We start from the raw sequence: 144,179 nt of genomic DNA, 5'->3' as shown, positions 1-144,179 counted from the left end.
GAGCAAACCGACGTCCCTCCCCCGCCCGCGTCATTTATTATACCACCACTCCCTCCGTTTTATGCGGAGTAAATTAAAACAGAGGGAGTATACTACGGATGAGGATCCCCTGATGTGGCCGAACCCATTGAGTAACTGACATGCGGGGCCTAGCAAGCATGGGGTCCGCCAGTAAGTGACCGAAAGGGAGGGTAAGACAGGGATACCTACTTCAGAGGATCCACTTCCACTATACTACTTTGACCAAATGTTAGAATAATAATATATGACATGCAACTTACACAAATGTTAGAGTAATAATATTGACATGCAACTTACACAAAGCATGCAGGGTCTAATGCGTTTTTCGAGGCTAACTTTGACCAAATGTTAGAGTAATAATATATGACATGCAACTTACACAAAGCATACGGTCAAATTCATATGTGAAAGGAGTTTCCAATGATATAATCTTCACATTATACATCTCGTGTACTATTAATCTTGTCAATAGTCAAATTGGAAACCATCTCGAGTACAAATCTAGGAGTACGTACGAATCTAACAATATTGATTGGGCGTTGTTGAATGTTGATACCTTTTTTATCAAAGTAGAGATACTTTGACTACACATAAAACTTATATGTAAACTAGAAAGGATAGGGGGAGTATATTGTACGTTCAAAAACGAAACGAACATTGAATACCCTTTATATATGATTTGCGGATGCTATGATCACCGGTTCAAAATTTTGAATCCGCCTTAGGTATCACGTGCCCCCACTCATTCCCTCTCGATTTCATCTCGGGGTCCGGAGACCTATTGAAAGAGGACTAGGGTGGGTACATGCGAATGATACTCGGCGGAATGTTCAAATGAGGCATGCGGGAGGATGGACTCGACTGGAGGGCGACATGATCGATGGAGAAGAGGGTTGGAGAGGAATGAGAAATAAGCAAACGCCACATGATTATACTTGAACGGCTCAAATAAACAATAAGTTGTTTCGCTTGGCCTACATAGTGAAAGGCCTAATGCGCAACACGGAGCACTGACGCTCGAATATGGCCAGGAAAACAGGGAAACCGACATGTGGGGCACACTCGTCGGGACGACGTAGCGCAGACTAGTCCAATGGAGGAGCTGGCCCACGACCTCCTCGCCACCGACAACCATTCATGTGGGTCGTTGGGGCCAACAACGGGGCGCAGCTCCAGCACCGCCTCTAGACACGGCGACCGCGGTGAGCGACACGCTCATATCGTCGCTAGAGACGGTCAGTTTCAGTGTGCCGAGGGTGGCGTTAGTGTTGTGGCACGACCAACGGTATGTTTGGTTTGTGCCCAAGGTTGCCCCATCAAAGCATTGGGTAGCCAAAATTTTGGTTGAGGTATTGGTTGCCCATGATTTGGCCGACATTGGCAAGAAAAATGAACTAGAGTTGGCTAGAGTTCATTGGCATGCCAAAGAAATGGCAACCATCCAAACAAAGACCAATCTTTGGGTCATGACCAAAATTTTGGTTGAGATATTGGTTGCCCATGATTTGGCCGACATTGGCAAGAAAAATGAACTAGAGTTGGCTAGAGTTCATTGGCATGCCAAAAAAATGGCAACCATCCAAACAAAGACCAATCTTTGGGTCATGACCAAAATTTTGGTAAGGTGCACTTTGGCCACAATCCAAACACACCCCAACACCCGGCTCGTCGAGGATGCACGGGGCGCCGCGACGCGTCCGCGGAGTGGTGTAGCGCGGCCAACTGCATCCTCTGGACCTGAGACCATGCCGGGTCGTCTTGCTTTTTCAATGACATGCAGGGATCGCATGTGAGCAAAGGGCATCTCCAACGTTGCCACGATCGCAGTTGACTACCCTGGCACACCAAAACCCTCGTCCCTCGCGCCGTCGCGCGGTGCGTTCCCAGCCGGCGCCAGCTGCCCGCATTCATGCCGTCCGTTCGTATGTCGTCGTTAAGAGGCTCGATGCCCGAGGAACCAACTCCGGCGATTTAATGACGCACCCGGACGCTTGGCCTCACCGGAATGCGGTACTTAAAGCGGCAACGCCCAGCTAACCTCCACACCATAGCGCATCGTCCTCCTACCTGGCACCACATCAGCCATGACCGCAAGTGCGAACGCTCTGCGGGAGAGCTTGTCTTCGGGGATGAAGATCGAGGTCGCCGCCCTCGCTCAAGTCGCCTCTCGCGACGCAATAGCGGCGTAGCCGAACGCGGATGCGACCGCACAAGCGGTGGCCACGCTGGTGGCCGACGACGGGAGCACCGTCAGCCACGCGTCCTACTTGCCACCGTCCAACGTCTGGCACCGCCGAGGTCGGGGACTCCTCCGAGGATGAGTAGGGCATGGGAGGCGGCAGGGCATGGTGTGCCAACTGGCCGGTTCGTATCCCGTGTTCTACTCTTCCTCGCCGGAGACCGCACCTTCACTTCACGGGTCTTGAACCCCGCCCCCGTACATAGAGATCGCAGATGGAGGACGTCGGTCACCGCCATAGAATAGGTTTAGGGTCGGGTTTCTTTTATTTTTCTGTCCTATAAAAGTTCAAAATGTAATGAAAATCTGCCGTGTTTGCATTAATCTCGGGCGGTGTATACGAACTTTCACAATAATATACATATTGTAGGAGTACTAGCAAGATGCCCGTGCGTTGCATGGAAGATCAAGATCTTGTGGGAGAAAAGGATGAACGAGGGAAAGCCTTATCTGCAAATGTGGAGAGGAGTGCGGGTAAATTGTCATAGTTTCCTTCCTATCCGCTAGATATAGATCGGACGGCCTATATTGCAGGATGACAGGCACACCATCATCACCAACTCTGCTTTTTATTGAACCGAGACAAATCGAACATGCGAAGTAAAATAAACACATAGGGTCTATACATACAAAAATTATCTTAGGCACTCCAATAGTACGTCCACTACACATTCACGCATTTCACATCTTTCTACATCTACGGGAACCTATGAAAGGGTTAACATAAATTGCTTCTCTCTCTCCTCCCCTGATTTTCATGGTGGTGGGCCCCTCCCTCCCCCCAATCTACAATCAACAGCTCACACGTTTCACATTACGTTAATTACGTAACTGGGATTACGTAGGTGTAGCATTACTCGTCCTAAAAAACCCAACTAAGCCAACCTCCCAGCATATCCCGCGGGAAAAGACCCGGCCGCGCCGTTTTAGTCGGGATTACCGGATTACTAGTAGTAGTATCGATGGATCGGGCGAAGCAACAAATATTTTTTTGAGGGGGCGAAGCACCTAGTTTAAAAGGAAAAAAGGCGGTACACTCACAGCACTCCTGTCGCGGTCGCATTGCACCCCACACACGTTCGGTCCTGCACACGGCTCACGCAAACGGAACGCGCTTCGGCTTGCCTCTTCACTGACACGTGGGACTGCACTTGGAGAAACCGACCATGCGCCAAACTCCCCCCGCCCACCACGCGAAAATCCTCCCCCCCCCCACACCCAAAAATTCCCCCCAAATCCGATTCAACCGCCCTTCGGCCAACTAGCCAATAATATTCCCCCAACCCCCCTCCCCCTGTCCCCCTCCACTCCATTCGCTCCGCCAAAACCGCCCTCCCCGCCGCGCCGATACGTCGGAGCCGCGGTTCGGCGATCCTCTCGCTCCCATAGTACGCTCTCGTAGACTGCCGTCCTCTAGCCGCGCCGCCACCTCTGGCTACATTCTTGTGGAGGCGCACGACGGTCAGCGCCGCCACCGCTGGCGACGTTCGTGTGGAGACGCACGGCGGTCAGCTTCTCCCACGGTACGCGCATTCTAGACTGAGGCCCCATTCATGTCGGTGTACCGCTGAATGTTAGCTGATAGACGCTGTTAATCTCACTGTTTGCCAAAGTAGTTTACTGTCAATATGCTCTGCTTAAGAAGCTTCCTTGCCCTATTCTGCACTCAATCTGCTTAGCTGAGATGGCATGCCAAGGCCGATTAGTTGCTAAAATATCCTGCCATATATTTATTGTGACGTAGATTGCCATGGTCTAGTAGCCAATCTGTTAGGTGCAATAGCTCTACACCATTTTATACTCGATCTTTGTTGCTGCGATGGCCTTCGATAGTTCGATGGCTGTGTGCTCGGCCTCATTGACTGCTGAAACAGCCTGCCATAATTTGGCACTCAAATCTGTTTGCTGAATTAGCTTTACATATATTTCGTTACTTAGATCTGCTCGTCCAAATATCTTGCCATAGCTTTAGACATCGACCTAGGTATTTTTTTCTGGACTTCATAAAAAAGCATATATGTTTTTCCTGTAATATCTAGTAGAAGAACTAATTTGTATGTCTAACAGATGGACAGGACTTGGATAACTTCTGCTCGAAGATTCTCCGCTGCATATGTCGAGGGGGTTGAAAACTTCATGAACGTTATCAGAGCTGAGTACGGTGGTCCGAAATCAGATGTGCTCTGCCCATGTAGCAGTTGTATGAATTCAGTTACAAGACCCCAGTCAACTGTGCAAAATCATCTACACTTGTATGGGATGTTGGTCACATATACTAGGTGGGTTCATCATGGTGAAGCTGTGAACGTCAATGTTATTGACTACGTGGAAGCAGCAGATCACCATCTTGATCTGCCTGATGCTCAGGTGGAAGAGGAGGAGGAGGTGGTGGTGGCGGAGCCAGTGAGTTTGACCAACATTGAAACAATGCTACGAAATGCTCATGCATTCCATGAACTTTCAGCTGCAGAAGAAAAACGGTGGGCCCGCATGTTGGAACAATGCAACGTTGCTGTCACCCCAGGAAATAAGCTGTCAGTATTCTCAGCTATGGTCACCTTTCTTCCGGTGAAGACATATGAGCGGATGCCCAACAAATCATTCGATGCAATGTTGGCTGCTTTCCGCAAATCTTTCCTAGATGCGTCTGAGCTGCAACACACCTACAGTAAAATGAAGAATTTCCTTCATGAAGTTGGAATTGGATATGATATGATCCATGTTTGTAAGAATAATTGTGTTCTGTTCCGGAAGGATTATGCCAACTTAAGTGAATGCCCGAAATGCAAATCATCAAGATGGAAAGATGGCGATGCTGTGAAGAGGATTCCTCATAATGTTCTGAGACATTTTCCAATTACACAAAGATTGCAGAGGTTGTTTCATGATGCTGAAACAAGAGAGGATGTACTGTGGCATTCTAGGAACCAGGAGTACAGAGATCAGAATGTAATGAGCCATCCATCTCATGGTAGTGAGTGGAAAAGCTTTAATGATAAACACAAAGAGTTTGCTGCTGACCCGAGAAACATTAGACTGGGCTTAGCTTCAGATGGATTTAACCCATTTGGCCACCAGAGCGCCACATATAGCATGTGGCCAGTGCTTGTTATCCCTTACAACATGCCTCCAAATGTCTGCACCAAAGAATCAAACTACATGATGGCCTTGCTCATCCCAGGTCCAAAAAGTCCTAGAAAGGATTTTGATTTGTTCATGGAGCCTCTTGTGGAGGAACTTCAACAGCTATGGAAGGGTGTTCTCACTCGAGACCTATATAGCAGCCCACCAGCTGATTTCTTTCTGCGTGCTGTTATAATTTGGTGCATCCATGATTATCCGGCTTTGGGCACTATGTCAGGGCGAACGACACATGGTTACAATGCATGTGTTCGCTGTGACAGGAATCCGCTATCATACGCAATACTTAGCAAGATCTGTTACATTGGACACCACCGCTTCCTTGCCAAGGACAAGCCGCATCCTAGAAAATACCGAAGACATGTGTTCAATGCAAAGCATGAAAACCGTTATGCGCCAAAGAGGCTCACCGCCGATGAGTGGCAAGTGGAATTAGAGAAGGTCAGGCATATTACACCAGGAAACCATCCTGGTAATGGTAGCGGGAAAAGGAAGCGTGGCAGGGTAGAAGAGAGATTATTGTTTACCCGCAGGTCCACTTTGTGGGACTTGGAGTATTGGAAAGATTTGGATCTGCGGCATAATCTTGATGTGATGCACATCGAGAAAAATATATGTGACAGCATTATCGGCACACTTCCTAATATTGAAGGCAAGACGAAAGATACCTTAAAATCTAGGATTGATTTGACACACCTGGGTATCAGAAAGGATTTGCAGGTGCAAGATGAAGGTAAACCACGGGATATGGCACCAGCTGTGTACGTCTTGGACAAGGTAAAAAGAAAAGAATTATGCGAGGTCCTGTCACGTGTGAGATTCCCACATGGATTTGCTTCCAACCCTGAAAGAAGAGTTAGTGTAGATGGAAACAAGGTACAAGGGTTGAAAACTCATGACTGCCACGTCCTACTTCAAAGGGTTTTACCTGTTATCCTTAGAGGATTGGGCCGCCCTGACTTATACAGAGCAGTTGCAGAGTTGGGACAATTCTTCAGGGAACTCTGCAGTAGGAATATCAGGATAGATGCTTTGGAGCGTCTTAGAGACAAGATACCAACTATCCTATGCGACCTTGAGAAGATATATCCTCCAGCCTTCTTTGATGTGATGGTGCATTTGGCTGTTCATCTACCTGATGAGGCACTACTTAGAGGTCCAGTACAGTATGGCTGGATGTACCCTATTGAAAGGCGGCTAGGAACTTTCAAGGGCTATGTTAGGAACAGAGCTAGACCCGAGGGTTCCATTGCAGAGGCCTACATTTCTACAGAAGCGTTGAGATTCTGCTCAAAATACATTGAAACAGCTGATCAGCTTAGCAAAGAGGTGGGTGAAGACAATCCCGGGCTCAATGTTTTCGATTATTCTGTTCGAGTTACAGGGAAGAGTCGACAAGAGGATAAACCTAAAGATTTGGACAAAATGGTTTGGTATGTGTTGAATAACTGTCCTGAGATACTACCTTATATCAAGTAAGTGCAGTACTGCAGCTTATACATCGTAATCTACTAAACTTGCAGCACATTCTTATATATTTAGATGTTTGACGCGATCACTATGTTGTGCAGCATCTACAAAGAGGAGTTACTGCCGCAAAATCCAAGAAACATTGACAAATTGGTTATGGCAGGATTTGCGAAATGGTTCAAGAACCATGTAAGCTTTTGAAGTGCACTATCAGTTTTTTTTAATATATTGAGTACATAAGATGATCAGCTTGTCTATTTTCTAACCATAGGTTAAGAAGATGCGGGAGGATGGGCAGGCAGTTGATGATGCCTTTTACTCACTAGCAATGGGTCCTGATACTCAGGTAAGACATTATGAATCTTGCGTTGTTGGAGATGTGCGCTACAACACCCTTGCACGAGACAAAGGCAGGAAGACACAAAACAGTGCCATCATGAGCACGGATACGTATGACAAAGAGACAACTGAAATGTATGCTAACATAACAGACATTGTTCAGTTGCAGCATATCTCCAGTTTCGAGGATCATCGGTGTGTGGTTCTGTTGTGCTGTCATTGGTATAACCTGTTTTCCAGGATTGCAAAACCCAGAGCTGATGATTATTTCAAATTCATCAATGTCAAGGTAGCGTACCAGACCAACGAGCCTTTTATTTTGGCAAATCAAGCAACACAGATATTTTTCTTGGAAGACACATTTGCACGTAGCGATGACTGGAGAGTATTGCAAAGGTTTGAGTAGAGGAATTCGTTTAATGAAGTTGCACAACAAGATGATGCTTACACTACTCCTGATGTACAAGATAACACAGATGTTCCTAATATCTTTGAGAACCATCACATCAATGACGCCGGCGAAAAGATTGCCTGTCGTGCTGTGGACATACAAGAGTTGATCAAGAAGAAGCCAACGTTCGAGGACGTTGAGGACGAAGAAGAAGATGACACCATGGGGAATTACGATTCAGACTGATACACATGGCAAAGATGTTGACGCTGCTGCTGTGGATGATGATTACATTGCTTTTGTCGTATTTGCCTGTCAGAAGATGTTTTTTTTATCTACTATGTGAAATTGTGTTTGCAATGACAACTGAAACCTGATGAACATGTTGTTTAGTATTTTGCTGTGAGAACGTCACTTGTTATGTATGCTGATTTGTGTTTGGTGATTGTATGACAACTAAAACATGATGACATTATTGTTTAGTTGTACTCATATTTGGCTGTGAAACTTGAATTTCATGACATAGTTTGATGTTGGACTAGAATTTTCTCGATGTCTTCGAATGAGAACAAAGCTGAACCGACAGGGCCTCTGCTATTTATTTATTTATATGAGCAAAAGGGGATACCCCCTGATTTCCGTTAATAGAAATCATTAGATGTTCACAACACTACGCCCAGCTTGCTACACGGGTTTCATTCATTACTAGTTTCAGCAAAGTGCTCATGTCGTAGCCACTGAATACATCACGAGTGCTACATACACTGCAAATAAAGAGACAATCATCCTACATACACTGTAAATAACGACTTCCATCAGACGTGGACTGTACGTGGAGAGGCTGACAGCTGGGTCCACGGCCGCAGCAAGGAAGTGCCTCCTTATTACGCGGAAAATAATGATTCCTCCACCTGACAGCTGGGACCCACTGGACGGGCCACTGTATTTCGCGGAAAAAACGTTTCCCCCTGACTGCTGGGACCCACCAGCTTCATCTTCACACGCAAGGAAGTGCATCCGGGCAAAAAAAAACGATTTGACCCCCTGACTGCTGGGACCCACCAGCTACACCTTCGCACGCAAGGAAGTGCGTCTGGGCAAAAAAACGATTCGCCCCCCGACTGCTGGGACCCACCGGCTACATCTTCGCACGCAAGGAAGTGCGTCCGGGCAAAAAAAAAACGATTCGCCCCCCTAACTGCTGGGACCCACCAGCTACATCTTCGCAGGCAAGGAAGTGCCTGACAGTCGGGACCCACCTGGTCGAAGCGTACGTAGCGTTGTCATTCTGGTCACGAACGTGTACGTACATACTGGTCGATGTAGAGGCGCGCACGTGTCGTAGTAGAGGCGCGCACGTGTCGTAGTAGAGGCGCGCACGTAGCATGTACACGTACGTACAGCGGCCAGGGTGCAAGAAAGAAAATACGACCACGTATGTGTACATACGGGCGGGGTCTCTAATGCCTACTCGCGCATACGTACAGCCAGGGCTCGTGTACATGGCTGGGTCGGAACGGAGAATCAGCGTCGTCGTCGTGTTCATGGGGAGGCAACGGAATGCGTCGTGTTCATGGGGAGGCAACGGAATGTGTCGTGTTCATGGGGAGGCAACGAAATGCGTCGTGTTCATCGGGAGGCAACGGAACGCGTGGGAGCCAACCGGCTGGGTCGGAATGGAATGCGTGGTCGTGTTCATCGGGAGGGCTTGGACGGAACAGGCGATGGAAACGAGGCCTGGCGTACCGCAAAATGGAGGAAACAGACCTCCTACGTTCGGAACGGGGTCCTGTTGATCGGGAGGGGTGTGGCGTACCGCAAAACGGAGGAAACAGACCTCCTATGGTCGAAACGGGGGTCCTGTTGATCGGGAGGGGTGTGGCATACCGCAAAACAGACGAGACGGACCTCCTACGGTCGAAACGGGGGTCCTGTTGATCGGGAGGGGTGTGGCGTACCGCAAAACGGACGAAACGGACCTCCTACGGTCGAAACGGGGGTCCTGTTCATCGGGAGGGGTGTGGCGTACTACAAAACGGGACTCCACGGGATACTGTTCATCTCCACCGTCGACCTCCTCCAGCCTCCACAGGCTATCGTCGACCTCCTCCAGCCTCCACGGGCTCCTGTTCATCCAGCCTCCACCGCGCGCTACTCCACCGGCTACTGTTCAACCACCCCTCCACGGGCACCCCTCCACCGTCTACTGTTCATCCAGCCCTCCACACCACGGGGTCCTGTTCAACCACCCCTCCACGGGCACCCCTCCACCGTCTACTGTTCATCCAGCCCTCCACACCACGGGGTCCTGTTCATCCAGAGGCAACGCCACCGCTCGCTGTTCATCCAACCCCCCCCCCCCCCCCCCCGCAACGCTCACTGTTCATCCAATCGATCGGCTTCAGTTAGCAGCAGTAGCGAAGGAATCGCTCGATCGGGTTTAGTTAACAGCCATCGATCGATCGCTCAGGTTCAGTAACGCGTAGCCTGCAGTGCAATCGCTCGGGTTCAGTTAGAGCCCAATGCCTCGCTCGGGTTCCGTTAGAGCCAACGCCTTGCACACACACGCGTACGTGTATGAGAGAAACGCGCAGCGCTCGGCCCCGACCTCCCAACGTAACCGGGAACTCCCCAAAATTTTCCTCCCCCTCGCTTCTACCACGGTTTTTTCCGTCATGGACGGCCCAAAGAATGTCATGCAGCTGCGTCTCCGGCCCGCCCATGACGAAAAGCCCATTTTCTGTCATGATTTTTTGTCATAGAAGTAGGAGCCCAACACATCTATGATGATACCAGGTTTTGTCAAAATTATCGTCATAGAAGTGTCATATGTATGACAGAAAAAAAATCGTTCGGCCCAAAATGTCACGGATGTGTCTTTTTTTTTTGTAGTGATAGAACAAACCAGCTTTCTATTATTACACGAATATGAATACAAGGTCTTCGATATTACAATGAATAACATCGGCACGGCGACACTACGCCATCCTCAGTTGCTCTATGCAAGCAGCATAACAAGTTGAGGCAGCGGAACAACTACAAGCAGCGGAACAACGGACGGCGATGATGGACTCCAATCCGCAGGGACTCTGGCTAGAACGTTTATCCTAGCTTGCGAACACAGAAACAACACCAAACAAGCAAGCAATCCCGGCACGACCTGCAAACTGGCATGACACGCCAGGTCAGTACATTGAATGTACTTGCAAGCTCACAATAAACCAAAAGCATTCAAGACAAACAACAGCATGTCAATTACAGGTTAAGCAGGAATTATCATGAGATCATCAGGATAACATGGCATGAACAACATGAACATAATATCGCTAGACAATATGATCATGGCATGAACATATAAATCCGATGATACTAGCATGCAACATGATGACACTATATGCACCACTTATTCTGCTCGGGTTACCTCGTAACCAAACGGTGATCATTCCGGCGATCACAACCATGACCAACACTTGGTCTCAAACGGTGATCTTTCCGGCGATCACAACCAACTTATCTCATTATCGAACCGGGGTTGTTATTAAGCACATTATTATTATTACTGTTGACTCACAGTGTGACCAACACGAACTGGGCCCTTATCCGCGGGCACGGCTATCGATTGATTTAGTATACACTCTGTAGAGGTTAGTACACTGTACCCGCACCACGGAACCCATGGCCTCGCACTCCCATTCGGGTGGACCAACGGCGTTCCGACAAAACCGATCTACTACCATGACACTCTCTCGGCCACTCCGACTCACTCCCCACTGGGCTAGTCCTGGGTGGCCCCGTGTCTACCAAAGACACCAACGGCCACCGTCATGGCAAAACGGTCCCAAATGGGGACAAGGATCCATACAACAACAACGGGCACACAAGGTTATGTCTGCTTACCGGGCCAGGGTACCGCACGCCCATAACCTTCCCTCGTTGGAGGCACCGGCGAGAGGCACGACAATAGACACAGTTAGGACCTTCCCATAAAGGTAAGCGTGGTTGCACTGGTCAGCTCGATATGGTGGCACCATGACTTAGCCAACAGTTGTTCAAGTTCAATTTAATCTGGTTAAACTTGAATGCAAATATGCCGAGCCATGATAAAATAACATGATGCAATTACAATGCATGAGCATGATATCAACATAATCATGAGGGTACCACATAACTATCCACCATATCAACAATGAATCATATCCAACTCAGCATGGCATACTGACTAGCATGAACATCACAAGTACATACTTCTCCAAAACATAGCATGACCACTAGCATCAACAATAAATATCATTCAAGAACATATCAACAATGCCATCATGCAAGCATTTAACCAACTGGATGCAGTGGAACATGCATAACAAAGGTACTCGGGACAGACGGCAGTCATGCACCGTAGACCATCACCAACATCAACATGTACTACTAGCAAGCATAAGCATATGAAAGGAATACTAGCAACTAGCAGGGCATGATAACCAGGTGCATAACAACATAGCAAGAAAGTAAGCACTAACCCAGAAGCATTATCGAAACAACGATAACCATATTTTAAACAAGCAATCATTTAATAAATATTCAATTTGAAAACCATGGCTACTGCATGACTATCATGCAAGTGGGTATCGTGGCTTGCCTGGGGGTGACGGAGACTCCAGGAAGAAGTGCGGTGAAGCCGCGGAACGAAACGTCGGACGGTTCTTTCTCGGAGGGGGATGATTAGAGGCAAGGGCGAAATGGTCATTTTCACTGTGAGACCACCTAGTGAAAATTTTATCAAAAGATAGAGCTCGACGATACGAAGAAGTGAGCATTGGTTTCACCTCAATCGGAGTTACGGTTGCGGAGTTATGAGGTGTGGAAGAAGAAGGACCAATCTGTGAATATTTTCATCACCAACGGGTCCCTAAGTGGATAAGGCAGAGGCGCATATTAGAAAATACGCTTTCTGAGCAGAGAAAGCGCATTCCAAGCCGCGGTATAATAAAATATGTTTTCCGGAGGGGAAAACGCATTTTCGCGAATGAAGGGATAGAATACGTTTCCTCAAATGAAAACGTACTCAACGGAAACCCGTTTCCACTTACGTGACGTGGCAGTGGTGGGGTCGATGGGCAGAGGATGACATGCGGGGCCCACCTTATCCTTCTCTCTCCTCCCCTGTCTTCTTCTTCCTCCCGTGCCTGGCCACGACAGAAAGCAAAGGAGGAGGACAGGGGCGCTGCCGGCGCTGGCCCCACCGACTCCGGCCGCTCCAGGCCAAGGCGAGGGCACCGGCGGCTTTAGGGTGGCGCGCCGCACCCGTTCGGAGAGGAACCAGACGCCGGGGAGGAGTGGAGAGGAGGGAAGGCCGCGGCGACGGAGGAGTACAGAGGGCTCGGGCGACGAGGTTCGTCGGTGATGGGGACACTCCGGCGAGGGGAAAAGGGGTGGGGCGGCTCAGTGGGACGAGAGGGAGGCTCTGGTGGAGACGGGAGGGAGAGAGGAGCACCGGATGGCTTGGTTGGGATGGAGGCCGAGAGGTGGAGGCGGCGGCCGAGCTCCGGGAGGCGCGGCCAGAGGCACTCCGGCGTCTAACGAGTGGGGTGGGGAGGACCGCGGGAAGGAGAGGAACGCGTTGGAGAGGTCAGGAGGTGGAGAGGTGGACTTTGCTCGCCGGAATCAAGAAGACCGGCGATGGCTGAGGCGATCAGAGGCGAACTCCGGTGAGATCGGGCGACTCTGGTGGTAGAGGAGGCTTGGGGAGAGGCTGGTAAGGTGCGGAGGGGTTCGGGGGTCCTTATATAGGCGCGGGGGAGAGCTCTAGAGCTCACGAGCAAGCTCCCGACCGAGCTTTAATGGCGGGCAGAGGCTGGACACGGCACGAGAATGGTGCTAGCGGCGCATTTATGGCGAACGACGACGAAGCAGCGGCGCAGGGCGATGCAGTCGAGCACGGGCGAGCTCCAGGACATGAATGGAGGTCGAGACGAGGAGGGAGGAGACGAGCATAGTGGCCGGACCGAGCCAGAGCTTGCATTGTGCGTGACGCCAGCGTGATCACCATGGGCAGTGGTGCAAATGGCGCGTTCTGGCCGGGCCGACCATGTCCAGTAGATAGACCGTCGTGCCCTTAGGCCAAATGAGGAAATAAATCGGTCTAGGGGCAAAGAAGAGATCTGCACTTAGATCCAAAGTAAATCAACAAGAAGGTGCTTGTAACTTTCTGTGGTTAAACCACCTTGGTAAAGTGGTAAATAGTTTGTCTGGTGATTATCACACACTAATGTGATTTCGATCACCAAAAATCAGACTAAGATGAGGAGTTTAGATGAGGGTTGCTGTAGAAAGTGCAAAACTGGCCAGAATTAGGGATTTGGATGATATACTCACATACTTGATTGTCATAAGCTGAAATTTGGCAGAGAGGGGTTATATGATTGTATGAAGCTGCTGTAAAGATTTCATGCCATTTGGAAATATCAATGTGGCACTTGCTTCACAAAGCTTCATTCTGGACAGAAAATTGGAAAAATTGCACAGGGCAATTGGATTAACTAATTGAGCTAAAACTTGGTGGAGGGAGTTTATATAGGTAGAAGCATGTCCTGGTAAAGTGTCAGCTCAATTGAAGCAATATAAAATATAGTTGCTTCACAAACTGAAAATCTGACCAGAAAATAAGGTTTGGAGCTGGGCTCACATAGATAACTTACATGAGCTCATATTTTGTGGAGAGTCATGATTTGAGCATATGAAGGACCTTGCAAAATTGCAACTCATTTGGATATGCCTAGCTTGTACTTCCTTCACAATCACTTCCCTCAGACAGGAACTTTGAAAATTTGCTGAGGAATATTTACTAGGCAAATTGAGTTCAATTTTGGCAAGAGGCAATTATTTGGACAGGAAAAGATGCCAAGAAGTTTGGGTTGAATTGGGCAAAGATAAATGACACTTGCTTCACAAACTGCCATTCAGGACATAACAGAAAAGGAATTAATTGAGCATGATGGAAAGCATGGCCAAAGAAATATTTTGCCATATTTGAGGAAGATATGACCCAAAAAATTTATGAGAATTATTTGGGAATTTTAGGAGTGACAGAAATATAGGTTGCTTCACAACCTAGGGTTTTAACGGTTATTCCCTTATCAGAAAAGGAAATATTCCCAATAAAAAGAATATTGGGTTAGGTCAAGGATGGAAATGACATGATCTTGGGATGATGATGAGGGTGACAAGCCACTATGAAACCTAGGGAGACATGATCTTCCCAAGTTTCGGAACCACATAGCCACGGAAAAGCAAAACAAAACAGGAAATCCAAGTAAATCAAGGGCAAAAGAAAAGTGCAAAAATCCAGGCTGTTACAAACCTTCCCCCCTTAAAGAAATCTCGTCCTCGAGATTTTGTTGCTCGGGGTTAAATAATTTTTCTGACTTGAAGAAACCGTTTCCAACTCGGGTTTCTTTTATTCATTCTCATATAATATTTCCACTGAATTGGATCTGACTGACTGTCTTGATCTGGGGTGGTTTGCTTTGCCGTATCTGACATTCTGACAGGACGTACCTCATATGTTCCTGTTTATACTGACTCAAATTTTCTTTCATATCTGTTGGCTGAGCTAGCATCCGAAATATTATTTGTACGGACATACTTGTCCTTGTCGATATTGATCCTTGCTGGAAATGTTATTCACGTATCTAGTACCGAGAAGATTCCACGGAGCTGGGGAACATATCTTCCCGTGGAACAAAGAGTCTCTTCTATCCAGGCATCGGATTCCTCGAATATATGCATGCCTTCTGGGTCCAAAACAGTGATGTGGATCATATCTGTTTTGCTAACGGATGCTGACATCTTGCAGGAGTTCCTGACTTATCTTGACTAGATTCACAGTCTTGAGTATCCAAGTTGTACCAAAGGTTTGACTGTCGCTTGTCGTGACTGATAGAAAAATGCACCATCTCCTGATGATAAGATTTGCAGACTTGACAGGCGGTGATCTTGGCAAAGAATCCCATTCACACAGGCTATTCTTGTAATTGCTTCCCATATGCGAGAGATAACAATCCTCAAAGTATGTGTTCTCACACTGATTCTTCATTTTTGCCGCTATCTCCATGGGAATAACAGTCCGTGTGATGCTCCATCGCGGGCGTTGAGGTCAATATCTTGAGTTGTCCTGGGTTCGGACTTTGACAGACTCGGGCATTTAATGCTGACAGTGCCAGGTTTAATAATATCACCTTGTCGGATGTGCGGGGTTGATCTTGATAATCACTGCCAAGACTAGTGCCTCAAAGTTGTCTTTCCTTCAAGGCTTGTCGATTATTGCCTCTCCCACTGGTTTTTGTCTCTTGAATAACTGGTGAGATTGTCGGATGCATGCCGTGAATTCTTCCTTGTGCAAGGGACTTGCATGGACTTGGTAGCATACTCATTGTATGAACGAATATCTGATTCTTGAGGCATAACTTTGTTCTGACTGATTTTTGTTTCAAACCAAATTGTCGCAGATCTGCCACTTGGAAAATGCTGTCATATCCTGACAATTCATAATTTAATGCCTTGTACCAGCGTCGTACAGAAGAATACTGGGAAGCTTGCGTTCGGAAAGCACCGGGGTGTCGTGCTGAGGAAGACTGGGTGGCTTATGCTCGAAGCCTTCGGTGGATATCTTCTTGAGGAAAAACGGGGTATCGTACCTCATAAGCTTCCCCCCTTAAAGACATTTCTAGGGAAGACTCGATACCTTACGCCAGAAGCTTTCGTAGTATTTTATTGAGAAGGCTGAATATCTTGCATGGGAATCCATTCATACCCTATCAATGCAGACTGGGAACCTTATCTTTGTACACTTCGTCAATAAATTTTTGAGATGGATGGAACTGATTTTCTTGGTGATTGGACTGACATATATATATTTTTGTCAGTCCGGCAGCTGATTATTTGGATGGCAAGAATTGTCTGACTGTCCTTACTGAATTCATTGCGTATTTGGACTGACTTCTGGGTGTCCCAATGTTTTAATTTTGACTTGTAGCAGATTCAATCATTGTGCATAGCCCATACCTGTGACTTGAAATGCACTGTTGATCCAATTTTTTCCTCTTCCTGATTTAATCTTTTCTGCAATAAAGTGTATCTCTGATAGGTACTTGTTGCTGAAAGTCTGATCATAATACAATTTGTATCCAGACGGATGTCTGCGATACAATACTGTCAGCTGAAAACCTCATTGATTTTTAACTGAATTCCTTGGTGTATATCTGTACTGCTTACGGCTTCTTCTGATTCGGTGTCGGTCGAGGAATAATTTCCATAAGGAGGTAACACCGAGGATTCAAAGCAAAGAAGCACGAGAAAATGATTTATTGCAACTAAGCATACAACATACAAGCTACAAAGCTGCTCCACACAGGCACACACAAGCATGATACCACTACTAGGGAAAAGGCTAGCAGCAGCGCGGGTTTTAGGTGTATCAGTAGCGCGGGGACCGACGCTACTAATAAGGCGCTACAGCTAACACGTAGCAGTACCGCGTGCTCACCGGCGCTACTGCTATACAAGTGTAGCAGCAGCGCGCTTCGTGGAAGCTCACTACTGCTAATAGCTCTAGCGCGTGTTGCCTGGACGCGCTACTGCTATCGTGGCGCTGCTGCTAACCTTTCTGCACCCGCTACTGCTAATTTTAGTAGTTTTTGTTTTTTTCTGCATATTTGTTTTGTATTTGAACAGGCTTTACACAAGAATCTTTAGCAGATACAAATGTCATCATGATACACATACCAATGGCTGCGAGACCACAAATGTAATCATAGCATATACATACAAATAGTCTCATCATAATCATCATCCAATACAAAGTGGTATCTCGTCATCATCTCGAAAATAGCGATACATGCAAGTCTCGAATACTTGCAACTACAACGTCATCCATCTAACAAATGGTATATGCGAGAAGAGCTATCACTATGAGTGAGAGCGGAACTATGCAGTACATGAGGTGGCGGTTACGAGTCCTCTCTCGCGCTAGCGTGAACCTCAAGTAACTAGCTTCTCCTTCTTGTCTGCTTTTGAAGCCTTTATGGCTGGCGCCCGAGACCCCATTCACTTGCGCCAGACACTCAGGCCACTCGTTGTACACCCCCGGAACCTTCCCTTTGTACATGACATAGCACCGCCATCTCGCCATCAAGAAACTAGGTACCTGTTAGAGATGCATGTTCATCAAGAGGATGTACAATCATATGCAACAAAATAAATTAGAGCAACACGAAAAAGAAAGGGTTAATTAGCAACTAGATGCAACATACACTACGCAAGCCTAATTAACTAGAGGTACGCAGGTCATCGTACCCAAACAAACGAAGTAGTGTTACGCAAGTTCGGCATGGACTGTGGACATCACAGAGTTTCATCGCTACAGAAAGTATACAAGTTCAACCAACACATATCATCATCATCGGAACCATTTAGGAATGTGTAGTTGACTAGATATGGAGCTAAATGTAAGGTGGTAAAAGAATAATTACTAGTAGTCTAATCAATTTCCTCGTGATCTTGTCTGTGTAAAAAACCTTCTTTTCCTCCTTATCCCATATGTGCCTTTTACCGAGGGCCCTGATGAAGTCACGCTCCAAGGGGTTGGTGAACTTCGCGAAGGGGTCTGGGAGACCCGCGACTTCACGTTCCGTGTCCTCCTTATCCCATATGGGCCTTTTACCGAGGTAGCCACGGCTTCCGAGGCGATGCTTCCCCGTGTTCCTTTTTTGAAGGCTACTGAATTTCGCAGCCTTAGCCTTGGCTGCCTCGGTAGCGCAAGTGTCCTTGAACTTTTCGAACTCCTCTACCGTAAGTGTTGGATTTTCCTCCAGAATCTTGGACAGGGGTTCCTCAGCCTCAATAGCTCGTTTCACCCTCCCTTTCCTGGAGGCCAAATCATTGTTGAACATGTCCATGGCATGATTGTTAATCTTTTTCATCTTCGGATCATCCCACGGTTCTTCTATGTTATCATCCCGGCCGGGGAACTTGAATCTCTTGTGCAACTTCGTCAGGAGCAACTGCGTCAAATGTTCTTTACTCCTTAAGTCATCGTCGTTGATGCTCGCGCATTCCCGTAGGATGCATCCTACTTGGTTCCCATAGCACTTGTGAGGTTCTTCCGGCTCTAATGGCTAAAACTTGCCAGGTGCCATCTTTGTGATCACTAGTCGTCCAATCCCTAGTTTGTTAGGTTTTCGTATCCTCTGCTTCTTCTGCTTCTTCTTTTCGGTAGCGGCATCGATGCCGGTACCATCCCCGCCGGTATCTTCCCCGCCGGTACCTTCCCTGCCGGTCTCGGTGCCGCCATCGGTCTCGGCGCCGTCGGTGTCGATGTCAGCGTCAGTACCATCATCGAGGCCAACCTGCAAACCTTGCTTAGCAGTCAAATAGTCGAGGTACTCTTGTTCACCCTCATAATCCATCTCGTCTGCATCTTGGTCAGAAGGCCCAGTTTTTTCGTTGTTCGACATGTTTCCTATGATTAAGTCTCCTCATTTAATTCTAAAAGTATGAAAAAATGAGAAATGACATAAAAAAGAAATCTATGTTTGCCGGAATGTTGTTTCCCAGCAACTCCCAGCACTCGATATGCCTACTATCTAGCACAAATCATGCCAAAATTCACGGAAAATTTTGGCATGACCTTTGCTAAAAAATGGACATATCGAGCGCCTGAAATTCACCGGAACGGAAATGAATCAACATTCTGGCGTAACATAGGCCACTCGGATCATTTACCCTGCACATAATCATCATTTTCCAAATAGGACATGTCCAAAACATCACATGTCCAAATGACATGTCCAAATGCCAAACATGACATGTCCAAAACATGACATGTCCACATATCACATGTCCAGTTCAAATTTGCATATAAATTCAGCCTACCTAAATTTGCTTTAACAAGGGATGTTGATTTGGACAATTGCTTAAATGCTGCCTTTTCTTTTAACTACAATTGCTTAACCCTAAATTTCTGTCCTATGTTAAAACCAACGGTTCATAAAAAACTAGCTAAATTCATAACTAAATAGATAACCTAATTAACCTACTGCCCTAACTAAAACCTAAGTAAATTAACCGAAGAACCCTAGCTAGCAGAGAGAGGGGGAGCGCTGGGGGGGGGTTTACAGAGGGTGCAGGGGCGAGGAGGCAGGCCCGACGACGGCCGAGGTTGGGAGGGGAGGAAGCAGAGGAGGGAGGCATGGCGCGTCGGGGTCGGGGGCGAGCGCCGGGGATGGGGGCGAGCGCCGGGGTCGGAGCCGAGGCCGGGGACGGGGGCGAGCGCAAGGGCGCGGCGAGCGCAGGGGCGCGACGAGGGCGGGGCGAGCGCAGGGGCGCGACGAGGGCGGGGGCAAGCGCAGGGGCACGGCGAGGGCAGGGCCCCGGGGGGATTTGGGGGGAAAAGTGGCGGGATGAAGCAGAGAGAGTGAGGATTTTGGGTTAAGTGGATGTAGCAGTAGCGCGTCTAGAGAAAAAGCGCTACTACTATTACAGGTAGCTATAGCGGTTTTGCGCAGAAAGCGCTACTGCTAACTTGACTAGCTGTAGCTCTTTTTCAGTAAAGCGCTACTGCTATAACCAACAGTTTTCCTTTTTCTTTTCCTTTATTTTCTCTCACTTTTCTTTTCTTTTTTTCCGAGAGTAGTGAACGAAGGGAAGGCGATATATATTGCATCATTTGAAGGTTAAATATGTATACAAAATAGGAACATATATATTACATCATTGGACCCATGCATAATAATGGCTAAGTGTGTATACAAAATAGGAACATATATATATATATATATATTACATCATTTGACCGATAACATACGGTTCCTCAGCGTTGACGTTTTCGTTTTTGAGTCAGCTTCTTTCCCTTCTTGTTCGTTGAAGAATAATCGAGCCCCTCATTGTGACTTTGCCTTTTCCATGGAGTACGATTTTTCTTAGGTAATGTAGTATTGATTCTTCTTTTGACGTATACTTCATCATCATCGTCATCTTGCCTCATTGGGTTGCCGTACTGATCGTAGTCTTCCTCGCTGGCGACTCCATCCATTCCAATGATGTTCCTTTTGCCTCTCCTCGCGACAACACGGCTGGGATTGCGCGGGGCGGTTATGAAGAAGCATTGTGTCACGTGCTTAGCGTGTACCAATGGCTCATTTTTTGCGATAGCGTTCACGGTAGTGCTCTTGGCGTCGGGTATAGTCATGGTAGTGAAATGCCGGTGTTTTCTTTCGACATTCTTAGCCCATCTGACACGGAACATCATCGTGTTGTGCAGTCCAGAGTAGTCAATCTCCCAGATCTCCTCGACCCTTCCGTAAAATCTTTCAGTTGCGCCGTTGTCGCTGCCGGTCATGCATTCCATCGTCACCCCTGAATTCTGATCATCACTGTCCATATCTTTGGCCTCCGTGTAGAACGTGTATCCGTTGATATCGTATGCCTGATAGGTTAGGTGGTTGGGCGAGGGGCCATGTGCTAAGGCGTATATGAGCAATCCGTCCTTAGAGCCCTCCTCCGGGCGATTAGCAATAATATGCACTTTGTACCAATGCAGGAAAGTGGAGTTGTGCTCTCTAGTAACTATTGGAAATATGCCCTAGAGGCAATAATAAAATGGTTATTATTATATTTCCTTGTTCATGATAATTGTCTATTGTTCATGCTATAATTGTGTTATCCGGAAATCGTAATACATGTGTGAATACATAGACCACAACATGTCCCTAGTGAGCCTCTAGTTGACTAGCTCGTTGATCAATAGATGGTTACAGTTTCCTAACCATGGACATAGGATGCCATTGATAACGGGATCACATCATTAGGATAATGATGTGATGGACAAGACCCAATCCTAACCATAGCACAAGATCGTGTAGTTCGTCTGCAAAACCTTTTCTAATGTCAAGTATCTTTTCTCTAGACCATGAGATTGTGCAACTCCCGGATACCATAAGGGTAATTTCGGTGTGCCAAACGTTAGAACGTAACTGGGTGGATATAAAGGTACACTACGGGTATCCCCGAAAGTATCTGTTGGGTTGGCACGAATCGAGACTGGGATTTGTCACTCCGTATGACGGAGAGGTATCTCTGGGCCCACTCGGTAAGACATCATTGTAATGAGCTCAATGTGACTAAGGGGTCGGTCACGGGATGATGTGTTACGGAACGAGTAAAGAGACTTGCCGTAACGAGATTGAACAAGGTATCGGTATACCGACGATCGAATCTCGGGCAAGTGCTATACCGGTAGACAAAGGGAATCGTATACGGGATTGATTGAATCCTTGACATCGTGGTTCATCCGATGAGATCATCGTGGAACATGTGGGAGCCAACATGGGTATCCAGATCCCGCTATTGGTTATTGGCCGGAGAGATGTCTCGGTCATGTCTGCATAGTTCCCGAACCCGTAGGGTCTACACACTTAAGGTTCGGTGACGCTAGAGTTGTAATGGGAATTGTATGTGGTTACCGAAAGTTGTTCGGAGTCCCGGATGAGATCCCGAACGTCACGAGGAGTTCTGGAATGGTCCGGAGGTGAAGATTTATATATGGGAAGTCCAGTTTCAGTCACCGGAAAGGTTTCGGGGTTTATCGGTATTGTACCGGGACCACCGAAGGGGTTCCGGGGGTCCACTGGGAGGGTCCACCTCCCCCGAAGGACCTAATGGGCTGTAGTTGGGTGGGAACCAGCCCCTTAGTGGGCTGGTGCGCCGCCCCCCCAAGGGCCCAAGGCGCCTAGGGTTGGAAACCCTAAGGGGGCCGCTGCCCCCCCCCCCCCGAGGGGTCGCCGCCCCCCTTAGGTGGAAACCCTAGGGGGCCGCCGCCTCCCTCTAGATGGATCTAGGGGGCCGGACCCCTCTCCCCTTCCTCCTATAAATAGTGGGGGGTGGGAGGGAAACCGCACCCCTTCTCCTGGCGCAACCCTCCCCCTTCCGACACCTTCTCCTCCTCCGTAGCGCTTAGCGAAGCTCTGCCGGAGAACCACGAGCTCCACCGCCACCACGCCGTCGTGCTGCCGGAGCTCTCCCTCAACTTCTCCTCCCCCCTTGCTGGATCAAGAAGGGGGAGACGTCCCCGGGCCGTACGTGTGTTGAACGCGGAGGCGCCGTCATTCGGCGCTTAGATCGGAATCAACCGCGATCTGAATCGCTACGAGTACGACTCCTTCATCCGCGTTCTTGTAACGCTTCCGCATCGCGATCTTCAAGGGTCTGAAGATGCACTCCCCTCTCTCTCGTTGCTAGTCTCTCCATAGATTGATCTTGGTGATGCATAGAATTTTTTTAATTTCTGCAACGATCCCCAATAGTGGTATCAGAGCTAGGTCTATGCGTAGTTTCTATGCACGAGTAGAACACAAGTTATTGTGGGCATCGATTTTGTCAACTTACTTGCCGTTACTAGTCTTATCTTGATTCGGCGGCATCGTGGGATGAAGCGGCCCGGACCGACCTTACACGTACGCATTCGTGAGACAGGTTCCACCGACTGACATGCACTAGTTGCATAAGGTGGCTAGCGGGTGTCTGTCTCTCCCACTTTAGTTGGATCGGATTCGATGAATAGGGTCCTTATGAAGGGTAAATAGAAATTGGCATATCACGTTGTGGTTTTGGCATAGGTAAGAAACGTTCTTGCTAGAAACCTATAGCAGCCACGTAAAAAATTTGCAACAACAATTAGAGGACGTCTAACTTGTTCTTGCAGCATATGCCGTGTGATGTGATATGGCCAAAAGGATGTGATGAATGATATATGTGATGTATGAGATTGATCATGTTCTTGTAATAGGAATCACGACTTGCATGTCGATGAGTATGACAACCGGCAGGAGCCATAGGAGTTGTCTTAATTTATTGTATGACCCGCGTGTCAATGAAAACGCCATGTAATTACTTTACTTTATTGCTAACCGTTAGCTATAGTAGTAGAAGTAATAGTTGGCGAGGCAACTTCATGAAGACACGATGATGGAGATCATGGTGTCATGCCAGTGACGATGATGATCATGGCGCCCCGAAGATGGAGATCAAAAGGAGCAAAATGATATTGGCCATATCATGTCACTATTTGATTGCATGTGATGTTTATCATGTTTTACATCTTATTTGCTTAGAACGATGGTAGCTTAAATAAGATGATCCCTCGTTAAAATATCAAGAATTGTGTTCCCCCTAACTGAGCACCGTTGCTAAGGTCCGTTGTTCCGAAGCACCACGTGATGATTGGGTGTGATAGGTTCTAACGTTCGCATACAACGGGTGTAAGCCAGATTTACACACGCAATACACTTAGGTTGACTTGACGAGCCTAGCATGTACAGACATGGCCTCGGAACACGGAAGACCGAAAGGTCGAACATGAGTCGTATAGAAGATACGATCAACATGAAGATGTTCACCGATGATGACTAGTCCGTCTCACGTGATGATCGGACATGGCCTAGTTGACTCGGATCATGTATCACTTAGATGACTAGAGGGATGTCTATCTGAGTGGGAGTTCATTAAATAATTTGATTAGATGAACTTAATTATCATGAACATAGTCTAAAACTTTGCAATATGTCTTGTAGATCAAATAGCCCACGCTAATGTTGCCCTCAACTTCAACGCGTTCCTAGAGAAAACCAAGCTGAAAGACGATTGTAGCAACTACGCGGACTGGGTCCGTAACCTGAGGATTATCCTCATAGCTGCCAAGAAAGCATATGTCCTTGAAGCACCGCTAGGTGATGCACCTGTTTTCCCAGCAACTCAAGACGTTATGAACGTCTGGCAGTCGCGTAGTGATGATTACTCCCTGGTTTAGTGCGCCATGCTTTACAGCTTAGAACCGGGGCTCCAAAAGCGTTTTGAGCAGCACGGAGCATATGAGATGTTCCAAGAGCTGAAAATGGTTTTCCAAGCTCATGCCCGGGTCGAGAGATATGAAGTCTCCGACAAGTTCTACAGTTGTAAGATGGAGGAGAATAGTTCTGTCAGCGAGCACATACTCAAAATGCCTGGATTGCACAACTGCTTATCTCAGCTGGGAGTTAATCTCCCGGATGATGCGGTCATTGACAGAATCCTTCAGTCGCTCCCACCTAGCTACAAGAGCTTTGTGATGAACTTCAATACGCAGGGGATGGAAAAGACCATTCCTGAGGTATATTCAATGTTGAAATCAGCGGAGGTGGAGATCAAAAAGGAACATCAAGTGTTGATGGTGAATAAAACCACTAAGTTCAAGAAAGGCAAGGGTAAGAAGAACTTCAAGAAGGACCGCAAGGGAGTTGCCGCGCCCGGTAAGCCAGTTGCCGGGAAGAAGCCAAAGCATGGACCCAAGCCTGAGACTGAGTGCTTTTATTGCAAGGGAAACGGTCACTGGAAGTGGAACTGCCCCAAGTACTTAGCGGATAAGAAGGCCGGCAACACCACAGGTATATGTGATATACATGTTATTGATGTGTACCTAACCAGCGGTCGTAGTAGCTCCTGGGTATTTGATACCGGTGCGGTTGCTCATATTTGTAACTCAAAATAGGAGCTGCGGAATATGCGGAGACTAGCGAAGGACGAGGTGACGATGTGCGTCGGGAATGGTTCCAAGGTCGATGTGATCGTCGTCGGCACGCTACCTCCACATTTACCTACAGGATTAGTTTTAAACCTCAATAATTGTTATTTAGTACCAGCTTTGAGCATGAACATTGTATCTGGATCTCGTTTAATGCGAGATGGCTACTCATTTAAATCTAAGAATAATGGTTGTTCTATTTATATGAGAGACATGTTTTATGGTCATGCCCCGCTGGTCAATGGTTTATTCTTATTTAATCTCGAACGTGATGTTACACATATTCATAGTGTGAATGCCAAAAGATGTAAGGTTGATAATGATAGTCCCACATACTTGTGGCACTGCCGCCTTGGTCACATTGGTGTCAAACGCATGAAGAAACTCCATGCAGATGGACTTTTGGAGTCTCTTGATTATGAATCATTTGACACGTGCGAACCTTGCCTCTTGGGCAAAATGACCAAGACTCCGTTCTCTGGAACAATGGAGCGAGCAACCAACTTATTGGAAATCATACATACTGATGTGTGCAGTCCAATGAGCGTTGAGGCTCGCGGTGGTTATCGCTATGTTCTCACCCTCACGGATGACTTAAGTAGATATGGGTATGTCTACTTAATGAAACACAAGTCTGAGACCTTTGAAAAGTTCAAGGAATTTCAAAGCGAGGTTGAGAATCAACATGACAGGAAAATCAAGTTCTTACGATCAGATCATGGGGGAGAATATTTGAGTCACGAATTTGGCACGCACTTAAGGAAATGTGGAATTGTTTCACAACTCACGCCGCCTGGAACACCTCAGCGTAATGGTGTGTCCGAACGTCGTAATCGCACTCTATTGGATATGGTGCGATCTATGATGTCTCTTACCGATCTACCGCTATCATTTTGGGGTTATGCTATAGAGACCGCCGCATTCACTTTAAATAGGGCTCCGTCGAAATCCGTTGAGACGACACCGTATGAATTGTGGTTTGGGAAGAAACCTAAGCTGTCGTTTCTGAAAGTTTGGGGATGCGATGCTTATGTCAAGAAACTTCAACCTGAAAAGCTCGAACCCAAATCGGAAAAATGCGTCTTCATAGGATACCCTAAGGAAACTATTGGGCATACCTTCTACCTCAGATCCGAAGGCAAGATCTTTGTTGCCAAGAATGGATCCTTTCTAGAGAAATCGTTTCTCTCGAAAGAAGTAAGTGGGAGGAAAGTAGAACTTGATGAAGTATTGCCTCTTGAACCGGAGAGTAGCGCAGCTCAAGAAAATGTTTCTGTGGTGCCTACACCGACTAGAGAGGAAGTTAATGATGATGATCATGAAACTTCAGATCAAGTTGCTACTGAACTTCGTAGGTCCACAAGGACACGTTCCGCACCAGAGTGGTACGACAACCCTGTCCTGGAAATCATGTTCTTAGACAATGGTGAACCTTCGAACTATGAAGAAGCGATGGCGGACCCGGATTCCGACAAATGGCTTGAAGCCATGAAATCCGAGATAGGATCCATGTATGAAAACGAAGTATGGACTTTGACTGACTTGCCCGATGATCGGCGAGCCATAGAAAATAAATGGATCTTTAAGAAGAAGGCAGACGCGGATGGTAATGTAACCATCTATAAGGCTCGGCTTGTCGCTAAGGGTTATCGAGAAGTTCAAGGGGTTGACTACGATGAGACCTTCTCACCCGTAGCGAAGCTGAAGTCTGGCCGAATCATGTTAGCAATTGCCGCATTCTATGATTATGAGATATGGCAAATGGATGTCAAAATGGCATTCCTTAATGGTTTCCTTAAGGAAGAATTGTATATGATGCAACTGGAAGGTTTTGTCGATCCTAAGAATGCTGACAAGGTATGCAAGCTCCAACGCTCGATCTATGGGCTGGTGCAAGCATCTCGGAGTTGGTACATTCGTTTGGATGAGATGATCAAAGCGTTTGGGTTTACGCAGATTTATGGAGAAGCATGTGTTTACAAGAAAGTGAGTGGGAGCTCTGTAGCATTTCTCATATTATATGTGGATGACATGCTATTGATGGGAAATGATATAGAACTCTTGGAAAGCATAAAGGCCTACTTGAATAAGTGTTTTTCAATGAAGGACCTTGGAGAAGCTGCTGACATATTAGGCATCAAGATCTATAGAGATAGATCGAGACGCCTCATTGGTCTTTCACAAAGCACGTACCTTGACAAGATATTGAAGAAGCTCAATATGGATCAGTCCAAGAAGGGGTTCTTGCCTGTATTGCAAGGTGTGAGATTGAGCACGACTCAATGCCCGACCACGGCAGAAGATAGAGAAAAGATGAGTGTCATCCCCTATGCCTCGGCCATAGGGTCTATTATGTATGCCATGCTGTGTACCAGACCTGATGTAAACCTTGCCGTAAGTTTGGTAGGAAGGTACCAAAGTAATCCCGGCATGGAACACTGGACAGCGGTCAAGAATATCTTGAAGTACCTAAAAAGGACTAAGGATATGTTTCTCGTTTATGGAGGTGACGAAGAGCTCGTCGTAAAGGGTTACGTCGATGCTAGTTTCGACACAGATCTGGATGACTCCAAGTCACAAACCGGATACATGTATATTTTGAATGGTGGGGCAGTCAGCTGGTGCAGTTGCAAGCAAAGCGTCGTGGCGGGATCTACATGTGAAGTGGAGTACATGGCAGCCTCGGAGGCAGCACATGAAGCAATCTGGATGAAGGAGTTCATTACCGACCTAGGAGTTATTCCGAATGCGTCGGGCCCGATGACTCTCTTCTGTGACAACACTGGAGCTATTGCACTTGCCAAGGAGCCCAGGTTTCACAAGAAGACCAGGCATATCAAGCGTCACTTCAACTCCATTCGTGAAAATGTTCACGATGGAGACATAGAGATTTGTAAAGTGCATACGGACCTGAATGTCGTAGATCCGTTGACTAAACCTCTTCCACGTGCAAAGCATGATCCACACCAGAACTCTATGGGTGTTCGATTCATCACAATGTAACTAGGTTATTGACTCTAGTGCAAGTGGGAGACTGTTGGAAATATGCCCTAGAGGCAATAATAAAATGGTTATTATTATATTTCCTTGTTCATGATAATCGTCTATTGTTCATGCTATAATTGTGTTATCCGGAAATCGTAATACATGTGTGAATACATAGACCACAACATGTCCCTAGTGAGCCTCTAGTTGACTAGCTCGTTGATCAATAGATGGTTACGGTTTCCTAACCATGGACATAGGATGTCATTGATAATGGGATCACATCATTAGGACAATGATGTGATGGACAAGACCCAATCCTAAGCATAACACAAGATCGTGTAGTTCGTCTGCTAAAGATTTTCTAATGTCAAGTATCTTTTCCTTAGACCATGAGATTGTGCAACTCCCGGATATCGTAAGGGTACTTTGGGTGTGCCAAACGTCAGAACGTAACTGGGTGGCTATAAAGGTACACTACGGGTATCCCCGAAAGTATCTGTTGGGCTGGCACGAATCGAGACTGGGATTTGTCACTCCGTATGACGGAGAGGTATCTCTGGGCCCACTCGGTAAGACATCATCATAATGAGCTCAATGTTACTAAGGGGTTGGTCACGGGATGATGTGTTACGGAACGAGTAAAGAGACTTGCCGTAACGAGATTGAACAAGGTATCGGTATACCGACGATCGAATCTCGGGCAAGTGCTGTACCGTTAGACAAAGGGAATCGTATACGGGATTGATTGAATCCTTGACATCGTGGTTCATCCGATGAGATCATCATGGAACATGTGGGAGCCAACATGGGTATCCAGATCCCGCGGTTGGTTATTGGCCGGAGAGATGTCTCGGTCATGTCTGCATAGTTCCTGAACCCGTAGGGTCTACACACTTAAGGTTCGGTGACGCTAGAGTTGTAATGGGAATTGTATGTGGTTACCGAAAGTTGTTCGGAGTCCCGGATGAGATCCCGAACGTCACGAGGAGTTCCGGAATGGTTCGGAGGTGAAGATTTATATATGGGAAGTCCAGTTTCAGTCACCAGAAAGGTTTCGGGGTTTATCGGTATTGTACCGGGACCACCGAAGGGGTTCCGGGGGTCCACCGGGAGGGTCCACCTGCCCCGAAGGACCTAATGGGCTGTAGTTGGGTGGGAACCAGCCCCTTAGTGGGCTGGTGCGCCCCCAAGGGCCCAAGGCGCCTAGGGTTGGAAACCCTAGGGGCCGCTGCCCCCTAGTTGGAAACCCTAAGGGGGCCGCTGCCTCCCCCCCCCGAGGGGCCGCCGCCCCCCCTAGATGGATCTAGGGGGCCGACCCCCTCTCCCCTTCCCCCTATAAATAGTGGGGGGTGGGAGGGCAGCCGCACCCCTTCTCCTGGCGCAGCCCTCCCCCCTTCCTACACCTTCTCCTCCTCCGTAGCGCTTAGCGAAGCTCTGCCAGAGAACCACGAGCTCCACCGCCACCACGCCGTCGTGCTGCCGGAGCTCTCCCTCAACTTCTCCTCCCCTTTGCTGGATCAAGAAGGAGGAGACGTCCCCGGGCCGTACGTGTGTTGAACGCGGAGGCGCCGTTGTTCGGCGCTTAGATCGGAATCAACCGCGATCTGAATCGCTACGAGTACGACTCCTTCATCCGCGTTCTTTTAACGCTTCCGCATCGCGATCTTCAAGGGTATGAAGATGCACTCCCTTCTCTCTTGTTGCTACTCTCTCCATAGATTGATCTTGGTGATGCATAGAATTTTTTTAATTTCTGCAACGATCCCCAACAGTAACTTCAGTGTCCGTCCTGCATACCCCCCGGTCACGATACTTCTTTGCGATAATTTCTTTGTGTAGTGCCACGAAAGGATCTACCTCATCTAGGTGTTGTAGCACTACAAAGTTTGCTATGTCAAAGTCGTTGCGTCGATCTGAGTATGTCACGTGCAGTTCCCTGCGACCGTTGGAGTGACCTTCTCCTTCGAGCCTCCCATCGTGCTTGTTAACGGGCAAACCAACACTAACATCAGGCGGCTGGTCTGCGCCATATAGAAAATTCTCGCAGAAAGAGATGCACTCTTGTGTCAGATAGCCCTGGACGATGCTTCCATCCGGACGGGACATGTTACAAACGAATCCTTTGATGATCCCATTCATCCTCTCAAACGGCATCATGTTGTGCAGAAATGACGGGCCCAAGTCTATTATGTCATCCACAATATGGACACACAGATGCACCATCACGTCAAAGAACGTGGGCGGGAAGTACATCTCAATCTCATTCAGTATCACAACGATCTCTTCCTGTAGCCTTCAGAGCTGCTTCAGACTGATCGGCTTTCGAGAGATGACGTCGAAAAAGTTGCAGAGACCAATAAGCGTGTCACGGACGTGCTTGCCCATTATCCCTCTAAGGGCAACAGGTAGTATCTGCGTCATCATCACATGACAGTCATGGGACTTCATCCCGCTGAACCTTTTCTTGTCCGTGTCTAGATATCTGCTTATCTTGCCATAGTAACCGGAACTAACTTTGACTCCGGTAAGGCACTTCAGGAATTGATCGATCTCAGCCTGACTTAAGGTGAAGCAAGAAGGGGGGCAATAATCCTCTTTCTTTATTTTCTTGCCCTTCTTCTCCCGCGCCTCTGTCTCAGTCTCTGTCTCGTCTGACTATTTACGGGGCGGCATGTGCAGATCTTCCCTAATTTTCAAATCTTGCAAGTCTTTTCTTGCCTTTGGCCCATCCTTGGTCTTATCTGGCATGTTCATCAGCGTCGCGAGCAAGCTCTCAAGGACATTCTTACAAATGTGCATTTGATCAAGGCAATGAGGTGCATCGAGTTTGTGCCAGTACTCCAAGTCCCAGAACACAGACCTCGTCTTCCATACCTTCAGCAGTGGCTCCGGCGCCTTTTTCATTGTCTTTCCTGGCGCGGGGCACTCCTTCCAGTTTTTCAACAGCTCATCGATTTCGGCACCGCTCCGCTTACGTGGAGGTCCTCGATGCTTAGCGTGGCCATTGAATAGATCTCCATGGTTTCTCCATGGGTCATCCTGTTCGAGCCATCTTCGATGCCCCATGTACACGATTTTCCCAGACCCGCCATCTTTCCTTGATGTTAGCTGCTGAGACGTCATATCATCCATGCACCGCGTGCATCCGCAATATCCATGGCACACCTGGCCTGCGACATATCCGTAATCGAGATAGTCGTGCACCGTCGTGATCAGCACGGCTCTCATGTAGAAATACTCGCCTTTGCTGGCGTCCCATGTCTTGGCCGGTGTTTTCCATAAAGTGTCTAACTCCTCTTGAAGTAGCCCCAGATACAAATTAATATTATTTCCTGGTTGTTTCGGCCCTTGAATAAGCCTGCTCATGTGAATGTACTTCGACTTCATGCACAACCAGGGGGGAGGTTGTACATCCATACAAACATGGGCCATGTGCTATCGTTGGTGTTCTGGTTGCCAAACGGATTCATGCCATCGGTACACGTGCCGATCATGATGTTCCTTGCATCACATTCGAAATACCGATAGAAGTTGTTCAACGCTCTCCACTGGCTTCCATCCTTGACGTGTCTCAGCTTCGGATCATCTCCATCGTCGGGCTTCTTCCTCTCTGCATGCCAGCGCATTAGCTTTGCTTCCTTGGGATCTACGAAATACCGCTGGAGACGGGGAGTGATCGGTAAGTACCATACAACTTTATGGGGACATTTCTTCCCGGCCTTCTTGTATCAATAAGCATTGCACACCGGACAGCTTGTTTTTTCCGCGGGCTCCTTCCGATAAATTATGCAATCGTTGATGCATGCATGGTATCTAACATGTGGCAGATCAAGAGGGCACACGATCTTCTTGGCCTCATCAACACTAGTAGGACATAGATTCCCCGCGGGAAGAACATCCTTTAGGTACTTGAGATGCTCATCGAGGCTAGTGTTGGTCCATTTGTTTTTAGCCTTCGTCTTCAGGAGTTGGAGCGTGAAACTCAAGTGGGTCACCTCAGGATTGCAACGATCATACAATGGAGTGTTCGAGTCTACCACCAGTTGCTCCAGCTTAGCCTCCTCTCTAGAAGCAGCTCTCTCAGTACTCGTCTCCTTGCGAAGCAGTGCTTGAACATGAGGGTCCCGCACGATTGAACTTAGTACTGACGAACTCTGTTGCGTGGAGTCCATGTTCTCTTCGCCGACATGTCCAGCCCCTTGCCCTCCGCCATGTCCGGCCCCTTCTCTGCTGCCATGTCCGGCCTCTTCCTCGCCGCCATTATCGATCATCTCTTCGTCTTGCCCAGTGTCGTCATTGGCTGCCCCGTCGGCGTCCTCAACATCATCATCCTCATCTTCAATTATCCACCGAGTATAGCCATCCATGAAACCAGTCATGAGCAGGTGCGCTTCGACACGACCTTCGTCATAGGGGTCGAGCCAAACTATTCCTTTGCATCTTCGACACAGACATAAAACCTCTGTCAGGTTATTTTCTTTCATTTCCTGCACCGCCGACCGCAACCACCTGTCCACCATCGTTCCACTGACCATCATGAACACGTGCACGGTAGTAATAAACAAATTGATTATAAAAATGCGTGCATGCATCAAAGTCATACAAAAATTCGGCATGACCTTCCCTAAAAATAGGACATATATAGATCTAGAGTTTGCCCAGAATTCGCCGAAACGGAAATAAATCGACATTTCGGCAAAACACAGGCAACTCAAAAGCACAATTTGGCGTCAACTCATGCCACACACATAATTTCCATCATATTTCCCAATTATCATATCACACACACACATACACATATTTCCATTTTGCAAAAGCATGAAATTTTAATCACCTCTATCTCGAGATCGAGCACACGGTGTGGGATGATGATGTAGGGAGATCAAAAGTGCACAAAGCTCTTCTTGACAAAGAAAGATCTAGTTAGGGGGCAAATAGGTCACTTAACTAAATGCTACATCTACCTAGCTAGCTAATTTGGGAGGAGACAACTTCAAGTAGTGGAGGGGGGAGGAAAAAAAGAAAGGAGATGCATTAATGGAGGTGGTGAAGTTATCTAGGAGTAATGAAGAGAGAGAAAGGTAGGTAGAAGAGGGAGAGTAATGGGGGGACAAGTACTGAGGAAGAAGAAGAGTGAGAGAGGGAGGATGTGGGAGGTAGGGGAAAGGGAGGAGAGGAGATGGGGAGGGGAGAGGTGGAAAAAGGTGGTGGATGCTGCGTCTTAGCAGTAGCGCGGGAGCAAAAGTGCGCTACTGATGTAAATTTAGCAGCAGCGTGCTTTACTATCACGCGCTACTGCTAAACGGGCCAACCGTGTGGAAAATTTCAAAATTACCAGCAGCGACGTGACTAAAAAGCGCGCTACTACTATGCCATTAGCAGTAGCGCGCTTCTTGACGCCGCGCTGCTGGTAAACTTAGGGTAAACTTAGGTCGTTGTGTACTGTTGGTGGATTTTTGTAGTAGCGCGGTTTAAACATCACGCGCTACTGCTAAATTTACGTCAGTAGCGCGCTTTCCCTAACCGCGCTGCTACTAATTAGCAGCGGCGCCTCTTTTTGTGCTGCGCTGCTGCTAAGATTCGGTGTATAAGGTTTTCCCTAGTAGTGTACTACAGCAGATGCACACACAATACACGAAGGACTACACCCTACGCTTGAGCAAACGCTCGCGCACTAACTAGGAAGCTAAGGGAGTAGCGAGTGGAACCGCTGACTCTGAAACTCCGGATGGACGAGGTGGAGGAGGTGGAGAAGCTGGCGGAGATTGAGGTAAAGCGACACCAAGCAATCTCCTGGCTTGAATGACGTCTCGGACTAACTCGGAATAAGAAGACACTCGGCCGTCATGTAACGGGACATGGCTAGGATAGCCGGGTCATCTTGAGGGTTGACGTAGGGAAATTGGATCTGCCTAGGATTCTCGACGATGGTGGGATAATATTGATAAGCACGGTTCTCTTGCACCATGCTCTCTTGACGACGAAGACCGGTGATTGCTGCCGTTGCGGCAAGCTGAACGACACGCTCAGGAGTAGTGCCGTAACCACCGTGGAAACTGTAGGTGCGCTTACCGACAGGAATCGGGGCTGACAGATGGACATGAGCAACATACTCCAGGATTCTTCCTCCAGTAGGAGACTGGAATACTTGATAATGAGGTGGATCTCCGTGGGGATAACTGCTACGCCACATGTCGCCAAGGAGGGCGGCAAAGCTGAGAGGTGCAGGAGTGGGACTGAACGCAATAGGAACAACACCGGGAGCTATGGGAAGGGCACTGAACTCATGGAAGTTGACCGCCATCTACGCATCAAACAGAGGTTAATGGTAACCTAAATAAGACTATATGCAGCAAACAAATGCAACAACCAAATGCAGCAAGCAAGGGCAACAATTAGACCCTATACTACCGTTTTCTAACATTCCAGTGGACTAGGACGCTCTACAGCCATACCTGCTCTGATACCAAGCATGTGGCACCCCGGCTCAGAGAAACCGGAACGCCCCGTATTCCAGCCCAGAGATCGAGGAGAAGTCTTCTGGAATACGGCACTGCTTAGCATAGAACAAACCAGCTTTCTATTATTACACGAATATGAATACAAGGTCTCCGATATTACAATGAATAACATCGGCACGGCGACACTACGCCATCCTCAGTTGCTCTATGCAAGCAGCATAACAAGTTGAGGCAGCGGAACAACTACTAGCAGCGGAACAACGGACGGCGATGATGGACTCCAATCTGCAGGGACTCTAGCTGGAACATTTATCCTAGCTCGCGAACACAGAAACAACACCAAACAAGCAAGCAATCCCGGCACGACCTGCAAACTGGCATGACACGCCAGGTCAGTACATTGAATGTACTTGCAAGCTCACAATAAACCAAAAGCATTCAAGACAAACAACAGCCTGGCAATTACAGGTTAAGCAGGAATTATCATGAGATCATCAGGATAACATGGCATGAACAACATGAACATAATATCGCTAGAACAATATGATCATGGCATGAACATATAAATCCGATGATACTAGCACGCAACATGATGACACTATATGCACCACTTATTCTCCTCGGGTTACCTCGTAACCAAATGGTGATCATTCCGGCGATCACAACCATGACCAACACTTGGTCTCAAACGGTGATCTTTCCGGCGATCACAACCAACTTATCTCATCATCGAACCGGGGTTGTTATTAAGCACATTATTATTATTACTGTTGACTCATAGTGTGACCGACATGAACTGGGCCCTTATCCGCGGGCACGGCTATCGATAGATTTAGTATACACTCTACAGAGGTTAGTACACTGTACCCACACCACGGAACCCATGGCCTCGCACTCCCATTCGGGGTGGACCAACGGCGTTCCGACAAAATCGATCTACTGCCATGACACTCTCCTGGCCACTCCGACTCACTCCCCACTGGGCTAGTCCTGGGTGGCCCCGTGTCTACCAAAGACACCAACGGCCACCGTTGTGGCAAAACGGTCCCAAACGGGGACAAGGATCCATTCAACAACAACGGGCACACAAGGTTATGTCTGCTTACCGGGCCATGTACCGCACACCCATAACCTTCCCTCGTTGGAGGCACCGGCGAGAGGCACGACAATAGACCCAGCTAGGACCTTCCCATAAAGGTAAGTGTGGTTGCACTGGTCAGCTCGATATGGTGGCTCCATGACTCAGACAACAGTTGTTCAAGTTCAATTTAATCCGGTTAAACCTAAATGCAAATATGCTGAGCCATGATAAAATAACATGATGCAATTACAATGCATGAGCATGATATCAACATAATCATGAGGGTACCACATAACTATCCACCATATCAACAATGAATCATAGCCAACTCAGCATGGCATACTGACTAGCATGAACATCACAAGTACATACTTCTCCAAAACATAGCATGACCACTAGCATCAACAATAAATATCATGCAAGAACATATCAACAATGCCATCATGCAAGCATTTAACCAACTGGATGCAATGGAACATGCATAACAATGGTACTCGGGACAGACGGCAGTCATGCACCGAAGACCATCACCAACATCAACATGTACTACTAGCAAGCATAAGCATATGAAAGGAATACTAGCAACTAGTAGGGCATGATAACCAGGTGCATAACAACATAGCAAGAAAGTAAGCACTAACCCAGAAGCATTACCGAAACAACGATAACCATATTTTAAACAAGCAATCATTTAATAAATATTCAAGTTGAAAACCATGGCTACTGCATGACTATCATGCAAGTGGGTATCGTGGCTTGCCTGGGGGTGATGGAGACTCCAGGAAGAAGTGCGGTGAAGCCGCGGAACGAAACGTCGGACGGTTCTTTCTCGGAGGGGGCTGATTAGAGGCAAGGGAAAAATGGTCATTTTCACTCTGAGACCACCTAGTGAAAATGTTACCAAAAGATAGAGCTTTATGATACGAAGAAGTGAGCATTGGTTTCACCTCAATCGGAGTTACAGTTGCGGAGTTATGAGGTGTGGAAGAAGAAGGACCAATCTGTGAATATTTTCATCACCAACGGGTCCCTGAGTGGATAAGGCAGAGGCTCATATTAGAAAATACGCTTTCTGAGTAGAGAAAGCGCATTCCAGGCCGCGGTATAAGAAAATACGTTTTCCGAAGGGGAAAACGCATTTTAGTGAACGAAGGGAAAGAATACGCTTTCGTCAAATGAAAACATACTCAACGGAAACCCGTTTCCACTTACGTGACGTGGCAGTGGTGGGGTCGATGGGCAGAGGATGACATGCGGGGCCCACCTTATCCTTCTCTCTCCTCCCCTGTCTTCTTCTTACTCCTGTGCCTGGCCATGACAGAAAGGAGAGGAGGAGGGCAGGGGCGCTGCCGGCGCTGGCCCCGCCGACTCCGGTCGCTCCAGGCCAAGGCGAGGGCACCGGCGGCTTCAGGGTGGCGCACCGCACCCGTTCAGAGAGGAACCAAACACCGGGGAGGAGTGGAGAGGAGGGGAGGCTGCGGCGACGGAAGAGTATAGAGGGCTCGGGCGACGAGGTTCGTCGGTGATGGGGACACTCCGGCGAGGGGAAAAGGAGTGTGGCGGGTCAGTGGGAGGAGAGGGAGGCTCTGGTGGCGACGGGAGGGAGAGAGGAGAACCGGATGGCTTGGTTTTGATGGAGGCCGAGAGGTGGAGGCGGCGGCCGAGCTCCGGGAGGCGCGGCCTGAGGCACTCCGGCGTCGAATGAGTGGGGTGGGGAGGACCGCGGGAAGGAGAGGAACGCGTTGGAGGGGTCAGGAGGTGGAGAGGTGGATTATGCTCGCCGGAATCAAGAAGACCGGCGATGGCCGAGGCGATCAGAGGCGAACTCCGGCGAGATCGGGCGACTCTGGTGGTAGAGGAGGTTTGGGGAGAGGCTGGTGAGGTGCGGAGGGGTTCGAGGGTCCTTATATAGGCGCGGGGGAGAGCTCTAGAGCTCACGAGCGAGCTCCCGACCGAGCTTTAATGGCGGCCAGAGGCTGGACGCGGCACGGGCATGGTGCTAGCGGCGCATTTAAGGCGAATGACGACGAAGCAGCGATGCAGGGCGATGCAGTCGAGCACGGGCGAGCTCCAGGACATTAATGGAGGTCGAGACGAGGAGGGAGGAGACGAGCACAGTGGCCGGGCCGAGCCAGAGCTTGCACTGTGCGTGACGCCAACGTGATCACCACGGGCACTGGTGCAAATGGCGCGTTCTGGGCGGGCCGACCATGTCCAGTAGATAGACCGTCGTGCCCTTAGTCAAAATGAGGAAATAAATCGGTCTAGGGGCAAATAAGAGATCTGCACTTAGATCCAAAGTAAATCAATAGGAAGGTGCTTGTAACTTTCTGTGGTTAAACCACCTTGGTAACATGGTAAATAGTTTGTCTGGTGATGATCACACACTAAGGTGATTTTGATCACCAAAAATCAGACTAAGAAGAGGAGTTTAGATGAGGGTTGCTGTAGAAAGTGCAAAACTGGCCAGAATTAGGGATTTGGATGATACACTCACATACTTGATTGTCATGAGCTGAAATTTGGCAGAGAGGGGTTATATGATTGTATGAAGCTGCTGTAAAGATTTCATGCCATTTGGAAATACCAAAGTGGCACTTGCTTCACAAAGCTTCATTCTGGACAGAAATTTGGAAAAATTGCACAGGGCAATTGGATTAACTAATTGAGCTAAAACTTGGTGGAGGGATTTTATATAGGTAGAAGCATGTCCTGGTAAAGTTTCAGCTCAATTGAAGCAATATAAAATATAGTTGCTTCACAAACCGAAAATCTGACCAGAAAATAAGATTTGGAGCTGGGCTCACATAGATAAGTTACATGAGCTCATATTTGGTGGAGAGTCATGATTTGATCATACGAAGGACCTTGCAAAATTGCAACTCATTTGGATATGCCTAGCTTGTACTTCCTTCACAATCACTTCCCTCAGATAGGAACTTTGAAAATTTGCTCAGGAATATTTACTAGGCAAATTGAGTTGAATTTTGGCATGAGGAAATTATTTGGACAAGAAAAGATGTCCAAGAAGTTTGGGTTGAATTGGGCAAAGATAAATGACACTTGCTTCACAAACTGCCATTCAGGACATAACAGAAAAGGAATTAATTGAGCATGATGGAAAACATGGCCAAAGAAATATTTTTCCATATTTGAGGAAGATATGACCCAAACAGTTTATGAGGATTATTTGGGAATTTTAGGAGTGACAGAAATATAGGTTGCTTCACAACCTAGGGTTTTAAGGGTTATTCCCTTATCAGAAAAGGAAATATTCCCAATAAAAAGAATATTGGGTTAGGTCAAGGATGGAAATGACATGATCTTGGGATGATGATGAGGGTGACAAGCCACTATAAAACCTAGGGAGACATGATCTTCCCAAGTTTCAGAACCACATAGCCACGGAAAAGTAAAACAAAACAGGAAATCCAAGAAAATCAAGGGAAAAAGAAAAGTGCAAAAACCAGGCTGTTACAGCTTTGAACCATATAAAAGTCCAATTGTCCATGCTATAAACGAAAGAATATGTGATCAACATGTTAGGCAGCATTCCACATCAAAAATTCCGTTTTTATCATTTACCTACTCGAGGACGAGCAGGAATTAAGCTTGGGGATGCTGATACGTCTCCCACGTATCTATAATGTTTTATTGCTCCATGGTGTTATATTATCATTCTTGGATGTTTTACAATCATTTTATATCATTTTTTGGGACTAACCTATTGACATAGTGCCAAGTGCCAGTTGCTGTATTCTGCTTGTTTTTTACATCGCAGAAAATCAATATCAAACGGAGTCCAAATGCAGCGAAACTTTTTGTGGATTTTCTTGGACCAGAAGACACCAGATGGGCCAGAGAAGCACTTGGGGAGTGCCCCAAGGGGGGCACAACCCACCAGGGCACGCCTGGGCCCCCAGGCACACCCAGGTGGGTTGTGCCCACCTCGGTGGCCTCCCGCACCGCCTCTTCACTCTATAAATACCTCCTTGCTCCAGAAACCCTAGGGGAGTCGACGAAAATCAATTCCAACCGCCGCAAGTTCCAGAACCACCAGATCTAATCTAGACACCATCACGGAGGGGTTCATCATCCTCATTGGTGCCTCTCCGATGATGCATGAGTAGTTCAACTCAAACCTACGGGTCCGTAGGTAGTAGCTAGATGCCTTTTTCTCTCTTTGTATCTCAATACAACGGTCTCTTGGAGATCTATTTGATGTAATGACTCTTTGTGGTGTGTTTGTTGGGATCTGATGAATTGTGAGTTTATTATCAAATTTTCCTTGATTTAATATCCAATCTTGATTTTTATAGTCTCGTATTTCTTCTCCAATATTTGGGTTTTGTTTGGCCAACTTGATCTATTTATCTTGCAATGTGAAGAGGTGCTTTGTAATGGGTTTGATCTTGCATTGTCCTTTCCAAGTGACAAAATGGGCAGCAAGGCACGCATGTATCATTGCTATTAAGGATAAAAATATGGGGTATATTCCTACATGAATAGATCTTGTCTACATCATGTCATCGTTCTTATTGCATTAGTCCATTTTTCCATGAACTTAATACACTAGATGCATGCTAGATAGTGGTCGATGTGTGGAGTAATAGTAGTAGATGCAGGCAGGAGTCAGTTTACTAATCTTGGACGTGATGCCTATATACATGATCATTGTCTTGGACATCGTCACAATTATTTGCTTTTCTATCAATTACCCAACAGTAATTTGTCTACCCACCATTGCTATTTTCTCGAGAGAAACCACTAGTGAAATCTACGCCCCCGGGTCTATTTTCCTATCATATACTTTTAGATCCATATTGCCAATTGCCTTTTCTTTTATTTGCTTCTTTTATTTTCAGATCTATATTATCAAAAACCCAAAAATACCTTGTTGCGTTTTATTTACTTTTATTTGCATCTATCAATCTACTACAATCTTATCCTATCCTTACGTCACTTTTTGGCACTACTACCCGAAAGGGATTGACAACCCCTTTAGCGCGTCGGGTTGCAAGTATTTGTTATTTGTGTGCAGGTACCATTTACATAGTGTTGCGTGGTTCTCCTACTGGTTCGATAACCTTGGTCTCATCACTAAGGGAAATACCTTACCGTTGCTGTGTTGCATCCTCCCTTATTCCTTGGTGAAACACTGACGCATCTCAAGTGACATCAAGGTTGCTTAAGCAGTCATCAAAAGAAGTTCATAAATGGAGAAATCATCCATGAAAACCTCAACAATCTTTTCATAAAAGTTAGAGAATATAGCGGCCATACATCTTTGAAAGGTAGCAGGTACATTACATAAACCAAAATGCATACGTCTATAAGCGAAAGTACCGAAAGGGCAAGTAAAAGTGGTATTTTCCTGATCATCTTTTGACACAGGTATTTGAGAAAAACCAGAATAACCATCTAGAAAGCAAAAATGTGTATGTTTGGACAGTCTTTCTAGCATTTGATCAATGAACGGTAGAGGGTAATGATCTTTTCTAGTAGCTTTATTTTATTTGCGAAAATCAATTACCATTCTATAACCTGTAACAATTCTTTGCGAAATCAATTCATTCTTATCATAGGAACAACAGTAATACCTCCCTTCCTAGGGACACAATGAACGAGAGTTACCCATCTACTATCAACAATAGGATAAATTATACCTACCTCCAGGAGCTTGAGTATTTCATTTCTTACCACTTCCTTCATCTTAGGATTCAACCTTCGTTGGTGATCAACAACTGGTTTAGCATCAGGTTCCATATTAATTTTATGCTGACATATAGAGGGACTAATGCCCTTAAGATCATCAAGAGTATATCCAATAACAGCATGGTGCTTCTTCAGAGTTTTCAATAATATCTTTTCTTCATGCTCTGAAAGGTTAGCAATAATAATAACAGGATATCTTCTTTTTAGCAAGATAAGCATATTTCAGAGTATCAGGTAACTGTTTAAGCTCAAACACGGGATCACCCTTGGGTGGAGGAGGATCCCCAAGGATTTCAACATGAAAATTGTGTTTCAAAACAGGCCCTTGATTAAAGAATATTTCATCTATTTCCCTTCTTTCATTCATAAACATATCATTTTCATGGTCTAGCAAATACTGTTCTAAAGGATCGGTAGGAGGAACGGCAATAGAAGCAAGACCAATAATTTCATCCTTACTAGGAAATTCTTTATCATTGGGTTGTCGAAGAAACTTAGAGAAATTAAAATCATGAGACATATCCCCAAAACTTACAGTAACAATTTATTTCTCACAGTCTATCTTAGCATTAACAGTATTCAAGAAAGGTCTACCAAATATAATGGGACAAAAATCATCTTGTGGGGAACCAAGAACAAGAAAATCAGTAGGGTATTTTATTTTCCCACACAAGACTTCAACATCTCTAACAATCCCAATTGGTGATATAGTATCTCTATTGGCAAGCTTAATAATAAAATCAATATCTTCAATCTCAACAGGTGCAATATCATTCATAATTTCTTGATACAAGGTATAAGGAATTGCACTCACACTAGCACCCACATCACATAAACCATGATAACAATGATCTCCTATTTAACAGAAACAACAGGCATGCCAACAATAGGTCTATATTTATCTTTAATATCAGGTTTAGCAATTCTAGCAGCTTGATCACAGAAATAAATAACATGCCCATCAATATTATCGACTAAGAGATCTTTAACCATAGCAATACTAGGTTCAACTTTCATTTGTTCAGGAGGTGTAGGTGTCCTAATATTACTTTTATGAACAACAGTTGAAGCTTTAGCATGATCCTTTATTCTAACAGGAAAAGGTGGTTTCTCAATATAAGTAGTAGGAACAAGAGGATCAACATTATAAGTAATAGTTTCTTCTTCAACTTTAATAGGTTCTACTAATTTCACTTCAATGGGAGGATGATATTTAAACCACTTCCCCCTAGGGAGATCAACATGAGTAGCAAATTATTCACAAAAAGAAGCTACTATCTCAGAGTCAAGTCCATATTTAGTGCTAAAATCATGAGAAGCATCGGTATCCATAAAATATTTAACACAATCAAATTTAAGGTTTATACCTGACTCATTAGCTTCGTCGAGTTCCCAATCTTCAGAGTTATGTTTAATTCTCTCGAATAAATCCCATTTGAATTCAATAGTCTGATTCATAAAAGAACCAGTACAAGAAGTATCGAGCATGGATCCATCATTATGAGAAAGCCGAGCATAAATTTTTTGAATAATAATTTCTCTTGAGAGCTCATGATTGGGGAATGAATATAACATTGACTTAAGCCTCCCCCAAGCTTGAGCGATACTTTCTCCTTCACGAGGCCAAAAATTATATATATAATTCCGATCACGATGAACCAGATGCATAGGATAAAACTTCTGATGAAATTCCAATTTCAATCGGTTGTAGTTCCAAGACCCAATATCATCGCATAGCCTATACCATGTCAATGCCTTTCCCTTCAAAGAAAAAGGGAATACCTTCTCCTTGACAACATCCTTGGGCAAACCTGCAAGCTTAAATAATCCACATAGATCAGGCGCATATCCTGACCTAATGTTCCATCTCCTGCATAAGGATTAGCTAGCAGTTTCTCTATCATACCCGAAGGAATTTCATAATAAATATTTTCAGTAGGTGCAGTAGGTTGAAGAGCAACTCTTTGCTCTTCCGGTCGAGGTGAAGATACCCCGAACAAGCCCCTCAAAGGATTATTTCCATAGTGACAAGTGACAGTAAATTTCAGCACACTATATAAATGTTTCCTTACCAAATTCCACTCACCAAAGGCGCTTCACTCCCTGGCAACGGCGCCAGAAAAGAGTCTTGATGACCCACAAGTATGGGGGATCTATTGTAGTCCTTTTTATAAGTAAGAGTGTCGAACCCAACGAGGAGCAGAAGGAAATGACAAGCGGTTTTCAGCAAGGTATTCTCTGCAAGCACTGAAATTATCGGTAACAAATAATTGTGTGATAAGATAATTCGTAAAGGGAAACAAGTAAAAAAAAGTAACTAAGGTGCAGCAAGGTGGCCCAATAATTTTTGTAGCAAAGGACAAGCCTCGACGAACTCTTATATAAATCAAAGCGCTCTCGAGGACACATGGGAATTACTGTCAAGCTAGTTTTCATCATGCTCATATGATTCACGTTCGTTACTTTGGTAATTTGGTATGTGGGTGGACCGGTGCTTGGGTGCTGCCCTTCCTTGGAAAAGCCTCGCACGTATGATTAACCCATCTCGCAAGCATCCGCAACTATGAAAGAAGAATTAAGATAAATCTAACCATAGCATGAAACATATGGATCGAAATCAACCCCTTACGAAGCAACGCACAAACTAGGGTTTAAGCTTCTATCACTCTAGCAACCCATCATCTACTTATTACTTCCCAATGCCTTCCCCTAGGCCCAAACAATGGTGAAGTGTCATGTAGTCGACGTTCACATAACACCACTAGAGGAAAGACAACATACATCTCGTCAAAATATCGAACGAATACCAAATTCACATGATTACTTATAACAAGACTTCTCCCATGTCCTCAGGAACAAACGTAACTACTCACCAAGCATATTCTTGTTCATAATCAAAGGAGTATTAAATAGCATATAGGGTCTGAACATATGATCTTCCACCGAATAAACCAACTAGCATCAACTTCAAGGAGTAATTAACACTATTGTCAACCCATAGGTACCAATCTGAGGTTTTGAGACAAAGATCAGATACAAGAAATGAACTAGGGTTTGAGAGGAGATGGTTCTGGTGAAGATGTTGATGGAGATTGACCCCCTCTCGATGAGAGGATCGTTGGTGATGACGATGGCTTCGATTTCCCCCTTCGGGAGGGAAGTTTCCCCGGCAGAACAGCTCCGCCAGAGCCCTAGTTTAGTTCTGCCCAAGTTCTGCCTCGAGACGGAGACGCTTCATCCTGAAAGCTTCCTCATGATTTTTCCAGCTAAAAACCCTTCATATAGCAAAAGATGGGCACCGGGGCCTGCCAGGCTGGCGGCAAGGCAGGGGGGCACGCCCAGGGGGTACGGCGCGCCCCCACCCTTGTGGCTGCCTGGTGGGTCCCCCTGGGTGCTTTCTTCGCCCAATATTTTTATATATTCCAAAATAATTCTCCATGAAGTTTCGGGACTTTTGGAGTTGTACAGAATAGGTCTCTCAAATTTGATCCTTTTCCAGTCCAGAATTCCAGCTGCCGGCATTCTTCCTCTTCATGTAAACCTTGTAAAATAAGAGAGAAAAGGCATATTTTTTGTACTATAATGTGTAATAACAACCCATAATGCAATAAATATCAATATGAAAGCATGATGAAAAATGGACGTATCATGCCGACCAGCCCTCGACCCTCATTCCCGACCCTCGACCCTAGTTTTGCCGACCAACGATCCTAGAACCGGTTACGTCGGTGCTGACGCACCCCTCCTCCTCCTCCCCCTCCTCTTCTTCTTCTTCTTCTTCTTCTTCTTCTTCTTCCTTCTTCCTTCTTCTTCTTCTTCTTCTTCTTCTTCTTCTTCTTCTTCTTCTTCTTCTTCTTCTTCTTCTTCTTCTTCTTCTTCTTCTTCTTCTTCTTCTTCTACTTCTCCTCCTCCTCCTCCTCTTCTTATTTCCGTCTCTTCTTCCTCCTCCTCCTCCTCCTCCTCCTCCTCCTCTTCTTCTTCTTCTTCTTCTTCTTCTTCTTCCTCTTTTTCGACTTTTCTTTTTTTCATATTTCCATCTTTCTTCTTTACCTAAACTAAAACCTAACCTAAACTAAATCTAAACCTAAACTGTCGGGGATATACCCCGCGGTATGACCTGGCCGGAGTTATAACCCGGCTGAGACTGGATAACCCGGCAGGTGTTAAGTCAGATGATAACCCGGCAGGTGTTAATTCAGATGATAGCCTGGCAGGTGTTAAGTCAGGTGATAAACTGGCAGGAGTCATAACCCGGCAGGCAATCATAAAACAGCAGGATTCATAAGCCGGCAGACAATCATAAACCGGCAGGAGTCATAACCCGGCAGACAATCATAAACCGGAAGGAGCCACAACCCAGTAGACAGAGTCGCCTGGGGTTAGTGAGCCCGAGACGTTATGAAGCCCGAGACGTTATGAAGCCCAAGACGTTAAGAAGCCCATGAAGAGAAGTTAGAATAGTTTAAGTCTTAATCCGAGTTGGACTCTACATGTAACCCGCCCCTTCAACTTATATAAGGAGGGGCAGGGCACCCCAGGAAGGGGAGGAGATAATCTTATGGCTAGACATAACTGGGAGAGTCGGTTTACGGCGACTCCCTCATGATGATAATGAGACCTAGCCACAAACAGCATGTAGGGTTGTTACCGGATGATTTTTCCCGGGGCCCGAAGCTGTCTAAATCTTTGTCTTGCGTGTTGCGTCTCTTGATTCTGATCAACCCCTTCAAGCTACCGCGTAGATGTGTTGGCCTCACGACTAAGTCCTCACACTAGGACATCTGTCGTGACAATTCCACGACAGTTGGCGCCCACCATGGGGCCTGCGCACGGTGGTGTTGAGTTATTGAAGGGATCACCTCAAAGGATCAAGAAGCTCGCGGATATCTGGATCAGAAGAGTTTGCACGGAAGGAATCATATTATCTCTGAGTTTATCAAGTTGAAACTGCCAGGTCTCGAGGATAACCCGGTGAAAAGCTAGGGTTTTATTGCCGCCGCACGCGTATGTGGCGATCAGTCAAACCAATGGATCGATGGCTGCTGCTGACACTAGTATGAGATTAATTTGAGTAGATCAACTACTATTTGTCCGGTTTAAAAAAAGAAGAGGCCACGATCCGGGGGCGAATTGTACTTGGACCTGGGCTCCTTCGTTGACCTGCCCGGGTGTCCACCGTGTCTTGCATCGAGCCGGTGACTCTCCTCCGCCGCGGCCGTCAGCTCGCGACCGCGGGTGCGGCCCCGGGTCACTGGTTGCCTCAGCCCACCTCCGCCGCTTTCTGACCTCGCACTCCGCGATCGCCTTGACATTGTTCTGAGTCACCGGAGGGCTTCCGAGTCGCCATCTCGGAGTCGCTCCTGTCGCGCTTTGAACCGGCCCCTACTGCAGCTCGCCTGGCTCTTCCCCTGCCGCCCTGAGATAAATCGTATGCCGTCAAAACCACCTCTCTAAGCCGACCCTGTTTTCTGCTTCCAAAGCTTCGCTGATGGATGTGAAGGCAAAAAGTGATTCATCCATTGATCCGTCAGCACGTGGAGATAGTACTAAGGCGATGATCCATAAGCACAAAAGGAAAAGGAGTCAGACCAACAACACGACCCGGAGAAGGACTCAGACTCCCGTTGGATCACCTCCTCTGGTTTCTGCCGGGTCAATGGCCGCCTCGCGCTGATCCGAGTTATGACTGTGGGTCGTGGTTTCACTTTGAATCGCCGCAAACCACCTTCAGCTTCTGCTGCCAGTCGCCGTGGCCTCGAGCTGTCGGCTCCAAATCGCCGTGCCGGACAAGTCAACACTACATCTGTCAAGCCGGACCTGCCTCCGCATCGAGCCGCTGTCACTTCTGTGAACTGCAGTCTCGCGTTGCTCGTACCACCTCGTCAACAGGCCGACCACCGCCGTCATCGGAAACCGTTTCGACGGCTGCATCCCGCCGGTTTAACCTGACAGTTTCGCCCGCCATCCGAGGGCCGCGGCTAGCTTGCCTCCCCATGTTAACACCGCCGCCGGCCGAGGGCCGCCGAAGTCGCCGTCTGCGCCACGCCCTATTTAAAGCACCACTGCTGCCCTGGTAAACTCGTCGGCCTCGCCTGGGCCGCCTCAACTGCCGTGGGTTCCGTGCCCCGCGTGCGGGACTTTGCCGCTTCACCACACCGGTGGGTCGTGCTCGTGCCCGGCCGTCACGTGCGAGCCGGACGAACCGCCCGTGAGCCACCACCCTAGATTTTGAGCCGCCAGCCTCTGCTGCTGTGACCCGACTTGCTCTGAGCCGCGTGGACTTTTCGCTGGGCTTCGCTGCTGCGGACCGCCTCTGTCATGGTCGCCCCTGAGTCGCATCGCACCGCCCCCGGCTGGAGCTCCGCTGCTGAGCCACTTCGGCCGAGCGGCCCTGCCAGGGCCTCATCGTGCCACCTCCTGCTGCCTGTGAGACACCCGTCACCACCTCTGCCAACTTCAAGTCGCCGCGGTCCCAGCCGGGTCTCCACCGTTGCAGTCGCCATCACATCGACTCACCTTGCTTAAAGACGAAGGCGCCCACCATCCGCTTTAAAATCGCCGCCGGCCTCGCCTTGGTTGCCTCGAGTCGCCGCAGCTCCGAGCGCGACCCGGACTGTTGCTGCCGCTCCTTCCGTCACTACGGGCCGTTTCCATGACTCGCCTCGTTCATGATCCGCCACTGCTGCCGGTCTATCACGAAGAGCCAAGCAATAAAAACAGAAGGATTGGGAGATAAAATCAGATCATATATCATTGAGCATCAGTGCACGTACGTGGGAGTTTAAACAAAAATACGAGAGATGCTCAAATCGGGCTTCAGTACTTTTCATGGGCGATTTGCGTACCTGGCGCCACTCGGTATTATTCAGAAAGAGAAGTAGTCGCGGGGTGACACACCAAGTATTTTGTTTCAGATTCGCTGAGCAAGACGAAGCCGGGCTAGCATCTGCACCATGCCTGGAGTTGAATTGCGCCGGGACTTGCATTTTCCGCGTCAGAGCCATGCTGCCTCGAGCGCCCGCACACTTGACCCGCCGAGTCTCTTCGCTATGCCCCGGCTCAGCATGCGCCTCCCTCGACAGAAGCGTCGGGTTCAGGCTGACCCGCCGAGCTTTCTCCATGAACAAGGACCAACCTCGAGCCACCGATTCTCTGGAACCTTCCGTTATAAACCGCCATCGTATTTCCGTCGACTTGTCTCGCTCGTCCGCCTCTGCCTGGCCCGTCCTTGCTTTGCTCCGAACTGTTGTGCTGCCGGAGTTTGCGCCCTCACTGCAGCGCCTCTAAACCGGTTCTTTAGGCCGTCGTGGTTGCCTGCGAGCTGCCAGTTTCATCTGAGTTGCCGGAGCGACCCAACCCCCCCACCTTGGCCCCATCTCTACCTTCGCTGACCCACCGTAGCAGTGCTAAACCGGCCCTGCCTTGTGATTAAACCGCCGGGGGGAACACTAAGTTGCCCATTTTCACCACCGTCGGTGTCAAAACCGGCGGATCTCGGGTAGGGGGTCCCGAACTGTGCGTCTGGGATCGATGGTAACAGGAGACGGGGGACACGATGTTTACCCAGGTTCGGGCCCTCTCTATGGAGGTAATACCCTACTTCCTGCTTGATTGATCTTGATGAATATGAGTGTTACAAGAGTTGATCTACCACGAGATCGTAATGGCTAAACCCTAGAAGTCTAGCCTATGTGTATATGGTAATGAATGTCCCCTATCCGGACTATGCTCTCCGGTTTATATAGACACCGGAGAGATCTAGGGTTACATGGAGTCGCTTACATAAGAAGGAATCTTCACAGCTGGTCGCCTAGCTTGCCTTCCACGCCAAGGAAAGTCTAATCCGGACACGGGTATAGTCTTCGGCCTTCGTATCTTCACAGCCCATCAGTCCGGCCCAATGAATAATAGGCCGGACGCCCGTGGACCCCTTAGTCCAGGACTCCCTCAGTAGCCCCTGAACCTGGCTTCAATGACGAGGAGTCCGGCGTGCAGATTGTCTTCGGCATTGCAAGGCGGGTTCCCTCCCTCCGAACTCCGGAATAGTCTTCGGATGTAGTAGATATGTTCGGACCTGTGTATATATAATTGCAGAAAATACAATATTCCACGAGTCTGAACTGTTTATGACATCGTATCACGCCTGCCCGGTTACTATTTCCAACCGTTGGCTGGCACGTCGCCCCATGTCTCGGGACGCGGTTTTACTGGCACGTCTTGCCAAGGCAGAGATCGTGTTCCCTTATTCACGGGATTTTCATTAATGCAAGCATGGGTAACCCAACCGTTCCCTAGGTACAACTCTCTGGGGATAGGTAAGTTTCGAGACCCAGGTAGATACGCTTAGTATTTGGGGTCTTTATATAGGGTCCCAGACTCGTCTTCTTCCTTTGCGCTTGCTTCTTCCTCAACCCTAGCCACCCCAAGTTCCAACCCTTGGGTTCCCATCGCCACCAGCCCTAATCATGTCTGGATCTAGCCGTCAAGGCCGGTGGGTGGCTTCTTCTGTCACAGAGGAGGATAATGCGAAGCTCCGCGCAGCGAGGTATCTGACCCCGGAAATCCTTCATCGGCTTCCTGCACAGGGGCAGGTCGTTCCTACCCCCAAATCCGGTGAGAGGGTAGTGTTTGTGTCCCACTTCCTCCATGGGTTAGGGTTCGTGCATAACCCCTTCGTCCGGGGGCTCATGTTCTACTATGGGCTAGACTTTCACGATCTGGCTCCGGACTCTATTCTCCTCATCTCGACATTTATCGTCACATGTGAGGCCTTCCTCCGAACTTTGGTTTATGGCTCAAGACCTTTGACGTGAGGCTGCAGGTGGCAGAGGAGGAGCAGGAAGAGTGCGGAAGCGTCACAATGGGCAAGCTTGCCAGCGCGGTTTCGTACGAAGGATCTTTCGCCAAGTCTTCCGGTCTATGGCAGCAGGGGTGGTTTTATATCAACGAGCTGCGAGGCTCGAAGTGGGCGGCTACGCCTGCGTTCCGACCCGGCCCTCCAATTCAGCTTGCTTCATGGATCAATAAGGGGCTGGACTGGGGATCCGTCAATGAAGTGCAGACTCTGCAAGGTCGCATCCGAAGCCTTACCGAGAAGGGCATCGGTCTTGTGAACGTCGTTCAAGTAATGCTAGTCCGCCGGACCCTGCCATGTCAGCGGCGGCCTCTCCGCATGTGGGAGTTCAATACAAAAGGGCGGCGGCCTCTTCAGCACTTCTTCGGCACCACGCACGAAGGAATATGGAAATTATATTTCGGGGAACGAGAGCAATGGCCGGACACCACCGAAGACGTCGGCCTTGACTGCAATCATCCGGACACTGCGGTAAGTATTCAAACTCTGTACACCTTCCATTCAAGCACCTCTTGACAAGATACTGAACAATCCATCCCTATAAAGGACTGGATAAAGAAAGCGGTGTTAATCTGGTGTCCGACGCCCCTTCCCGAAGACTCTGCGACCGCCCTGCTGACGAGAATGCTGATTCCCACACCGTACCAGGTGTATGCAGAGGGGGGTGAGAACCGGGAGCCCGAAGGCGATACCCGCCCTGAGGACGAATTAGACGCTGTGTTCGGGGAAACCGAAACTCTTTTACCCAAGGGCAAAGGTGCGGAGGAAGCTCTCCATGGCAAAAAGAGGGCTGCTTCCGAAGATCAGGAGGGGAAACCTTCCAAGAGAGGAAAAATGCCATCGTCGGGCAGTTTGGGCCGGGCGAGCGATGCTGCCGTAAGGCTTTCTGGCGAGGACGAACCTCTGGCCAAACTGTAAGTGTGGCTGGGGCACTTTAAACGTACCTCATTCTTTTCCTATTAGTGATGAATCATCCGACATATGCATATCCACGCAGGTTAACGCCTGGTATTTCTCAATCGTCCTCCTCCTCGGGAGACCTTCTTCCGGAGATGATGGAGAGTGACACGCTATCTCCGGCTTCTTCGCCCAACAGGGGGGTGATACTGAGGTATCATCCCGAAGAGCTCCTCCCCATCGTCAAGTGGTGCAGGAAACGAAGAAGACGTTACCCGAAGGTGGTGCCTCTGTCACCCAGGGTTCAGGAATCAAGAATGACGGCCCCGAACCATCCGGTTTATAGCCTGAGACGATTCTGGGGGAGAATAGGCAGATTCCTTCAAAGGAATGTCGTACTCCGGCGGCGGTTTCCGAAGACCCCGGAGCACCGGAAATGTTGACGGACATGCTGCAGCGAGCGCCCATTTCAGAGAAGCACCGTGCCTTGATGGTTACGGTGGTCGAAAAAGTTCTATCTGTGAAAAGCGGATTGAACGAGGCCTTCTTGAGCCTTCTAAGAGGTTTTGAGGTTTGTGATGTAGTTTTGCCAATTGAATGATATTGACAGAATGCACCTGTTGTATATGCAGTAGCCCCTGAGACTCGGATTGCCTTCCGAAGGAAGCGATTGGAGGATCAAAAAGATATGCTCAGTTACTAACCTTGATTTAACTTGGAATACAGGCCGCCTCCCCTCCTACGGCTACCCGAAATACGGAAGTGGCCGAACTACAGCGAAAGCTGGATATTGCGGAGGATGATATTGCACTGATCAACAGGCGTCTTGACGACTCGCAAGGTACATAGCTCGAGCATTCCTTACACTAATGTTCTTGTAATGTAGGCCTGACGCCAAAAATGGTTTTATATGAATTGTGCCTGATTGCAGATGGTGCTGCCGCCATTGAAGCTCTTCGGGCGAAGCTAGCCCGGGCCAAGGAGCGGGCCCGGTGTAGTGATGCGGCTGCCAAGAAGGCATCGGCTGATCTAAGAGCCGAACAGGAAGCTCGGCGCCGAAGTGAGAAGAAAATATCCGCACTGGCGCTTGAATTGAAGAATACTGCCAGCCGCTGTGAATTCCTTGAGAAGGAGAATAAAGTCAAAATGGCTGAACTAGATAAGGCCGTACGAGAGGCGAGTGAAGCTCGTTCTAAATCTAGGGCAGCTCGTGAAGAGATTCGGCAAGCTAAGGAGATAGCGGCCGGTAAGCCCTTTTTGCTTCAGACTAAGTTTGGCGATCCCGACTATGCTCAGCTAAACCAGGTTTGGAGTTCTCCGGCCGAATTTTTAGACTTGCTGAAGAGTTCTTCCGATGCGGCGCGATTTTACCAAGCGCAAGAGGGGTATGCAATGGAGAAGTTTTTCTGGTCACAATTTGGCGCATCAAAGCGCCCTCTGTTGCTAAATGAACAGATGTCCCAATGGGCCGAGCTTCATAGGATATCCGGCGATGCCATGAAGAACGTCATAATCCGGTTGTGGCCGAGTGAGCCTGTTCCCAAGAGCTATTTTGGCCTGGTGCGGCGTCTTGTCGATGCGGTGCCGCGTATCGATGCTGCGAAGCGGTCGGCATGCATTGAGGGTGCACGGATGGCCTTTGCCCGAGTCAAGACATTCTGGGGGAAGATGAAGGCCGTCGATGTTGCGGCGAAGAGTCCGCCCAAGGGCAAGGACCGTAATGAGCCGGAGCATTATTTTGAAGACGTCCTGGAAGCCGCCCGCCTGATAGAGGGTCAATGCTCGAAGAACATAATGTTCGAGTGAGGTGTATTAGAATTGTAAAAGACAATTTTATAATTGATCTATTTTATATTTTTGCTCCAAAGCTTGAATTCCTCCTGTGCGGCCGTTTTTTATATAATATGAAAGTTTTCCAGTTGTCGGCTTCAGCCCCCTCGTAGGAAGTACGGGGGTGTTCGGAAAAACATTTAATCACTCTTTATCCAATGTCTTGGTCCGTAAAGGAGGTAATAATGTAGTGCCTTACATATGTTGATCTAAAAAAGATCCCTCGTGTGACACAAAGAATCACTAAAGATTCGAATAGGTCGTCAAGTGGTTGACCAGCTCTCGCCGCATCATGACAGTCAGTTTTCGGCTTTCTCTACTAAGGTGCTCATCCGGTCTAGGCACGGGCACAATCGCAGTAGTTCTCCCTTTACTACCCTAGCTGATAGAGCGGAACATAGGGTAGCAAGCACAGGAGCCGGGCAACCCAACTATTGACCAAAGACAATGATTTGGAGCTGATGCATATAAGGCCAAACTTGCGACGCCGAAGTACGCTATAGAGTTGTTCGGACTTCTACTGGCGACTCGTTTGTTCCCATACCGGGCCCCTGGCGAGTTATGCCGAGGTGCGACTTGTAAGGCAGCCATTACGGTCGGAGTCATTGTAGAAAGAGCAAGAAAGATTAGTTCGGATAAAGTTTACTGGGAGCGGAGCCATATGCCAATGATAAATATATGTAAAGAGTAAAAACCACAACCCATCTATTTGACATGATCGGGGTTGGGAACAGAGGAGAAGGGCATGGTACAGGCTCAAAAGAAAGAGTGCGGTCTACAAAAGCTTATTTTGGACCTCCCGTCGCACGTCTGCGCCGCCCGTCCTCGGGGAGGGGAATCCTTAACGAGAGTGGCCCCTTAGGTGAGTGTGCGGATCCGAACTTCGATAGAGTCCGATGTAGATGCTGTCCTGATGGTCACCTGTTTTTAAGAAATGATACAGAAAAATAAGAAAAACGGATAAAAACGTTACGGGGATTCTTGCAGGGTTGTCCATATTGTGCTTCCGCCGATGCCCATGGTATCTTGAGTGCGCAGTGATGTACGCGTGGTGTAAACTTTGCCAGTACAGTAGGTGGGTGGCGGAAGCCGAACTGCTATTTCTGTTCTGGGAGTGGTCGAACTTTAGATGGAAAGTGTTTCTGGCCCCCGGTGCTCGGCTGGCGAGCCGATCCATCGTCTCTCTCGCCTGGTGGCCTCCTCCCCTTGTGATCGGCGTTGAGCTTGCCTGCCTGCTTGAGGACCCAACAATTTCTGTTGGTATGATTAGCTGGCCTATCAGGGTGACCGTGAATCTGACAAGGTCGGTCCAATATCCTGTCGATGGTGAATGGTCCATCCTGGTTTGCCTTTAGTGCCTTCTTCCGTTAACCGGGCTTCAGATTGTGAAATCCGGCGTTCACCGCTATGTCGCAGATATTACTGCGCATGTTGTGTTCGATTCGTCGTGGCTTGCTGTTGCCGTCTCGAATTTCGGAAGTGCCCGGGTCGCTTGCGTTGTTGCTTTTACGAGCTAGCCAGTTGTTTTCTCCCGCACAAAAGCGAGTCATTAGAGCGGTAAGGGCTATCATGGACTTGGGTCCTTCCTGGCCGAGGTGACATGCTAGCCATTCATCCCGGACGCCATGTTTGAAGGCTGCGAGGGCTTCTGCGTCCGGACAGTCGACAATTTGGTTCTTTTTGACTAAGAACCTAGTCCAGAGCTCCCTGGCTGACTCGCCGGGCTTCCGGACAATATGACTTAAGTCATCGGCATCTATTGGCCGGACATATGTTCCTTGGAAGTTGTCTCGAAAGGCGTCTTCCGAATCTCCCCAATTGCCAATAGAATTTTCTGGCAAACTGTTTAGCCAGTACCGAGCTGGCCCTTTAAGCTTGAGAGGTATGTATTTAATGGCATGAAGGTCGTCTCCGCGAGCCATGTGGGTATGGAGGAGGTAATCCTCAATCCATACCGCGGGATCTGTTGTTCCATCGTACAATTCGATGTTAAAGGGTTTAAACCCATCTGGAAATTCATGCTTCATTACCTCGTCAGTGAAGCAGAGAGGGTGTGTGACTCCTCTATGTTGAGCCACACTATGAAGCACCTCCGTCAGACTCCGTTTATGGAGTTCGGACCGGGCATGGTCGGCTCTGTAGTGTCCGAATGGGTGACCATCATCGTTGGTCGGGGTGTATCTCCGTGATCTGTACATCGATCTTGTGCACCCTGCTCTATCCTCCGGGTCTTGGTTGATGTCGCGAGTGTTCTCTCGAGCTGTTTTGCTCTTGATTTGATGGCCGGATGGGTTGGTATGTTGCTCTGCTTGGGCTGCTGCTTTGTCTGGACCGAACTGTGGCCGGCCCGCCGCATTGTTCGGTGGTGGTGTGGGCTCCAACGTCCTGCCATCGTATTGAGGGAGCTATCTACCCTTGGGGTGGCTTTTGCCTGGGCTACTAAGGCCGTATTCCTCGGTGGCCAGGACCTCAGTCCATCTATCATTGAGCAAATCTTGGCTTGCTTGAAGCTGTAGTTGCTTCTTCCTTAGGCTCCTTGCAGTGGCTATAAGCCGGTGTTTGAAACGCTCCTGCTCGAGAGGTTCCTTAGGCACGATAAAATCCTCGCTGTCGGGGATCTCCTCTTCCTCAGAGAGTGGGAGATAATTGCTATCCTCTGAGTCTCCATATGTTGCATGTTCATCAGGGCTGTCTTGCCCGCCTTCATGTTCCTCCTGTTCGGATCCTACCTCAACAGGGTCTTCATCGTCCGAAGTGTTATCTTCTCCGGTGCTGGTATTATTTTCCCTTGAGCGTCATGACTTAGAGCGGCGCAGGGCGCGCCGATGTTCAGACTGTGAACCAGGAGGTTTATCCTCGACTTGGTCCTCCTTGTCATCGTCGAAGGCGTCGTTGGGTGTGTCTATCATACACACGTCGTACCATGAAGTGGCCATCCTTCGTCTAGCGGGTAGTGAGTTCTGGCCTTGCCCCTCATCGTCGTCCATACCGTCGATGTCTTCGGGGCCGAGGTCAAGCGTGTTGGTTGGGTCTTCGACAGAGGCTAGGAAGTGGGGGGGGTGGGAAGCAAAATTCTCCATCATCAGCCGTAAGTTCGAACCGAACATAGTTCGGTGGCGAGTCGCCTGCCAGAGATAGGTTTTTTAGTGAGTTTAGTCGTCGCCCATGGGTGAGTGTTGGAAGACGTCTGCGGCGCTGAACTTGAAGAGTGATAACCGATCGAGTTCGGTATCTGCGGACTCGCAGGCTTCGGAGCCTGTCGCTGGGGACGAGTCCGGGGTTCCGCTGATGCGGGTATCATACGCAGTACAATCTGTCTGTGGCTCCAACGCCGCGGAATCGGTAGCCCCCGTGATGGGGTTGAGCTTCCCATCTTGGGACGACTTGATATGCTCTGGATCTAAGGCCAGAATTGCTGCTGGAGCTATCCCCTAGATGCGGCCCGATGACAGGTTTAAGCCCTGTCCATCGGGGAGGCGGGGAGCGATTGCCGCGGTCTCGAATCCGTCGAAGATCAAGTCTCCACGAATGTCCGCAACGTAGTTCAAGATTCCGAATCTGACCTGATGGCCAGGGGTGTAGCTGTCGGTCTGCTCCAGATGGCCAAGTGAGTTGGCCCGCAGTACGAAGCCGCCGAATATGAAGATCTGTCCGGGGAGAAAGGTTTCTCCCTGGACAACGTCATTACTGACGATCGAAGGGGCCATCGATCCCTTTGCCGACGGCACAGTGGAACTCTCAATGAAAGCACCAATGTCGGTGTCAAAACCGGCGGATCTCGGGTAGGGGGTCCCGAACTGTGCGTCTGGGATCGATGGTAACAGGAGACGGGGGACACGATGTTTACCCAGGTTCGGGCCCTCTCTATGGAGGTAATACCCTACTTCTTGCTTGATTGATCTTGATGAATATGAGTGTTACAAGAGTTGATCTACCATGAGATCATAATGGCTAAACCCTAGAAGTCTAGCCTATGTTTATATGGTAATGAATGTCCCCTATCCGGACTATGCTCTCCGGTTTATATAGACACCAGAGAGATCTATGGTTACATGGAGTCGGTTAGATAAGAAGGAATCTTCACAGCTGGTCGCCTAGCTTGCCTTCCATGCCAAGGAAAGTCCAATCCGAACATGGGTATAGTCTTCGGCCTTCGTATCTTCACAGCCCATCAGTCCGGCCCAATGAATAATAGGCCGGACGCCCGAGGACCCCTTAGTCCAGGACTCCCTCAACTGCTGTTGTGCTTCGAGACTCCGAGTCGCCCCGCTGGTGCGGACAATCGTCGCGAGCCGACCCCGCTTGTTTTCACAGTCGTGCCCCCCTTCTTCGAGTCGCCTGAGTGGCTATTTCTGAATATGGCTATCTCTGAATGTGGTCGTTGGGCGTGTTGACTGCCCAACAGGGCTGGAAGGAAAGTTCGAAATCTACTGGTTTGACTGGTTCTAAAGGTGGCACTTGATACTACGTGGAGGGCATCATGTGGACAAATTGCTATCAGTACTAGTCCGGTGTCAGCACAACTGTTACATCCACCTGGAATAAATCTACGGGCATGGACACCAGGAGAACAAGGGATTATTTGCTCAGTCTGTGTTCATCCGGGCAAAAATACCAGGTGCTATCTGCCCTATTTATTTCATCATTATACTTTAATTCTTCAAGAAACATTATTCTACCTTTAATGTTTTTATGCGCAGGACAAATTGTTCCATGTTCATGGCAGACATGGTGAGATCATCTGTCATCCAAATACATCAGGACAATTTGTCATCACCGAAGTGGAGTTATATCACGGATATGGAGTGCATAGCATCGTCATTTTGCACTACATTTATCCGTGTTGCCGTGCTCAACGGAAGTGCTTACGCTACCGCCCTTGCGGTCTGGCCTACATCAACACACCGGGCCGCACCTGTCTGCATGAGCTATTTATTGAGTATGAGCAAGTCACTGCTTGGGTGGCCCGGTTTTCTTCCAACAAATTGGAGGCAAATTATCATTCAGCCGCCGTCTGCGCTGGATGGCTCAATGGACATGCGCACAAATCGCTGCCACTACAGTTTGGTTAACTTCAAACAGCCAGTTGGAAGGAACCATTGGCCGAGTTGCTGACACGGCTCATACAGGATCATTTATAACCCGCCGCAGTTACCTCAACCTTCTGTGGATTTACATCGCGTTATCAACACCAATGATATATACCTTCTGCTATGGCCAAGTACGGAGAATCTCAAGACAACTCCTTGAGTCATCTTAAGACTCGGGGGCTACGATGATATGACTCAGCAAGTCTTGCCAGTTTCAGCAAATTCAAGTGCCCCAGGACGTTGAAAGGAAAGATAACCTGGTCCCGGAGGCTACTGTTATATTGATGAAAATTTAAAGGCCATCAGAAATATTCCAGCTCACAACGATGCTTCCGGTTTATAGTCTGGTTTAAGGGAAATCCCGTCTCCCACACAGCGCTAAAGCCCTTAGTATCTGGTTCTAATCCGGTTTAAGAGGAAACTATCTCTTGCAAAGCTCTGACGCTCTCAATATCTGGTTTAAAATCCCGATTCAAGAAGAATTTATCTCTTGCAAAAAGTTAAAAGTTGCCGAAGGGGACCTGTTGCCATTATGCACGGTTCAAACATGGGTATCCTGCCTTATTGGCTTATCATATTATTGGTTACATGGGAGCTTCCTGCTTGTTGATCACAGTTGTGACTACCCTATTAATACGGCTATCAAGCCAATATTATCATAAGAGCACAGCTCTGGTTACTTCGGTAATCCGGCTATCAAGCCAATATTATCATAAGGGGCCAAAGAGAGTCTGTTGCACAACACAACTCAAACATAGGCACCCACTGAGCACAGCTCAAAATATTGCTCGGGGGCTCTTTGCTTCTTAAAGGACAAAGAGTCTGCACCCTTGTAATAGGCTATCAAGCCAGGCTTGGAAGCCAGGTGTATTCACCTAAAACCCCGGGTTATCCTACCTTTTTTAAGTAAGCCACTCTGTCCAGGTAATCCTGGTATGACCCGCCGAACGTTTGGCAAGTCAATCTTATACAGACCCTGAACTTGTCAAAGTTAAAACGACGATTGGTTAATGTGAGGTCCATCTTAAAAGGCTTTGTAAAATGGTTTAACTCAGTGGCCTGGCAGCCCATGAAAAGCCTCGATTTTGGGCCTGGCAGCCCATGAAAAGCCTCGCGTCTTCCCATGATTTTATTTGACAAATTTTCTCTTTTGATGAGGTTTACAACACTTTATTATAAACCGGTGTTTATTGACCCGACCTAGTTTTTGACTATAAGTCACCAGTATAATATAAACCGGTGTTTATTAACTCGGTCTGGCTTGGGACTATAAGTCGCCAGTATACATTGGATTGCGCCATTGGAATCATGCGCTCATAAATCATTGGATTATATTATTCAAATCTTCAAATAGCCAACATGGCTAGATTGTATTATGGTTACAATAACCAGTATTATGATTAAGGTTTTCAAAGTCGCTTTTGCGCAATGGCTATCATATTATCAATGGATATAATTTATTCTACAATTGAAGGAATAGTCCCGAGTTGCTGCAGGCTTACGACCCGGCACTTGGGGGCTACATTATTCAAGTTGAGATTACATCAAATATGCAAGTCTCATGTCGCTGCAAGCATGCACCATGACACTTGGGGGCTAATGCAAAGTCATTTTTTGCTGACCTTATTGAAGACCCGACTCATGACATTATAATGAGCCGGCCCTTGGGGGCTACCAATTGCTCCTGTCAATAATTCATGGTACACAAGTCTTAATCCATTATATTGAAGGGTCCACTCCTCAGTTGGTAAAGCACAAAGCTCTTAACCTTGTGGACGTGGGTTCAAGCCCCATGATGGGAGTTACATCATATGATGTTATTTTCAATATATAAAGTCCCAGCTCAGTATTATCTTACTGAGCCGGCCCTTGGGGGCTACACTGGTTGAAGTTTTTATGAGCATCAGGCAATTAACAAGTCCCATGTTGCTGCAAGCATGACAACCCGGCACTTGGGGGCTACACATGTGGAATACTCAGTTCTGACTAGTGATTGAGATGAACAACCTGGATTTCTTCAATCTTGTGACATTCATATTGAAGCAATTCTTAAGCTGTTACTACGTTACCTTCTTAAGACTTGGGGGCTACAAGTGATAGGCATATAAGAGGTATATTTTCAAAGCTGATGTTAACAAACAATTATGACCCAGTGCCATCAATATTTATAAACCGACAAGTTCTACATCCTTAAGCCGGCTGAAGATCACATGAGTATTTTGAGGACCAATATTTTTGTTCAGCATTGGGAGCTGAATCAAATGAATTATTCTTCAGATTATTTCTCTATGACAAACCAATGTCAGCAAATTGATTATGAAGCTGGCCCGTTGACCCGGATTTTCTAGAAGAAGGAAATGACAAGGACTTAAGGATGATCAGGATCAGTTTAACATGGATAAATCCAAATTAAATTGGGGGCTAATGTCGGGGAGATACCCCGCGGTATGACCCGGCCGGAGTTATAACTCGGCTGGGACTGGATAACCCTGCAGGTGTTAAGTTAGATGATAACCCGACAGGTGTTAAGTCAGATGATAGCCGGGCAGGTGTTAAGTCAGGTGATAAACCGGCAGGAGTCATAACCCGACAGGCAATCATAAACCGGCAGGAGTCATAACCCGGCAGACAATCATAAACCGACAGGAGTCATAACCCGGCAGACAATCATAAACTGGCAGGAGTCATAACCCGGCAGGCAGAGTCGCCTGGGGTTAGTAAGCCCGAGACGTTATGAAGCCCAAGACGTTAAGAAGCCCATGAAGAGAAGTCAGAATAGTTTAAGTCTTAATCCGAGTTGGACTCTACATGTAACCCGCCCCTTCAACATATATAAGGAGGGGCAGGGCACCCCAAGAAGGGGAGGAGATAATCTTAGGGCTAGACATAACTGGGAGAGCCGGTTTACGGCGACTCCCTCATGATGATAATGAGACCTAGCCACAAACAACATGTGATGTTTCCCGACGCCCGAAGTTGTCTAAATCTTTGTCTTGCGTGTTGCATCTCTCGATTCCGATCAACCCCTTCAAGCTACCGCGTAGATGCGTTGGTCTCACGACTAAGTCCTCACACTAGGACATCTGTCGTGACAATTCCACGACATAAACCTAAAAAACAAAAATAACAAAACCTAAACTAAATCTAATAAAAGAGAAGAAAAAACAGAAAAAGAGGAGCAGAGATCTCACCTTGGGAGGGGGGTGGCCGGTGGAGGAGGGGGTCGGTGGAGGAGGGGGCGGTGGAGGAGGTGCCTGGTGGAGGAGGGCCGCCGCAAGGGAGGGGGCGGCACCATGGCTTGCCTCACGGCGGGGCTCCGGCGGCCGCCGCATGGGAGAGAGGCGGGGCGGCCTGAGGCAGTGGGAGGCGAGGGCGGTGGCGGGGCGGCCTGGGCAGGGCGGCAGCAGGCATCGGGGAGGCCTGGGCAGGGCAAGCGCCACGGCAGGCGACGGGCCGGGGCGGCGAGGTAAGTGGGAGGTGGGGGTGGTGGCAGGCGGCGGGGCGGCCTGGGCAGGGCGACAGGCAACGGGTCGGGGCGGCGAGGTCAGTGGGAGGTGGGGGTGGTGGCAGGCGGCGGGGCGGCCTGGGTAGGGCGGCGGGGCGGCTTGGGCAGGGCGTCGGTGGCGGCGGGGGCAGTGGGAGGCGGGGGCGGTGGCTTGCGGCTGCCGTGGGGGTCGGGGGAGGAGAGATATTGGGGCGCAGAGAGAGAAGAGAGAGAGGAGGCATGGGGGTAACGGCCGTTATAGGTAATCTTTGCCGTCTGCTAGCAGACGGCAAAGAGGTTGGAGGGTGGGCCGTTACAGCGTTGCCCTAAATGGACCCCACCCAACCTCTTTGCCTTCTGCTAGCGGACGGCAAAGAACTGGCTGACGGTAAAGAACTGGCTGACAGCAAATTGCATCTTTTCCATCAGCCAGTTCGTTGTCGTCTGCTTTTTGTAAGCTGACGGCAAAGACCTTCTTTGTCGTCAGCTAGCAGACGGCAAAGAACTGACAGACGACAAATTCTCTGATTCCAGTAGTGTGAGGTTGTCTAGGACTAGGATAAATAGGAAGGCTCTCCCTAGATATGTGCATCATCAAAATGGATATGCTAGTTGAAGCACAATGCACATACCAAAAGGGAAAAAAAGACCCCCCCCTAAATCCTAGAACAAAGTTGGGGTGTAGAAATGTGAAATAGACACACCAAGAAATTTTCATTGCACACTAGGGTGAGATTGTAAGATCTCATGTATAAATCATGTCAAAAATCTTACAAGGTGGAGTGTGTTACATGCATAATGTATACATAGATTTTCCCACAAAGGTACTAAGCAACAAGACCAACTATAGGATCGAAAGTATGTCTAGATGGGGGTGACCAGTGATTAGACTACTTGACTAAATAAAACTTATCCTTTCTCCAATTTTAGTTGTAGAAGGTTTTAGCAATTCTACCGAGTCAAGATACACCCTACACATGCAAGTCTAAGAGTTGTGTAGAGGAAAGTAAAGACTTTGCATATGAACGTAAAGGAGGGATCGGAGAAATAAAATGTAATGAAGACACAATTATTTTTGGCATGGTTCCTCTTCTTCTTCTTCTTCCTCCTCTTCTTCCTCTTTTCTTTTTTTTTCATATTTCATCTTTCTTCTTTACCTACACTAAAACCTAAACTAAACTAAATCTAAACCTAAACCTAAAAAAACTAAAAAAACAAACTAAATCTAATAAAATAGAAGAAAAAACAGAAAAAGAGGAGCAGAGATCTCACCTTGGGAGGGCGTGGCCGGTGGAGGAGGGGGCCGGTGGAGGAGGGGCGGTGGAGGAGGTGCCCGGTCGAGGAGGGCTTCCGCAAGGGAGGGGGCGGCACCAAGGCTTGCCTCACGGCGGGACTCCGGCGGCCGCCGCATGGGAGAGAGGCGGGGCGGCCTGGGGCAGTGGGAGGCGAGGGCGGTGGCAGGTGGCGGGGCGGCCTGGGTAGGGCAGCGGCCGCGGCAGGCAACGGATCGGGGCGGCGAGGTCAGTGGGAGGTAGGGGCGGTGGCAGGCGGCGGGGCGGCCTGGGTAGGGCGGCGGGGCAGCTTGGGCAGGGCATCAGCCGCGACAGGCGGTGGGCCGAGGCGGCGGGGGTAGTGGGAGGTGGGGGCGGTGGCCAGCGGCTGCAGTGGGGGTCGGGGGAGGAGAGAGATTGGGGCGCAGAGAGAGAAGAGAGAGAGAGGCGTGGGGGTAACGACCGTTATAGGTAATCTTTGTCATCCGCTAGCAGATGGCAAAGAGGTTGGAGGGTGGGCCGTTACAGCATTGCCCTAAATGGACCCCACCCAACCTCTTTGCCTTCTGCTAGCGGACGATAAAGAACTTGCTAACGGCAAAGAACTGGCTGACAGAAAATTGCATCTTTTCCATCAACCAGTTCGTTGCCGTCTACTTTTTGTAAGCTGACGGCAAAGACCTTCTGTCGGGTGGTAGGTGCGACATATGCCAACGGGTGGCTTATCATTGTGGGAGCCAGTAAGACATCGTGGGTGCCTGGAAACGGGATAAGGCGAAGACATGTACGACGACGAATCTTACCCAGGTTCGGGGCTCTCCGTGGAGATAACACCCCAAGTCCTGCTCTGCGGGGTCTCCGCATGATCACTAGATCAATACAAGTAGCTACAAGTGATCCTTGAGCTGTTTGGCTAGGGGAAGAAGAAGGGCAAGGCTAGCTCTCCTTTTCTCTCTATGTGGTGTGTAAAACTCTATGAGATCAACCCTTTGCATGGGTGTCCCGGGGGATTTATATAGGCCTACCCCCCAGGGGTACAATGGTAATCCGGCTGGGTGCGGGTCCTAGCCGTCAGTGTCTGTGCTCGCCGGCTTCTTCGCCGGCCGTTGGGGCCCGCCGACTGGTGGGTCCCGCCGGCTGCCGGCCTCTTGGCCGACAGGCCGGCCCCACCGCCTGGGGGCCTTCTCGGCGGCTGGTTACTGTTGCCTCGCCCCTGATGACGAGGGCTTTGTCGAGGTAAGCGTGGCTACAGTGCCGCCGCCTGGCGGCCTCTCACTGTAGTCTCACCTCGTCTTGTCTCCTTAATGATGCACATGTTTCGAGGGAGGGAGGTAGCCGGCTATTGGGAGCCGGCTACGCCCCAGGCCGACTAGGGGAGGCCGGGCCGCCTTCGAGCGTCTCTCTGGCTGAAGGGGCCCGCCGCCCGCGGGCCGTACTGGCACCTGTCGTGGGTGACGTCACGGTCAACATGGCTACAGTGCCGCGCCGGACTGGGGATGGCTGACCCGTACGGCGCCCTGTGGCCGTGCATGCTCCGGGATTCGGGGGTGGTAGGCTGTACTGCGGCCACGCCCCGTCTTATCACCGTTATGTGGGTGCAGCCCTGGTGGGTGCAGTCTTGGCCGGCTTCTGGGAGTCGGCCTTCTTCATGGCCGGCTTCTAGGAGTCGGTCCTCTTGGGGCCGGCTTCCTGGAGTCGGCCATCTCGTAGCTTTCGTCGGGAAGGTTTTTTGAGGCCTAGTCGCCTTCTGGTAGTCGGCCTTGGGGATAGCCGGCCAGAGGAAGGCGTCCCCGTGCTCTGGATGCTTGAAGGCTCGATTGGCCTGGTAATTTTTCGAAGAGCCAGGGGGAGTCGGTTAGGCTACCCGTGGCCATTTACTCCGACAGTAGTCCCCGAAGCTGGTTGGGCTTCGAGGCTGAGAGGAGGTCAAGAAGCTCGGTCAGCTTCTTATCTTGACGAGCCAGCAGCTGGGAGCCGGCTTCGGTTGGGTGCGCCGTCTTGGCAAAACTTCTTAAGTCTGAAGGCGGGAGTCGGTTGGTGTGCACGCCGGGTTGCGAACCGGCCGCTCGCCGGCCGCGTACCACGTGGCACCCTCCGGCTGAAAAAAGCCTGCCAACCCACACGCGCGACAGGACGTCGCCGCAGGCCAGGGGCCCATCACTCCTACGCCTAGGCCCAGGCGCGGATTCTCTGTGGCCCAAAGTGGGCCGCACGCCTTCCGGCGGCAGTTTCTGCACGTCGTTAGGGCGCAATAATCGCGGGACGTTGGGGAGTGGGCGCAGTTAATCCCACGTCCCCCCCACGCCTCGCCTCCTCGGCTTCGCCGCACGAGGCTATAAGTAGGGGGAGGAGGGGGAGCGGCAGACGCTCGCATGCTCATCCTCTCTCCGCCATCTTCTTCCTCCTTCTTTCCATCGTAGCAGCATCTTGCCGCCGCGCCGTCCTACCAATCTTCGCACTACCCCGCAGCTTCGCCGCCGCGGGGCCGTGCTTTCTCCGCTGCCGCACCCTTTCTCGCCAGCTTCTCGCCATCATGCAGTACGGTAGAGACTGGGACGGCTCGAACGTCCACACGGACCACATCGACTTCCTCCGCAAGACGCGGCGGTTGCCCGGCAAGGACCAGGTGCAGGTCCGTCTCGCGCCGGAGAAGGAGATCACGCCGGCGCCGGAGGAAGGCGAGCGGGTAATCTTTTGCTCACACTTCCTGCGCGGCCTCGGTCTGCCTGCGAGCGCCTTCTTCCGCTCCTTCCTCGACTTTTATCAGCTCCAGCCGCACCACCTCACTCCAAACACGGTGGTGCTGCTGTCCGCCTTCGTCACTTTGTGCGAGGGCTTTCTTGGCGTTCTTCCCTCCCTCGAGCTCTAGGGGGAATTCTTCCAATCCAAGCTCGGCACCCTCATGCAGGGGGTGCCGGCTCAGAGCGGCGCCTTCATCACGATGCGGAGGCCGGCAGCTGACAACCCCTTCCCTGTCATCACGCTGATCCAGTCGGTGAAGCGCTGGCAGAAATCGTACTTCTACGTGAAGAATGTCGCCCCACAAGGCAACTACGTCAACTTCCTGGCTTACGTAGCCGGCCCGCCGGTTGGGAGGCGGCCCCAGTGGTCCTATCGGGCCAGGACGCTGTCGCCGGCTGGAGCCGCCGCCGTCGCCCGACTTTGGGTAATGATCCAGTCGGAGGGCCTGAGTGGGTCCGACCTGCTGGCCGCCTTCGTCGTGCGCCGGGTGCTCCCGCTTCAAAGCTGCCCTCATCTGATCAGTCAAATGAGCGGCCAACTCGATCCGAGTCGGATGTGCACCAAGGAGATGCCTCATGACGAGGTGGCTCATATGGTGAACTATCTCGCGAACTGCAAGCTCTCCGCAGAGTGGCAGTTTGGCAAGGAGCCGTACTCCCGCGCTCATCCCCCGCCTACGGTATGCTTTCTTTATCTTCTCTTCTTTTAGTTTTGTCACCAAGTTTTTCTTGGCCGACTCTGACCAGTCGGCACGTCTTGGTAGAGCCCTCTCCTTCGACCTGCGGCCGGGACAGCGGGGGCGGATCGCCGATTTCTCCCCGACCGGGCGGAGCATGACTTGGAGGACCCCGACTTGGGGGCGGCCGCCATGGATGACAACACCGAGGCGGGAGGCGGCGAAGCAGGCGGCTCCAGGTTTGGAGCCAGCTTCGACGACTGGCCGGATGACGATGAGGCGGAAATCGTCCCACGCCGCCAGCCGGCGTCCGACCATGGCGCGGGTTCCTCCGCCGCGCCGCCTGCACGGGGCGGCGCACAGAAGCGCCGGGCCGCGTCGGGCTTGTTCGGCAGTCGGCCGAAGAAGCCCAAGGGTGGGGCGGCGGCGACCAGACGGGATGAGGCAGCCACGAAGGCGGCCCGCGTCCGCGAGGTGGTGAAGCAGCCGCAAACGGTTTCGGCGTAAGTGTAGATTCTCTTGCATATTCCCTCTTCTTTTCTTGTCGATTTCTGAATCCTTGTCTTGTCTCAAAAATCAGGGCTCCGCTTTCTCTTGAGCGTGTTGCTGCTGCCTCCGTGGTTGGATCGCCGGGAGGATCCCGGAGCACCCGCCGTGTGGACCCCCGCGCCGAGCTTCAAGCGGCGACGGAGCAAAATGCGCGGGAGGAGCGGGAGGCGGAAGAGCTGAGGGCGGCTGCCGCCAAGGCGGCGCGGGAGGAGGCGGAGGAGTCGGCGAAGGCACAAGCCGACGCGGCGGCCAAGGCCCAGGCGGAGGTCGCAGCCGCAGCGGCAGCGGAGGGGGCCTTGCTTGTCACCCCCCTGCGTGTCGCGGTGCCCGAGATCCCGGAGCCCCCGCCGGAGGAAGCCGGCGGTGACCTGCCGGGGTTGGAGAGGGAGGACGACGTCGTCGTCCAGGAGAGGGAGGCGGCACCGTCCTCGCCGACTGGGACGGCCCAAGGAAGCCGGCCTAACGCGCCGCCTGTGCAATCGGCTGGAGGCAAGCCGACTGTGAGGACGGACCTGGTGGTTCGGTCGCCATCGCGCCAGCGCGCGGGGAAGGCAACTTCGACTCCGGACCCGCAGAAGGCCGCGGGCTCCAGCTCGTCGGCCCAGGACATGGAGACGGCCAGCGCCAGCTCGGGGTGGACGCCGGGTGGTGGGATGGCCGTGGTGAATGTGGCGGCGCAAGAAGTCCGGTACCGGCTTCAGTCCCAGGCCGCAATGCTGAGGCAGTATAATGACGAGTTCCTCGCGACACGGGCGGCCATTCGGGTGAGTCTTCCCGTTTTTTGCTTCTTGGTCTTGGTTTCTTCCGTCGGGGCGCGTCAGCGCACCCACTGGGTGTAGTGCCCGAGTTCCGAGTCGGCTACTGAGCAGGCGGCTTGGAACTTCTTGGTAGGCTTTGTTTGCTATCTTATTCTCATTCGCTTCTCTGTCCGACTTGCAGGACTACCACAACCTCCGTGCGGCTGCCTTCAACTCCCAGGCTCGGGAGCTGACCCAGAAGACTGCTTATCTAACTGAAAGCCGGAGTAAGTGCTTCATCTTTTATCTCACGTCGGGGCGCGTCAGCACACCCACTGGGTGTAGTCCCCGAGATTCGGGCCGACTGCTGAGCAGTCGGCTCGGATCTTTCTTGACGACTTCTTTCTTATTGCTCTTTTCTTCTCTGCCATATCTGCAGCAGCCAACGCCAAACTGAGAGAGCAGCTGGGTGGGACCCAGGCCGCCCTTCGCGCTAAGGAAGCCGAGTTCGACGCCTTGGCCCAGGAGCGTGACCGCCTGGTCAAGAAGCTGGCTGACCAGGAGGAGAGCCACAAGGCGGCCCTGAAGGCGGTGCAGGATAGCGAGGCCGCCCTCCAAGCCGAATATGAGACCAAGGCGGCGAGCTGGGCCAAGGCGAGGCAGTTGTTGATCGACGGCTACGGCCAGATCGAAGACTTGGTTGACGGTAGGCCGCCTTCTTCTTCCTTCCTTGCTTGCCGCTTGCCGTTTGGTTCACTCTCTAACTTTGTTTTTTCTCTCTTCTTTCTCTTTCTTTCTTTCTTGTGCAGAGTACTTCCCTGGTTACTCTACTGCCGCCAACCAGGTCGTCGAGGCCCACCGCGAGGCGCAAAGGCAAGCTCGCACTGAGATCGCGCCGAACGCTCGCCGGTCGGTTGAGGAACAGCTCCTGGCGATTCAAGCCCGCCTCCAGCCGGCTCACCGCATGCTCCGCCGGCTTCAACGTGTTGGGGCGCAGGTGCTGGCCGCTCTCTGGCCCGACGAGGTGATTCCCCGCACCCCCAGTCGGACTGCCGACTGGCTGGAGGTAGCGGCCGGCCGCTTCGAGGCCTGGAAGGCTTCTGCAGCTCGGTCAGGCGCCAGGCGGGCGCTGGAGTTCGTCAAAGCCTGGTATCCTGAGCTGAGCTTGGGCCAGCTGGCCACCTGGCGGCAGGAGGCCGACACGGAGCTGGAGCCGGCGCGGCCGGCTATCATCCAGCGTGCCTCGGCGATCGCCGACACTGGCGCCTTTGCTCCTGAGGTGGATGATAACGGCGTAGCCCAGCGGGAGGAGTGGTTCGGGCTGAACCCAGCAGATGGCGAGGACTCGGAAGAGGAGATCGACTCCAGCGACGAGGGCGAGGAGGAGGAGGAGGAGGGTGAAGACGCCGTGCCAGATGGTGGAGCAGCCGGCCAGCCTCAGCTTGACCATGCCTCCAGCACCAAGGCGCGTGTGAGCGCAGCGCCTGCAGCCGGCGATGATCAAGCCGAGACTCACCAGTCGGCCACTCCTCCAGCCGGCGCTGCCGTCTCCACTGACCAGCCCGGCTCCCCTGTTGCGCCCTTAGCCTAATCTGCCGCCTTTACTTTCCTGTTTTATTACTCTTTGAACAATATTTTTATAAGTTTGCGCAGTTCCACCCACTGGGGGTGTATTCAAACTATATTGACTGCCGGCTTGTTAAAGGCCTTATGTGTAAATATAATCATGCATGTGTTTGGCTTTCCATTGTTCTTGCTTTTCATCCTTTGGCTGTTTCCTTTGCCGCCCTCCCTTGGTTGCCGCCTTCCCAGCCGGACAGCTGCTCTGCAGTCTGTGGATGGAGAAGTGCTTGGCCGGTTGGGAGGGCAAGTACTCTAGCTTTCTTGGATTGTAGCGAAGTGACTGGGAAGCCGGCCAGCCGGCTGTTCTGACAGCCGGTAGGCGTGGTGGGAGGCTGGCTTGTGTTATATAAGTTCGTTAGTCCTTGGCCGTTTTTTGTGTGGGCATCCTTTCCTGCCTTTGGCTCTTGCCAGTCGGACAGTCGGTTCTTCGAGCTGCGACTTACAACAAGAGAGGGCTCGGGTGCTGGCACACTAGTATAACTCAAGGCGGCCAGTCCCCGGGCCGACTAGTCGAACCCGGTGCCAGATAGAGAATCAAATGTAATAGTACATTCATGGGTATGACACTCGTCATTCATAGATAAAGGAGGTTAGTCCCCGAGTGCGCCTCGGGGGACCCGTTGTCTTGTACTTAATACAAAAAGGTAGCGTGATACATACTGCTTTTAACTGTAAAATATTCTCAGGAGATTGGCGTTCCATGGTCGTTCCGACTCCTTGCCGGAATCATCCCTCTTGCGTGCCCTCGGCTTCTGTGCGTCGATCAGGTAGTAGGAGTCGTTGCCTAGGGCCTTGCTGATGACAAAAGGGCCTTCCAAGGGGCCGTGAGCTTGTGCTGGCCGGCTGTTCACTGGATCAGCCGGACCACAAGATCGCCTTCTTGGAAGGATCTTGGCTTGACCTTCCGGTTGTGGTAACGGCGCAAACCCTGCTGGTAGATGGCGGACCCGCTGAGTGCTAACAACCGGCCTTCTTCCAGCAGGTCGACACCGTCTTCTCGTGCTTCCTTGGCCTCCGCCTCCGTGTACATGGTGACCCGAGGCGAGTCGAACTCGATGTTAGTTGGGATGACAGCCTCGGCACCATATACAAGGAAGAAAGGAGTGAAGCCGGTTGACTTGTTCGGGGTAGTACGCAGACTCCAGAGGACAGCCGGCAGCTCATCGAGCCAGCAGCCGGTCGAACGCTCCAGTGGTACGACCAGTCGGGGCTTGATGCCGGAGAGGATGAGGCCGTTTGCTCGCTCGACCTGGCCGTTTGACTGTGGGTGGGCAACGGACGCTAAGTCCAGTCGGATGCCCTGTGTTGCGCAGAAACGTGCCAGTGCTCCCTTGGCAAAATTCGTGCCATTGTCGGTGATGATGTTGTGTGGTATACCATACCGAGTGGTGATGTCTGCGATGAATGTCACGACAGTTGGCTCGTTCAGCTTCTTGATTGGCTTCGCTTCAATCCACTTGGTGAATTTGTCCACGGCGACAAGCGGATGTGTCATGCCGCCGCGGGCTGTCTTGAATGGGCCCACCATGTCCAACCCCCAAACGGCAAAGGGCTAGGTGAGGGGGATGGTCTTGAGTGCAGAAGCCGGCAGGTGTTGCTTGGAGCCGAAGACTTGGCATCCTTTGCAGCATTTGACTAATTCCATGGCGTCTTCCAAAGCAGTCGGCCAGAAGAAACCATGGCGGAATGCTTTGGCGACAAGTGATCTTGAGGCCGTGTGGTGGCCGCATTCTCCTTGGTGGATATCCTTGAGGATTGCTATGCCCTTCTCTGGCTCGACGCAGCGCTGGAAGACTCCAGTGACGCTACGCTTAACAAGTTCTCTATTTATTATTGCGTATGCTCCGGCTCGGCGTTGAACTAGTCTTGTCGAGATCTCATTAGTCGGCAGCTCTCTGTTTACTAGGAAGTTGAGGATGAGCTGGGCCCATGATGGAGCTGTGACTTCTTCTGTTGTCAGTACGGCTATTGTGACTCGGGTGCGTGGGTTGGGTGGTGAAGAGTTGGAGTCGGCCACCGCCTGTTGTGTCGTTGCAGTCCCCGGGCCGACTGCTGCAGTCCCCGGGCCGGGTTCTGAAGTCCCCGAGCCGGGTGCGACTACGGCAGTCCCCGGGCCGCTTGTCGAGGTCCCCGAGCCGCCTGCTGGGTTCCCCCAGTCGGATCCGACTGCATCAGGGGCAGGCGGTACGAAGATGGAGTCCGATTCTGGAGACGGCTTGACAGACGGTTTGAGGAGGCGCTGGAGAGAGACGCCGGTTGGTATAGCTTGTTGGGTGGAGCCGATCTGTGCCAGGGCATCTGCTTGCTCGTTGTAGGCCCGTGGCACGTGGAGGAACTCGCACCCTTCAAAGTATCCGCTGATTTCCTGGACGAGGAATCGATAGCTCGCCATGTTTGCGTCCTTGGCGTCCCAGTCGCCAGATGACTGCTGGACCACCAAATCCGAGTCGCCATAACACAGGATCCGGCGTATGCCGAGTTCTTTGGCTAGCCGGAGCCCGTGTATGAGCGCCTCGTACTCAGCCACATTGTTGGAGGCGGCAAAATGGATTTGCAATGTGTATCTGAGCTTGTCGCCCTTGGGAGAGGTGAGGACGATGTCGGCTCCCAAGCCGGTGCGCATCTTGGATCCGTCAAAGTGCATCCGCCAATGAGTGGAGTCGGGAGCCGGCAGTAGGTACTGGGTCTCGGCCCAGTCGACAAGGAAGTCGACCAATGCTTGGGACTTGATGGCGGTGCGGGGCTGGTAGAATATCGTGTAAGGAGCCAGCGCAATGGCCCACTTAGCCACCCGGCCGGATGCATCCCGGCTGCCTATGATCTCGGCAAGCGGGGCAGTGCATACGACCGTGATGGGATGCTCTTGAAAGTAGGGCTTCAGCTTCTTGGCGGCGAAGTACACTCCATAGCACATCTTCTGGTAATGCAGGTAGTTTTGCTTCGAGGTGGACAGTACTTCGCTTAAATAATATACCGTCCTCTGGACTAACTGAGCTCGGCCTTCTTCTGGGCGCTGGACCATGATGACTGTACTGACCACTCGGCTAGTCGCAGCAATGTAAAGGAGCATGGGCTCTTTCTCAGTCGGTGCTGCCAGGACAGGTGGTGTGGTCAGCATCTTCTTCAACTCGTGGAAAGCTTGGTCTGCTTGGTCGTTCCACTCGAAGTGGGTGGACTTCTTCATGAGTCGGTACAGGGGGAGAACCTTTTCCCCTAGCCGGCTGATAAAGCGGTTTAGGGAGGCCAGGCACCCGGTAAACTTCAGAACGTCTCGCAACTTGGTAGGAATCTCCATCCTCTCTATGGCCTTGATCTTCACTGGGTTGCACTCAATGCCGCGTTCGGAGACCAAAAGCCTAGAAGCTGGTCGGCCGGTACTCCGAACACGCATTTCTCAGGGTTGAGCTTGATCTGGAATCAGCGCAAGTTGGCAAATGTTTCTCTGAGGTCTTCCAGCAGGGTGCCGCGCTTCTCCGTCTTAACCACAATATCGTCTACATAGACGTGGGCATTTCTGCTGAGTTGCTCGAGGAGGCATTTCTGCATGCAACGCTGAAAAGTGGCACCGGCATTCCTCAAGCCGAATGTCATAGTTAGGTAGCAGAAAGCTCCGAATGGTGTGATGAAGGTGGTCTTCAGGCGGTCGGCTGGGTCCAACTTGATCTGGTGGTATCCTGAGTAAGCATCCAAGAAACTCAACAGCTCGCATCCAGCTGTGGAGTCTATCACTTGATCGATCCGTGGTAGGGCAAATGGATCTTTGGGGCAGGCTTTGTTGAGGCTGGTGTAATCTATACACATACGCCATTTATTGTTCTTCTTCAACACCAAGACCGGGTTGGCAAGCCACTCTGGAAAAAACACCACCATAATGAAGCCGGTGGCCAGGAGCCGGGCTATCTCTTCTCCTACGATCCTTCTCTTCCCCTCCGACAGTCGGCGGAGAGGCTGCTCGACTGGTTTCGCGTCCGCTCGGACATGTAGCTTGTGCTCGGTGAAATCCTTTGGAACACCCGGCATGTCCTTTGGGGACCATGCAAAGATGTCCCGATTCTCACGGAGGAAGTCGACGAGCTCGCCTTCCTATTTACTGTCCAGGTTTGCACCAATGACAGCAAACCTCTCCGGGTTCTCCGGGTCCAGAGGTATCTTCTTTGTCTCCTTGACCGGCTGGAAGGAGCCCTGAGCATCATATTCCTTGGGGCTGGGGGACAGGGCCGGCTGCTTGCCGGCCATGGCCACGACTCGGTCCAGCATCTTCTTCTCTTCAGCAATCACGAGGGACTCGGCCAGTCGGCTGCTGGTCGCAGCGCACTCGATGGATTTCTTGTAGTCTCCGGCTATGGTGATGATCCCCTTTGAACTCGGCATCTTCATCTTGAGGTAGGCGTAGTGGGGCACAGCCATGAACTTGGCCAGGGCATGTCGGCCAAGCAAGGCGTGGTAAGGGCTCTCTAGATCCACTACTTCAAACCAGATCGCTTCTCGGCGAAACTGATCCTTGTCTCCGAAGAGAACATCCATCTTGATCTTGCTGATTGGGGAACAGGACAGGCCGGGTACGATGCCATGGAACATAGTCCGGCTTGGCATGAGCTGCTTCGCCTTGAGGTTCAACTTCTCCATGGTGTCGCGGTACAGTATGTTGATGCTGCTTCCACCATCAATCAGCACGCGGGAGAAACGGGCAGCTCGCCTTTCCGTCGCGAGGGTGGCGTCCAACACCAATGCGTAGGAGCCGGGAGACGGCATCACCTCTGGGTGATCGGCCCGCTCCAGCTGATAGGCCTTTCAGACCAATGCATGAACTCGAGGTTGCTGGAGGCGACCGCGTTGACTTCTTGGTGCTGTCGGCGCCGACTGCACTTGTCTTCAATCTGGCTCGTGAAGACGACGTAGGCGGCGTGCTCATCTGGTAACTCATCCTGAATGGCTTCGACTGCTGGTCGAACAGCCGGCTGCTGAGGGGCTGGAGGCGGCGAGCCAGGAGGTGGAGGCGGCACCAGCCCCTCGCCCTTGGAGATTCGCGTGAGCCAATGGCACTTCCGGGTCATGTGGTTGGACGGCTTCGCGCTGCTGTGGAACTTGCAGGGGACATCAAGGGTTTGCTCGTAGGACAAGGTCGGCTGCCAAGCCGGCCTGCCTCCCTTCTTCTTGGGCGCGGGCCGCTCTTCGGGCTGTTCGTCTTCGATGGTGGCTACTTGCCGACTGGTGGAAGGCGGCATAGGGGCCTTGCGCTTGTGGTCGTTCTGGTAGGGGCGTCGGTTGGAGTCACCAGCCGGCGTCTTGGGAGCCGGAGCGAGCACCTTTCAAGAGGCGTCCACTCGGAGCTCGGTCTTCATCGAGGAATCGGCCGTGGCGTACTTGTCCGCTATGATCAGCAGCTTGTCGAGGGTAGTCGGCTCATCGCAGAGGAGTCGGTGCTTGAGGAGGGTGCCCTCTCGGCACCCGGCGGTGAAGTACTCTATGGCTTGAAACTCGTGCACCCCCTCGCAGGAGTTGCGGAGCTCGGCCCAACGCGTGAGGTAGTCGCGAGTCGATTCGCTGGGCCCTTGGACGCATAAGGAGAGCTGGCGGGGCTTGGAAGGCCGCTTCTATGTGCTGGTGAAGTTGCGGACGAAGAATTCCGTGAAGTCTAGCCAGCTGTTGACGCTGTAGGGCTTGAGGCTGTTCAGCCAGGTGCGTACCGTGCCTTGAAGCATGAGAGGGACGTACTTCACGGCAACGCGCCTGTTGCCGTTTGCTATGCTGACTGCGGTAGAGTAGTCGATCAACCAATCTTCCGGCTTCACGGAGCCGTTGTATTTTGGCGTGTCTCTTAGGAGTGAGAACCCTTTGGGGAAGGGCTCGTCGCGGATGCGGGGGCCAAAGCAAGGCGGGCCGACATCATCTTCTTCTTCTAGCGCCAGGGATCGCGCTAGGCGGTCGATCCGGTGGCGGGCATCATTCTCGCCGACTCCTTCGCGGTGGCCTAGTCGGCCACCGAGACTCGGATGCGTGACAGGCGGCGGGGTGGGATATCCCTCCCCACAAGGCGGGGGGGGGGAGGCGGATGGCGTTGTCGTTCCACCGCTCGGGGGAGGCCTTCTGCGTCGCGCTCAATGGTGACCCGAGTCCGGCTGCGGCTAGCAGCCGACTCCTTGTCTTTTCTTGCGCGGGCGCCGCTTGCAGTCGGCATCCGGGATGTCGCGGCATGTTCTCGGCGTGGGGGAGGACTCTCAGCGCGGGCTCCGGCTTCATGCCGTTCTGCGGCCGCGTCAATCAGCTGCTGGATGCGTCTAGTCATGTAGGGGAGCTCATCAGCCCCCAGCCCATTTAGCTCGTCAACGGCCGCCTGAGCGGCATGCAGGTTCTCGAGTGGCGTGGCGTAGACTGGGCGGTCTGCTCCCAGCATGCTGGCGATGGCCGCGCCGCGCTTCTTGACGAGGCCGGCTCGGCTCGGCCCGCCAGGAGGCGGCGTACCAAAGGCGGCGCGGTCGACTTCGCGCTGGTGAGCCTCAGTGAGGCATCTCATGGACGCTATCTTCTGGCCCTCCGCGATGAGGGCGAGGCGGCGTGCCTCTAGAGTCTCGGCGTCGCCGTCGGCCGGGATGGGGATGGACAAGTCGTGCAGCGCCGCTTGTAGGGCGTCGTGGGCATCTCGCCCGAGACGGCGCCGTGGCTGATGACCAGCACCTCCGTGATAGCGCTGCTGCCACTGTTGGCTCGAGGGAGAGGCTCGTCGACGATCACCACATTGATGGGGAAGGCGTCAAGCTCGCTGGAGACGTGAAGCTGGTCGAGGAGGCTGACGAGGCGGCTCTCGGGGTAGTCTTTGCCCGCGTCGGACGTAGGCTCGTCGGAGATGCGAGTCTTGCCAAGAAGGTCGGCGAGGCAGCTCGCCGCGCAGGCGTCGTCGACGCCTTGCAGCGCGTCAGGGCAAGCGCCATCGGGCGTAGCGGGCTGGCTACGCTCGCGGGGGAGGAAAAAGGTTCCCATCCAGAACAGGTCTCCGGACGACGGTGCACCTGGCCCCATGGTGGGCGCCAAATGTCGGGTGGTAGGTGCGACATATGCCAACGGGTGGCTAATCATTGTGGGAGCCAGTAAGACATCGCCGGTGCCTGGAAACGGGATAAGGCGAAGACATGCACGCCGGCGAATCTTACCCAGGTTCGGGGCTCTCCGTGGAGATAACACCCCTAGTCCTGCTCTGCGGGGTCTCCGCATGATCACTAGATCAACACAAGTAGCTACAAGTGCTCCTTGAGCTATTTGGCTAGGGGAAGAAGAAGGGCAAGGCTAGCTCTCCTTTTCTCTCTATGTGGTGTGTAAAACTCTATGAGATCAACCCTTTGCATGGGTGTCCCGGGGGGTTTATATAGGCCTACCCCCAGGGGTACAATCGTAATTCGGCTGGGTGCGGGTCCCAGCCGTCAGTGTCTGTGCTCGCTGGCTTCTCCGCCGGCTGTTGGGGCCCACCGACTGGTGGGTCCCGCCGGCTGCCGGCCTCTTGGCCGACAGGCCGGCCCCACCGCCTGGGGGCCTTGTCGGCGGCTGGTTACTGTTGCCTCGCCCCTGACGACGAGGGCTTTGTTGAGGTAAGCGTGGCTACAGTGCCGCCGCCTGGCGGGCTCTCACTGTAGCCTCACCTCGTCTTGTCTCCTTAATGATGCACATGTTTCGAGGGAGGGAGGTAGCCGGCTATTGGAGCCGGCTACGCCCCAGGCTGACTAGGGGAGGCCGGGCCGCCTTCGAGCGTCTCTCTGACAGAAGGGGCCCGCCGCCCGCGGGCCGTACTGGCGCCTGTCGTGGGTGATGTCGCGGTCAACATGGCTACAGTGCTGCGCCGGACGGGGGATGGCTGACCCGTACGGCGCCCTGTGGCCATGCATGCTCCGGGATTTGGGGGTGCTAGGCTGTACTGCGGCCACGCCCCGTCTTATCACCGTTATGTGGGTGCAGCCCTGGTGGGTGCAGTCTTGGCTGGCTTTTGGGAGTCGGCCTTCTTCATGGCCGGCTTCTGGGAGTCGGTCCTTTTGGGGCCGGCTTCCTGGAGTCGGCCATCTCGTAGCTTTCTTCGGGAAGGTTTTTTGAGGCCGGGTCGCCTTCTGGTAGTCGGCCTTGGGGATAGCCGGCCAGAGGAAGGCGGCCCCGTGCTCTAGATGCTTGAAGGCTCGATTGGCCTGGCAATTTTTCGAAGAGCCAGGGGGAGTCGGTTAGGCTACCCGTGGCCATTTACTCCGACACCTTCTTTGTCGTCAGCTAGCAGGCGGCAAAGAACTGACAGACGACAAATTCTCTGATTCCAGTAGTCTGAGGTTGTCTAGGACTAGGATAAATAGGAAGGCTCCCCCTAGATATGTGCATCATCAAAATGGATATGCTAGTTGAAGCACAATGGACATACCAAAAGGAAAAAAAGACCTCCCCTAAATCCTAGAACAAAGTGGGGGTGTAGAAATGTGAAATAGACACACCAAGAAATTTTCATTGCACACTAGGGTGAGATCGTAAGATCTCATGTATAAATCATGTCAAAAATCTTACAAGGTGGAGTGTGTTTCATGCATAGTGTATACATAGATTTTCCCACAAAGGTACTAAGCAACAAGACCAACTATAGGATCCAAAGTATGTCTAGATGGGGGTTATTAGACCACATGACTAAATAAAACTTATCCTTTCTCCAATTTTAATTGTAGCAGGTTTTAGCAATTCTACCAAGTCAAGATACACCCTACACATGCAAGTCTAAGAGTTGTGTAGCGGAAAGTAAAGACTTTGCATATGAACATAAAGGAGGGATCGGAGAAATCAAATGTAATGAAGAGACAATGATTTTTGGCATGGTTCCTCCTCTTCTTATTTTTCTTCTTCTTCTTCTTCTTCTTCTTCTTCTTCTTCTTCTTCTTCTTCTTCTTCTTCTTCTTCTTCTTCTTCTTCTTCTTCTTCTTCTTCTTTTCTTCTTCTTCTTCTTCTTCTTCTTCTTCTTCTTCTTCTTCTTCTTCTTCTTCTTCTTCTTCTTGTTTTCTTCTTCTTCTTCTTCTTCTTCTTCTTCCTCTTCTTCTTCTTCTTTTATTATTTTTCATCTTTCATCTTTCTTCTTTACCTAAACTAAAACCTAAACTAAATGTAAACCTAAACCTAAAAAAACTAAATCTAATAAAACATAAAAAGAGGAGCAGAGATCTCACCTTGGGACGGGGGTGGCCGGTGCAGGAGCGGGCCGATGGAGGAGGGGCGGTGGAGGAGCTGCCCGGTGGAGGAGGGCTGCCGCAAGGGAGGGGCGGCACCATGGCTTGCCTCACGGTAGGGCTCCGGCATCCGCCGCAAGGGAGAGAGGCGGGGCGGCCTGGGGCACTAGGAGGCGAGGGCGGTGGCAGGTGGCGGGGCAGCCTGGGCAGGGTAGCGGCTGTCGTGGTACTAAGACTGACAGTAGAATAGGGGGGGTAAGTATGGAGAGGAAAGATCCTAGCAATGGCGAAGTTGTACACACGAGTTTTACGAGTTCAGGCCCTTCTCGGAAGAAGTAACAGCCCTACGTCTCGGAGCCCGGAGGCGGTCGACTGGATTATGTATGTGTGTGTTTACAGGGGTGCGAACTTGTACCTGTGGAGGGGGGTGGCTTATATAGAGTGCGCCAGAACCCCAGCCAGCCCACGTTACAAGGGGTTTAAGGTACATCAAGAGGGGGCGTTACTGGTAACGCTAGTAATAAAGAGACATAATGACCATTAAAGCTATGATGTAATGTCCGACCGTTGCAGTGCGGAGTGGCTTTAGATCTTCTGGCGGTCGAGTGACAGTCTCCATGGTCGAGTGATTTCAAGTCTTCCGAGTGGAATGCCTCATGGTCGAGTGGATGATGACTCCTCTTTGAATGCTTCTGGTTTTAGGGTAATGTCCTAGGGGAGGGTGTCTAGGTCAGGCCTATGACCCTACCCTAGGTACATGGCTTCATCATTAGCCCCCGAATGGTTCAGGGTTCGAGTGGAGAAGGAGTTGATAATCTCTCCGATTCAACTTTTGCGCTTCGGAAACGTCTTGTCCAAGGATCAAACGAACAATCATGATGACTTCAAATTCTTGTTCAGTCGCCTTGATCCATTCTTGGTTTTGTCGAGTGAACTTTCATTGTTAAGCTTCGACTGTTGGTATGGGAAAAAATCTTCCGTCTGACGGGTTGTTCTGCTGCCCGCGGATCTCGCGGGATTTTGAATTTTCGGGAAGCGCGTGGGGCGGAGGAGGAAGCAGCAATCGGGCTGGATAAGGCAGGGCCACCTCGATTTCCGCGCCGCCTTTTTCGCCACGTATCGCTCGCGCGACTGTTGCGGGATTTCATAAGATCGCCCGGGTCCACAAGTCAGTCACTCGAAAGCAACCTCATATAAGGCGTCGGTCCGGGGTGTTTGAACAGTGCGCTCTCATTCTTCCTCTTCCTCCTCTGTTTTCTCCACCGCATCCGCTCCTGGCCCGGCGCCGCTGCTCCGTTCAATCTCTGTCCGCTACGATGGGGAAGGAGAAGACGGGGGCATTGGAGCGCGCGAAGAAGGCGACGGCGAAGGCAAAGGGGAAGAAGTCCAGCCGGGGCGGATCTTCCTCGAGGTCCGGCCTGCCGCCCGGCTGGATCCAGGGCGATTGGATTCGCTCAGCGATCCGTCAAGACGACATCAACGACCTGGTCGAGGGGGGACTGATCCCCCATGAATCGGCGCGGCTCCCGGGGGACGAGACCGAGCCGCGGCCACGGGAGGGTGAGTGTGTTCTCCTCGTTACTCACATCGACCGCGGGTTTTCTTTGCCTCCCCATCCTTTCTTTCGAGGTTTCTTGAACTTCTTTGGGGCGCAACTCCATCACTTTACCCCAAACACCATCTTGTATCTTGCTGCTTTCGTGTCTATGTGCGAGAACTTCCTGGGTTGTCGACCACACTGGGGTATCTTCAAGCACATATTCACGTGTCGTTCTCAGTCGGTCAAGAAGGCCAACCCGAGTGCCGAGAGGACGCATGTGATCAAGATGTGCGGGGGTCTTGGAATTCAAATGAGGGGTAAAAGCTCTTTCCCAACCATGATCCTTCCCGAGTCGGTCCGAGGGTGGCAGTCGACCTGGTTCTAGTGCAAGGACCAGCCGACTCCAAGACAGTTGACTGGACTTCCCCCCTTTTCCGTGGCGCGAGTGAAGAAGCCCTCCGCCTTGAAAGTAATCCCAGAGGAGAAGGCACAGGTGAAGGTGCTGGTCGAGCGAGTAGTTCAGCTTGTCCGTGATGGGGCAACCGGCATGGATCTGTTGGAGGTCTCCTCAGGCGACGCATTCAACCACTTCAAGCTTGTGACCATCCGATGTGGATGTATTCGGGCACTGACGACTCCACTCGGATCCATCCAGAGGAAGTCGATGAAGCTACATTGGAGGGGTGGCTGAGGGGTATCACTGGCAACAAAGATAACCCTAGGGGATCCAGGAGGATCCCTCCACTCAACAACACGTACGAAACAGACAAGGTACAACTCCAAATGGTCGAGTGTCTTCTTGATTTATCAAATAACTGTTTGCTGTCACCCGACTGACTTCTTTCTTGATTGTTGTCTTCCAGGCCCTGACTGAGATGTACTCTATGCCCAACGGAGAGCAGGAGCAGGACCCAGAGGGAGAGGCGAGCGGAGGCGAGAGCGGCGAGTGGCATTCCGATGGTGAAGAGGACGAGGATAGCGACGACCCGAGCGATGAAGAAGAGGTCGACTCTCCTCCCCATAGGGAAAGGCGGTCCAAGCACACCCACGATCCAGCCAGCGTCCGCGGCAAAGCGACCGTGCAAACCGGGCAGTCATCAAAGCGCCCTCGGACATCCTCTCCAGTATCGACTAAAAAGGAACCGAAGCACCCGAAAGTTGCGCCCTCCAAACCGCCGAAGGCCTTGCCCAAGATCAAAGTGGCCATCCCCATTGCTTCCGGGTATTAGTTGGACTTGATTTCTTGGTTTAGTATGAATTTGGATTTGAGTCGACTCATTTCAGCAGACATGACCGACTGAATTCTGGAATTTGCAGTGCTGCTACCTCTGGGACTTCTGCTGACAAGAATGAGGACGAGGAAACGGAGGATGCAGTCACCTCTAATCCGAGTACCACTCTCATAATCTTGTCTTTATTTTCCCGACTGTTTTGTTGGTCGACTGAGTTCTGGTGGTCGATCTTTTTCCCAGCTCGTCCCAATGTAATTGACCTTCCGGATGATGACGAAGATGTGCCGTTGAGGCCCAGGAAAAGAGGAAACAGGAAGACGTCAGCCGACAAGGCACCTCTATCGACGCCGGTGACGGAACCGGTGGTCCAGGAAGCCGGCGACACCAATTGGACTGCTGTGACGTTTGCCATACCGCTGACGAGTGCCCAGCCTTTAGCGTCGACTGCCCAGACTCCAGTCGATCCATCTTCACTCTTCGCCGCACATCACGTCCCAGAGGACCAAGCGGGTGCTGCCAAGGAGGCTATTCGCCAAGCGAGCATCATGATGGAGCGGATGAAGGTGATCCGAGAGGCTAGCCAAGCTGCTTACGACGCCAGTTCAGCACTTCAGAGCAACGTCCAGGTTAGTTGATCACCGACTGACCCTTCAGCTTGCCGCTTGTTCTGCTAGGATATGGTACCTGAAAACTTTCTTGGAGGAATCTTTCCATCGGTTTGCGCTTTGCATTTGTCCACCCACTGGGTGTTTTAACTTATCACTAAGTAAACTTGCACTTTGAGCTGACTATGTTGTTGTCGATTGAATCTTTGAACCAGTGGGGGCACGCTGAGTGCACCCACTGGGTGTAGTCCCCAAGACCATAGTTGACTGCGGGCAGTCGACTATGGTCTGAGAATCGGAATTTCCTCACTCGACCTGGACGGACCATGGCGAGTGGAACCTGAACCAGTGGGGGCACGCTAAGTGCACCCACTGGGTGTAGTCCCCGAGACCGTGGTCGACTGCAGGCAGTCGACTATGGTCTGAGAGCAACTTTTTTTAACACTCAACCTGGACAGACCGTGTCGAGTGAAAACCGGACCAGTGGGGGCACACTAAGTGCACCCACTGGGTGTAGTCCCCGAGACAACTGTTGGATGTTTGATTTGGCAGTATTCTTAGAATTTGCCGACTTTAATGCTTTATCTATCCGAAATAACCAATCTTTCCATCCGTCGACTGACTTGTTCTTTGGTTGCAGAAATCTTGTGAACTTGGAGCTCGTTTTGCTGACCTGGAGAGGCAGCAGATTCAACTCAACCTCGATCTAGAGCTGGCCAAGACAAATCTGCAGAAAGGCAAGGATGAAGCCGCTGGTAAGAAAGACTTGCCGACTCATTTATCTCTGAACCGAATTTCATTCTTCTTTTTCTGAACCAAGCATTGACTCTTTCAGAGAAACCGAACCAAGCTCTGGCAAAAAAGAACCAAGATCTCGCGGCCGCACAGAAAACAGCTGATGAGAAAACTGCACTCGCAGAACAGAAGCTAGCTTCAGTAGGCAAACTGGAGGAAGAAAACGCCAAGCTAAAAACTGCCCTTGACGAAGCCAATAAGGAAGCGACTCGCCTGAAAAAGGACAAGAACAATCTGAACGAGAAGATGGAAGGCATTGCTCGCAAGAGGGACGATCTGGAGAACTATGTGGGAGGCCTTGCTAAGAAGTTGTTCGTCATGCTTGAAGGTATTTTCTTTGACCCGACTGACTTGTTACTGTCGACTCGACATACAACAATTGACTCATCCTTGGATTGTGCGTGAAGAATTTTGCCGGAACTTCGAGGAAGAAACTGGGCGAGTCGAGACAAGCTTGGACCCCATCTAATCTCCAGTGAAAGACGAAGTTGCCATGAATGTACTCCGATTGGAATCTCGTGTTGCTGGTGTTATTGATAATCTTGCTCGACTGAAGGTCGCAATGTCGCGAGTCGAGACAACACTCTGGCCAGGGGCAACGCTCCAAAATGACCTCGAGTCTCTGATGACTCGACTTAATGAGATTCCCGGTCGAGTGCAAGAATGGAAGAAATCTTCTGCCCGGTGCGGCGCTGATGTGGCTCTGTCTTTGGTTCGTGTCCATTGCAAGGAAGCACGAGGAGAGAACCTGGCAGCGATCAAGGTTGCCAACACCAAGAGGCATGACTTCCAATCTTTCATGGAGACCTTCATTGCTGCTGCCACTCGGATTGCCGACAGAATCGACCTGGACGAATTCGTCGAGCCTGCCAGCCCTCCTACTGCGGAGTGAACAAACTTTTATGCCCCACCTTAAATTTGCCTCGGAATGCCGAGTGATTTTGTAACCGTTAAACTCCTTCGGGCTTGATGCCCGAGTACTTTAATCCGCGGTCGGAACCTTAGGATTTATCTGGATTTGGTTTATCTCCGAATATGCTTGTGCTTGCCTTCGAGAGGAATTTGTTCTTCACTCGGAATATTTTTTTGTACTTCAGATCCAGCTCTGGGGAAGAGGTTCCAGTCGACCTGCACCTCGTCGTCCTTGCGGATGAGGATGGAGCGCACATTATACTTGTGGCGCAGCTCTGAGGAGAAGGTTGCAGTCGACTTGCACCTCGTCGTCCTTGCGGATGAGGATGGAGCGCAGATTGTATTTGTGGCGTAGCTCCGAGGAGAAGGTTGTAGTCGACCTGTACCTCGTCGTCTTTGCGTATAGGGATGGAGCGCACATTGTATTTGTGGCGCAGCTCCAAGGTGAAGGTTGCAATCGACCTGCACCTCATCGTCTTTGCGGATAGGGACATGTTTCAGACTTAGGCGAGTACAGGATTGCAGCTAAGCCCCCGAGTGGGAGGGTTGCTCGCCACTCAGTGGGATTTTTCAAACTTAGGCGAGTACTGGACTGCAGCTAAGCCCTCGAGTGGGAGGGTTGTTCGCCACTCGGTGGGATTTTTCAAACTTAGGCGAGTACTGGACTGCAGCTAAGCCCCCGAGTGGGAGGGTTGCTCGCCACTCGGTGGGATTTTTCAAACTTAGGCGAGTACAGGACTGCAGCTATGCCCCCGAGTGGGAGGGTTGCTCGCCACTCGGTGGGATTTTTCAAACTTAGGCGAGTACTGGACTACAGCTAAGCCCCCGAGTGGGAGGGTTGCTAGCCACTCGGTGGGATTTTTCAAACTTAGGCGAGTACTGTACTGCAGCTAAGCCCCCGAGTGGGAGGGTTGCTCACCACTCGGTAGGATTTTTCAAACTTAGGTGAGTACTGGACTGCAGCTAAGCCCCCGAGTGGGAGGGTTGCTCTCCACCCAGTACTGGGGCGGGAGTTCGGGAGTATTGCCATAACTCGTATAATGGATGCTTTTCGAAGGTTGAGGTACGCGATTTCCGAAGGTTTCTTGGTTATGTGTTGACGGATGGATACAGCTGGATCTAGGGATTGCTAGTTTGGGTGATATATTTTGTGTCCCCTATATCCCCAACACCAGATTGCATAACCAGAAAGTTTCAGGAGTTTATAAGTGGGAATTCAAGTAGCTCCTAGGATATCCTTCCGACAGACGCATGATATGAGATTGGGGTTCGACGTCTAGTGGTCCGCCTTTCCACGGTTGGTTTTACAGTGGTCTCGTAGTGTCTTAAAGAGTCCTTGGCTATGCCGACTCGGGGACGCTTCGTATGTCATGTGCACTGCCTTGTACATGATGGTGCTGTACGATCGAGCCCGTGTGGGCCCCACCACGAAAACTTCGGACGAAATATCTATCATATGTTTGTTTCGGCTTATTCTGCAAGCCAATACTTTGTTTTGTTTTGAATTGTGGTATTCGAGTTGCTTCGAAGTCAAATGTTGATTCCATACCTTTTTCTAAGTGGCTTCTCAACTTAATGGAAGTGTGATGATTTACTATGGAATTCATTTGTTCATCCTCGTTCGAATGTTTATTGTGAAGACTATATGTTGCAATTTCTATTCGTTGATTCAACTTGTCTATTTGTCTATCAAGATGCTAACGGATGTCACCCTCTTCAGGATGGCTCCGCCAACGCATCAGAATCCGGAACGCAATGAAGGGAGTCAGGCGAACCCTCCGCCACCACCTCCGCCTCCGGAGGCATGGCAAGCTATCATGGCAGCCACCAACGCCAATGCTCAGATGATTCTGCAACTCTTGCAAGAACGCACCCAAGGGCAAGGCAATCAAGGAAATAAGGGTCAAGGCAACAATCAGCCTCATTTCGCTACCCTCAACCAGTTTCTCGCAAATCAGCCCAAGTCTTTCAGCTACTGTGCCGAGGCCACGGATGCCGATGATTGGCTCGTGGACATCAACAAGCATTTTGAATGTAGCAATGTCAGGCCTGAGGACTATGTCAAGTTTGCTTCTTTTCAGCTCAAGGACCAAGCTACTGATTGGTATCAACAATACAAAGATTCCAGAGGAGGTCGTGTGATCACTTGGACTGACTTCTGTCGGGACTTCAAAGCGCACCACATTCCACAAAGTGTTGTTGAGAGCAAGCGTGAGGAGTTCCGCAATCTCAAGCAAGGCAGCATGTCCGTGTATCAATTCAACATCCAGTTTCAGAAACTTGCTCGCTTCGCTAAACAAGACGTTCCTGATGAAAAGAGCATGATCTATCACTTCAGAGGTGGCCTTAGAGAGGATCTGCAGTTAGCTCTCGTTCTTGTTGAGCCTACTCAGTTTGATCAATTCTATAACATGGCACTGAAGCAAGAGGCTGCTCAGCTCAAGTGTGAGGCTTCTAAGAAGAGAGCCAGGGACGCAGTTCGGTCTTCTTCTTCCTCACTTGTGGCTGCTAAGCAACATAAGTTCTGGTTGCCTCCTCCTCCTCCGTTTCGTCAGCCTTACCAGCAGAAGAACAAAGGTGGCCATGGATCTTCCCACTCTTCCAACTCTGGCTATCAGAACAAGTCTCAGAATCAAGCTTCAAAGTCGAATGCTCCTTATCATCGTCCACTCTCAGAGGTGACTTGCAACAAGTGTCAGCAGAAAGGTCACTATGCTAACAAGTGGTTCAACCAAAGGCGCCTTCCGCCTCCTCCTCCTGTCAGATCTTCCAGCAATGCAGTGGTCAAGCATAATCCCAAGGCTGCAAAGGTGAAAATGATGAATGCAGCTCAAGCGGAGGAATCTACTGATGTGATAATGGGTAATCTCTCAGTTAATGATATTCCTGCAAAAGTTCTTTTTGATACTGGTGCATCGCATTCTTTCATGTCATACCCATTTGCATCGAAGCACAATTTTGACACAGAGGAATTATCTAGAGCAATGCAAGTTACTTCTCCGGCTAAGCATTTGAGCTCCAGCATGATTGTTCCGGATGTTTCCATCAAGATGGGAAACTATAAATTTCTGTCTTCTCCAATTGTTCTTGGTGACTCGGATATTGATCTAATTCTCGGGATGGACTGGCTTTCTAAGCACAAGGCTCAACTTGATTGTGCTGCCAGGGAAATTCATTTGACACACTCTTCTGAGGATGTTATTATTTATGCCGCTCGTGATGAAACCATTCGGTTATTTTCTCTCAATGAGAAAGGCGAATTGAATGCCATCTCTCAGATTCCAGTCGTTTGTGAGTATCAAGATGTCTTTCCAGAAGCGCTTCCGGGTATGCCTCCTCACCGGCCAGTTGAGTTCGTTATCGATCTTGAGCCCGGCACTGAACCCGTTTGCAAGCGTCCATACAAGCTTGGACCCAAGGAGCTGAAGGAATTGAAGAAACAGCTCGATGAACAAGAGCGTCTGGGTTTGATCAGACCGAGTTCATCTCCATGGGGTTGTGGTGTTCTTTTTTTCCAGAAGAAGGATGGCACGGACCGACTTTGTGTCGACTACCGTCCATTGAACAAGAAGACAATCAAGAACAAGTATCCACTTCCCAACATCAATGAGCTATTCGAGCAACTCAAGGGTGCTAAAGTTTTCTCCAAGCTTGACCTTCGTATGGGTTATCATCAGATTCGCATTCGTGAAGAAGATATTCCCAAGACAACATTCAGAACAAGCTTTGGTTCTTATGAATATACTGTCATGTCTTTCGGCCTTGTCAATGCTCCTCCAACATTCTCTCGGATGATGAATTTCATCTTCAACCCCTATACCAATGAATTCGTCCTGGTGTATCTCGATGATATATTGGTCTTCTCCAAGAATAAGAAGGATCATGCCAAACATTTGCGATTGGTGCTCGACAAGCTCAGAGAGTATCAATTCTATGCGAAGTTCTCAAAATGTGAGTTTTGGCTCGATGAAGTTCTTTACCTTGGTCACATCATCTCTGCCAAGGGCATCGCGGTTAATCCCGAGAAGGTGTCCGCAATTGTGAATTGGGAACCTCCTCAGAATGTCAAGCAGCTCTGCAGTTTTCTTGGTCTTGCAAGCTATTGCCGAAGATTCGTTGAGAATTTCTCTAAGATTGCAAAGCCTCTTTCCAACCTCCTCCAGAAGCATGTGAAGTATGTCTGGTCTCCTGAGTGTGACGTTGCTTTCAACACTCTCAAAGAGAAACTCATCACAGCTCCTGTCTTAACTCCTCCTGACGAATCCAAGCCATTTGAAGTTTTCTGTGATGCTTCTCTCCAAGGTCTCGGTGCTGTGTTAATGCAAGAGAAGAAAGTTGTGTCCTATACCTCTCGTCAGTTGAAGCCCAATGAAAAGAACTACCCCACTCACGATCTTGAGTTGGCGGCAGTTGTCCATGCATTAATAACATGGAGACATCTCTTGTTGGGAAGACAAGTGGACATATTCACCGATCACAAGAGTCTCAAGTACATCTTCACTCAGCCCAACCTCAATCTCAGGCAGACTCGATGGGTCGAAATGATTCAAGAGTACAATCCGAGTATTGAATATACTCCAGGCAAAGCCAATGTCATTGCAGATGCTTTGAGCAGGAAGGCTTATTGCAACAGCTTAATCCTCAAGCCATTCCAACCGGATCTTTGTGAAGCTTTCCGCAAGCTGAATCTCCAAGTTGTTCCTCAAGGCTTTCTTGCCAACCTCATAGTCTCTCCTACTTTGGAAGATCAAATTCGTGAGGCACAACTTCTTGATGCCATGGTGAAGAAGGTGAAACGTGGTATCGACAAGGGTCTTTCCAAACACAAGTGCTATCGCATTGATGACAGAGACACTTTATTCTTCGAGGACCGGATTGTGGTTCCTAAAGGTGATCTAAGGAAAGTCATTATGAACGAGGCACACAATTCTCTTCTTTCCATTCATCCTGGAAGTACGAAGATGTACCATGACCTCAAGCAGTCGTATTGGTGGACACGAATGAAGCGAGAAATTGCTCAATTCGTGAATGAATGTGATGTCTGCCGAAGAGTGAAAGCAGAACACCAACGACCAGCTGGTCTCCTCCAACCTCTTGCTATCCCAGAGTGGAAGTTTGATCATATCGAAATGGACTTCGTGACTGGATTTCCAAAGTCAAAGTGTGGAAATGATGCTATCTTCGTTGTCATCGACAAGCTTTCTAAAGTGGCTCATTTCCTTCCAATCAAAGAGTCTATCACAGCAGCTCAGTTGGCAGAGCTATACACCTCCAGGATTGTCTCCTTGCACGGCATTCCACAATTGATTTCTTCAGATCGTGGAAGCATCTTCACCTCTAAGTTCTGGGACTCCTTCCAGAAGGCCATGGGCACCAACATTCGCTTCAGCACAGCTTTCCATCCTCAAACTAGTGGCCAAGTCGAGCGAGTCAATCAAATTCTTGAAGATATGCTCAGGGCTTGTGTCATTTCCTTTGGCATGAAATGGGAAGATTGTCTTCCATATGCCGAATTCTCCTACAACAACAGCTTCCAAGCGAGTTCGGGCAAGGCCCCATTCGAGATTCTCTATGGCAGAAAGTGCCGTACTCCTCTCAATTGGTCAGAGACTGGTGAACGCCAACTTCTTGGCAATGACTTAATCACAGAGGCTGAAGAAATGTGTAAAGTCATCCGTGAAAATCTCCAAGCCGCGCAATCGCGCTTGAAGAGTTACTATGATAGTAAGCACCGTGATGTGGCTTTCAAGATCGGAGACCATGTCTACCTCCGCGTCTCTCCAATGAAAGGCACTCGTCGCTTCGGTATCAAAGGGAAGCTTGCCCCTAGATACGTGGGTCCTTTCAAGATCATTGGCAAAAGAGGCGACCTCGCCTATCAACTTGAGCTTCCTTCCAACTTCGCGAACGTGCACGATGTGTTCCACGTGTCACAGCTCCGCATGTGCTTCAAGATGCCTGAGCGCACCATCAACTTTGAAGAGATTGACCTTTAAGAAGATCTGTCTTATCATGAGCACCCCGTTGCTATTCTTGAAGAAACTGAGCGCAAGACTCGCAACAAGTCAATCATATTCCTGAAAGTGAAGTGGTCGCACCATTCCGACCGAGAAGCCACATGGGAACGCGAGGACCATCTCCGTTCCGAATATCCGGAGTTCTTTCAGTCCTAGATCTCGGGACGAGATCCTCTCGTAGTGGTGGAGTGTTGTAACACCCCGGATGTAACTTTCCATATCTGTAACCCCAACTCTTGCCATTTTCGGCTATGTGTTATGATATTCCCATCGTGGTCGGGTTTTGTCTTTCGTTTTGCATTTTGTTCATGTCATGCATCTCATATCATGTCATCATGTGCATTGCATTTGCATACGTGTTCGTCTCTTGCATCCGAGCATTTTCCCCGTTGTCCGTTTTGCAATCCGGCACTCCCACCTCCTCCGGCGCACCCCTCTTGTTTTCTTTTCGTGAGCGGATGTTGAACGCTCTCGGAATGGACCAAGGCTTTTCAAGTGGCCTTGGTATACCACCGGTAGACCACCGGTCAAGTTTCGTTCCATTTGGAGGTCGTTTGGTACTCCAACGGTTAACCGGGTAACCGCAAAGTCCGTTTGTGTGCGCAGCAAAAACCCCTCTCTAAACAGCCCAAAACCCAGAAAACTCACTTCCATGCTCTAGGTCGTTCGATGACGATCGTGTGGGCGAAAACCGCACCTCATTTGGACTCTCCTAGCTCCCGCTACCTATATATTTGCACCTCCCCCCGAGATCTTGCAGTCCAAAACCCTAAAAATCGCCCTCCGGCGCCGCCGGACGTGTCCGTACCGCGCCGGACGAAGCCGCCGCCGCCCCGCAGCCACTACGCGCCTGCCACGTGGCCCGGCCACCGCCCGTACGCCGCGGCCCGCCGAGGCCCGCAGCCGGCCCCCGCGGGCCCGTGCGCTCCGCCCCCGTGCGCCCCGAGCCGCCGCCGCCCTTCGTCCCCGCGCGCGCGCGCCCTCCTGCGCCGGCGCCGCCGTGCCTCGCCGCTCCGCCGTTCGCCGGCCACCGCCACCAACGCCGCCGACTCGCCCCGCCATCCCCGAGCTCCGGCAGCCCGCGGGACCCTGCGCCCGAGCGCGCCCAGCGCCCGACGCCGCCGCTCCGGTGTCCCCCCTCCGGTCTCCCTCACCGTCCTCCCCCTCGCCGTCCTCTCCCCGAGCTCTGGCGAGCCACCAAGCTCGATCCAGATCTGGTCAAAAGCCTCGGTTGACTTCTATTCCCCCTCGTTTTATTCTCCAAGTCTTTTATTTCTTACAGTACATGCCCATGTTCATCGCATCATAACTCTCTGTATATAGCTCCGTTTCGTGCGTGTAATATACCGAAATGTTCCCCTCGTGATGCTCTTCATTTAGTTACATTGCACCATGTTCATTTGAGTCCATCTTGATACTCAAATCTCTGTTGCAAGAGTGCTAGTTGCTGTTAACTGCTGTTACTTATCAGAACTTGAGGAATTGTTATTTTTGTTGCATTTAATATGTGCATCTTATGGGCATGAGCTCTACATATGTTTTGTTGTATGCCATGCCATCTTTCCAGGGGTGTATGCCATGTATTTTTGTGATCTATGTGGTGACTAGCACAAGCATGCAAACTAGGCTTCGTGATGTTTCTGATTTCAGGGACTTAGTAAATTTACCAAGTCTCTGTCTGCTGTTATTTTGTTGCTATGTATCCATGTGGCTACAGAGAGATCCATACTTATTTTGGAGATGTTCAGTAAGGATGTTTTGTAGATATTGTTGTAGTTGATCCATTCATGCCCTTGTTTGCAATTATGGAGGGCCATAGAATGACTCAATATTTCTCTACTTTGGCTATAAAATATTTCTGGCAGATTGTTTACGGGTTATTCAATTTTGCCAAGCTTATTGTAGTTGATCCATACATGCTATGTATTTGCTCTTGCCATGGATAGCTTCATAAACTTGCCATAGTGCTGTAGGTATGCTTGTTTTGTCATGCATTGCTTTGTGCTGAGTGCATCAAGCTCACCAAGATGCCTTCATATTATTATTCTGCCATGCTCTGTTTTCCGCTAAGTCTGAAACCTGATAACGAAACTTGCTATGTTTACATGGTTGCCATCATATCTTCTGGTCCTTTTTGGCTTATGGTCAGTAAGGGACTTTTGTCATATGCATCTATTAGAATACTACCATGCCTTGTTTTGCCATGTTAAGTTCCTGTAATATGTTCATTTCGTGCTCTGAACATTGCTACCTGATGCTGTTTCAGGCATGTCCAGTAATTTCACTAAGTCTGTGAACCTGTTATCTTTTGCACTTTGGCCATGCTTGTTTGAGCTTGTTATGTTGTGATCTAGCCGTAGCTCAGTGTTCATCTTTTGTCAAGCTTCTCCTGTAGATTACTTCCATATGCTTTGTTGCTATGTTGGAGTGCTGCAGTACTGTTACTTGTTGCATTCTAAGTGGTATCATGCTGTTAATCACAGATTCGTGTCATTCTTGTTTTGCTTGTCATTTGCAAACCGTCCATCCGTTTCCGGTGATCTTTATATCGATTTCAACCGAAATCATCTCATCTTTCCAGTGGCATGCTTGGTTTGCCAAGTTACTGCCTTGTTCATCATTTTCCTTCCGGAGCACGCATATGCATCGCATATCCCATCTCACATATCTTTCATGTTTTGCATCATGTTGCTTGTGCATTTCCCGTGATTGATTGTGGTTCCATTGCTTATGTTATTGTGTTGGGTAGAGCCGGGAGACGAGTTCGTGAACGAGGAACCTGTTGAGTACGCTTACGAGGATCAAGCTTTCGACAACTCTGAGAACCTTGCAGGCAAAATGACCATACCCTCGAAATCACTTCTATCTTTGCTTTGCTAGTTGTTCATTCTATTGCCATGCTGCGCTACCTACCACTTGCTATATCATGCCTCCCATATTGCCATGTCAAGCCTCTAACCATCCTTTCCTAGCAAATCGTTGTTTGGCTAAGTTACCGCTTTTGCTCAGCCCTTCTTATAGCGTTGCTAGTTGCAGGTGAAGATGAAGTTGGTTCCATGTTGGAACATGGATATTTTTGGAATATCACAATATCTCTTATTTAATTAATGCATCTATATATTTGGTAAAGGGTGGAAGGCTTGGCCTTATGCCTGGTGTTTTGTTCCACTCTTGCTGCCCTAGTTTCCGTCATACCGGTATTATGTTCCTTGAATTTGCGTTCCTTACACGGTTGGGTGATTTATGGGACACCCTTGACAGTTCGCCTTGAATAAAACTCCTCCAGCAAGGCCCAACCTTGGTTTTACCATTTGACCACCTACCACCTACACTTCCCTTGGGTTTTCGCGAGCCCGGGGGTCATCTTTATTTTAGACCCCCACGGGCCAATGCTCCTTCGAGTGTTGGTTCGAACCGAGCTGCCTGCGGGGCCACCTTGGGGAAACTTGAGGACTGGTTTTACTTGTGGCTAGTCTCATCCGGTGTTGCCCTGAGAACGAGATATGTGCAGCTCCTATCGGGATTTGTCGGCACATCGGGCAGCTTTGCTGGTCATGTTTTACCATTGTCGAAATGTCTTGTAAACCGGGATTCCGAGACTGATCGGGTCTTCCCGGGAGAAGGTTTATCCTTCGTTGACCGTGAGAGCTTATGATGGGCTAAGTTGGGGACACCCCTGCAGGGTATTATCTTTCGAAAGCCGTGCCCGCGGTTATGAGGCAGATGGGAATTTGTTAATGTCCGGTTGTAGAGAACTTGTCACTTGACCTAATTAAAATACATCAGCCGTGTGTGTAGCCGTGATGGTCTCTTCTCGGCGGAGTCCGGGAAGTGAACACGGTTTGAGTTATGAATGAATTAAGTAGGAGTTCAGGATCACTTCTTGGTCATTACTAGATGACGACCGTTCCGTTGCTTCTCTTCTCGCTCTCTTTTGCGTATGTTAGCCACTATATATGCTTAGTGCCTGCTGCAGCTCCACCTCATTACACCATCCTTTCCTATAAGCTTATATAGTCTTGATCTCGCGGGTGTGAGATCGCTGAGTCCTCGTGACTCACAGATTCTACCAAAACAGTTGCAGGTGCCGACGATGCTAGTGCAGATGATGGGATTGACCTCAAGTGGGAGTTCAACGAGGAACGGGGTCGTTACTATGTGTCTTTTCCTGATGATCAGTAGTGGAGCCCAGTTGGGTCGATCGGGGATCTAGCATTTGGGGTTATCTTATTTTCATTTGGATTTTGACCGTAGTCGGTCTATGTGTGTATTTTGGATGATGTATAAATTATATTTATGTATTGTATGAAGTGGCGATTGTAAGCCAACTCTCGTTATACCATTCTTGTTCATTACATGGGATTGTGTGAAGATGACCCTTCTTGCGACAAAACCACAACGCGGTTATGCCACTAAGTCGTTCCTCGACACATGGGAGATATAGCCGCATCGTGGGCATGAAAAATCTGTCGAGCCTCCTCTTCATCCTCTGGGAGTTCGGTCCTAAGGATATACGTAATGTATGGCACTGTCCAGTCAGGAGTGATGACCAAAACCTCCATGATCAAGTCGACCACGGCTGGGACTTCGACTTCAGTCGGATCTGTGGCACTCTTAGGCTGCGTGGGCTCTTCAGTGAAAGGATCTTCATGAAGGTGTATGAATGTGTTCCAAAAACACATTGCTGGGAATGGCTTCCCTATTGGATCCTATCTTTGCCAAATCATCGGCTGCTTGATTTTTCAGTCGGGGTATATGATGGAGCTCTAACCCCTCAAACTTCTTTTCCAACTTCCTCTCTGCATTACAGTAACCAGTCATAGCTGGGCTTCTGACGTCCCACTCCTTCATCACTTGATTGACTTCCAAATCTGAGTCGCCATAGACCATGAGGCGATGGACGCCGAGTGAAATGGCCATACGTAACCCATATAAGAGTGCTTCATATTCAGCTTCGTTATTGGAGGAATCAAAGTGAATCTGGAGAACATATCTGAGCTTGTCTCCTCGGGGGGATACCAGTACCACCCTAGTGCCGGAACCATTCAGCATCTTGGAGCCATCAAAGAACATGGTCTTAGTGCTCCGAGTGGACTTGAGTCGGCAGTTGCTGTTCAATCCACTCGGTGAGGAAATCTGCTATTGCTTGGGACTTGATAGCTTTCTTTGCCTCAAATTTGATATCCAAGGGAAGGAGTTCGATCGCCCACTTTGCCACTCGACCAGTTGCATCTCTGTTGTTCAGAATCTCTAATAATGGAGCGTCGATGACGACTGTAATGGAGTGGTCAGATAAATAGTGTGCAACCTTCTTCGTGGTCATGTAAATCCCATAAACAAGCTTCTGATAATGTGGGTATCTTTGCTTTGATGGAGTCAGAACTTCAGAAACATAATATACTGGGTGCTGAACTTTATAGGCTTTTCCTTCTTCTTCCCGCTTGACCGTAAGTACTGTACTGACAACTTGTCCAGTGGCTGCAATGTAAAGCAGTAAAGGCTCTTTGCCGATTGGGGCACCAAGCACCGGCTGGGTGGAAAGCAGGGCTTTGAGCTCTACAAACGCTGCATCAGCTTCAGGAGTCCACTCGAACTTATCAGACTTCTTCATCAGTCGGTAAAGAGGCAATGCCTTTTCACCGAGGCGAGAAATGAATCGACTTAAGGCGGCCAAACAACCAGTAAGCTTCTGGACATCGTGCACACGCACAGGGCGTTTCATCCAGAGTATAGCACCAACTTTCTCTGGGTTAGCGTCGATCCCTCGTTCGGAAACGAGGAAAGCGAGTAATTTTCCGCCAGGAACTCCGAATGTGCACTTTGATGGATTAAGCTTGATATCATACCTTCTGAGGTTGGCAAAAGTTTCAGCAAGGTCAGCCAGCAGGTCAGAACCCTTACGTGACTTGACCACAATGTCATCCATGTATGCTTCCACATTCTGACTGATTTGAGTGAGCAAACACTTCTGAATCATCCTCATGAATGTGGCTCCGGCGTTCTTCAGGCCGAATGGCATGGTGACATAACAGAAGCACCCGAATGGAGTGATGAAAGCTGTTTTTATCTCATCGGGTCCATACAGTCGGATCTTGTCGTGGAATTGTCACGGCAGATGTCCTCGTGCAAGGACTTAGTCGTGGAGCCATCACAGCTAGGAAGCTTAAAGGGGTTAAACGGGACAAGGAACACGAGGGTTATACTGGTTCGGCCCCTTACGCTGAAGGTAAAAGCCTACGTCCAGTTGAGGTGGTATTGATTAGGGTTTCGATCACCAGGAGCTAAGCCGTCCAGCCTGGTTATCGGGTTTGTCTTACTTGTTCCTAAACCGCCGCCGGGCCATCCACTTATATAGAGAGGTTGATGCCCAGCGGCTCTCAGAGTCCTGGCCGGCTCATAACAGTGTCCGGCTCGGACTCTTAACTATTCTTGTCTTACACTACAAGTTTCACCCTAACGGCGGTTAACACTACGGGCCTTAAGCCATCTCCGGGTCTTAAGCCCATTATTGACCTGCCGTCTTCAAGTTTGGTGCTGGGCTTCGCGTGATGTCCATTATGACGTAACCCGGCCCCTCCTGGGCGGGTGACTCTAACGGTTATATCCTCAACATTAGGCCCCAGATTGATTTGAACCAGTTCATGTCAATCTTCAATCCCTTTGAGAAAATCCTCCGGCTTACATTTGTGCGGAGGTTTTAACCCGCCGTGACGTCATCTTCTGGATTCCTGATAACCCGCCATGACGTCATCTTCCATTAAGTTCATTTTTTTATTCTGTCATATCCCAATGGATCTTTATCTTTAATGGCCATCCCGAAAATCGAGGCGCTTCTGTGGCGAGATAATTACGCCGTGGCCTCCTCGTTTCTCGCGCCCACTTATTAGCCGCACCTTATAAATAAGCCCGGCCCACGAGCCTTCCTTCACTTTTCGCCTCCATCGACTTCCTCCTCTCGCTACTGTACTGCTGCTCGAGCTCCACCGCCGCCGCCGCGGATCTCCTCGTCTTCACCAACTCAGGCCGCTGCATCAACCTGACTTGACCAGAAAAACGCGACGGATCTCTGCAGTAACTCTGCATCTGTAAGTTCTCCCCTCCCTGTTCCTTAGATCCGCATTAGCGATCTTCGAGTTCGTCGGTGTTCGTCACCGTTCATCACGAACACTTTGATGGATTCCACCTTTACCACCTTTTCCTGATCCTTAGACAGTATAAAACTGCTGCGGTAATCATTTCGCACCCGTTTCCGAATGCACATAGATCCTTTCCATTGCACAGAGGCCCCGTTCGAGCCTATGAACTTCATCTGTGTCAGTTCTAGGTCTAGAAATTTTTCTTTTTAGCCGATCGTTTGATCCAAAATAATTACTGCGATCTGTGAAACTTGTTTGCGCCACACTTAGTCAAAAATTGCATCTGTTTAGCTATGGCGGCTCATATCTACGGCTTAAAAGAGGCCACGCGCTGTAAAATTTCCGGCTCATTTATGATAAAGCTATAAACAACTTGAATTACTTACAATGCCCACAGCGGCTTTAGATAACCCGACACAATTATCCATATATCATTAGGCCCCTTCATAAGCCGCCATTTTGAGTGCTGAACTGTAAACTTCTTCCGACCTATAGTTGAACCGGACATTTCCTTTTGTCATAGGCGTCATCTTTCACAATGCCGCCCAAGGCTCCCAAGGCACCCATCACGTGCAACCTTAGCTGACTTCGTGAAGACGGGTTACCTGCCCAAGAAGGAGGTCATGTCTTATCGTGCCCCTAACCCGTCGGAGGAAAGACCTCAACCAAGAGATGGCGAGGTGGTGATATTTGCGGATCAAATGAGCCGGGGCTTCGCACCGCCCGGCTCAAAATTCTTTAGAGATGTGTTGAACTTCTTTGATCTGCGGCCGCAAGACATAGGACCCAATTCCGTGTCAAATATTTGCAACTTTCAAGTATTCTGCGAAGTATATCTTGGCGAAGAGCCCAGCCTACTGCTTTTTAGGGAGTTGTTCTATCTGAACCGCCAGAATGAGTGCACAAATGGGCCTGGCTTGGAGCTTGGCGGAATCTCCATTCAACGATGGCGAGATTGCCTTTTACCTTATGCTGAGCCGCCAAGCCACCCAAAGGACTGGAACCAGACATGGTTCTACTGCCATGACACTTCTCCGGCTGATGAGAACCCTCTGCCCGGCTTTCGTGCTCTGCGTCTGGAGCCAAATCACCCCCTGCCAGACAAGCTATCTCAAGCTGAGCGTCAACCATTGATCCCTACCATCAACAAGATTAAGGCTCTTCTGGGAAATGGCCTCAACGGTGTTGATCTGGTCCGGGTCTGGCTTTCTTGGCGGGTGATTCCCTTAAGCCGCCGCCCCAGCTTAATGTGTAATTACACGGGCCGGAAGGATGACCCTCTGCGGCACAGCCCCAGCGATCTACCTGAGGACGTCGTGGACGACATGACCAAGTCCCTCTTGAACGAGAGCTTAGCAGACTGCGGGAGAACCGGCTTAAGCCCCTTCTGCCAAGCTAACCCGGCTCCGACGGTAAACCACTGACCTGAGCACCTTGCTTTCCCTTTTAATAGCTTTCATCTGAACCTTAAGAAATCTTTGTCATATTTTTCAGGCTAATGACAAGTTCTGGAAGGTCAAGTACGACCATGAGGCGGCTAAAAAGGCCAGGAAGGCTAAGAAAGCCGCCAGGAGAGCCGCTCCCCGCAAGAAGGGGAGTAAGCCTAGCGCCTCAGAGCTGCTTCAGCTAGACGATAGCTCCGAGTCAGAGGTAACCCTTGTTTCGTCAGGCTCTTATTTTGCTTTTCGTCTTTTTTTTAACCACCTTACTGACTTGATTATCCGCAGGATGATATCGGAGCAAGTAATCCGGTGACTGAAGAGGTAACTATACTTTCCTCCGACTCGGAGCCCTTGCCAAGGCCGAAAGTCCGAAGAGTAACCCGGAAAGTAAGATTTTCACATCCTTTAGCTTATCAAGATCCTCAATTTCTTTAGAAGCAACAGATTCATGAGAGCCGGAGACAAACCCGGGCCAACAAGGATGCAGATCTCTCCTCCGGCTTACCCGAAGCATCGAGGAAACGCCGGACCGAGGTTATCTCCAACTTTTACCCTTTTCATCCTTTAGCGGGCGTTACCCGTCAACCGCTCAATTCGTCTGATTCAAATTATCAGGAAACTTCACCTTCCTCTGGTGACTCTATGCAATCTAACCTGCCGGCTTTCAAGACCGCCCCGGGTAATGATGATCATCTTATCTTGTGCTTATCTTTACTCATGCTTTTGTACTAACCTTTTGTCCTTTCAGTGCTCAAGCAAAGCTCAGCAAGAGGGCGAAGAAGAACAAATCGGTCAAAGAACCGGTCCTGACTGAACCGGAGGCTTCTGCTCAAGAGCCGCCATCTGCCTCATCTCCTGAAGCCACCGCTCCAACTGACGAGCCAGTCATAGAGAACTCTACTAACCCGGAGATCCCCAGCCCAGCTCAGCCGGCCGATGACCCGGACGTTGTAATCACCTAGACAGAATTTGTCGAACCGGGGAGGCCCACTATGCTGGCCAAATGCTCTGCCAAAGAAGAACTGCTAGAGCGCCGCAGGGCCAGACTGGAGATTACCGACTATGCGAACTTGAGCATTGGAGACATTGTTTTGGGTTACATTAGTCAAGTGCACAACAGTCGGGACCTGGAGATTGACATGGTGAAGTAGCTACAGCAAAAATCTGAGGTACAACTCTCTCGCTTACTCCATAATCATCCTTACCATGCTAGCCCCCAAGTCTATTACTTATGATAGAATAGGTTGTAGACTTAACTTCCGGCTTACCTTCATGAACCGGCAATTATAAATAGAGTCTTTCAACATACATTAGCCCCCAAGTGCCAAGTGTCTTTGCTTTGCAAAGCGCTTGGGACTTCAATGCTGCATGATGATTATTCACACTGTAATCCGGAATTTGTACAGGCTGCCTGCAAGACATTTGAATCTGAAATCTCTGAGCTGAAGAACCGCCTGAAAACTCAGGAAACTGAGACCCGGAAGGCCAATGCTAAATTCGAGTTCAGTGTTGCTGCACAGGAAAAACTGAAGAAGAAATTTGAAACAGAAAGAAAAACTTGGGCCGAGGAGAGAACCGCCTTGCTGAGCCGGGCCGAAAAAGCAGAGGCTGCTCTAACTGAGAGAACCGCCGAACTCTCCGGCTTAAAACGCCATGTGTCCCAGATGGTCTCCGCAATCTTCGGTAAGTCATTCTGCAAGATTTTAACAAGTTTTCATTCTTTACGTCTCATAAGTCCCACTACTGCCATCGGCTTACCTGACTTTGTTAAACAGGTCCCAGAAGCTCCAACCTTAACCAGAACGTTCTGACCAAGCTGAAAGCCGTGTACACCTTGGTGGAGCAACTCTATACCGGGTCACAGCGTGCGTTAGCCGTTGTGGCCCTGTCCAACGAGGTTCCGACTCACCTGGCGGATGTACTCAGGCGGCTTGCCGTTCTTCCTCAGCGCTTCCAAGAGCTAAGACGGGCGTCTGCAAGAGCCGGAGCTATAGCTGCTTTGAGCCGGGCCAAGGCTTTCCTTCTGGAGCTAGACCCGACCGACATCGCTCTTGGATACCCCAGCCTGAAGGAAGACGGCACCCCCTTTGATCAAAAATACTTTGCTGCCTGTGTGAAGAGCGTGCGCCCGGTGGCCACCCTGATTGGGAATGACACCGACCTCACCAAGTATCAGCCGGGCTACAACACGGAAAATCAGAGGATCCCCACTCCACGTTATGAAGCCATCAGCTTGATCCCTCCGACTCGTAAGCATACCTTCGCCCCAGAAGTTGACCCGGCCGGGTTAATTGATGACGAGGCTCAATTTGAAGCTTTGAGCGGCATTGACTGGAAATCATCAACCTTCCAGGTCATGGAATCAGCCGGAGGAGCGGAGAGGGATGAGCCGGAAGCTTCGACTCAACAAGCACCTTAACTTTTAGGCGGCTTATGGTTACACCTTAAAACAATGCCTCACCTTTTGGACTCTGAGAGTCTTGTAATAGAGTAGGACAAACACTTAACTTGTCGTGCCATCGTGCACGTGTTGAATGCTTAATTCCATTGAAGTTGCTTATTTATATTCCTCCGGGTTACAATTGATCATTTATTTTCCTTCTGCTTGAAGAACGGTCTTTAACCATCCTGCATAGAAAACAAATCACAAGTCTCTGAGAGTCATAGACCTTATATATAACCCGGAATATGAACCAAAATCACCAAAGACTTGGCCCTCAATTATATCCTCGATGTAACCATAATAGCATACTTACAAGCCTTCAAGTACACTCCCGGTTTATGTAACCCGAATGATGAGGTTAAGATCTCAACTCCGGTTCACCAGCATCAATAATACTTACTATGTGCTATCAACGTTGTGAATCAAAAATAAGCCGGCAAAGTAAGAGCCGCCCTTGCACACTGTTGATATGACCAAAAGAACTTGTTGTAAGTCAAGAGATCAAAACTTAGGGGCTTCCGGTTCGAATACGACCAGAGAACCGTCCCAAAGGGGTTAAGCTAAGATTCGAATGCGATCATATAGCCCCCAGTGGGTGTGGCCTTGCCAATCAAGAGGGTACCGACAGCTATGTTCTCTTAGGTTTGAATACGACCCATGTTTGAACAGGAAGCCCCCAAATGACTTTAAGAGTTGTTTAACGATGCTGATTCGAATACGATCCACGTCGGTTCCCAAAGGGGGTTGAGCTATGATTCAAATATGATCAAGGAAAACTCCCCAATGAGCTCGGCAGGTTGCCTAATCAAGTGGGTATCGACAGCTATGTTCTCTTTGGTTCGAATACGACCTATGTTTGAACAGGAAGCCCCCAGGTGATCATGTTGTTTACGGCCAGATTCGAATACGATCATAAGCCGGGTCCACCTCCAAGTGACCATGTGATGTTGTAATGGAAATAACACGTTTACCTTTGGAGGAGAAAAGGACAGAGGTCCTGCTTTATTATTTATCATAACATATACATGGCTATAGAAATATGTACATTATGAGAGCCGGTGGCTCAAGTGTAATAAGGCCGAAGCTGAGCTATGTTCCACGGCCGACGGGTCTCTTCCTCTGACTTACGTGAATCTTTGTGCTCCCGAACGTCGATAAGGTAGTATGACCCGTTGTGCAAGTTCTTGCTGACCACAAAGGGCCCTTCCCAAGGCGGGGATAACTTGTGTGCATCTGTTTGATCTTGGATGAGCCGGAGCACCAGATCACCTTCCTGGAAGACCCGGGACTTAACCCGGTGGCTGTGATAACGGCGCAGGTCTTGTTGGTAAATCGCCGAGCGAGCTGCTGCCACATCACGCTGTTCGTGCAACAAGTCAAGAGCATCTTGGCGCGCCCGTTCATTATCCGCCTCTACATAAGCCGCCACTCGAGGCGAGTCATGACGGATGTCGCTGGGGAGGACTGCTTCGGCTCCATAAACCATGAAGAAAGGCGTGTAACCCGTAGACCTGTTAGGAGTAGCATTAATGCTCCATAACACGGAGGGTAACTCCTCCACCCAACAACCCGGCGTCCGTTGCAAAGGGACCAAAAGCCGGAGCTTGATGCCCTTCAAGATCTCCTGATTAGCTCTCTCAGCTTGACCATTGGATTGAGGGTGAGCCACTGATGAAACATCAAGTCGAATATGCTCTCGTTGACAAAACTCTTCCATGGCGCCTTTAGACAGATCGGTACCATTGTCAGTTATAATACTGTGTGGAAAACCAAAGTGAAATATCACCTTTTTCATGAACTGAACCGCTGTGGCCACATCACACTTGCTAACTGGCTCTGCCTCAACCCACTTTGTGAACTTGTCAACTGCCACCAAGAGGTGGGTCTTCTTGTCCTTGGACCTTTTAAAAGGCCCAACCATATCAAGCCCCCAGACCGCAAATGGCCAAGTAATTGGAATCATCCTCAGCTCCTGAGCCGGCACATGAGCCCGTCGTGAGAACCTCTGACAACCGTCACATCTACTGACCAAGTCCTCCGCATCAGCATGAGCCGTCAGCCAATAAAACCCATGACGAAAAGCCTTGGCCACAAGAGATTTTGAGCCGGCATGATGGCCACAATCCCCTTCGTGAATCTCACACAAAATATCTTGGCCTTCCTCAGAGGAAACACAACGCTGGAAAGTTCAAGTGACACTGCGGCGATGTAGCTCACCATTGATAATTATCATTGACTTAGACCGCCGGGTTATTTGTCGGGCCAAAGTTTCATCCTCAGGCAACTCTCCCCGGGTCATGTAAGCCAAGTATGGTACTGTCCAGTCTGGGGTAATGTGGAGAGCTGCCACCAACTGTGCCTCCGGGTCAGGGACAGCCAAGTCCTCCTCTGTAGGCAACTTAACAGAAGGGTTATGCAAGATGTCCAAAAAAGTATTAGGTGGCACCGGCTTTCGCTGAGAGCCCAGCCGGCTTAATGCATCAGCCGCTTCGTTCTTCCTGCGATCAACGTGCTCTACTTGGTAACCCTGAAAGTGTCCAGCAATGGCATCAACTTCACGGCGATAAGCCGCCATGAGAGGGTCCCTGGAATCCCACTAGCCTGATACTTGTTGAGCCACTAAATCTGAGTCGCCGAAGCACCTTACCCGGCTCAAGCTCATCTCCTTAGCCATCCGAAGACCATGGAGCAAGGCCTCGTACTCAGCCGCATTGTTAGTACAGGGAAACATAAACCGTAAGACATAATGAAACTTGTCTCCTTTAGGGGAAGTTAAAACAACTCCAGCCCCCGAGCCCTCCAATTGCCTAGACCCGTCGAAGTGAATAGTCTAATATGTATTATCCGGCTTTTCTTCAGGCACCTGCAGCTCTGTCCAATCGTTGATGAAATCCACCAAAGCTTGAGATTTAACAGCAGTGCGTGGTACGTATTTCAGACCATGAGGCCCAAGCTCTATAGCCCACTTAGCCACTCTTCCTCTGGCTTCTCTGTTTTGGATGATATCCCCGAGGGGAGCAGAACTAACCACAGTGATGGGGTGACCCTGGAAATAATGCTTAAGCTTCCGGCTTGCCATGAACACACCATAAACAAGCTTTTGCCAATGCGGATACCGCTGTTTGGACTCAATGAGCACTTCACTGACGTAGTAAACCGCCCGCTGAACCGGATACTCCTTACCCTCTTCCTTGCGCTCCACCACCACAGCCACACTGACGGCTCGTGTATTAGCAGCCACATACAGTAATAAGGGCTCCTTGTCAACCGGAGCAGCAAGAACGGGGGGCTCAGCCAGCTGTTTCTTCAAATCCTCAAAAGCAGCATTAGTAGCATCATTCTAGATAAAGTCATCAGTTTTCTTCATCAACTGGTACAGTGGCATGGCCTTTTCACCCAAACGGCTTATAAACCGGCTCAAAGCAGCGATGCGGCCTGCCAGACGCTGGACGTCGTTTATACACGCCGGCTTAGCTAGAGAGGTGATTGCCTTGATCTTTTCCGGGTTAGCTTCAATGCCTCTGTTAGAAACCAGGAAACCCAAGAGCTTGCTTGCGGGAACACCAAAAACACACTTGGCCGGGTTAAGCATCATCTTGTAAACCCGGAGATTATCAAAGGTTTCTCTAAGGTCATCTACCAGGGTCTCCTTCTCCCTGGACTTAACCACGATATCATCCACATAGGCATGAACATTGCGCCCAATCTGGTTATGAAGACAATTCTGCACACAACGCTGATAAGTCGCCTGTGCACTCTTGAGTCCAAAAGGCATAGACACATAATAGAAGGCTCCAAAGGGAGTGATGAACACCGTCTTCTCCTGGTCCTTAACTGCCATTTTAATCTGATGGTATCCAGAATAAGCATCCAAAAAACTTAAGCGCTCACAACCCGCCGTAGCATCAATGATTTGATCAATATGGGGGAGAGCAAAAGGATCAGCCGGACACGCCTTGTTTAAGTCCGTGTAGTCCACACACATCCGCTAGGTGCCATTCTTCTTGAGCACGAGCACCGGGTTAGCTAACCATTCCGGATGAAAGACTTCGACAATAAACCCAGCCGCCAAGAGCCGGGCCACCTCCTCACCAATGGCTTTCCGCCTCTCCTCATTAAACCGCCGAAGGAATTGCCTGACCGGCTTAAATTTCGGATCAATATTGAGAGTGTGCTCAGCGAGTTCTCTAGGTACACCTGGCATGTCAGAAGGTTTCCATGCAAAAATGTCCCTATTCTCACGGATGAACTCGATGAGCGCGCTTTCCTATTTTGGATCCAGATTGGCACTGATGCTAAACTGCTGAGAAGAGTCACCTGGAACGAAATCAACAAGTTTAGTCTCATCAGCTGACTTAAATTTCATTGCCGTCTCATGCTCCGTGGTCGGCTTTTTCAGAGATGTCATATCTGTTGGGTCAACATTGTTCTTGTAAAACTTCAACTCCTCTATTGTACAAACAGATTCTGCATAAGCCGCGTCAGCTTCCTCACACTCCAAGGCTATCTTTCGGCTGCCATGAACCGTAATGGTCCCATTGTGACCCGGCATCTTGAGCTGTAAATATACGTAACATGGCCGTGCCATGAACTTGGCGTAAGCCGGCCGCCCAAATATGGCATGATACGGACTTCTTATCTTGACCACCTCAAAGGTCAATTTTTCCGCCCTGTAGTCGTACTCATCTCCAAAGGCCACTTCCAGCTCGATTTTACCAACTGGATAAGCCGACTTACCAGGCACTACACCATGGAAAACAGTATTGGACTGGCTGAGGTTCTTATCAATCAACCCCATACGACGGAAGGTCTCATAATAAAGGATGTTGATGCTGCTGCCTCCATCCATGAGCACCTTAGTGAACTTATATCCTCCCACCTGAGGAGCCACTACCAGGGCCAGGTGACCCGGATTATCAACCCGGGGAGGGTGATCCTCCCTACTCCACACAATAGGCTGCTCAGACCATCTTAAATAGCGTGGAACCGCCGGCTCAACAGCATTCACAGCCCTCTTATGAAGCTTCTGATCTCGCTTACACAGACTGGTGGTAAACACATGATACTGTCCACCATTGAGCTGCTTTGGATTGGTCTGGTATCCCCCCTACTGCTGTGGATGATCCTGGCCGGACTGCTGATTAAAGCCCCCTTGAACATTCTGAGGATTAGGATTTGAGCCGCCGCCCGGGCCATGAAAGCCGCCAGCGCCTGAGCCGCCGCCCGAGCCATTGTTGCCATTAAAGGCATTGGAATTCTTAAAGGCCTTCATGATTGCGCAATCTTTCCATAGATGAGTAGCTGGCTTCTTCCTAGAGCCATGCCTTGGACAAGGCTCATTCAACAACTGCTCAAGCGTTGGGCCTGAACCGCCGGCTCGGGGAGGTGGCCTCCCCTTACGTCGCTGGTTGTTACCCTGTGAGCTGGCATTGGCCACAAACTCCATGCTGCCATCAGCCTTACGCTTGCTACCTCCTTGGTTCGCCGGGTTATGCTGAGGACCCTTGCCATTACCGTTCTTCTTTCCCTTCCCTGTCCTTTAATCGTCTGACGCGGGATCCTTGGTACTATCAGAGTCGGCGTACTTGACGAGAGCCGCCATCAGCGTACCCATATCATTGCAATCGCGCTTGAGCCGCCCGAGTTTCATCTTCAGGGGCAGGAAACGGCAATTCTGCTCCAACATTAAGACTGCAGAGCCGGCATCCATCTTATCAGATGAATGTATTATTTCTTTGACCCGACGAACCCAATGGGTTGTAGACTCACCCTCCTGCTGTTTACAGTTAGTCAAATCCACAATTGACATAGACTGCCTACAGGTATCTTTGAAGTTTTGGATGAACCGGGCTTTCAGCTCAGCCCAAGACCCGATAGAATTCGGTGGCAGCCCTTTCAACCAAGTGCAGGTTGTCCCATCTAACATCATGGTGAAGTACTTGGCCATTGCCGCTTCGCTGACCTCCAGCAAATCCATGGCCATCTCATAACTCTCGATCCAAGCTCCGGGTTGTAAATCAGCCGTGTAATTAGGCACCTTCCTAGGCCCCTTGAAATCCTTGGGCAGACGTTCATTGCGGAGAGCCGGCACCAGACAAGGGACACCCCCAGTCCTCGTAGGTATACCCCGTCGATGGAAGCCATCGGGTAAGCCGGGGGTGGCTGGTAAGCCGTCAACTGAGGCACCTGCTCCGCCTCTTGCCGTGCTCTGTCTTGGTCTACCGCGTGAAAGGCTCCGTTATGAGCCGGGCCATGGCCAGGAGGCAAGTCATGGCGTCGGACATTACTTGAGCCGGTCGCTGAGACCATATGTCTGCTATAACTCGGGCTCCGTCCTGGACGAGGGGTTGAATGAATCCTGTCCCGGCTATAAGAATATGCCTCTTGCTGCGCTAGAGCCGTCTGAAGGAGTTCTCTGACCCGGCGGGTTTCAACCGCCGTTGGAGAGTCACCATCAATTGGGAGAGCCGCCAGCCGCGCCGCCGCGGCAACCATGTTTTCCAACGGGTTGGCATAATGACCCGGTGGTATTGGTACGTACTGAGGCGGGGCAGGGTTCACCCGGGGAGGTCCCATCACTTGGGGCTAAATTGGCGTCCCAGCCCCGGGCACTATGATCTCTGGCGGGTTACTAGACCCCGCACCCGGCGTGTTGAAGAGGTTTCGAGGATCGTAAACCGGAGGGAGTCGAGATTGGGCCTTTTGATGCCTCCTTCTCATGACCTCCTTGGACGCGTTTTGATCCATCGTGAGCCGGAAGGACTGTGCCTGAATCAGCTGAGTCTGGGCGTCAAGAGCCGCCCTCTCTACAGCCATCCCGATCCCCTCCGCCGCCAGATCCTCCTTGGCCTTTTCTAGATCCAACTTTAACTGTGCCACCTCCGCGTCATGCTGAACTTGGTCCGCCGGAGCAACCGTAGCGGTCAACAGGGCCGTCATCTTGTCTGTGAGATCCATCAGCACCTGAGCCGGTGAGGGCACAGGGCTTCCTGACCCGGAGGCGGGGTTTTGGACAGGTTGCGCGCCGGCCATGAAGATTCCAACCCGGCTCGGTGGCTCAAAGGGGTCCGGAATGCTGTCGCCATCGGAACAACCCCCGAGCCTGCCATCTTGAAGTTGATACAACGAGTTTGACTCATCCGTAGACGACTCGCCGTCAGAGCCGGCGGCCGTCTCATCACCAGATCCGGATCCTTCAGAGAGTCCTCCGTGGACACATCCCACGAAAGCATGCTTCAAGGCAGGTAAAGCCCGGGCGGGTCGCGCACGCTGAGCCGTCTCGATGAGATCGGCGCAGAGATCCGGTTCAGGGCCCGGCTCACCAATCTTGCCAATGAAGATATGAATTCCGCCGAAGGGGACCCGGTACCCGTACTCGATTGAGCCGGCGTCGGGGCCCCAGTTTGCATCATCAATGTAGAGCTTGCCGCGACGACTCTTGGTCATCCGGCCCACAGCGTATCCCTTGAGCCCTTCGAAGCTACCCTTCAAGAACTCAAATCCACCGTGCGCTGGCCCCACGGTGGGCGCCAACTGTCGTGGAATTGTCACGGCAGATGTCCTCGTGCAAGGACTTAGTCGTGGAGCCATCGCAGCTAGGAAGCTTAAAGGTGTTAAACGGGACAAGGAACACGAGGGTTATACTGGTTCGGCCCCTTACGGTGAAGGTAAAAGCCTACGTCCAGTTGAGGTGGTATTGATTAGGGTTTCGATCACCAGGAGCTAAGCCGTCTTGCCTGGTTATCGGGTTTGTCTTACTTGTTCCTAAACCGCCGCCGGGTCATCCCCTTATATAGAGAGGTTGACGCCCAGCGGCTCTCAGAGTCCCGGCCGGCTCATAACAGTGTCCGGCTCGGACTCTTAACTATTCTTGTCTTACACTACAAGTTTCACCCTAACGGCGGTTAACACTACGGGCCTTAAGCCATCTCCGGGTCTTAAGCCCATTATGGACCCGCCGTCTTAAAGTTTGGTGCCGGGCTTCGCGTGATGTCCATTATGATGTAACCCGGCCCCTCCTGGGCGGGTGACTCTAACGGTTATATCCTCAACAGATTTGATGATACCCGGAATAGGCGTCCAGAAAATACAATCGCCCGCACCCCGTAGTCGAGTCGACGATTTGGTCAATGCGGGGGAGAGGAAAATGATCTTTCAGGCAGGCCCGATTGCTATGCTTGAAGTCAATGCACATGCGAAGTGAATCATCCTTCTTGGGGACCATGACAACATTGGCGAGCCACTCGGAGTGGTAGATTTCTCGGATGAACTCAGCTGCCAGGAGCCGAGCTACTTCCTCACCAATTGCTTTCCTCTTCTGTACGGCGGACCATCGAAGATCTTCCTTGACTGGTTTTACCTTCGGGTCGACTCGTAAACGATGCTCAGCCAGTCCCCTGGGTACACCCGGCATGTCAGAAGGTTTTCATGCAAAGGTGTCCCTGTTCTCACGGAGGAATTGGATGAGCGCTTCTTCCTATTTGCTATCGAGCATTGTCGAGATGTGAGTCGGAGCAGCATTGGGATCGGTTGGGTGAATGTGAATCAGCTTCATTTCACCGGACGACTGAAATGCAGAGTCTGTGGCAGGCTTCTTGGCTCATAGCAAATCACTCGGATCTGCATTTTTCTGATACTCTTCCAATTCTACTACTGCCATTTGTGCATCGGCGATCTTTGAGCCCTTTTGGAAGCACTCTTCTGCCTTCTGCCGATTGCCAGTGATAGTGATCACTCCTCTGGGACCAGGCATCTTCAATTTGAGGTACACGTAACATGGTCGAGCCATAAAACGTGCATAAGCAAGCCTACCCAGAATAGCATGATAAGCACTCTGGAAATCCACGACTTCAAACATCAACTTTTCCTTGCGGTAATTCTTGGAATCACCGAAAACCACATCGAGGGCGATCTGGCCGAGTGATTCAGCCTTCTTGCCAGGTATAACCCCATGGAAACTCATATTGCTTTCACTGAGTTTGGACATCGGAATGCCCATCCCTTTCAAGGTTTCAGCATAAAGTATATTCAGGCCACTGCCACCATCCATCAGTACCTTAGTCAGTCGAGTGCCTTCAACAATTGAGTCGACCACCAACGCTTGCCTCCCAGGGGTGGCTATGCGCGCTGGGTGATCAGACTGGTCAAATGTAATGGCAGTCTGAGACCACTTCAAATAACTGGGTGTCACCGGAGCGACCATGTTCACTTCTCTGTTAATGACTTTCAGTCGACTTTTGCTCTCAACATCAGCAAAAATCATGAGAGTGGACTTGACGTTGGGGAAACCATCATCGTCTTCTTCTTTATCCTCACTCTGATCTGATTCCTTTTCCTTCTCCTTGGGCTGTTTCTCTCGGAACTGCTGGATCAGGAGCGGACACTGTCGAGTGGTATGTTTAGGGTAAATGAAATTACCCTCTTCATCTTATTTGGTGTGAATGTTGCATGGTAAATCCAACACATCATTTCCATCTTGATCTTTCACTTTCTTGGGGTTCCACGACCCTTTGGGCTTCCCCTTGAATTTTCCTTGAGTCACGGCTAAGGCTTCACCAGGAGCAGCTGGCTCGGCTTTGCGCTTCTGTTTCCGACTGGAATTCCCTCCTCTGGTTTCTTGAGCGACTGTTTTGTGCTTCCCACTCCGGAGTCGATCCTCCTCTTCACCATTAGCATACTTGGTGGCAATCTCCATCATCCGACTCAGAGACATATCCCCGGTCCGACCGAACTTCAGGTTCAATTCTCGATACTTGACACCTTCCTTGAAGGCACAAACTGCTTGGTGATCTGACACATTCTCCACTGTGTGGTGCAACGTGATCCATCTCTGGATATAATCCCTCAAGGTTTCATTCGGTTTTTGCACACAGGATTGCAACTCTGTTAACCCTGCTGGCCGTTTGCATGTACCTTCAAAGGTTCTAACAAACACTCGAGCGAGTTCATCCCAACTATATATGCTGCCAGGTGCTAACTGATTCAACCACGCTCTGGCCGAGCCCTCCAACATCAAAGGAAGGTGCTTCATGGCCACTTCATCATTGCCGCCGCCAATCTGAACAGCTACTCGGTAGTCCTCAAGCCAAGTGTCAGGCTTGGACTCACCAGTGAACTTGCTGACTCCAGTCGCCAACCTGAAGTTGGGAGGAATCACTGCAGCCCTGATGGCTCTGCTGAAACACTCTGGGCCTGAGACATGCATTCTGCTGCCAGTCGGATAGTCTCTGTCATGACCTTCTCGGTGAGCTCTGTTCCTGTCAGCCAGACCCTGAATGAGAATAGATCTCGCATCAAAGCTCGGCTCTCGGGGGTCGACTGGAATCCTTCGCCCACCACTCTGAGGGCGCCTGTCATCGTGCTGCAGAGGCACGTATGACCCACTCCTTGGGGGAGGCGTGGGCACGACGATGATCATCGTGGTCGAGTCGGTGATCATACTGCTCACGGTTTCTGTACTGTTCTCGCCGATCTCCACGTCCCTCATGCCTCGGAGGCGATCTTGGGCTGTGAGCCAACTGAACTATGTCTGCCACCACAGATCTGCTATGAATCCTATTCCGCGACTGAGACACTGCTGTGTTCTGCTCTCCCGCTGCCCGGAGTAAAGCCTGGATTTGCATCAAACCTCTGCGAGCTTTTGACTGGGAAGGCTGAATCGACTCTGCTATTCGGGCTGCAGCTGTGAGATTCTGAATCGGAGTTCGGTATACCTGAGTTGGGGGCGGAAAAAGCTGTCGTCGACTGGACTCAGGAATCCGCTGCCGAGCACACTCGTCGAGTGCGTGCTGGAGATTCTCCAGTCGAGTGCGCTCAGCCAAGTTGGCCAGGCGCGCCTCCTCCAAGGCCCAGGCCTCGGGGGTTTCTCCAACGAAAGGAGTGTGAAGTGCATCCATGTTACGGTGATGAAGCTCTTCCCTCTGCTGCGAAGAGAGGGGCTCGTGGCGGTACTCCTCGTGGACGCGCGACGGATCGCCGCCGCCATCGCCACCGTCGTCGCGGGGGAAGCCAGGAGGACTGCGCGGTCCATTGACCATCGGGACTTCCACCGCGGGATCACTGTTGTCGCACTCGGATGCAGTCTCGGCGGAGCCAGTCGATAGGTCGAACAGGCCGTAGAGAGTTTCGTCGGGCTCGATTGCCGTGACTTGTGGGGTGGCCGACTGGCGAGCCACCGCGTGCCTCACCCACCGCTGGAGCCGCGACCGACCGGAACGCTTGCGCCGGCGAACAGCAGGGAGCGAGGACGCCACAGGAGCCGACCGATATTGAGTCGACGGCTGCCGCAGAAGGACGCCGCGGACGTACGTGCGAAAGTGCGTTGCCCCGCGGACGGGGAGCGCCTCGACGTCGAGTGGAGCCTCTTGCAGCCAAGCGGAGTCATCGGCGACGAACACGAGCGAGCCGAGACGGATCTCGCGGCCCTCGGCCAATCCTCCACCAGAAACCATGATGATGGGGATCGGAAAAATTGCAACTTCTCCAACAAGTGACTAAGACACCCGCCCCACGGTGGGCGCCAACTATCGTGGTACTAAGACTGACAGTAGAATAGGGGGGTAAGTATGGAGAGGCAAGATCCTAGCTATGCCGAAGTTGTACACACGAGTTTTACGAGTTCAGGCCCTTCTCGGAAGAAGTAACAGCCCTACGTCTCGGAGCCCGGAGGCGGTCGACTGGATTATGTATGTGTGTGTTTACAGGGGTGCGAACCCTTGTGCCTGTGGAGGGGGTGGCTTATATAGAGTGCGCCAGAACCCCAGCCAGCCCACGTTACAAGGGGTTTAAGGTACATTAAGAGGGGGGCGTTACTGGTAACGCTAGTAATAAAGAGACATAATGACCATTAAAGCTATGATGTAATGTCCGACCGTTGCAGTGCGGAGTGGCTTTAGAACTTCTGGCGGTAGAGTGACAGTCTCCATGGTCGAGTGATTTCAAGTCTTCCGAGTGGAATGCCTCATGGTCGAGTGGATGATGACTCCTCTTCGAATGCTTCTGGATTTAGGGTAATGTCCTAGGGGAGGGTGTCTAGGTCAGGCCTATGACCCTACCCTAGGTACATGGCTTCATCAGCGGCCGCGGCAGGCAATGGGTCTGGGCGGCGAGCTCAGTGGGAGGTGGGGGCGGTGGCAGGCGGCGGGGCGGCCTGGGCAGGGCGACGGGGCGGCTTGGGCAGGGCGTCGGCCGAGGGACGCGGCGGGCCGAGGCGGCGGGGGCAGTGGGAGGCGGGGGCGGTGGCCGGCGGCTGCTGTGGGGGTCGGGGAGGAGAGAGATTGGGGCGTAGAGAGAGAAGAGAGAGAGGAGGCGTGGGGGTAACGGCCGTTATAGGTAATCTTTGTCGTCCGCTAGCAGACGGTAAAGAGGTTGGAGGGTGGGCTGTTACAGCGTTGCCCTAAATGGACCCCACCCAACCTATTTCCCTTCTGCTAGCGGACGGCAAAGAACTGGCTGACGCCAAATTGCATCTTTTCCATCAGCCAGTTCGTTGCCGTCTGCTTTTTGTAAGCTGACGGCAAAGACCTTCTTTGTCGTCAGCTAGCAGACGGCAAAGAACTGACAGATGGCAAATTCTCTGATTCCAGTAGTGTGAGGTTGTCTAGGACTAGGATAAATAGGAAGGCTCCCCCTAGATATGTGCATCATCAAAATGGATATGCTAGTTCAAGCACAATGCACATACCAAAAGGAAAAAAAGACCCCCCCCCTAAATCCTAGAACTAAGTGGGGTGTAGAAATGTGAAATAAACACACCAAGAAATTTTCATTGCACACTAGGGTGAGATCATAAGATCTCATGTATAAATCATGTCAAAAATCTTACAAGGTGGAGTGTGTTACATGCATAATGTATACATAGACTTTCCCACAAAGGTACTAAGCAACAAGACCAACTATAGGATCGAAAGTATGTCTAGATGGGGGGTGATTAGACTACTTGACTAAATAAAACTTATCCTTTCTCCAATTTTAGTTCTAGCAGGTTTTAGCAATTCTACCAAGTCAAGATACACCCTACACATGCAAGTCTAAGAGTTGTGCAGCGGAAAGTAAAGACTTTGCATATGAACATAAAGGAGGGATCGGAGAAATCAAATGTAATGAAGACACAATGATTTTTGGCATGGTTTCAATAGGTGGTGCTATCGTACGTCCACGCTACTGGAGACTTCAACCCACGGAGGGTAATGGCTATGCGAGTCCACGAAAGGCTCCACCCACGAAGGGTCCAAGAAGAAACAACCTTGCCTATTCCACCATGGCTTACGTCCACAAAAGACTAGTCTCACTAGGGGTAGATCTTCATGAAGTAGGCGATCTCCTTGCCCTTACAAACTCCCTGGTTCAACTCCACAAGATCTTGGAGGCTGCCAAGTGACACCTGACCAATTTAGGAGACACCACTCTCCAAAAGGTAATAGCTGGTGTTGTTGATGAAGAGCCCCTTACTCTTGTGCTCCAAAAGATAGTCTCCTCAACACTCAATCACTCTCTCATATATTTGTCTTGGGTAGGAGAGGGATTGGAGTGGAAAGCAACTTGGGGAGGCTAGAAATCAAGGTTCAAATTGTTGGATTAGAATCTCTTGATCTCAACACATCAGTAGGTGGTTTTCCCTCAGAATGGTGGAAGTGTAGTTTCATTCTGATGGGTCTCTCAAAGAGTAAGTGGGGTGGAGGGGTATAAATAGCCTTCACCAAGAATCCAACCGTTACAACCTTTTTATTGAACTCATTGACACCGAAATGAAATTTCGGTGGACTGATCTTTGTAAAAGATTTGAACGTTAGGCATCTCGGTGAGACCGAATGGAACAACTCGGTTAGACCGATGTGCAATGACCTAAGCAAGACCTCATCTTGGTAATTTTGATCAAACCAACTTGGTAATTCCGAAATGGAGTGGAAGGGTTACAGAAACTTGGTTAGTGCAATTCAGTGAGACCGACCGTCATCTCAGTGAAGCCGTTTTGTTAGGGTTTGGGTGTGGCTCTGTCTAGGGTCAACTCTGTGGGTTCGGGTGTGGAGATTTCGGTGGGGTCAAGTTGAGCTTTTAGGGATGTGATATAGGGAAGGTGGTTGAGGATTTTTGGAGCAATATCTTCAAGCACTTAAGCAATTGATTCATGATTAAAACCTCATACCCTTTTGATAGTATTGACTTTCCTATGGACGCAATGTGAATCACTTAACCAAAGATGTAGAGTCTTGAAGCTTGATACGTCCATTTTGCATCATGTTTACCTACTGTTATTTATAATGATTTTATGCATAATAATGCTTTTGGAGTAATTCTAATGCCTTTTCTCTCATAATATGCAAGGTTCACACAAAGAGGGAGAATTCCGGCAGCTGGAAATCTGGACCTGAAAAAGCTACGTCGGGCTACCTATTCTGCACAACTCCAAATGAGCAAAAACTTCACGAGGAATTTTTATGGAATATTTAAGAAATACTGGAGGAAATAACTACCGGAGGGGGCCACCTAGTGACACAAGACACCAAGGCGCGCCAGGCCCTAGACGCGCCCTGATGAAGCTATGTACCTAGGGTAGGGTTATAGGCCTGACCTAGACACCCTCCCCAAGGACATCACCCTAAAGTAAGAAGCATTCGAAGGGTACCATCATCCACTCGACCAGAAACATTCCACTCAGAAGAATCACTGTCACTCAACCGTAACAGAAACCACTCGACATACAGAAGATCTAAAGTCACTGTACACAGCAACGGTCGGGCATTTACTCATAGACTTAATGATCATTTATAGCACTTTATTACGGACGTTACCTGTGAGGCTCCTTTTTTATGTACATTGAACCCTATGTAACGGGGAATGGCTGGGGTCCTGGCGCACTCTATATAAGCCACCCCCCTCCTCTGGGACAAGGGTTCGCACCCCCGGTAACACACACACGCATAATCCAGTCGACCGCTTCCGGGCACCGAGACATAGGGCTATTACTTCCTCCGCGAAGGGCCTGAACTCGTAAAACTAGTGTGTACAACTTCGCCATAGCTAGGGTCTTGCCTCCTCATACCTACCCCCCATTCTACTGTCAGTCTTAGATCCACGACAGTTGGCGCCCACCATGTGGCAGGTGTCTTAACGACTTGTTGGTGAAGTTGCGATTTTTCCGATTCCTATCATCATGGTTTCCGACGGTGGATTGGCTGGGGGCCGTGAGATCCACCTCGGCGCGCTCGTCTTCGTCGCCGATGACTCCGCCTGGCTCCAAGAGGCTCCACTCGACGTCGAGGCGCTCCCCGTTTGCGGGGCGACGCACTTTCACGCATGCGTCCGCTGCGTCCTTCTTCGGCAGCCGTCGACTCAGTATCGGTCGGCTCCTGTGGCGTCCTCGTTCCCCGCTGTTCGCCGGTGCAAGCGTTCCGGTCGGTCGCGGCTCCAGTGGTGGGTGAGGCACACGGTGGCCCGCCAGTCGGCCACCCCACAAGTCGCGGTAATCGAGCCCGACGAAACTCTCTACGGCCTGTTCGACCTGTTGACTGGCTCCGTTGAGACCGCATCCGAGTGCGACAGCAGTGACCCCGCGGCGGAAGTTTTGATGGTCAATGGACCACGCAGTCCTCCTGGCTTCCCCCGCGATGACGGTGGTGATGGCGGTGGCGATCCATCATGCGCTCACGAGGAGTACCGTCCCGAGCCTCTTTCTTCGCAGCAGAGGGAAGAGCTCCGCCGCCGCAATATGGATGCACTTCACACTCCTATCGTTGGAGAAACCCCCGAGGCTCGGGCCTTGGAGGAGGTGCCCCTGGCCAACTTGGCTGAGCGCACTCGACTGGAGAACCTCTAGCACGCACTCGACGAGCGTGCTTGGCAGCTGATTCCTGAGTCCAGTCGACGACATCTTTTTCCGCCTCCAACTCAGGTATGCCGAACTCCGATTCAGAATCTCACAGATGCAGCCCGAATAGCAGAGTCGATTCAGCCTTCCCAGTCGGAAGCTGGCAGAGGTTTGATGCAGATCCGGGCTTTACTCCAGGCAGCGGGAGAGCAGAACTCAGTAGTATCTCAGTCGCGGAATAGGATTCATAGCAGATCTTTGACGGCAGACACAGTTCAGTCGGCTCACAGCCCAAGATCGCCCCCATGGCATGAGGGACGTGGAGACCGGCGAGATCAGTACAGAAACCGTGAGCAGTATGATCACCGACTCGACCATGATGACCGTCGTCAAGTGCCCATGCCTCCCCGAAGGAGTGGGTCATATGTGCCACGGCAGCACGATGACAGACACCCTCACAGTGGTGGGCGAAGAATTCCAGTCGACCCCACTGAGCTAGGCTTTGATGCGAGATCTATTCTTGTTCAAGGTCTGGTTGACAGGAACAGGGCACACAGAGAAGGTCATGACAGAGATTATCCGACTGGCAGCAGAGTGCATGTTTCAGGGCCAGAGTGTTTCAGCAGAGCCATCAAGGCTGCAGTGATTCCTCCCAACTTCAGGTTGGCGACTGGAGTCAGCAAGTTCACTGGTGAGTCCAAGCCTGACACTTGGCTTGAGGACTACCGAGTGGCTGTACAGATCGGTGGCGGCAATGATGAAGTGGCCATGAAGCACCTCCCTCTGATGTTGGAACGCTCGGCCAGAGCATGGTTGAATCAGTTAGCACCTGGCAGCATATATAGTTGGGACGATCTTGCCCGAGTGTTTGTTAGAACCTTTGAAGGTACATGCAAACGACCAGCAGGGTTGACAGAATTACAGTCCTGCGTGCAAAAACCGAATGAGACCTTGAGAGATTATATCCAGAGATGGATCACATTGCACCATACGGTGGAGAATGTGTCGGATCACCAAGCAGTTTGTGCCTTCAAGGAGGGTGTTAAGTATCGAGAGTTGAATCTAAAATTCGGTCGGACAGGGGATATGTCCCTGACTTGGATGATGGAGATTACCACCAAGTACGCTAATGGTGAAGAGGAAGACCGACTCCGGAGTGGCAAACACAAAACAGTCGCCCAAGAAACCGGAGGAGGGAATTCCGGTCGGAAACAGAAACGCAAGGCCGAACCAGCGGCTCCTGGTGAAGCTTTAGTTGTGGCTCAAGGGAAGTTCAAGGGGAAGCCCAAAGGGCCGTGGAACCCCAAGAAAGTGAAAGATCAAGATGGAAATGATGTGTTGGATCTACCATGCCACATTCACACAAAAAAAGATGAAGAGGGTAATCTCATTTACCCTAAACACACCACTCGACAGTGCCGGCTCTTGATCCAGCAGTTCCGAGAGAAACAACCCAAGGAGAAGGAAAAGGAGTCGGACAAGGGTGAGGATAAGGAAGAAGATGATGATGGTTTTCCCAACGTCAATTCCACTCTGATGATTTTTGCTGATGTTGAAAGCAAAAGTCGTCTGAAAGTTATCAACAGAGAGGTGAACATGGTTGCTCCGGCAACGCCAAGTTATTTGAACTGGTCCCAGACTGCCATCACATTCGACCAGTCTGACCATCCAGCGCGTATAGCCACCCCTGGGAGGCAAGCGCTGGTGGTCGACCCAGTTGTTGAAGGCACTCGACTGACTTAAGTGTTGATGGATGGTGGTAGTGGCCTGAATATCCTGTATGCTGAGACCTTGAAGGGAATGGGCATTCCGATGTCCAAGCTTAGTGAAAGCAATATGAGTTTCCATGGCGTTATACCTGGCAAGAAGGCTGAATCACTCGGCCAGATCGCCCTTGATGTGGTTTTCGGTGATTCCAAGAATTACCGCAAAGAAAAGTTGACATTTGAAGCCGTGGATTTCCAGAGTGCTTATCATGCTATTCTGGGTAGGCCTGCCTACGCACGTTTCATGGCTCGACCATGTTACGTGTACCTCAAGTTGAAAATGCCTGGTCCCAGAGGAGTGATCACTATCACAGGCAATCGGCAGAAGGCAGAAGAGTGCTTCCAAAAGGGCTCAAAAATCGCCGATGCACAAATGGCGGCAGTCGAAATGCAAGAATACCGGAAGAACGCAGATCCGAGTGATTTGTTGCGCTCCAAGAAGCCTGCCACTGATTCTGCATTTCAGTCGTTCGGTGAAACCAAGCCGATTCATGTTCACCCGACCGATCCTAGTGCTGCTCCTACTCATATTTCAACTTCACTCGACAGCAAATAGGAAGAAGCGCTCATCCAGTTCCTCCGTGAGAACTGGGACATCTTTGCATGGAAGCCTTCTAACATGCCGGGTGTACCCAGGGGACTGGCTGAGCATCGTTTGCGAGTTGACCCGAAAGTAAAACCAGTCAAGGAACATCTTCGACGGTCTGCCGTACAGAAAAGAAAAGCAATTGGTGAGGAAGTGGCTCTGCTCCTGGCAGCTGAGTTCATCCATGAGATTTACCACTCCGAGTGGCTCACCAATGTTGTCATGGTCCCCAAGAAGGACGACTCACTTCGCATGTGCATTGACTTCAAGCATATCAATCGGGCCTGTCCTTAAGATCATTTTCCTCTCCCCCGCATCGACCAAATCGTTGACTCGACTGCGGGATGTGAGCGATTGTCTTTTCTGGACGCCTATTCCGGGTATCATCAGATCCGACTGTATGGACCCAATGAGATAAAAACGGCTTTCATCACTCCATTCGGATGCTTCTGTTATGTCACCATGCCATTCGGCCTGAAGAACGCCGGAGCCACATTCATGAGGATGATTCAAGAGTGTCTGCTCACTCAAATCAATCGGAATGTGGAAGCATACATGGATGACATTGTGGTCAAGTCACGTAAGGGTTCCGCCTACTGGCTGACCTTGCTGAAACCTTTGCCAACCTCAGAAGGTATGATATCAAGCTTAATCCATCAAAGTGCACATTCGGAGTTTCTGGCGGAAAGTTACTCGGCTTCCTCGTTTCCGAACGAGGGATCGATGCTAACCCAGAGAAAGTTGGTGCTATACTCCGGATGAAACACCCTGTGCGTGTACATGATGTCCAGAAGCTTACTGGTTGTTTGGCCACCTTGAGTCGATTCATATCTCGTCTCGGTGAAAAGGCATTGCCTCTTTACTGACTGATGAAGAAGTCTGACAAGTTCGAGTGGACAGATGAAGCTGACGTAGTGTTTGCAGAGCTCAAAACCCTGCTTTCCACCCAGCCGGTGCTTGCTTCCCCAATCAGCAAAGAGCCTTTACTGCTTTATATTGCAGCCACAGGACAAGTTGTAAGTACAGTACTCACTGTCGAGCGGGAAGAAGAAGGAAAAGCCTATAAAGTTCAGCGCCCGGTATACTATGTTTCTGAAGTTCTAACTCCATCCAAGCAAAGATATCCACATTATCAGAAGCTTGTTTATGGAATTTACATGACCACGAAGAAGGTTGCTCACTATTTCTCTGATCACTCCATTACAGTCGTCAGCGACGCACCATTGTCAGAGATCCTGAATAACAGAGATGCAACTGGTCGAGTGACAAAGTGGGCGATTGAACTCCTTCCTTTGGATATCAAGTTTGAGGCAAAGAAAGCTATCAAGTCCCAAGCAATGGCAGATTTCCTCGCTGAGTGGATCTAACAGCAACTTCCGACTCAGATTCACTCGGAGCATTGGACCATGTTCTTTGATGGATCCAAGATGCTGAATGGTTCCAGTGATGGGGTGATATTGGTATCCCCCCGAGGCGACAAACTCAGCTATGTTCTCCAGATTCACTTTCACTCCTCCAACAATGAAGCCGAATATGAAGAACTTTTGTACCGGTAGCGTATGGCCATTTCGCTTGGCGTCCGTCGCCTCATGGTCTATGGCGACTCGGATTTAGTGGTCAATCAAGTGATGAAGGAGTGGGACGTCAGAAGCCCAGCTATGACTGGCTATTGTAAGGCAGTGAGAAAGTTAGAGAAGAAGTTTGAGTGGTTAGAGCTCCATCACATACCCCGACTGAAAAATCAAGGAGCCGATGATCTGGCAAAGATAGGTTCCAAGAGGGAAGCCATTCCCAGCAATGTGTTCTTGGAACATATTCGTTCACCTTCAGTTCAAGAAGATCCTTTCACTGAAGAGCCCCCACAACCAAAGAGTGCCACTGATCCGACTGAAGTCAAAGTCCCGGTCGTGGTCGACTTGATCATGGAGGTTTTGGTCATCACTCCGACTGGACAGTACCATATATTGTGTACATTCTTAGAAAGGAACTCCCAGAGGATGAAGAAGAGGCTCGGCAGATCGTCCGTCGATCCAAAGCCTTTACTGTGACAAGAGGACAGTTGTTCAGAGAAAGTGTGACTGGAGTCTACCAGAAATGCATAACACCAGAAGAAGGTCAAGTGATCCTCAATGACATCCACTCGGGGACCTGTGGTCACCATGCGTCCTCTCGGACCATTGTGGCCAAATCATACCGAGCGGGATTTTATTGACCACGAGCATATGAGATGGCAAAAGAAATAGTCGACAAATGTGAAGGTTGTCAGTTTTACTCCAACATGTCTCACAAGCCTGCATCAGCCCTGAAGACCATCCCACTCATCTGGCCCTTTGCTATTTGGGGATTGGATATGGTTGGACCTCTGAGGACTGGTAGGAGCGGCTTCACTCATGTGCTCGTGGCAGTCGACAAGTTCACCAAATGGATTGAAGCCAAGCCTATCAAAAACCTTGAAGCCAGTACTGCTATCAGCTTCATCAGAAAGTTAACATTCAGATATGGTGTTCCGCACAGCATCATCACTGAAAATGGGTCGAACTTCGATTCTAATGAGTTCAGAGCCTTCTGTGCTTCCCAAGGTACTCGAGTCGATTATGCTTCAGTCGCCCAGCCCCAGTCGAATGGACAAGCTGAAAGAGCAAACGGATTGATTCTCAAATGACTGAAACCCCGACTGATGCGTGATCTCAAGCACGCAGCAGGCGCCTGGGTCGATGAACTTCCATCAGTGCTTTGGGGATTGAGGACAACTCCCAATCGTTCGACTAGCCGAACTCCATTTTTCCTGGTCTATGGAGCTGAGGCTGTACTTCCGAGTGACTTGCTCCACAACGCACCCCGAGTCGAGCTTTTCTCAGAAGATGAAGCAGAGCAGGCACGGCAAGATGCAGTTGATCTCCTGGAAGAGGAAAGAGAGATGGCCTTGATCCGGTCGACCATCTATCAGCAAGACCTTCGTCGATTCCATGCCAGAAACATGAGAGGTCGAGCATTTCAAGAGGGAAACTTGGTTCTTCGAGTGGATCAGCAGAAACCACACAAGCTTGCTCCTGCTTGGGAAGGCCCCTTCATCGTCACCAGAGTGCTCCACAACAGAGCATACCACCTTTACAACATCGAGCACAAGAAAGATGAGCGACGAGCTTGGAATGCGGAGCTGCTCCGCCCCTTTTACACTTAAGTTTTCAGACTGTTGAGATGTAATAAGAAATACCTTCTAGTTTGATTATTAAAACACAGTTTTTTTTTGCAATCTCATAAATGATTGTTGTTTCTTTTTTATTCTCGAAATCCCCCAGTGGGTGGCTTAGCTGCGAACCCGTTTCGCCTAAGTTCGAAAAATCCTACCGAGTGGTGAGCAAGCCTCTCACTCGGGGGCTTAGCTGCAAATCCGTTTCGCCTACGTTTAAAAAATCCTACCAAGTGGTGAGCAAGCCTCTCACTCGGGGGCTTAGCTGCGAATCCGTTTCGCCTAAGTTTGAAAAATCCTACCGAGTGGTGAGCAACCCTCCCACTCGGGAGCTTAGCTGCAGTCCAGTACTCGCCTAAGTTTGAAAAATCCTACTGAGTGGCGAGCAACCCTCCCACTCGGGGGCTTAGCTGCAGTCCAGTACTCGCCTAAGTTTGAAAAATCCTACCGAGTGGTGAGCAACCCTCCCACTCGAGGGCTTAGCTGCAGTCCAGTACTCGCCTAAGTTTGAAAAATCCTACAGAGTGGTGAGCAACCCTTCCACTCGAGGGCTTAGCTGCAGTCCAGTACTCGCCTAAGTTTGAAAAATCCTACCGAGTGGCGAGCCACCCTCCCACTCGGGGGCTTAGCTGCAGTCCAGGACTCGCCTAAGTTTGAAAAATCCTACCGAGTGGTAGCAACCCTTCCACTCGGGGGCTTAGCTGCAGTCCAGTACTCGCCTAAGTTTGAAAAATCCTACGGAGTGGCGAGCAACCCTCCCACTCGGGGGCTTAGCTGTAGTCCAGTACTCGCCTAAGTTTGAAAAATCCTACCGAGTGGTGAGCAACCCTCCCACTCGGGGGCTTAGCTGCAGTCCAGTACTCGCGTAAGTTTGAAAAATCCTACCGAGTGGTGAGCAACCCTCCCACTCGGGGGCTTAGCTACAGTCCAGTACTCACCTAAGTTTGAAAAATCCTACCGAGTTGTGAGCAACCCTCCCACTCAGGGGCTTAGCTGCAGTCCAGTACTCGCCTAAGTTTGAAAAATCCTACCGAGTGGTGAGCAACCCTCCCACTCGGGGGCTTAGCTGTAGTCCAGTACTCGCCTAAGTTTGAAACACATCCCTATCCGCAAGGACGACGAGGTGCAGGTCGACTGCAGCCTTCTCCTCGGAGCTACGTCACAAGTACAACATACGCTCCATCCCTATTCGCAAGGACGACGAGGTGCAGGTCGACTGCAACCTTCTCCTCGGAGCTACGTCACAAGTACAACGTATGCTCCATCCCTATCCACAAGGACGACCAGGTGCAGCTCGATTGCAACCTTCTCCTCGGAGCTACGTCACAAGTACAACGTACGCTCCATCCCTATCCGCAAGGACGACGAGGTGCAGCTCGATTGCAAACTTCTCCTCGGAGCTACGTCACAAGTACAACGTACGCTCCATCCCTATCCGCAAGGAAGACGAGGTGCAGGTCGACTGCAACCTTTTCCTCGGAGCTACGCCACAAGTATAACGTATGCTCCATTCCTATTTGCAAGGTCGACGAGATGCAGGACGACTGGAATCTCCTCCTCAGAGCTGCATCTCAAGTACAAAGGTTATTCCGAGTGAAGGATAAGTTCCACTCGACAACAAACACAAGCATATTCAGAGATAAACCAACTTCAGATAAATCCTAAGGCTCTGGACTGCGGATTAAAGTACTCGGGCATCAAGCCCGAAGGAGTTTAACGGTTACAAAATCACTCGGCATTCCGAAGAAAATTTAAGGTGAGGCATAAAAGTTTGTTCACTCCGCAGGAGGAGGGCTAGCAGGCTCGACGAATTCGTCCAGGTCGATTCCGTCGGCAATCCGAGTGACAGCAGCAATGAAGGTCTCCATGATAGATTGGAAGCCGTGCTTCTTGGTATTGGCAACCTTGATTGCTGCCAGCTTCTCTTCTCGCGCTTCCTTGCAGTGGACACGAACCAGGGACAGAGCCACATTAGGGCCGCACCGGGCAGAAGACTTCTTCCATTCTTGCACTCGACCGGGAACCTCATTAAGCCGAGTCATCAGAGACTCAAGGTCATTCTGGAGCGTCACCCTTGGCCAGAGAGCTGTGTCGATCTGCGACATTGCAACTTTCAGTCGAGCAAGATAGTCGACAACACCAGCAACGCGAGAGTCCAGTCGGAGCATGTTCATGGCAGCTTCGTCCTTCACTGGAGAGTGGATGGGGTCCAAGCTTGTCTCAACTCGCCCAGTCTCTACCTCGAAGTTCTGGCAAAATTCTGCACGCACAATTCAAAGATGAGTCAGCGGTTGTATGTCGAGTCGACAGTAACAAGACAGTCGGGTCGAAGAAAATACCTTCAAGCATGACGAACAGCTTCTTAGCAAGACCTCCCAGATAGTTCTCCAGATCATCCCTCTTGCGGGCAATGCCTTCCATCTTCTCATTCAGATTGTTCCTATCCTTCTTCAGGCGAGTCGCTTCCTTATTGGCTTCATCAAGGGCAGTTTTCAGCTTGGCGTTTTCTTCCTCCAGTTTGCCGACTGAAGCTAGCTTCTGTTCAGCGAGTGCAGTTTTCTCATCAACTGTTTTCTGTGCGGCCGCAAGATCTTGGTCCTTTTTCGCCAGATCTTGGTACAATTTCTCTGAAAGAAACAACGCTCGGTTCAGAAAAAGCAAAATAAAATCCGGTTCAGAGACAACACAGTCGACAAGTTTTTTCTTACCAACAGCTTCATCCTTGGCTTTCTGCAGATTTTTCTTGGCCAGCTCCAGATCGAGGTTGAGCTGAATCTGCTTCTTCTCCAGGTCAGCAAAACAAGCTCCAAGTTCACAAGATTTCTGTAATCAAAGGACAGTCAATCGACAGATGGAAAGACTGGTTACTTCAGAGCAATGGTCTGATAAATTCAGCAAGATTTAAGACTACTGCCGAATCAAACATCCAACAATAGTCTCGGGGACTACACCCAGTGGGTGCACTTAGGGTGCCCCCACTAGTCCAGTTTCCACTCGACGTGGTCTGTCCAGGCCGAGTGTAAAAAAAAGAGGCAAGTTGTTCTCAGACCGTAGTCAACTACCCGCAGTCGACCACGGTCTCGGGGACTACACCAAGTGGGTGCACTTAGCGTGCCCCCACTGGTTCAGGTTCCACTCGACATGGCCCGACCAGGCCGAGTGAGAAAATTCCAGTTCTAAGACTACAGTCAACTGCCCGCAGTCAACTATAGTCTAGGGGACTACACCCAGTGGGTGCACTCAGCGTGGCCCCACTAGTTCAAAGATCCAATCGACACAACTTAGTCGACTCAAGATACAAGTTTGCTCAGTGGCAAATAAAAAACACCCAGTGGGTGTACAAATGCGAAACGCAGACAGATGAAAAGATTTTTCAAAGGAAGTTTTCAGGTAGCATATCCTAACAGAACAAGTGGCAAGCTAAAGAGTCAGTCGGTGATCAACCAACCTGGAAGTTGCTCTGAAGGGCTGAGCTGGCGTCGTAAGCTGCTTGGCTGGCTTCCCGGACCATCTTCATCTGCTCCATCATGATGCCCGCCTGGCGTATGGCTTCCTTGGCAGCACCCACTTGGTCCTCTGGGGCGTGATGTGCGGTAAAGAGCGAAGATGGATTGGCTGGAGTCTGAGCAGTCGACGCCGAAGGCTGAGCACTCGTTAGTGGTACGGCGAAAGTTACAGAAGTCCGATTGGCATTGCCACCTTCCTGGATAGCTGTTTCGGTCGCCGACGCAGACTGAGGTGTCTTTCCAGCTGATGCCTTCCTGTTTCTTCTCTCCTGGGACCTCAGTGGCACGTCTTCGTCATCATCTGGAAGATCAATGACATGGGGAGGAGCTGCAAAAAGAATCAATTGCCAGAAATTCAATCGACCAATAAAACGACCGAGTAAATAAGGACAAGATTATGAGAATCATACCTGGATTGGAGGTGACGGCATCTTCCATTTCTTCGTCTTCATTCTTGTAAGCGGAAGTCTCGAAGGTAGCAGCACTGCAAATTTCAAGATTCAGTCGGTCATGTCTATAACAGTGAGTCGACCAAGACCCAGTTTGTACTAAACAAGGAATTCAAGTCCAACTATTACCCGGAAACAGTGGGAATGGTCACTTTGATCTTGGGCAAGGCTTTCTGCGGTTTTGATGGTGCACCTTTCGGTTGCTTCGGTGCCTTTTCAGTCGGCGCTGGAGAAGATGTCCGAGGGTTCTTTGACGACTGCCCGGTTTGCCCGGTCGCTTTGCCGCGGACGCTTGCCGGATCGTGAGTGATCTTGGATCGCCTTTCCCTACGAGGAGGTGAGTCGACCTCTTCTTCATCACTCGGGTCATCGCTCTCCTCGTCCTCTTCACCATCAGAATGCCACTCGCCGCTCTCGCCTCCACTCGCCTCCCCCTCTGGGTCCTGCTCCTGCTCTCCGTTGGGCATCGAATACATCTCAGTAAGAGCCTAGAAGACAACAAGCAAGGCAAAAGTCAGTCGGTTGACTACAAGCAGCTACATGATAAGTCAAGATAACACTCGGCAATTCAGAGTTGCACCTTCTCTGTTTCGTACGAGTTGTCGAGTGGAGGGACTCTCCTGGACCCCCTGGGGTTATCTTTGTTGCCAGTGATACCCTTCAACCACTTCTCCACTGTATCCTCGTCGACCTCTTCTGGGTGGATCCGAGTGGAATCGTCAATGCCCGAATACATCCACATCGGATGGTCACGGGCTTGAAGTGGCTGAATGCATCGTCTGAGGAAGACTTCCAACAGATCCATGTTGGTCACGCCGTCACGGATGAGCTGGACCACTCGCTCAACCAGCACCTTCACCTCCGCTTTCTCCCCCGGGGTCACTTTCAAGGCGGAGGGCTTCTCTAATCGAGCCATGGAAAAGGGGGGAAGTCCAGTCGATCCCAACAAGACTCTTTCGAAGCGCGAAAATTGAATCAGAAGTATTTTCAACTCCTTCTCCACTCAAACCCTGAACAATTCGGGGGCTAATGATGAAGCTATGTACCTAGGGTAGGGTTATAGGCCTGACCTAGACACCCTCCCCAAGGACATCACCCTAAAGTCAGAAGCATTCGAAGGGTACCATCATCCACTCGACCAGAAACATTCCACTCGGAAGAATCACTATCACTCGACCGTAATAGAAACCACTCGACATACAGAAGATCTAAAGTCACTCTGCACAGCAACGGTCGGGCGTTTACTCATAGACTTAATGATCATTTATAGCACTTTATTACGGATGTTACCTATAACGCTCCTTCTTTATGTACATTGAACCCTATGTAACGGGGAATGGCTGGGGTCCTGGCGCACTCTATATAAGCCACCCCCTCCTCTGGGACAAGGGTTCACACCCCCTGTAACACACACACGCATAATCTAGTCGACCGCTTCCGGGCACCGAGACGTAGGGCTACTACTTCCTCCGCGAAGGGCCTGAACTCGTAAAACTAGTGTGTAGAACTTTGCCATAGCTAGGATCTTGCCTCCTCATACCTACCCCCCCATTCCACTGTCAGTCTTAGATCCACGACACACCCTGGTGGGTTGTGCTCAGCTCAGCCCACCTTTGGTGCCCATCTTCTGGTATATAAGTCATTTTGACCTAGAAAAAATACGGATAGGACTTTCGGGATGAAGCGCCGCCGTCCCGAGGCAGAACTTGGGTAGGAGCACTTTTCCCTCCGGCGGAGCGATTCCGCCGGGGGAACTTCCCTCCCGGAGGGGGAAATCATCGTCATCATCATCACCAACAACTCTCCCATCTTGGGAAGGGCAATCTCCATCAACATGTTCAACAACACCATCTCCTCTCAAACCCTAGTTCATCTCTTGTGTTCAGTCTTTGTACCAGAACTATAGATTGGTACTTGTGGGTGACTAGTAGTGTTGATTACATCTTGTAGTTGATTACTATATGGTTTATTTGGTGGAAGATTATATGTTCAGATCCAATATGCTATTTAATACCCCTATGATCATGATCATGTTTATCACTTGTGAGTAGTTATTTTTGTTCTTGAGGTCACGGGAGAAATCATGTTGCAAGTAATCATGTGAACTTTATATGTATTCGATATTTTGATAGTATGTATGTTGTGATTCCCTTAGTGGTGTCATGTGAACATCAGCTACATGACACTTCACCATATTTGGGCCTAATAGAATGCATTTTGGAATAGTTATTATATGATGGGTTGCGAGAGTGACAGAAGCTTAAACCCTAGTTTATGCATTACTCCGTAAGGGACCGATTGGATCCAAAAGTTTAATGATATGGTTAGAATTTATTCTTAATACTTTTCTCGTAGTTGCGGATGCTTGCGAGGGGGTTAATCATAAGTAGGATGTTTGTTCAAGTAAGAACAGCACCTAAGCACCGGTCCACCCACATATCAAATTATCAAAGTAGCGAACACAAATCAAATCAACATGGTGAAAGTGACTAGATGATATTCCTGTGTACCCTCAAGAACGCTTTTCTTATCATAAGAGACTGTTTTGGCCTATCCTTTGCCTCAAAAGGATTGGCATAACTTGCTACACTTGTGTTACTATTACCGTTAATTGCTCGTTACAAATTATCTTGCTATCAAACTACTCGCTACTTATAATTTCAGTGCTTGCAGAGAATACCTTGTTGAAAACCACTTGTTAATTCCTTCTGCTCATCGTTGGGTTCGACACTCTTACTTATCGAAAGGACTATATGATTGATCCCGTATACTTGTGGGTCATCAAGGCTCTTTTCTGGCGCCGTTGCAGGGGAGTGAAGCGCTCTTGGTAAGTGGAAATTGGTAAGGAAAAATTATTACTACGTGCTGAAATTTATTGTCACTTGTTACTATGGAGAACAATCCTTTGAGGGTTTTGTTCGAGGTATCTTCACCTTGACCGGAACCACAATTAGTTTCCCCTCAACCCACTGCACCTACTGAAAATATTGAATATGAAACTCCTTCGGGTATGATAGAACAACTGCTAGCTAATCCTTATGCAGGAGATGGAACCGAACATCCTGATATGCACTTGATATATGTGGATTGTTTAAGCTTGCAGGTTTACCGGAGATGAAGCTAAGAAGAAGGTTTTCCCTTTATCTTTGAAGGGAAAAGCATTGGAATGGTATAGGCTATGCGATGATATTGGATCTTGGATTTGGAATCGATTGAAATTGGAGTTTTACCAAAAAAATATCCTATGCATCTAGTTCATCGTGATCAGAATTACATATATAATTTTTGGCCTCGTGAAGGAGAAAGTATCGCTCTAGCTTGGGGGAGGCTTAAGTCAATGTTATATTCATGCCCCAATCATGAGCTCTCGAGATAAATTATCATTCAGAACTTCTATGCTCGGATTTCTCGTAATGATCAATCCATGCTTGATACTTCTTGTACTGGTTCCTTTATGAAGAAGACTATTGAATTCCGGTGGGATCTTTTAGAAAGAATTAAATGCAACTCTGAAGATTGGGAACTCAACAAAGGTAAAGAGTCAGGTATTAAGCTTAAGTTTGATTGTGTTAAATATTTTATGAATATCGATGCTTTTCAAAAGTTTAGCACTAAATATGGACTTGACTCTGAGATAGTAGCCTCCTTTTGTGAATCGTTTGCTACTCATGTTGATCTCCCTAAGGAGAAGTGGTTTAAATATCATCCACCTATTAAAGAAAAAATTGAAGAACCGGTAATAGCTAAAGATGAAACTATTATTTATAATGTTGATCCAGTTGTTCCTACTGCTTATATTGAAAAACCACCCTTCCCTGTTAGGATGAAGGAACATGCTAAAGCTTCAACTGTGGTCAATAAAAGTTATATTAGAACTTCCAAACCTGCTGAACAAATCAAAGTAGAACCTAGTGTTGCTATGGTTAAAGATATCCTAGTTGAAAATATAGATGGGCATGTTATTTACTTATGTGATGAAGCTGCTAGAATTGCTAAACCCGATGAAAAAGATAAACATAGACCTGTGGTTGGCATGCCTGTTGTCTCAGTTAAAATAGGAGATCACTATTATCATGGTTTATGTGACATAGGTGCTAGCGTGAGTGCTATTCCTTTTACTTTATATCAAGAAATTATAAATGACATATCACCCGCTGAAACAGAAGACATAGATGTTGCTGCTAAACTTGCTAATAGAGACACCATCACACCACTTGGGATTGTTAGAGATGTTGAAGTCTTATGTGGGAAAATAAAATACGCTACTGATTTTCTTGTTCTTGGTTCCCCACAAGATGACTTTTGTCCCATTATCTTTGGTAGACCTTTCTTGAACACTGTTAATGCTAAAATAGATTGTGAGAAACAAACTGTTGGTGTTAGCTTTGGTGACGAGTCTCATGTGTTTAATTTTTCTAAGTTTAGTAGAAAACCTCATAAAAACTAATTGCCTAGTAAGGATGAAATAATTGGTCTTGCTTCTATTGATGTACCTCCTACTGAGCCTCTAGAACAATATCTGCTAGACCATGAAAATGATTTGCATATGTACGAAAGAAATGAAATAGATAGAATCTTGTTCGAACAACAACCTCTGCTTAAACATAGTTTGCCCATTGAAACTCTAGAAGGTCCTCCTCCACCTAAAGGTGATCCTGTGTTTGAATTAAAACAGTTACCTGACACTTTGAAATATGCTTATCTTGGTGAGAAGAAGATATATCTTGTTATTATTAGTGCTAACCTTTCCGAACATGAAGAGGAAAGATTATTAAAGGTTCTAAGGAAGCACCGAGCTGCTATTTGATATACTCTTGATGATCTAAAGGGCATTAGTCCCACTCTATGTCAGCACAAAATTAATATGGAACCTGATCCTAAACCAATTGTTGATCACTAACGTCGGTTAAATCCGAAGATGAAAGAAGTGGTAAGAACGGAAATATTAAAACTTCTGGAAGCAGGTATAATCTATCCTATAGCTGATAGTAGATGGGTAAGTCCTGCCCATTGTGTCCCTAAGAAAGGACGTATTACTGTTGTTCCTAATGATAAGAATGAACTTATTCCACAAAGAATTGTTACAGGCTATAGAATGGTAATTGATTTTAGAAAATTAAACAAAGCAACTAGAAAAGATCATTACTCTCTGCCTTTTATTGATCAAGTGCTAGAAACATTATCTAAGCACACACATTTTTGCTTCCTTGATGGATATTCTGGTTTTTCACAAATACCTGTTTCTCAACCTGATCAAGAAAAGACCATTTTTACTTGTCCTTTTGGAACTTATTCTTATAGACGTATGCCTTTTGGTTTATGCAATGCACCTGCTACCTTTCAAAGATGTATGACTGCTATATTCTCTGACTTTTGTGAAAAGATTGTTGAGGTTTTCATGGATGACTTTTATGTTTGTGGGAAGTCTTCTAATGATTGTTTAAGCAATCTTGATCGAGTTTTGCACAGATGTGAGCAAACAAATCTTGTCTTGAATTGGGAGAAGTGCCACTTTATGGTTAACAAAGGTATTGTTTTGGGCCATAAAATTTCTGAAAGAGGTATTGAGGTGGACAAAGCTAAGGTTGATGCAATTGTGAAAATGCCATGTCCTAAAGATATCAAAGGTATTCGTAGTTTTCTTGGTCATGCTGGTTTAGGAGATTTATCAAAGACTTTTCTAAAATTTCAAGGCCTCTTACAAATCTTTTGCAAAAGGATATTCCTTTTGTTTTTGATGATGATTGTTTAGAAGCCTTCACTACTACAGGATACTGCTAACGCGACACTACGATCAGAGACCCTTTGCCGAAACTGTGTGCGATGCAATGATCGCAAACGGTGGTGTAAAAAACCGTCAAAAAAGGTGCAAAACGTTTGCAACGGCGGAGCCATCAAACACGGTTCAGATTTTAGTTGCGTGTGTGATGCAGGACACACGGCTAATCCATTCAAACTGTCTATGATGAGGCAGAACAACAGAAACAGGCAGCCATAACAATGTGTGTGCGATGCAGGACACACGGTTAATCCATTCGAACTGTTTGCGATGAGGTAGAACAACATAAACGGGCAGCCATATCAATGTGTGTGCGATATACGGCATACGATTAACTCGGACGAACTGTTTTCGATTAGGGAACACAACAGAAACGGTTCAACTTAACAAGATGCGTGCGATATGCGGCATACAGTTCACATGGATGAACTGTTTGCAGTGAGCCAAAAGAACACAAACGAGTCGTGTAAACAACATGTGTGTGATACATGGCAAACTGTCGGATTACGGGTTCCCTCAAAACCCTTGAGGTTCGAACTCTGGGTGCGCATGAAGATCTCTCTCCCCCTAGCTCACGCTCTCACCGCAATCTCAAAGCTCAGCTCGCTGAACCCGAAGAACAAGGGACACAAGAGTTTATACTGGTTCGGGCCACCGATGTGGTGTAATACCCTACTCCAGTGTGGTGTGGTGGATTGCCTAGTAGGCTTGGAAGAACAAGTACAAGGGAAGAACTACATCCTGAGGAGAGGTGTTCTTGAGCTCGGTGAGCTTGTGTGTGTGAGGATGGTCCGAATGATCCCTCTCCCCCTCCTTTGGTGGTGGCTAGTCCTATTTATAGAGGCCCGGGTCCTCTTTCCAAATGTTAGGCAGGAAGGGATCCCACAACAGCCAATTTGAAGGGGGACAGCTAGTACAATCTATCCTGACAAAAGGTGGTCTTCGCCTGCCAAAGGCTCTGGTGGTGACGCCGTCGTGGGCTCCGCGATGACCTCTGTCCTGCCGTCCTGCTGGTCTCATTGCACCGATATGGAAACCTTTGCCTGACGCCTCAGGAGTCCTCACCTGCACCTGCTCCTTTAACACCGAAGAGGAAACCAGTACTCTGCACCCACTGGCGCCTGCCTGGCCTTGGTCGTCATGGCTCACGTCACGGGAACCTCACGAGGTGCCCCTCGCCTTGATTTCTCCACTCCTCGCGAGCCAGCCTAGTGAGGCCGCCCCTGAGGAGGTCTTGTATCATCTGCCTCGCGAGGCTCAGCCCATCGTGAGGGTCTTGAGTGCTTGCTGGTGAAGATGGGCCATACAGGGCTGCAGGTGAAGTCACGCCGTGGGCCGCAGGCAGGCAAGTCTGGGGACCCCCGTTCCCAGAACGCTGACAGTAGCCCCCGGGCCCAAGGCACGCTCGTACTTAGCTTTGAGGCGAAGCCAAGGGGCAAGTGCAAAGCACCGCAGGCCCCAACCGCCTGCGGCCTTGATTGACACGTGGCAACTGACGGGACGTGGGCGTCTTCACTTCCCCACGCTACCTTGGAAACTGCCCGACTTGACAAGTCCCTGGTGCATGCAGAAAAGCCATCATTACCTGCGATCGTGGAGGCCGGCGGTTGGCCTCCTCTTGCTATAAATGAGGAGGGGGCGGAGCCCCCATCACCCATCTCTTCCTCCGTTCCGCTTGCTTCTTCTTCCTCCCTCCACCATCTTGCAGTGACACCCATGGCGCCAACGAAGAGGTTCTCGGCCGCAGAGAAGGGGAAGGATCGCCAAGAGGGGCCCGGCTCTCCACCGCCCAAGAGGGGGCGTGGTCGCCCTCCCAAGCACGCCATGTCCCCCGCTGTGGCTCCTCGTGGCCGAGGACGGATCTCTTCGGGGTCCGGTGCCGCTCTGGCCGGCCGAGGCGGTGTTTCCCCGCCTGGTGCAAGCCGCCTGAGACGTGGTGGTTCTGTCGGCGAGGGGGGCGTGCCGTGGTTGCCCGGCCTCCCCGGCCACGCTTCCACTCGGTAGAGGTGCTGCCGGAGTTCGTTGTGTGGTCGGAGAACCCGAGCGGCACCTGGCTCCAGCTCCCGCGCTCCTTTGCCGGCGAGCTGGCGACCATGGGCCCCAGCGGCCTCTGGCTGCAGGCGGACGGCTACTGCAGCAGGGCCTCGTGGGTCGCGGTGGAGATCTCCGTCGCGGGCAACGCAGCCCTAGGCCGTGGCTGGCAGACGTTTACCCACGCTCGCGGTCTGAACAGGCGGTGCACCCTCCACTTCAAGTACGACGGCGCCGCGACCCTCTTTGTGAGGGTGTTCGGGGAAGACGGTCGCCACGCTGGGTGCTGCCCTGAAGGCGGCAACGGCGACGAAGTGCTCGGCCTTGGCAACGGCCCCGACGAGGACGAGGGCGAGCTCACCCTCGGTGATGGCCGCGGCTCGCCCAGCAGCGGCGATTCCTCCTCCGGCGAAAGCTCCAGCAGCGGCGTCTATGACCAACCGCCCCGTCGCGGGGCTCGCTTCAAGGACGGTGGCGGGTCGTCCCATCGTCGCGCCCCGGTGAAGCGCGAGGAGGGCTCCGACTGAGCTTGGGGGAGCGTTGGGAGCCGGTTCTTGGGAGTAGTCGCGGGCGTAGGGGCCGCTTTTGCCTGTTTTTCCTTTCTTTTCTCCCTGCATCACAAGAAGCAAGTATGGGGCCCCGCGGGGGCATATGATGGACCGTAACGCTTTTCCCGCCTTTTGCTATGCTTATCACTTCTGAGTTGTGTTGTGGCACCAGTGCTTTACGCAAGCATGTAAGGATAACTTACCTCGACGCGTCTGAAGCAGTTTCCACCTCGTGAGGCGCATATCTCCTGTCACCTGATGAGACCTCCCTGCTGCAGACTTGGGAGGTGTTGAGATATACTGCAAAAAAATTGTTAAGAAACCCTTATTCTACCTTGCTCGGGGCCCCAAGCGCGGCCGGTCATGGCCTAGCGCACCACATTGTAGTGCCCGTGGGGCACGGACTTAAAAAGGGATGCACCGGTCGTGAGCTCGGATGAGGGTGCCTTGCGAAGACCAAAGGAAGCGCTATGCACGTATCTCCTATCCAGCCCCCTCGCGAGGCATGCGAGGGAGAGTGTCGGGCAAAACAGAGAACCGAGGAAAGGAACAGAGAGAAAAGGGAATCGAACCAAGCCAGCGAGAAACACCAGAATTGAAATTTCCATTAAAGAGAGGCAAGCCAACTACGGAAAGCAAATGAACAGCCATGTCCGGCACCTAGTCTAGTCTTCTCACCAGCGCGGAGCTAAGTGTTGCCACTAGGACGTGGGAGGGAGCCCCCGAGGCCCGAGGGTGGCACTCCGGAGACTCCGGGGCATGTACAGCCCCACTCATTATTACGTGAGAGTGTCACGAGCGGAGACCTTCACAGGCACTAGGCCTTGCTTCATGGGTAGAACTTCCGGATGTGCTTGATGTTCCAGGCATTCTGCATGGGGATCCCGTCCTGCGTCTCCAGGCGCGCGGCGCCAGGCCTGGAGACGCGGGCGATCCTAAACGGCCCCTCCCACATGGGCGAGAGCTTGTGCAGCCTTCCCTGGAGAGCACCCGCCTTAGGACGAGATCACCCACCTCGAGCGTCCTGGAGTGGACGCTACGACAGTGGTACCGTCACAGCGCTTGCTGGTATCTTGCCGCTTGGAGCGAGGCTTCACGGTGGCGTTCCTCCCCCAACACGAGGTCCATCCCCCGCATGGCGTCCTACTGCGTCTCATCAAACACCAGGACCCACGCGCAGTGATGCCTGACCTCGTGAGGGAGAACCGCTTCTTCTCCGTGGACGAGGAAGAACGGGGTTTCTCCTGTTGGCTTGGTGGCGGTGGTGCGGATGGACCACAACACGGACTGGAGCTCGTCGTGCCAGCCCCTGCCATAGGCCTCGAGCTTCTTCTTGAAGGTCCTGGTCTTGAGGCCCTTTAGGACCTCCGTGTTGGCGTGTTCGGTTTGGCCATTGCTCCTGGGGTGTGCCACCGAAGCGTAGCAGATCTGCGTTCCAAGGTTAGCACAATATGTCTTGAAGAGATTGCTAGTGAACTGCGAGCCGTTGTCGGTGATCATGCGGTTAGGGACCCCGAGCTGGCTCACGAGGCCCTTGATGAACTTAACTGCCGACCCGGTTGGGATGGTGCGGACAGCTTCCACCTCTGCCCACTTGGTGAACTTGTCGATGGCGATGTACAGGTAGTGGTAGCCCCCTGGCGCTCGCGGGAACGGACCCAGGATGTCCAGCACCCAGACCGTGAGTGGCCACAAGAGTGGGATAGTCTGGAGGCCCTGGGCTGGCTGGTGAATCTGCTTGGCGTGGAATTGGCAGGCCTCGCGGGACCTCACCAGCTCGATCGCGTCGTTGAGTGCCTTGGGTGAGTAGAACCCGCTGTGGAACGCCTTGCCGACCAGTGTACGTGACGGCGAGTGGTGCCCGCAATCTCCGCCGTATATGTCAGATAGCAACTCGTTCCCCTGCTCCCTGGAGATACATCACAAGGAAACATCATTTGGTCGCTTCCTGTATAGCTCACCATCCTGGATGCAGTATGCCGTAGCCTGCCGGGCCACGCGCTCCGCGTCCTCCTCTTTCTCCAGTAGCGTCCCTCATGTCAGGTACGCCTTGAACTCCTCGGTCCAGCACCCCTCCCGAGGCTCGAGCGCCAGGAGCAGACGTGCTCCTGTGGTCGGGCAACACGCGGGGGCTCCCGAGGCTGGTGGTTGGAGGAGCTCCTCCCGAGGTGACGCCAGCCCCACAGATGGGGGAGCTGCCGAAGGTTTGAAAAGCCACTCTTCAAAGACGCCGGGCTCTTGGGGCAGGCGCTTTGATGCCCTTCTGGCGATGTCGTCGGCTTCCTTGTTTGTGTCGCGAGGCACGTGTTGTAGCTCCAGGCCCAAGAACTGCTTCTGCATCTTGCGCACCTCCGCGAGGTACGCCTCCATGTGCTCGTCCTTCGGCTCGTACACCTTGTTGGAGAAGTTGACGAGGAGCTGCGAATATCCCTTGATGATGAGACGTTTTACCCCCAAGGTCATGGCGGCCTTGAGGCCGGCGATCAACCCCTCGTACTCCGCAATGTTGTTGGAGACCTTCTCGCCCCGCTGGAAGCAGAGCTGCATGGCGTAGTAGAGCTTGTCTTGGGTTGGCGAGATGAGCACAGCTCCAGCCCCCACGCCTTGGCATGCGAAGGCGCCGTCGAAGTGCATGACCCAACCATCTGGTGCTTCACTTCCTGGCGAGAGAGATAAGCTCCTGCTATCCTCAGGTTTCGGGACGTCAGTCCATTCGGCCACGAAGTCGGCTAGGGCGGCCCCCTTGATGACCCTGGTTGTGCTGAACTCGAGCTGAAATGCTTGAAGTTCGATGTTCCACTCAGCGACCCTTCCCGCGGCGTTGGGACTCCGGAGCACCCTCTCCAGTGGGTAAGCTGAGACGACTTTGATCGGGTGGCCTTGGAAGTAATGGCGCAGCTTGCGTGAGGCCACCAGAAGCGCGAGTAGAAGCTTATGTGGCATGGGGTACCACGCCCTCGCATCCCCAGCATCGTGCTGACGAAGTACACTGGGTGCTCGACGAGGGTAGGAGCATTGATAGAGCCTGCGCCTGCCGGAGGTTGGGGCGTCTCCTGAGGTGATGGGACCTTAGGAGCCTGGTCGTCCATTGGGGCCCCTGCAGGCCCGAGAACGCCGTCTTGTGGGGCCTGATTACTCGTTGGCGTTGTCGCAGCCTTTGCGGCATCCTCTTGGTTCTGTACTGCCCCGGCTGGGGGTGCGGCGCGGCGCGGCAGACTCTTGGCCTGGCGCTCTTCCCGAACCGCCACTAGCGCCCCGCTGGCGGAGTAGGGAGTGGCGGCAAGGTAAAGCACCAGGGGCTCGAGGGGTCGAGGCGCCACCATCACCGGAGGGCTGGTCAAGTATCTCTTGAGGTCTTGAAACGCCAGGTCAGCCTACGGGGTCCACTCGAATGGGCCCTTCTTCTTCATCGGCTTGAAGAATGGTAGGGCACGCTCCCCTAGCTTGGAGATGAAGCGCCCTAGCGAGGTCACGCAGCCCGCAAGCTTCTGCATTTCCTTGAGAGTTTGCGGTGGGCTCATATCCTCTATCGCCTTGACCTTCTCCGGGTTAGCCTTGATCCCCCTGTGGGACACGAGGAAGCCTAGTAGCTTGCCGGAGGGAACACCGAACACGCACTTCTCTGGGTTAAGCCGCAGGTCCACCTGGCACAGGCTTGCGAAGGTCTCCTCCAAGTCCTGAATCAGAGTTCTCGCCTCCCGAGATTTTACTATGATGTCGTCGATGTAGGCTTCAGCGTTTCTCCCGAGCTGCTGACCCAAGGCGATGTGCATCAACCGTTGGAAGGTCGCTCCTGCGTTGCGCAGCCCGAACGGCATGCAAGTGTAGCAGTACACCCCGCGTGGGGTCAGGAAAGTTGTCTTCTCCACATCCTCCACCGCCATCTTGATCTGGTGGTAGCCCGAGAACACGTCCAGGAAACACAGCAGGTCGCACTCGGCGGTGGATTCGACAATCTGGTCGATGCGCGGAAGCGGGAACGGGTCTTGGGGACAGGCCTTGTTGAGGTTGGTGAAGTCGACACACAGGCGCTTCTTCCCGCCTTTCTTTGGCACGACGACGGGGTTGGCCAGCCACTCTGGGAACCGGACCTCGCGAATGACACCTGCTGCCTCTAGCTTGCGGGTTTCCTGGACAATGAAGGATTGCTTCTCCATGGACTGACGCCGCGCCTTCTGCTTCACAGGACGCACATTGGGGCACACCCTTAAGTGATGCTCGATCACCCCCCTTGGGACCCCTACCAGCTGCTTGGGTTCCCAGGCAAATACCTCCTTGTTCGCACGCAAGAACTTCACCAATGCCTCCTCTTGGTCCGGGTCGAGGCTGGCGCCTATGGTGAAGGTGGCTCCTGAGGGTCCGCCTTCCTCGATCGGCACTTGCTTCGTTTCGGCCCGATCTTGAATGAACAACTGCTTCTTCTTCGTCGGCGCAGCCCCCTCAACCCCGGGAGCGGCCTCATTGGCCGGGCTGGCTGCAGCTGCAGTCCTGAAGGCGAGCTTGAGGGCTGTTAGGGCTTCCTTGGTGTCTCCAGCCACGGTGAGGACACCTTTGCTCCCTGGCATCTTCATGAGGTTGTAAGCAGGATGGGTGGCCGCCATGAACTGGGCTAAGGCCGGGTACCCGGGGATGGCGTTGTACGGGAGGTCGATGCAGGCGATGTCAAAGTCGATAAGCTCAGTGCGGTAGTTGTCGCGGGTGCCAAAAGTCACGGGAAGGCGGATCTGCCCTAGGGGGCTGTTGGAGCCGCCGCCGACTCCGGAGAAGGGCTTGGTAGGACGAAGCCGTTCGTGTGGTACATGAAGCAAGCCAAAAGCCTCAACGGAGAGCACATTGAGGCCGGCTCCACCATCGATGAGGGTCTGGGTGACGGCTACGTTGCAGATGGTGGGCGTGCAAAGCATTGGGAGCGCGCCCGAGCTTATGGTGGTGACGGGGTGATCCCCGAGTCAAAGGTGAGGTCGGCCTTGGGAGCCGCCCATCCTGGAGGGGCTCCTTGCTGCACAGAGGCGGCGCCGATCTGGCGGAAGAACTGCTTGGCATGGCAGTCGCAGGGCGGCGCCTGCGAGCCGCCGAGGATGGCCGGGACGGCAACAGGCGCAGGCGCGAAGTGCGCAACAAAAAGGTTGCGCAGCTCCTCCCAAGCGGCCACAGAAGATTCCGGCAGGCTGAACAGCTGGGCGAGCGGCGCGCCTATGAGGGCCATGGGGAACCAGTTGTCCATGACCTCGCCGTCGCGCTCGGCCTTCAGAACAGCGCCCTCGTACGCCAACAGGAAGGCCGACGAGTCCGTCGCGCCGTCGTAGCGGGGTGGCATCTCCGGCCTGAACTTGTGTGGCCACCGCACCCGTCATAATCCCCAAGTGCAGGGAATCATCGTAGCAATTCCCAATGGTGGAAGTGATAAGTATGGAGTGTCAAACCCACAAGGAGCTAAAGGTAAGATCAATATTCTCTCAAGTCCTATCTGCCACTGATACGACTCTACGTACACTGAACGTTTGCTTCTGACTAGAAACGAGAAATAAAACTACATTGTGGGTATGAAGAGGATAACTTTGCATGATATCAGAGAGCTAGAACATAAAAGTAGGTGTTGTTATCATAAAGTTAGAATATATTACTAAATATTATAAATAGCGAGTGTGGAATAATGATGGGTCGGTGTGCGGAATTATCCTAGGCAATCGTTAACAAGACCGGTAATCACTATTGCAATTTCATATGAGGGAGAGGCATAAGCTAACATACTTTCTCTTCTTGGATCATATGCACTTATGATTGGAACTCTAGCAAGCATCTGCAACTACTAAAGATCATTAAGGTAAAACCCAACCATAACATTAAAGCATCAAGTCCCCTTTATCCCATACGCAACAACCCCCTTACTCGGGTTTATGCTTCTGTCACTCAAGCAACCCACTATAAGTGAATCATAAATGTATTGCAACACCCTGTAGTGCTCGCGCGACACGGAGGGCACAATAGGACAACACCAAAATAAAACATGCAACTCATACCAATCTATATCATCAATCAACCCAAAGACAAAAGATATCTACTCAAAACATCATAGGATGGCAACACATCATTGGATCATAATATGTGGCATAAAGCACCATGTTCAAGTAGGGATTACAGCGGGGTGCGGGAGAGTGGACCGCGTAAAAGAGATGAGGATGGTGGTGATGGTGGTGATGTTGATGAAGACGATCACCGCGGCGATGATTCCCCTCCTGATGGCACTCCGGCGCCACCAAGAGAGAGGAGGGGAGGTTCTCCCCCTTGTTCTTCCTCCTCCATGGCCTCCCCCCTAGATGGGGAGAGGTTCTCCCTCTAGTCCTTGGCCTTCATGGCGATGATGGCCCCTCCGAGATCCTCCTCCATGGCCTCCGGTGGCCCCCTCCGGCAGGGTGCCAGAGAGGGCCTAGATTGATTTCTCGTGGCTACAAAGGCTTGCGGCGATGGAACTTCCGATCTAGGTTAATTTCTGGAGATTTCTGTATTTATAGGAGAGGTTGGCGTCGAGAACAAGTCAGGGGGCCCCACGGGTAGTCCACGAGGCATAGGGGAGTGCCCAGGGGTGGGCGCGCCCCCCACCCTCATGGGGCCCCCGGGACTCCCCTTGGTAGATTTTTGTTCCAGTATTTTTTATATTTTCCAGAAAAATTCTCCATTGATTTTCAGCGCATTCCGAGAACTTTTATTTCTGCACAAAAACAACACCACAGTAGTTCTGCCAAAAACAACGTCAGTCCGGGTAAGTTCTAATCAAATCATACCAAGATCATATAAAACAATAGTAAACATGGCATGAATACTTCATAAATTATCGATACGTTGGAGACATATCAACCCGCCGCAAGGCCGGGGTGAGGACCCTGAGCCCCCTGGCGCCGTCATGGGCGCACGTTGACCCAGTCGGAGGAGCAACGCCGGCCATGGGGACTGGGCGAGGAGGCGGTGTCGGCGGAGAGGCGGGCTTCGGCGCACCCCCTACCTGGCGCGCCAAATGTCGGATTACGGGTTCCGGCAAAACCCTTGAGGTTTGAACTCTGGGGTGCGCACGAAGATCTCTCTCCCCCTAGCTCACGCTCTCACCGCAATCTCAAAGCTCAGCTCGCCGAACCCGAAGAACAAGGGACACAAGAGTTTATACTGGTTCGGGCCACCGATGTGGTGTAGTACCCTACTCCAGTGTGGTGTGGTGGATTGCCTGGTAGGCTTGGAAGAACAACTACAAGGGAAGAACTACCTCCTCAGGAGAGGTGTTCTTGAGCTCGGTGAGCTAGTGTGTGAGGATGGTCCGAATGATACCTCTCCCCCTCCTTTGGTCATGGCTAGTCCTATTTATAGAGGCACGGGTCCTCTTCCCAAATGTTAGGCGGGAAGGGATCCCACAACGGCCAATTTGAATGGGGATAGCTAGTACAAGCTATCCTGACAAAAGGTGGTCTTCGCCTGCCAAAGGCTCTGGTGGTGACGCCATCGTGGGCTCCGCGATGACCTCCGTCCTGCTGGTCTTGGTCTCGTTGCACCGATATGGAAACCTTTGCCTGACGCCTTGGGACTCCTCGCCTGCGCCTGCTCCTTTAACACTGAAGAGGAAACCACTACTCTATGCCCGCTGGCGCCCGCCTGGCCTTGGTCGTCATGGCTCACGTCACGGGAACCTCACGAGGTGCCCCTCGCCTTGATTTCTCCGCTCCTCGCGAGCCAGCCTAGTGAGGCCACCCCTGAGGAGGTCTTGTGTCGTCCGCCTCATGAGGCTCGGCCCCTCGCGAGGGTCTTGAGTGCTTGCTGGTGAAGATGGGTCGTACAGGGCCGCTGGTGAAGTCATGTCGTGGGCCGCAGGTACGCAAGTCTGGGGACCCCCGTTCCCAGAACGCCGACACAAACAGTCAACTCTGATGAACTGTTTGCGATGAGAAATTACAACACAGACGGTCAATGCAGTTACTTCGTGTGCGATTCTGTGTGTACAAAAAACATCGAAAATGCAAACTAGTTGCTTGCGGTGGTGGAGTATCGCAAATGATGCGTCTGCGAGTACTCGTGTGGGATGATTAGTATGTTACACATACGTTTCCTTATGTTAACATGTGTGTGAATTTGCAATATGGATAGTTAATATGCAAATACCTTCTGGTCATCGGGCACACGCTTAAACTCAATGAACTATGTACGATACTAATACTTTCCATGAAAATTTATGAACTTGGGTAACAGCATTTGAGTAACATATATATAGTGGTTACACTATTCGACAAAAGGAGGATCTTCGTAACACAGTTTTGACAACCATATGGTCCATATCTACATACTTAACATAGTAACAACTATCACATTTTAAGAGGTTAAGGGCCAACAACCGTATGGTCCATATCTACATACTTAACATTTATAGTAACAGCTAGCACATTTTAAGAGGCTGAGGGCCAACAACCACAACTACCCACTGGAAGCAGCTTGATCATGGTGACTCGGCATCTCGTCAATGAAAAGGAAGAGCCCTCCTGTGCCTTGGTACATCATGAGTAGAACAGTGTCAAATTTTCCAATATGGATGCATTGCCACGAGAAGCAAGAACTTGTTATTTGAATGGTTCCATTTCTGCGGGAAATGCAGTACCTTGCAATCGCTTTGGCGTTATTAGCAGGCACAAGTGTAATTCGACCACATCGGGAAATCGATCCAGGAACTGCTATAGGGGGCAATTTGTGTTGACATGTAGAATAAAAAACAATTGGAACATATCGTTGAAGATATATATAGTTTATGAGCATCAACATTAAAATAAGACTTTTTACCAGCGTTTTGTGCACACAATTGGTCTTGTTCAGTGTGTGCACCATAGGTCTAATTAGTCCCATCCAAAATCCAGCTTTCATACGCTGTGTTATCTCTGTCAGATTATCAACAAAGTTTATGACATGCTTCAAGTCCTTCCAGTGAAATTTTGTACCCTTAGTAACATACAGATCGTTCACTATGCATCCAACATATCCTACTTAAAAGGTGGAAAGGTATTATTTATTCAGAACATGGCAGAAGAATATATAGTGCGGATAAATTGGTAAATAGAATTTGGTACTGCCTAGGAATGGAGTCAGAATATGATATCACAATTGGTTGCTTAAATAGTGATCAATTGGTTGCTTAAATAGTAATATGACAGCAAGGAGAAAGTTGAAAGGACACTAACCACAATCAGATTTTGATTGGCTAATGACGTTGGGGAAGTAAACATCCATGTTAATTAGACAAGGCTGTGGTGCACGCACTAGAATTTTATTGCCAGCTTTCAGTTCATAACACTTAGACATTTTTCTCCAAAGGTCCGCATTAAAATAGGAGTGACCATCTTTATCAAGTTTTACGCTAACCGTCATTGTAAATCCATGTTGCATTGTCAATATGACATCCTGGGAGTCATCAACAAAGTAAAGCCCAAGATTTCCTTCTACTGCTGTTCTTGCAAAGCAAGGGATGTACTGCTTGAAATGAAAATTAAGATCGTAAATTAGATATATTGAAATAACAGAGCAAGATGCAAATATGGGGGTAACTGGTAGAACAGATCCATATATATATATATATATAGAGAGAGAGAGGCACTATTCTAATCCTGGGATTAGAATAACTATTTGGATCACGGGGCCCTATATAGGGGCGATCAGACATTCCCGAGATCGTAACATGGAACCCACCAGCCCACCTACACCTCCCGAACGGCCCATTAGCTAACCCGTGACCTTCTCCTCCCCACCTCGAGCAAACCCACCCGCCGCCACGATTGGACTGTATCCCACCGCCACTGACGGCCTCCCTCCGGCCGCCGCGGCCGGCCTCCCTCCCCCGCCGCGCCCAGCCTCCATCCCCCGCTGCTGCGGCCAGCCTCCTTCCGCCATGGCACCCAGCCTCCCTCCCTCTGGCCGCCGCGCCCAACCTCATCTGGTCGCCAAGCCCAGCCTCCCTCCCCCGCTGTGGCCAGCCTCCCTCCCGCCGCCGCGCCC

The sequence above is a fragment of the Aegilops tauschii genome, chromosome 7, assembly GCF_002575655.3.
Source record: "Aegilops tauschii subsp. strangulata cultivar AL8/78 chromosome 7, Aet v6.0, whole genome shotgun sequence".
Classification (NCBI taxonomy): Eukaryota; Viridiplantae; Streptophyta; class Magnoliopsida; order Poales; family Poaceae; genus Aegilops; species Aegilops tauschii.
This window is presented reverse-complemented; position numbering follows the sequence as displayed.